Source organism: Carya illinoinensis, chromosome 5, assembly GCF_018687715.1.
Source record: "Carya illinoinensis cultivar Pawnee chromosome 5, C.illinoinensisPawnee_v1, whole genome shotgun sequence".
Lineage (NCBI taxonomy): Eukaryota > Viridiplantae > Streptophyta > Magnoliopsida > Fagales > Juglandaceae > Carya > Carya illinoinensis.
The window spans coordinates 28,313,374-28,436,411 of NC_056756.1; the positions used below are offsets into that span (position 1 = coordinate 28,313,374).

The 123,038-nt window shown below is 37.5% G+C and overlaps 3 protein-coding genes across 10 annotated transcripts; 2 read left to right on the forward strand and 1 right to left on the reverse strand.

Annotated features, from left to right (window-relative positions):
- The first annotated feature begins 13,244 nt into the window (after window positions 1-13,244).
- LOC122309481 (sacsin) lies at window positions 13,245-83,410 on the forward strand. 4 transcript variants are annotated; one of them, XM_043122981.1, is made up of 14 exons: window positions 13,245-13,790; window positions 18,749-19,475; window positions 21,857-27,852; window positions 49,575-51,085; window positions 51,452-51,715; window positions 62,373-62,593; window positions 71,858-72,129; window positions 73,384-76,438; window positions 76,522-76,654; window positions 79,498-80,012; window positions 80,139-81,047; window positions 81,740-81,922; window positions 82,542-82,727; window positions 82,791-83,410. In XM_043122981.1, the coding sequence occupies exons 1-14, from the start codon at window positions 13,444-13,446 to the stop codon at window positions 82,800-82,802; spliced, it is 14,331 nt and encodes a 4,776-aa protein (XP_042978915.1). In that variant the 5' UTR covers window positions 13,245-13,443; the 3' UTR covers window positions 82,803-83,410. The 4 variants fall into 4 exon arrangements, with proteins under 4 accessions (XP_042978915.1, XP_042978918.1, XP_042978919.1 ...); XM_043122984.1 differs by having other exon boundaries at window positions 81,746-81,922; window positions 82,542-83,410; XM_043122985.1 differs by having other exon boundaries at window positions 21,860-27,852; window positions 81,746-81,922; window positions 82,542-83,410.
- Window positions 83,411-90,721: 7,311 nt separating this feature from the next.
- On the forward strand, window positions 90,722-97,475 carry LOC122310579. The gene is made up of 3 exons (XM_043124569.1): window positions 90,722-91,207; window positions 92,056-92,186; window positions 96,231-97,475. The coding sequence occupies exons 1-3, from the start codon at window positions 91,007-91,009 to the stop codon at window positions 97,024-97,026; spliced, it is 1,128 nt and encodes a 375-aa protein (XP_042980503.1). The 5' UTR covers window positions 90,722-91,006; the 3' UTR covers window positions 97,027-97,475.
- A 259-nt stretch (window positions 97,476-97,734) lies between these two features.
- Window positions 97,735-119,146, reverse strand: LOC122310578 (ENHANCER OF AG-4 protein 2-like). 5 transcript variants are annotated; one of them, XR_006242642.1, is made up of 13 exons: window positions 118,670-119,146; window positions 118,080-118,156; window positions 115,544-117,613; window positions 114,950-115,463; window positions 113,378-113,486; window positions 113,151-113,263; window positions 112,897-113,084; window positions 111,275-111,971; window positions 110,704-111,190; window positions 110,387-110,467; window positions 108,839-109,064; window positions 99,039-99,135; window positions 97,735-98,083 (listed from the first exon to the last, which is right to left on the reverse strand). XR_006242642.1 is itself a non-coding variant. In XM_043124568.1 (11 exons), exons 1-11 carry the CDS (start codon window positions 118,781-118,783, stop codon window positions 108,991-108,993), a joined length of 4,524 nt encoding a protein of 1,507 aa, XP_042980502.1. In that variant the 5' UTR covers window positions 118,784-119,146; the 3' UTR covers window positions 108,726-108,990. The 5 variants fall into 5 exon arrangements, 1 of the variants encoding a protein (XP_042980502.1); XR_006242644.1 differs by adding an exon at window positions 109,460-109,551 and having other exon boundaries at window positions 97,865-99,135; window positions 118,670-119,145; XR_006242641.1 differs by having other exon boundaries at window positions 97,865-99,135.
- Between the last annotated feature and the right edge of the window lie 3,892 nt (window positions 119,147-123,038).

Below are 123,038 nucleotides of genomic sequence, written 5' to 3' on the forward strand. Positions count from 1 at the left end.
CTTCTACGCCCCAAAAAGCACTGCTGGTGTAGTACACTTGCTTCTAGGAGCCTTTCAAGTCTCGTACTAAAGCTGCTGAGATGACGCATGGGGAAACAGACAAATACAAGCTCAAGACCTTCTCCCAGGTTAGCTTGATTAAGCAGTGGAGGATGAGCAAGGTACTATTTAAGGTTTTGAATGCCTGATCACACTCACCGTTTAAAGTCTGTGCCTTTCGTAGCACCTTGAAAAGCGACAGGCACCTTATCTATTGACTTGGATATAAATCAGTTAAGAGCCGCCACTCGGCTGGTGAGTCTTTGTACATCGTTGATGCTTTGAGGTGGGACCATGTCGAGTATGGCCTCCACCATTTTTGGGTTGGCCTCTATCCCCTGCTCTGAGACCATGGAGCCCAAGAACTTCCCAGATTCTACGCTGAACTTGCACTTTGCCGGGTTAAGCTTCATTTGATAGCACTTTAATACTACGAAGGATTCACGTAGGTTGGCTAAGTGATGTTCAGGGGTCCTACTCTTTACAAGTAGGTCATCTACATAAACCTCCATGTTCCAGCCTATTTGTTCCTTGAACATGCAATTAACCAACTGTTGTAAGGTGTGTATTTTTTAGGCTGAAAGGGATAGCAGTGTTGCAATACAACCCCCTATCTGTGATGAACGATGTTTTCTCCTCTTCACCAGAGTTCATCCAGATTTGGTTGAATCCTGACTAAGCATCCATAAAGTTAAGTATATGAGGCTTGTGGTGGAGTCTAATATCAGATCGATCTAGGGAAGAGGGAAGCTATCCTTGGGGCAATCTTTAGTCAAGTATGTGAAATAAACACACATTCTCCACTTACCATTGGTCTTTTTCACTAGCACCACTTTGGATAGCCAGTCTGGGTAGCATTATTCACGTATGAACCCCACTACTAAGAGGCAGTCGACTTCCTCCGTGATGGCGGTTTGCTTCTCAGTGCTAAACTCCTTCTTTTCTGCTTGACCTTATTGGCTTTGGAACTCACACACAGGTGGTGTTGGATGATGTTCAGGGTCAATCTCGGTCATGTTTTCGTGACTCCAGGCATACACATCTCGGTGTTCCAAGAGGAGTTTCATCATAGCCCACAGTATGATTGGTTGAATTTTGCTACCGATCCTAACCGTGGCCTTGGGGTGGTCAGGTCCAAGGAAGCCAACTCAAGTGGTTTGTTTGGCTCCACTTGTCAAAGAGCCTGCTTGTCCGCTTGGTCCATAAATTCTCGCACCATTGTGGGAGTCTTCCTGGCTAACTCCAACATAAATGGTTTCTAGCAGACTACGCTGCCAAGAGGGCGGCAAAGTGATCTTCACGTCTTGGTCATCAATTCACATGCGCTCTTTGTTGAATCTGGTCAGGTATACTTTCAGGCTCTTGTCCTCTTACTAATTGACGGTCATAGGCAAGCCATCGGGCATCTTCTCTTCTTGTCAGCCATGAGCTGTGTGGTAAAGAGGGAAGCAAGGTCCTCAAAATTGTAGATCGAGTTCAGTGCCAGCAACGCTAACCATGCCCGCACTACACCCTTCAGGGTCAAAGGGAAGGCCCTACAAGTAATCTCTATGGGGAATCCATGTAGAGTAATCTAGGTCTTAAAAGTATCCAGATGCTCCAGGGGATCCTTAGATCCATTGTATAGGTCTATATGAGGAACCCTGAATTTTGGTGGTAATGGCATGGCCATCACTTCCATACTGTAAGGCAGATTCGTGCCGGTGAGCATCTGGTCTACTGAGGATGAGGTTCCCACCTTTTTAACCATCTCCTTGTACTTGCCCATCAAGTCATGCAGCTCATGTTGCATATTCTTCTTCTCTTCGTCATTGACATCCCTCATATGCCTCATATGCCTCATATGCCTGCGACTCACCCTACTTGTTGTGACTGGGCTCAGTATCTTCAGGTAGCTTGGTGTCTAGCTGTAGGGCTTCATTCTCCTTCTGAAGTATTTTTATATTTGCAGTCACCGTCTTCACCAATTGTTCCATTTCTACAAAATGTGCTTCCATGTCTTCTAATATAACTTTTGGCCCCCGAGTTGTCTAAGAACAGGTCATCTCCAGCATACAAATGACACGTAATGTCTATAGGATAGATTCCACAGACGGTGCCACTGTTAATGTTGTGTTTTGTATGCTTGGATAAGGTTCCAGCAATACTAATCATGATCTTCACCTGCAAGCACGAAGACGAAGGTGGGTTAGGGGTGGTCTGGGGAATTCCTGATACTTAAGTTAGTCTCACATATTTAGGGTAGGTTTGGTAAACATGTTTCAACTCAAAATTCTCATCGCATCATTACAACTTTTCTAAATTCTCACACAAAAAATAATATACAATTCAACTTTTTCAAATTTCAATTTAACGTTTTCAAATCGCAAAACAATAATAATGCTTAAAAATAATATTTTAAACTTTCATCTCAACTCAAAATTTTTATCTTACTTACCAAACCTGCCCTTAGAGTATTGAGTTTTTGGATAACAAAGTTTAGAGAGAGATTTTTGTACTGGGATGTAACTTTTATATGAGTTTTTAGGGAGTACATTCTATACCCGGTGTCAGGGTCTGAACGTCTCGCTTGTAGCTGTTTTAGTTTGGGTATTTAATACGACGTGGTACTCTGAGGTAGGGCTTTCAATGCGGCGTGGTTTCCAGGGTGCGTCTTGGTGGTGGGTGAGCAAAGCGGTCATTTCTGGTCCCTTTCATTAGAGAATGGAGAGCTGTCCACATCCTCTGTTCACTTTCCAGTGTAGGTCCTTGATAAAATGGAAATTATGTTGTTTTAAATACTCTTACTACAATTGATTAAGTCATTTTTATTTGCAAAAAAAAAAAGAGTATTTAATAAACAATGCATAACAGTGGGCTATTGGCATGAGTAAATACTAATTACATAGTAAAAATGGAATTGGGTCAGTTTTACTTAAGTTAGACTTACATGAGCTTAAACTCTCATGTGTGTATTGAAGGTTGAGGGCCACGTCTGCCAACTCAAAAAGAAGATGAGAAGTAACTAAGGCCATGTCCCTCCAGCCCATGTCCATAGGAAAGTCCATGTGGAGAAGCTAAGACTTGAGGATGTCATGTGAAGGACTCAGCAATACCAAACCCAATAGCCACATGCAATTGATCTAGGGAATCTTGGGGACCACAAGGAGTAGAGGAATGAGGCAGTCATGGGCGATGGAGGGGCTACAATCCGTGGCAAGGAGAGAGGATTCTGAATATAAAAGGAAGAGAAATCTTCTAGTGAAGGATCGATTTTTCAGTTTTCTATTTTTATTTTTCATTTTTCTGTTGTTTGGTTCATATGGCATTTTTGGTATTTTCTTCTTATGGTTTTCATTTTAGTACTTACTAGCTTTTGATGAAGATGATTGCCTAATTTTTGTAGCTTGGGTTGTGGTAAAACTTTCTATTGACTTCCAGTATTTGATGGATTTTTTGTGACTTTAATTTTCATACCTTGCTCTATCTGAAATTGAATTCATAAGAGGGAAAGTTGAAGAAATCTCTTGCACTTATTCTTGTTTTGTTGCTGACACAAGGCACAACAGAACCTTGAATTTAATCAAGGATTTTTTTCAGTCGAGTGTCACATAAATTTTGGTTGATGTTTAGAGAGGACCTCTTGTTTTACGAACTGGCATGTTTACTTGAAATTAAATTCCTACACTTTGTTTTATTAATTCCTTGATTGGGTTAGTAAAAGAACAGTAATGCCTAGAAATCTTTTGAGTTGTGGAAGCAAAGGAAGTTCTAAACCGTAGCCCAAGTGTTTGTCAAATTTATTCTGTGGTTTTTGTTAACCTTTAGCTGCTGAGTTGCATTTCTGTTTGAGCTTTGTTAAAACCAAAAATTACATTTCAGCCTCTTTTGCATCATTTAATCCTTAGAAAGTAAATAGCTCATGATTTAGTTCATAGCTCATGATTTAGTTCATCTTTCAAAACAAAAGTTACGTCTCTAAGACCCTCAAAAATTCAACCATACATTTCAATTTTCATACTCCTTCTATTGTGAATATACCACTCCCCATTTGTGCTTACTGTTTTCATAACCATAAAAATCCAAAAAGAATTTATATAGTATTTTTTACATCACCATATTTTAACAATAAGCCTTCACAAAGTACTTTGTTGGAAATACATTTGTCCCTGTGAAAATGACCTTGGGATTTCTCTATTATTACAATTGATCCACTTCTACACTTGGGAGTGATAATTTGGAGACCATCAGTCCTTTGATGCTAAGTGTCACAGGGGATGTTAGAGTCAATGTGTCCCATCTGTCCCCCTTAGTTTAGTTTCCCACACTGTGGACTCTCTTTTTTAGAAAAGAAGTTCGCTAAAAATGAATTTTGTGAGCAATTTGGTTATTTCCAATTATTAGCTCATTCTAGGAGGCATAAAAAAGGGAAAAAGTATTATAAAAATTATTGCAAAAAAAAAAAAGAAAAATATATGGACCTTATAAAAAGGTAAAAGATAAACAAACTGATAAGAATAATAAACCAACAAAATTTACAAAAAAATATAATAAAAAGAAAAACATATTGTTTGTTATAAGTGTGGAAAAGTAGGTCATTATAAATCTAATTGTAGCGTCAAATAACAAATTAATGAATTAGAGGTACCACAAGAACTAAAAGAGAAATTATCAGATCTTTTTATAACACCACTAAGTGATGATGAAACTACATCTTCTAAAGAAGTTTATGTAATACTCAAATTTAGATCAAATTCTTTAGCCGTGTATTTTTTGATTTAGGAGTCTTCATAATTATGATTTTTAAAATCCATTCTTTAATTCATAAAATGATTTTATGTCATCTTAGAACTTATTTTAAAAACTCTAAATATATATTTTTCATGTTTACTAGACTTAGTAAGGAAAATAGGACTATATTATAAAGTTCCAATGTGCTACCCCAAGTATCTCTATGTGATATTATTTTGTGTCTTAATATTTTAAGCTCCTTTAATCTACACCACTCAAAAAGCGTCCAAAACGTTGGAATATCTCATGTACTTAATATTTTAAGCTCCTTCGTTTCTTGGATCTATACCTAACATAAAATAGCAACAACACAGGTTAGTTTCTGAAAACCTTGCTGCTGTCCGAATTTGTTTAGTGACTTCCAGATTTGAATTTTCTCACATCTTACTTGTAACTCTTATGTAGTTGAGTGGATAATCATAAGGAATGAAAGTAGGATATGTAAATAAGATTAAACCACCTGTTAGAGAGAATGTCAGAAAATTTCTGATACTTGCTACTTATGCTACAACAATTTTTCCCTTCATTTTCAGCCTTCACTCTATAACGCTGAGACTCTAGTTTAAATTTCATTTGGAATGAGATATATTTCAGATTAGTAAGAAACTCCATCATTTCCCTCTCAAAGTTCTCATACAGCACATAAAAGACAGCAACAACATATTTGTTTCAAGTTTTGAATTTTCCTGCACTGTTTCTGTCAAGTTGTCTTCCAACCTCCTTTGCTCTTTCATTTTTCATTTAATACTTGTTTAGTTGGGTGTATAAGCAAGTAGAGGGATGGTAGAAACAAGCATAATTCGAGAAACTTACTGTTTGAAGAGGTGAGATGATTTTATACTCTGCTTACTCTACACTATCTCAGTTTCTGCAATGAATTTAGCTCTCTCATTTTCTCTCTTTGAGTTCCTTCTTAATTTAGTTCAACTCTCCATTTTTATATGTCAAACCCTTAAAAAACAATGTGTAGTTGTGAGTTATCTTCCCTAGCTTATAACCTAAGTAAACAACTAAGAACTTCACCTAAGCTAGTAAGTTTTCTTTTTAAAGTTTCTAGTTTACCGAGAGCATCAGTTAACTCCTTGCTCTTTTTATGCCATGTCTACACATAAATTGTGCTTCTTTCCAGTTTCTTTTCAACACTACTTCCTTTGTTTATGTAGTTGGGATTATGGTTGAAGAAGGGAAGTTTTGAAATAAGTATAAAACTAAATTATTGGCTGTACAAGCTAGTGAAGAAATTTTCTGCTATACAATCTGTTTTAGTCCAAATCAGCCCATTTTTGTTTTCATTTTCAACTTCATCTTCCACTCAACTAAAGTTACTTATTTGTGTAATAAACTATTGAAAAAAAAAGGGCAAAACCAGCCATCAACTAAGCCTTAATTCTTCACACTTTTTGGTTCCCACAAGATTACTAAAATGTGTCAAACATCCATTTTGGTGAAATTTCCAGATTTTGACTTTCTCTGTTTCTTTCAGCTCCAAGCAAATTCGTATTATCTATACATTCTTAATCCTTGGTTATGACACATCTTTAATGTAGAAAACTCAATAGGCCCTTATTAGACAGCAAGCATGTTATTAAACATGTTTATGAATTTCTTTATAATACTTCAAATGTGGAATTTAAATGGCTTGACTTAGTGCTATGTAAGTATAACATGAAATTGTTATACATTGATGAAGTGAATGGTGAGAAGGAGAGAATAAAGTTGGATTGACTAGGTTTCTTAGTGGGCTTGTTTGATATGGAAGAAAGTTGAAAGGATAGGGATTTTGCCTTGCAGTTGACTTTGTCTAAGTGAAGAGAAAGTTAAAGAAAATGCTTTACTTCCTTGTTGGAATCAAAGTAAAGAACTAGCTAAAAGTATAGTTAGGAAAACTTAAGACAAAGTGAGTATTGATATGTTTACTCCTTTTCATTGAATATGATTTGTTGAAGTGCAAGAGGAACTAAAGGTTAAGCTTGGAGGTAAGTAGCTATGACCATGCTTCCTACACCATATTTTTATGCTAAAATTCTATTTTTTTTTTCTTCAAATGTTTCTTTGTAATGAAAATGTAAATTTATATAATACATAAGCCTTTCTTGGTAACTCATGTTAAACATCCTATTAGTTATAAATGTGTGTATAAGTATGATGCAAAGCATTCACATTCAGGATTGAGATCATGCAATTTATTATGTATATGTTTTCTTAAAAATTAGTGACTTTCTTAATATAAAGTTATAGCATGAAATGCATACTTTTTATGAAAGAAAATACATACTTCATTGGATTAAGAAAGATAATGAAAATTTTATGAAAGGAAAAAGAAAATGAAAGTTTTATGTATAAAAATACATAATGGCTAACGACTGAATGATAATGGTACCAAAGAGATGGGCATATTGCAATACTGAATTGGTTCGATTGGTAGTGCACCCAGTAGCACCATCCTGATTGAGGGATTTCCAACATGCGGCCATGAGAGGAATCAGGTCTAAAAGACCTGCTTTAATACATAGGGTGTAATAGTGTATACTGGCTAATGAAAAGTGAAAATTGATTTAGAATGTTTAATTGAAATGTTTTACACTTGTATGACTTTTCAAAGGAAATGAATAGCTGATATATGATATTTTAATTGTATGGTATAACTGCTTACTGAGTATTAGACTCATTTTTGTGATTAATGTTTTAAACGTCCAGATAATAACGAAGATGAAGTTGTAGAGCAAGACACTACTCCGGAAGAAGAGAAGAATGCTTAGTAACCTTAGGTTGGGTCTTGTAAATGGGTGCTTTAGTTTTTGGTTGGTTTTGTCGAACTGTTTGTTGAACATGATGAATCTTGGCTTATCTATTTTGAGAAAACAAACATTTTGTAAATAGGGTAAATATTCATACTATGTAAATTGTTATGGTTTTTAATGTGTAAATAATAGGACAATCTTATATTTGTACAAACATCTTATTTTGAGTTTTAAAGTTATGAGAAAAAAAATGAGAAAGTCCCTTTTATTAATGGTTAGGTTTTATATTATTTACGTATAAAGAGAAAGTAGGACGAAACATAACAGTTCATTCCATATCTAGGTAAGGGTTGTTACAATTTATCAATTAAAAAACTCTATTACTTCAAACCAATCATCTTATGCAGATTTAGAAGATGATGAACAAGCATGAGCTCATATATGCTATTGTTTAAATAAAGAAAATTGTGTATGTAACAAAACTATTAATATTTTATCAAAACATGAAGATATTATTCTAGAACTAATGGATAAAATTAATGATCTAGAGGAAAGAAAATCCTACTTGATAAGACTAAAAGTTACTCTTGATGAGAAAAAAAAAAAAAAAACCTATATACACAACCTCTGTCTTCTAATATTATAATTTCTCTGAAATAATTTAATAGATTCGAAACAGAAAAAACAAAAATTACACTACAAGAGTTACAACAAGAAATTAATCAAATAAAACAAGAAGTTAAACATTTCAAAACTTCTAACCACATATTTAAAGTTTGTAATGAACAAATATTACAAGAAATCATATTATTAAAAATAGATAAACAAATCACAATCTCTAATTAAGAAAAATGAGAACCCTCCTCGTCAATCATTCTTGACGAAGAGTCGGAAAGCCTCATTAACATTCTAAACATAATATACTTCCAAAATTTTACACAAAAGTAACAGTTTCTAATAACTAAGAGTGTTCTTTTACAACAATTGCATTGTTAGATTCTGGATTAGATTTAAATTGTATTGAAGAATGATTGATACATTCTAAAAATTTTGAAAACACAAAAGACATATTGTCACATGCTAACGGTACAAAATTAAATATAAATTATAAATGATCAAACGCACATATTTGTAATAATGCAAATTGTTTTAAAGCCACATTTATTCCAATTAAAATCATTAATACAAATGTTATATTAAGAAATCCACTTATTCTTTATTATATCCTTTTTTTGAAGAAATTACTACTAAAATATTAGAGCAAGAAACTCAATTGAAAATTTTATTTTCACTTTTTTCATAAGAAATAAATCATTTTAAAGAAACTTCACAAAGCAAAGAAAACAATTATTTAATAAAACTTAAAATTAACAAGAAAAAAAAAACTTTCTTAAACAATAATTAAAATATAAAAGAATCGAAGAATTATCAACAGACCAATTATTGCTCCAACAAATTAATAATTTCATAACAATAATAGAAAAAGAAATATGCTCTAGTTTACTAAATGTTTTTTGCAATAGAAACTAACATAAAGTTGAATTACTTTAAGACAAAGAATTTTAAGAAAAGAAAAAAAAAAAAAAACGTCCCTATGGAAGCTAGATCCTATTCAAATGAATGATGAACTTTTAGTATATTACAAAAAAGAAATTAATGCCTTACTAACATAAAGGTTAATCAGGAAAAATAAGTCATCATGAAATTGCACTGTATTTTTTGTTAAAAGACACGTAGAATTAGAATGAAGAGTATATTGATTAGTAATTAATTACAAACTATTAAATAAAATATTACAATGAATTCGTTATCCGATCCTTATTAAAAGGTTTATTGTCTCGTCTTTATAATGCTACTGTATTCTTCTAATTTGACGTGAAAAACAAAATTTGAAAAATACAAATTAATGAAAAAATTCATTATAAAACATCTTTTATACATCTGCAGGATATTATGAATGGAACATCATGTAATTTGGGTTGAAAAATGCCCCCACTGAATTTCAGAACATTATGAATAAAATGCCCCTTTACTCATTTTTCAATTGTCTATATAAATGATGTGTTAATTTTTTCTTCATCTATATAGCAATACTATAAACATTTAAATACTTTTGTTTAAATAATTAAGCAAAATAGATAAGTTGTTTCAACACTGAAAATAAATTATTCCAGATTAAGATATGTTTCTTGGGCATAATATTTACAAATGCACTATTACATCCATTAATAAAGGTATAGAATTTGCTAATAAATTTCTTGATAAAATTAAAAATAAACAACAAATACAAAGAATTTTAGAAAGCCTTAATTATGTATTTGATTTTTACTAATTTCTTAGACAATTATGTAAACTTTTATTTAAAAGATTAAAAAATAATCTGCCTCCATAGACATGAAAACATACAAATAATATACGCCAAATTAAATCTCATGTTAAACAACTCCTTTGTTTAGGACTCATTTCTCCTTATACTTTTAAATTTTTTGAAATTGAAGCCCCTAATCTTGGTTATGGATGAATCTTAAAGCAAAATTATCTTCTTCTACCTCTGACCAAATCATTCGATTTCATTCAGAATGTTAGAATTTTGCTCATAAGAATTATAGCACTATTAAAAAAGAAATCTTAACCATCGCATTGTGCCTTTCCAAATTTCAAAATTATGTATTAAATTAAAAATTTTTACTTTGAATTGATTGTAAATATATCAAAGAGTTTTTAATTAAATATGTGAAAAACTTAATTTCTAAACAAATATTTGTTAGACGGTAAGGTATATTAAGTATTTTCGATTTTAATTTTAAATATATTAAAAGAGAATCTAATTGTCAAATTAGTTTTCTCTCTCTAAAATTTTTACAGTAAAAGTATTATCGTCTTCCAAATCCTGAGTAAAACTTAAATCTTTATACATTAGGACACCATCTCCCCCTATACCTGACTGTGTCCTTCTGTAACTCCAATACCTTATATAGTGTTAGGGTCATTCTATTATCAAAACCTTCAACTTCTTCTGTTTTTTTAAATCATACTGGCACTCAGTTTTCCCAATCAAACAAGAAATCGTGCACCTAATTGAGCCTCAACAATTACTCAACATTTTTATTCGTCATTAAATTTTTTAGGATATCAAGAAAACTAAGCATTTTTATGAATTCATATTAGTAGATACCAATCATTATCTCTGGAATTCCATCAAACTTATAAATTCAACCTGCTTCTCCTTCACTCCCCATTATTGCCTCCTATAAAGTCACTATTAAACAAGTTCTCACTCTATCCCAATGGCAAAAAAATTCCCTATTTAGTTCAAAATTTTTTTTTTAACTTTATAATCCCCAGTATTTTGATTACAATGATTATCAACAAGCATGGATGAAGACCATTTTTAAGGCAGAATAAAAATCTCTGTCACTCTTGGTTTCTTTATTTTCATGAATTACAGGAGATCATAACATTTCCAAAATGATGCTCACGCTAGTGGTCCATTATGGCCCAGAATTTTCTCTCGTTGCCACATCCCTCCAAGAAAGATTTGAAAATTTTTTATTTCAAATTGAATATCCACATGCATTGGAACATTGCCATCTTCTTCTTTTATATTTTCTAAAACACAAAATTAAAGTGGATTATGAAATTGGAGTATATCATTACTTCACATTCTTCTTGCAACAATATCAAGTCGTTAGCATGCCAAGTCCCAGGAAAATGATGGAAAAAATATAATTATGATTATGTTATCAAAATGTTCTCGCAAGTTATCAAGGCTCTTGAAGTTTTAGTTTAGCATAGCAAATTTCGAACCCAATTAGTCTCAATAACTAGCAAAAAGGAATTAAGAACTTAGTAGAAGGCAAAAAGGAAGTTCGCTATCAAGTCATTCTCTACAGAACCAATTATCTCCAGGTCTAGGCCTCTCTACTCGAGGCCTCCCCTTCACTAGTTTTTCCTCTCCAACCAACACAATTACTCCAAGATGCTCAAGACCCTCTTGATTTGGACTTTTCAGATTATGATCCATATCTTACGCCATAAAAGAAAAACAGTATTGCTACATACAAGCAAGATGGGTAAGTGGGAGGTAATCGGATTGTACAGAAGAGTTTATGTAGAATAAAAAAAAAAAAGAAGGACAAAAGCAGATTTTTATTTCTCTTTCTTCTTCTGTTTCTTCTTCTTCTTCTTCTTCTCTCTCTCTCTCTCTCTCTCTCTCTCTCTCTCTCTTCCTTATGATGTATTATCTCTTTTTTGGAGTGGGTTAACTGACGCTGAAGGCAAGCTTCTATCTCTCTCTCTCTTAGCTTTTTTTCTTTGAGTCTTAGTCATTAAACCATGAGAACTCCTATGTGGGAAATCTTGTTTGCTCCTCATATTCATGAATGATTCCTATGTTGACAGCTACATAAGTATCATTGGAGTTGATTTTAAAATTTGAACTGTGGAGCTAGATGGAAAGATAATTAAGCTTCATATTATTGTCTATGATGTTACTGAGATTGAGAGTTTCAACAATGTCAAGCAGTGGTGGAATAAAATTGACAAATATGCAAATGAAAGTGTATGCAAGCTTTTAGTTGGGAATAAGTGTGATTTAGTCGAGAACAAGGTTGTGGACACGCAAACAGTGAAGGCATTTGCATATCAACTTGGAATCCCATTTAAACAAGTGCTAAAGACTCGATCAATGTGGAAAAAGCTTTTTTAAGTTTTTAACCATTTCTGGTGAGATCGAGAGAGAGAGAGAGAGAGGGAATGAAATAGAGAGAGGGAGGGAGAAGAAAAATTTTAAAAAAATATTATTAAATAGCCGTTTGGATGTCGTTTGCATAGGCTGCTTGCAACAAACATTTTTCAAAGAAAACACAAAAATGTAAGATTTTCAATTATGAAAGGGTACAATTATTCAAGGTAGACATTAGAACTATAATAGTTATCATTACTATTTCACTGCTTTAGTTGATACATTAAAACAAAATAACTTTCAGCAACCATTATCATATTATGTTTAGTTTTCACTATTTTGCCGAAATGTCTAAACAACACAACTTTCGATAACCATTATCATATTATTGTACACTTTGTGCTGTTTTTGTCAGGTGCAATTATCAAATGCACTATTAAAATACCCATAAAAGAAAGACTTGTTAGAGGGCATTTAGAAAACCTTCCCTTGAGCATCGTTTCTTCCAAAAGCATTCATTTCCTATCCTTGGTAATATCTTCTCTTCTTCATGCCTTCTATATAGCCCGTACTCTAAAGAATTCTTCTTCTAAGTATGTTTAATAATAAACTTGTTTATCATTTATTATATTTGCCATGTAGCTCTCTAGACTAACCATTGTTTTTTATAAGCATTGAGGTAATCAATTTGAAAATTTCAATCATATGACTTTTCTTTTTAAATCACACTTATTTATAAGTGATCTTTGTTAGTTATATAGTTTAGATGAGATGTTTTATTAAAAATTAAATAAAATAGTCTTACAATATAATTTTTTAATTCAAGTCTCCTCAAGGCTACTGCAAGTGTACCTAGCCGTTAACTTAAGAATTCTATGAAATTTGTCAAGGTATGCGTAAATTGACCCGAACACCAAGAATATATAAAAGAAATATAACTTTTTAATTTTAATTTTATTTTAAAGATTTTATGAAATGAGATAGTCAAAACAAACGTAACACCTGAAAACAAAGCGACAGAGATAGAGACACACACGAATCGAAGTCTCTTCATCGCCCATAAAAGTAAAGGTCCATTATCATATTTTCCACAAAATTCACACCAACTCATCATTCTTGCTCCCAATTTATCCCCCCGTCATTTCGATGGTCTAACCTTAAACCCCTCCCGTAATATATACTCCCCTAATTCGCCGGAAAGGACTTAAGATGGCTTCTCCGGAAACTCCGGAGTCGATCTTTCTGGAAGATTTCGGACAAAAGGTTGACCTGACCCGTCGAATAAGGGAGGTGCTGTTGAACTATCCGGAGGGGACCACGGTGCTCAAGGAACTCATTCAGAACGCTGACGATGCCGGAGCTACAACTGTCCGCCTCTGCCTTGACCGCCGGCTCCACGGCTCTGACTCGCTCTTGTCTGACACCCTGGCGCAGTGGCAGGGCCCTGCACTCCTGGCTTACAATGACGCCGTTTTCACTGAGGATGATTTCGTTAGTATTTCCAGGATCGGTGGGAGTGGTAAGCACGGGCAGGCGTGGAAGACCGGCCGATTCGGGTAATATTTTTAAAATTTCCCTCGCACGCGCGCGTGTATATGTGGGTTGGGATGATAACAAATAGGATGAAGAATATCATTCTATATTTTTTTTGACAAGGAACTTGTGGGATGAAAGAACAACTTATATATATATATATTATAGACATAGTGGTTGTTGTCGTTGTTTTTTGTAAAATGTTTGAAGAATTTTTCTAGGTTTCTACTGTATGCGTCCATATGTTGAGTTAGTTTTCCTTATATTCTAAGAAATTTGGATCCTAGTGAGCTTGAATTTTCAGAGAATTGTAGCCATCAGGTGCAGCTGCCTGGTTTATTGTAACACCCCTTCCCGTACGTTAGGAATGTTACCTGCATTCATAACATAATGCCCGGCAAAGTATTCAATCACGTAAAATACCTCATCTATTGGATCATAAAACTAATTTAGCATGACAGTCTTTCATTGCATAAAAGCTAAAACATAAAGAAATGATCTAAACTAGTTCTCTGGGATACTAATACTGCTTAAATGTCTAAATCATACATTAAGTCTTTGGAAATTTACTACTCATCAAAAAAAGTCTTTGGAAATTTATTCTACTCTTGGCACTCCTGCTCTATATCCATGAAATCATCATCTGGGATATTAAAACATAAAAAACAGAAACAAACAAATGAATCGAAGACTAGCACATCATACTGTAAACTTAACTTAGTTTAACATTAGGCTTAATTTTGAAAACTTACATACATAGTCACAATATACACCTAACATATAGATCATTCTTTAGCAATATAAGCAGAATCAAACATATCATGGCAATAAATGTAACATGGATGCATGAATGACTGATTCCATGCATTTCCTATCATTCGTACATAACTTATTCATCTTGTCTTTCACTTACTTAATGGCCATCATAACATATGTGCATTGGTCCAATTTTCGTTGATCGTATATAACATATTGTAACATGGGGTGAACCATGCTTGGGTCCGTGGCACCGTATAACATATCATAACATGTAGTGAAACACGCTTGGGTCCGTGTTATCACATAACCTATGGTGAACCACGCTTGAGTCTGTCGCACTGCATATCATAACATGTGGTGAAACACACTTGAGTATGTATCACCTCAAAACATCATAGCTTACATGTGGTGGACCACGCTGGCTTGCACATCCACCCATAACATAAGGCCAATCTTAAAGTTTGCTTGTTGTTCATGTGTTTTCTTACTAACTTACATGATGCATGCGAACATGTTTGCCTTCATGAACTTACATGGCATGACATACTCTTGTGCATAGCATAACTTAAAACATGGCATATTATTATGAGTCTTACACAACATAGCATATCATGGGCATGGCATAACATGATCTAAACATTACATGGCATATTTGTGATTTTCATAATATATGATCCATTCTAACAACAATCCATATCAGCATTGCATACAAAGTATCATTCACAAGCATATCATTATGATTCATAGAGGTTCGTGAAGGGGGCTAACCTTGAAGTGGCTTGTACCATAGCATAGGTAAACATCACATTTTTCATGCAAAGCAGAATATTTACAGCACACATAAAGTTATGTTCATGCTACTTACCTCTTAGCGGTACTTTTTGGATCCTACTTTGTAGCTTGTTACCGAGAGAGGAGAGGTGTGGCGGTGGAGGTGAGTTGAGTTCGATGGAGGCAACTAGAGGATTCCTTGGAATAGTGGGGATCCGACAGAATTTGGCTGGCCGGTAGTTTCTGGGCAGTGTGGGTGGTATTCCGATGATCCCTGTGGTCGACGGTGGGCTAGGCAAAAACATGCAGGGCCAATTTGGTTATTGACAGGGGACAAAGAGCGATGTAGAGGGGTTTTGGGCGTTGACGCATGTTGTGGAGGAAGGAGGGCTTATTGTCGGCATGCTCTGAGGTGGTTTTCAGCGAGGTAGGTGATTAGTTTGCTGTGACGAAGGCTACGGGGCTTTGCCGTGTAGAGGAAAATTAGAATTTACGTGGGGAAGGTTTCTGGCCTCAAGGATGCTTCTGGTTGATGGAGGAATATTGTGGGGAACAAGAATATATATATATATATATGTATGTATGTGAGGGTTTTTGATGTGTGATTTGGTTTCCAATTAGGAAACTGTTCAAACTTGGGAAACGCAACAGACGAATATATGGGGTGTTGATAGTGGAAGAAACCGAATCAATTAAAATCTTTATTTTATAACTGATCTGTTAAAATATTTATTAAAATAATAATAATAATAATAATAATAATAATAATAATAATAATAATAATAATAATAATAATAATAATAATAATTCTAAATCCTAATTTTAGATCCTTATGTTACATTAATGGTCAAGGGTTAACAAGGCTCTACTCACTGGTAGGGTCGTGTACATGTTCACTCTCCAGGTGTGTGTATAAATAGCCTTGCATTGGTTATAAAAAATAAATTCGGAGAATTGTCAGAGGGGAGTTTATTCTTTTCTTGTTGATAACTAAAGTAAAATTTTATTGAATCAGTAAGGCATAGCCTCTTTACATACACTCATATATGTAATATGTATTATTAGGGAAATTATGTTCTTTCAAACAACTCTTCCAACACTTTTATATGATCTGGACATTCTTCATTTCACTATGTACCTTTTCAGAGTAATCAGGTATGCTTCATGGCTCCTGCATATGCAAGGAGCAAGCCAAAACCAGCTGAAGTGTTGATGACGATGATTATGACAAGCTAAGGGGGCGGAGAGTTGCAAGAATCGAGAAGTCCATTGATTTGAATAGGGTGGGAAAGAGAGGTTTAGAAAATGACTGGATTAGCAGGAGATATTCAAGACCCACTGGGTGCTAATGTAAAATAAAAAATAAAAAATGGAAAATCTGAAAGAATAAATAATAAAACCCATGTTGTTTTTGAAGGTGAAAATGAACCTTTTTGAGAAGGCTGCAGATGGTGTTTAACCAATTCTTAGATTTGATGTAGGTTGTCTCACATGGCCAGGTCCTATTTCTTTTGTTAAGGTTATCTAGAGAGAGGTAGATAGATGAAGCTTAAAGAGAAGATTTAGATTGTATATTCTTTTCTTTCCCACTTCTATTTGAGAAACGTTCAGTACTTGTATGAAACCTCATATCGTATAAAGTAGTAGGGGAGTTCTTTATATATATAAAACCTTAAAAAATCTTGATACTTTTTTTTTTGGGGGGGGGTGGGGGGGGCAATCTACATGCAGCTTTTCAACTTCTAATTAGTGGAGGAGGTGTTTGTAAAAGAGGAAGAGAAGTTGTTTTCTCAATGTAGTGAGGGTTGAGGTCAGCCTACAGCTCTCTGCAACACAATTACATGACAAAAGGCTACAACTGAACTGTCGATCTACTACCTAATTGATGGTGGATAAACCCTAAGGAAGGTGTAGGACTGCATTCTTCAACCAAATAGAAGTACCTAGTCTCTATTTCAAATTCTTCTTCAAAACCCATCATTCAACATAGAAATTTGAATTCTTGAAATAACTATGGATGGTACTTGTGGTCTTAGATCGTCAACTGAGGGCAAAATAAGGGTTTAGAATTGGGGTTTTATTGTGCAGGTTGATTATTTGTTAGAGAGGCAACAGAAGAGCAAGATGGAACTTTTTCTTTTTGAAGAAAGCAGGTCGCAGGAATTTACTGACAGCAGCTGTTTGAATTGTTTTGGGTTGGATTTAAAGGATTACATAGCGGGTAAAGGCTGGAAAAAAAAATGAGGGTTTTGAGATTTTAAAAGTTGTGAGAGAGTGGGTATGGTCAGGGGTTATAACTAGAGAAGAAAAGAGAAGTTCAAGGATACTCAATAGTCCCTGTCAGAAATCTGAATCATTGGGGTACATTGAGTATATATGTAGAGACTTAAATTGCATTTGGACACTTAAATTTGGGAACTATACTAAAGACTAAATGAAATCCAATAAATAGTATTAATTAAGGAAAAATTCTAGAATATCTTGATCCGAAGTATTTAGGAAAATAACCTGACAAATATAGTTATGTGTAGAAATGTTATGTAATTATATGCTTTTGCACATTTTTTTTTTTTTTTTTGATAAGTAATATGCTTTTGCACATAAAGATATCTTCAACTCTTAAACTAGTTATCCTAATTAATAACTATTTTAATCCCAAACACTTATTGACTGTATGTAAAAAACTTACAGGACTCCTTTCAATCCAATGTTATACATGAACCTCAAGAGGAAAAGCTTTATGTCTCCAAGACTGAAAGCTACTCTAAATACAGAAATTAGACTCTTATTCTATGGCTGCAGTCATTCTCTCAAGCAATGTTCTCTAACCTTACCTTTAGTTTCTCTCACTGCATCTCCTTTTCCAAACATCTCTTTCTTTTTTTATTTTTATTTTTATTTTATATATATATATATATATATCTCTATAAGCATTATAGGAAGTGACAAAAAATATATTGGAGTTTTGTCAAAATTTGTTTATTTTTTATGCATATTCTTTTTAGCCTTTTATGAAGTATGTGAGCATTCTTGTGGTCTTGTAGATAGGACCAGGCAATTTGAATTCGATTGCAATTCCATTATAATATTGGTTTTTTTGAGCCAATACTACTTAATATTATGAAATAATATTATATTATCTTATAGTGTTGTGTCATTTCTGATGTAACATCATAAAGGTACTAAATTATATATGTAATAATTTTCTATATTACTCTTAGTTCCAAACATAAGGAAGAGGATCTAATTAGACTACTGCTGTCACTAGATGTATAACATTTTCGTTTCTGGAGTAAAGAACCAGTCCTGCTATTTATATTCTTTCTCCTCTGCTACATATATATATAATATGTATATATGTATATATTGTGCTGCAGTCCATTATTGGTGTAGTTTTCTGTGATTTCAATATTCATTTTTCTGAATTTACTTTGTTAATTTGCCTTTTTAGGGTTGGGTTCAACTCGGTGTATCATTTGACTGATCTGCCCTCATTTGTGAGTGGCAAATATGTGGTATTATTTGATCCTCAGGGTTTTTACCTTCCTAAGGTTTCTACAGCAAATCCTGGAAAGCGAATTGACTACATTAGTTCGTCAGCCATCTCACTATATAAAGACCAATTCTTTCCATATTGTGCTTTTGGTTGTGACATGAAAATTCCTTTCACTGGAACTTTATTCCGTTTCCCTTTGAGGAATGCAGATCAGGGAGTCAGAAGTAAGCTCTCGAGGCAGGCGTACTTGGAAGATGACATCTCTTCCATGTTTGTTAATCTTTATGAGGAAGGAGTGTTCACACTACTCTTCCTCAAAAATGTTATGTCCATCGAAATGTATGTGTGGGATGTTGGAGAACCTGAGCCAAGGAAGCTTTATTCGTGCTCCGTGAGTTCAGCCAACAGTGACACTGTGTGGCATCGGCAGGCACTACTGAGGTTATCAAAATCAATAAATTTTACTAATAACGAGATGGATGCCTTTTCATTGGACTTTTTGAGTGAAGCCACAATTGGAACCCAATCTGAGAACAGGGTAGATAGTTTTTATATAGTGCAAACAATGGCTTCGGCATCCAGTAGGATTGGTTCTTTTGCTGCTACCGCATCCAAAGAGTATGATATTAACTTGTTGCCATGGGCATCAGTTGCAGCATGCACATCAGATGATTCATCAAATGTAATTTACAGTATTCAATTCTTTCATAGTGCAAGCATTGCTCTCGATTTCTCTCTCTATCTCTCTCTCTCTCTCTCTCTCTCACACACACACACACACACTAATTTACAGTATTCAATTCTTCCATAGTGCAAGCATTCATTTCTCTCTCTGTCTCTGTCTCTGTCTCTCTATCTCTCTCTCTCTCTCTCTCTCTCTCACACACACACACACAGAGAAACACACAGTGACTTACACAGCATTTCAGTTTGGCACATTTTGGCTATTTTTGTCACTATATGTTTGAGCAATTTAAACTCAAAAGTATGAATTTTAATCTTAATTGCGATATTAGAGGCATGTGCATATATATGGTAACCTGTACTTGAACTATTGTACATTGTTGCTTTTAGTAGTTGTTCTATCTAGCATGGAAGTCAAATTTAATGGATATTTTGGAACCTTTCAATTATATATTTTGTGCATTGTTACCATCTAATTTCTTCTAGATTGGTACTGCAAGCTGTAGATAATGCTCTTAGTGCATCTTAAATAGATGTAATTAGCTGGCATGTTGTATCTTTTTGCCCATGTTAATTTGGATATTTAATTGCCATAAAGGTTTTCCATTTGACTTTTGGTTTGACGAGAGAGGCATTCCATGAGCCTGCCATGTGAAACTTTTAAAGGATGTTCTTTGATACATCTGCAACAACCTTGCGATGTTGTATTGTGGAAAAACACAGGAAACCAAATGAGATCTTCTTTTCCTAGAAGTAATGGGTGGGGACCTAGGCCATGATTTCAATTCCTCTTGGTGTGTGAGTTGGCTATTACATAACTATAAAAAAAGCAAGGGAAAAAAAGGAAAAATTACAAAAAGAAAAGGACCATGTTATATATTTATATATATAAAAGGTATATTTATTTGTTTTTTAAGATGGTTCTATAGTTATTAGCTGTTTTATATACTTATCAAAAAAGAAAAAGATGGTTCTAAACATGGCTGTTTGTCTCAGAATGCATTTGATAGTATTTAAGAGGTTTTTCATTTGGCTTTTGGTTTAGCAAGAAAGAGCATTCAGTGAGCCTGCCCCGTGAACTTCAGTTGCAATGTGCACTCTTTGTCAGCCTTGGATGTTAAATTTGATGGTGAACGTCATATTTGATCAATGCACGTTCATTTTTAAGGCCTTAAGTTACCAAATTGCTATCACGTAAAGCCTTAAAAGGAAATATTAAAGGTGAAAGAAATTTGGTTATTGTGGTCCTTAAAAAAGGATGTGTGCTATATGTTACGAAAGTTTCTATCATACATCAAGGATCTGCTGATGGAGAGTCCATGTTGCTCCTGAAGTTTAGAATTAGGGTGCCAGGTGCCGAAACTGGTACTTTGGAGGTTGTATTACGAAAGACGTAGTAGTTATGGGGCTTAGGTGTAAGTTTTCCAATCATTGATTGTTTGTGCTAATCCTGTTTGGTAGTGTAAATGAGCCATTGTTTTTTATGAAAAATCACTTTTAATGGACTTCATATTTCAGATTAGAGTTGATCATCACAATTCAATTTGAACAACAATTTAGGAGAAAGATTTCAGAAGTCTCTTTCTAACCATTATCAAACATCTTGGCTGAGGTCTTTTAAAGCCCCGTGGTTGGGGTGTTAAATTTAGACCTTCCACTTGGTTGTCTACATAATGCTAAGGGGCTGTTTTTTCTTGTTTTGCGGAGCAAGTGGTTGATGCTAGAGATTTCATATTGCTTGGTAGTTTGGATTTTGCTAAACTGTATGATGGGCCTGATTTTTTTTTTCTTTTTTCTGAAATGATGATGCTGGTAGATGGGAAGCTAAGGTTGGGGAAGTAGGTACTTTATAAAAAAGGAATCTTTGAGATCATGCAAACGCCAGTCTTTTAATTGATTAAACCATGTACCGATGGGATGTGGACCCTAGAAATTGTTTGCAGCCAAGGGTTTGAACCTTAGACCTGGAGGAAGCATACCCAAAGACCAAGGCCCTTACCAGTTTAGCCAACCCCTAGGGTTTTTGCAACAAATATAACAGAACATCCATTTCCTCATGTCTACTAATATAATCTTTTCAGCTATGGATGGTTTTTTTGCCCAGTGCATGCTTCACTAGGCTGATTTTTTTGGGCCCACAAGTATTTGTTTCTAATTTTAATTTTTGTATGTTGTTCTTCTTGTTTAGAAGATTTGTTTTGCTTGTTCTCTATCAGTGCTCATGTTGTTCTATATTTATGTTTGTGAGGCTGACCTGCCGAGTACTCTTGAACAAACAAATTGCTGCTTTTAGTTATGCATTCCCCTGTTTGAAATATTTTTTTCCCATTTTTGTCACTATACCAAAAGATTCACATATTGGTACAATATGATTTATAGCAGAATGATGTTCTTAAGCTTGGTCGGGCATTCTGTTTCCTTCCACTGCCTGTAAGAACTGGATTGACTGTCCAAGTTAATGGGTACTTTGAGGTGTCATCAAACCGTCGTGGCATTTGGTATGGGGCTGACATGGATAGAAGTGGAAAAATTCGTTCTATCTGGAACAGGCTTCTTTTAGAAGATGTTGTGGCTCCTACATTTACACAATTGCTACTTGGCTTGCAAGGGTTGCTAGGTCCTACAAATATGTACTATTCCTTATGGCCCAATGGCTCTTTTGAAGAGCCGTGGAACATTTTGGTCAAGCAGATATACAGAAACATTCGTAATGCCCCTGTTTTGTATTCAGAACTTGGAGGAGGAAAATGGGTTTCACCAACTGAAGCTTTTCTTCATGACGAGGAATTTAGTAAAAGTAAGGAACTCAGTGAGGCTCTGGTGCAGCTAGGACTTCCTATTGTACATTTACCCAGTACTTTGTTTAATATGCTGCTTAAAGATGCTTCTGATTTTAAGCAGAAAGTGGTCACTCCTGATATAGTACGCCATTTTCTTAGGGGATGTAAAGCTCTTGTTTCATTAAGTAAATCCTCCAAGCTTGTACTGTTGGAATACTGCCTTGAAGACGTGATAGATGCTGAAGCAATTACACATGCATATAATCTGCCTTTGGTTCCTTTGGCAAATGGTGATTTCGGATTATTTTCGGAAGTTTCAAAAGGACTTTCTTATTTTGTCTGCACAGAGTTAGAGTACATGTTACTTCAACGTATTTCTGATAGAGTAATTGATCATGATATACCTCTCAACGTGCTGAATAGACTCTCTGGTATTGCAAAGTCATCAAGGTCAAATCTTGTTTTTCTCAATGTTCATTATTTCCTTCAGTTATTCCCTAAGTTTGTACCTGCTGACTGGAAATATAAAAGTAAAGTTTTCTGGGACCCAGAGTCTTGTCGTGATCATCCGACTTCGTCATGGTTTATGTTACTGTGGCAATATCTTCATAATCAGTGTGAGAACTTATTGTTGTTCGGTGATTGGCCCATCTTGCCATCTACATCTAGTCATCTGTACAGAGTTTCCAGACAATCTAAACTAATCAACGCAGTAAAGCTTTCCATTAAGATGCAAAACATACTTGTTTCGATTGGATGCAAGATATTAAACCCCAACTATGGAGTTGAACACTCAGACTTATGTCACTATGTCTGTGATGGTGATGCTGCTGGTATTTTGGACTCCATTTATGATGTTGTCTCTTCAGATGGTGGCAGCTTAGTGGAAACTCTTCATATTTTGGGAGCGGAAGAGAGGGATGAGCTTCGTAAATTTTTTCTTGATCCAAAATGGTATATTGGAGATTGTATGGATGGTTCTAAAATAAGAAATTGCCAGAAGCTGCCTATTTATAGAGTCTATGGTGGAGGATCTGCTCAAGAAATCCAATTTTCTGATCTAGAAAATCCTCGAAAATATTTACCACCATTAGATGTCCCTGAATACTTTTTGGGAGGCGAGTTCATTATTACCTCATTGACTAGTGAAGAAGAGATTCTGTTAAGGTATTATGGAATTGAGAGAATGGGGAAGGCATCTTTCTACAGACAGCAGGTTTTCAATAGAGTTGGGGAGTTATTACCTGAAATTCGTGACAGCATCATGCTCTCTGTTTTGCAAAACCTACCACAACTGTGTGTCGAGGACTCATCTCTCAGGCAATGCTTGAGAAGTTTGGAATTTGTCCCAACCCCTAGTGGTGCTCTTAGGAGTCCTGAGAGACTCTATGATCCTCGTAACGAAGAATTATATGCATTACTAGAAGACTCTGATGATTTCCCTTATGGTCCTTTCCAAGAATCTGGAATTTTGGACATGCTACAAGGTTTGGGCCTGAGAACATCTGTATCTCCTGAGACAGTTATACAAAGTGCTCGACAGGTAGAACGATTAATGCACGAGGATCAACAAAAAGCATATTCAAGAGCCAAAATACTTCTTTCCTACTTAGAAGTTAATGCTATAAAGTGGCTACCAACTCTACCAAATGATGATCAAGGAACAGTGAATCGAATATTCTTACGAGCTGCAACTTCATTTCGACCTCGCAACCTTAAATCTGACCTTGATAAGTTCTGGAATGATCTCCGGATGATCTGCTGGTGTCCAGTTTTAGTTTCTTCTCCTTTCCGAACGTTGCCGTGGCCTGTTGTGTCATCCATGGTTGCTCCTCCCAAGCTCGTAAGGTTGCAAACAGACTTGTGGCTTGTTTCTGCGAGCATGCGAATACTGGATGGAGAATGCTCGTCCACAGCTCTATCCCATGGCCTTTGTTGGTCTTCTCCACCAGGCGGAAGTGTGATTGCTGCACAACTACTTGAGCTTGGAAAAAATAATGAGATACTGAATGATCAGGTTCTTAGGCAGGAACTAGCCCTGTCAATGCCGAGGATGTACTCAATTCTGACCAGCTTGATTGGCTCAGATGAGATGGACATTGTAAAGGCTGTTCTTGAAGGTTGTCGGTGGATATGGGTGGGAGATGGATTTGCAACCGCAGATGAGGTGGTCCTTGATGGTCCACTTCATTTGGCTCCTTATATACGAGTTATACCCGTTGATTTAGCAGTTTTCAGGGATTTATTTTTAGAACTTGGCATTCGAGAGTTCTTGAAGCCCACTGATTATGCTAATATTCTGTGTAGAATGGCTGCGGAAAAGGGTTCCTCCCCTCTTGATGCACCAGAAATCAGGGCAGCCATACTGATTGTGCAGCATCTGGCTGAAGCTCATTTTGGTGACCAGCAAGTGAAGGTCTATTTACCCGATGTTTCGGGCAGACTATTTCCTGTTGGTGACTTGGTTTATAATGATGCTCCCTGGTTACTTGGCTCAGAAGATTTTGATAGTTCATTTCATGCTTCCTCAAACCTCACATTGAATGCGAAGAGAGCAGTTCAAAAATTTGTACATGGGAACATATCCAATGATGTTGCTGAGAAACTTGGTGTCTGCTCGCTCCGCAGAACCTTGCTTGCTGAGAGTGCTGATTCGATGAATCTGAGTTTGTCTGGAGCTGCTGAAGCTTTTGGACAGCATGAAGCCTTGACAACGAGGCTTAAACATATACTTGAAATGTATGCAGATGGGCCTGGGATTCTATTTGAGCTGGTGCAAAATGCAGAGGATGCAGGAGCTTCTGAGGTGACCTTTCTTTTGGATAAAACTCAGTATGGGACTTCTTCTGTTCTCTCTCCTGAAATGGCAGATTGGCAAGGTCCTGCATTGTACTGTTTTAATGACTCTGTTTTCAGCCCTCAGGATCTTTATGCAATCTCGCGCATTGGTCAAGAAAGTAAACTAGAGAAGCCTTTTGCAATTGGAAGATTTGGGCTGGGTTTTAATTGTGTCTATCACTTTACAGATATTCCCACTTTTGTTTCAGGGGAACACATCGTTATGTTTGATCCTCATGCTTGTAATCTGCCCGGGATCTCTCCATCGCACCCTGGCCTGCGTATTAGATATGTTGGTAGAAGGATCTTGGAGCAATTTCCTGATCAATTTTCTCCATACTTGCACTTTGGGTGTGATTTGCAGCATCCATTTCCTGGAACCATATTCCGTTTCCCACTTAGGACCGAGACTGTTGCTTCTCGAAGCCAAATAAAGAAAGAAGGATATGCACCTGATGATGTCCTTTCTCTTTTTGCTTCTTTCTCCGAGGTTGTGTCTGATGCTCTGCTTTTCCTACGCAGTGTGAAAACTATCTCTATTTTTGTGAAGGAGGGACCTGGACATCAAATGCAGCTTATACATCGTGTGGACAGGCATTGTATCAGTGAACCAGAATATGAATCCAATGCACTACAGGATATGTTTAGCTTTATTAATGGAAACCAACATAGTGGAATGGATAAGGATCAGTTCCTGAAGAAACTGAGAAAATCCATAGATGGTGGTCTGCCATATAAATGTCAAAAGATTATTACTACTGAGCATAGTACATCTGGTGATATATCACATTGTTGGATAACCACTGAATGTATAGGCACTGGGCAAGCTAAGAGCAACTCTGCTGCATGTAACGACAAATCTCATAATTTTGTCCCGTGGGCATGTGTTGCTGCATATTTACATTCTGTCAAGCTTGATAAGAAATTAAATGACATCCCAAAGACACAGGATTCTTTTGTAATTGGGCCCGATTTATTTCAGTTTCCTACAACTTCCACTCAAGATAGGAAGGATTTTGAAGGCCGTGCCTTCTGCTTTTTACCACTGCCAATCAGCACCGGTCTTCCAGCACATATTAATTCCTATTTTGAGTTGTCGTCAAATCGTAGAGACATCTGGTTTGGTAACGACATGGCCGGTGGTGGGAAAAAACGTTCAGACTGGAATATATACATACTTGAAGATGTTGTTGCCCCTGCTTATGCTCGTTTGCTTGAGAAAGTATCATTGGAGATTGGCCCCTGTGATTTATTCTTTTCATTATGGCCTACAACAACAGGATTAGAACCTTGGGCATCAGTAGTACGAAAACTCTATGTTTTTATTGCTGATTTTGGTCTTCGTGTATTATTTACAAAAGCTAGGGGGGGGCAGTGGATTTCAACAAAGCAATCTATCTTTCCTGATTTCACTTTCCACAAGGCACATGATCTTGTAGAAGCATTAGCAGATGCTGGTCTACCTCTTGTAAATGTTTCCCAGCAACTTGTAGAGAGATTCATGGAGTTCTGCCCTTCACTGCATTTCCTGACACCGCAGTTGTTAAGGACTTTGTTAATTCGGAGAAAACGTGGATTTAAGGACCGGAATGCAATGGTTTTGACCCTTGAATATTGCTTGATTGACTTAATAGTACCTGTTCAGTTTGATAGTCTATGTGGTTTGCCATTGTTACCTCTTGCTGATGGTTCATTTGCAACAATTGACAAAAAGGGTTTTGGCGAAAGAATCTATATTGCACAGGGAGATGAGTATGGTCTTCTCAAGGATTTAGTTCCACATCAACTTGTAGATTGTGGGATCCCAGAAGAGGTTCATCAAAAGATATGTGACATAGCCCATGGCGAGGACTCAAATATTTTTTTTCTGTCATGCCATTTGCTTGAGAAACTCTTCTTGAAGTTACTTCCAGCAGAGTGGCAGCTTGCAAAACAGGTGTCTTGGACTCCCGGTCATCGAGGCCATCCAAGTTTAGAATGGATAAGACTTCTGTGGTGCTATCTGAAGTCATCTTGTGAGAACCTTTCTGTGTTTTCTAAGTGGCCCATTTTACCTGCCGGGAATAATTTTCTCCTGCAACTAGTCGAAAACTCGAATGTAATTAAAGATGATGGGTGGAGTGAGAACATGTCCTCTTTGTTGCTGAAAGTAGGGTGTCTATTTTTGAGGCGTGACCTACCAATAGATCATCCACAGCTGGAAAACTTTGTGCAGCCACCAACAGCAACTGGTGTATTAAATGCATTTCTGGCAATTGCTGGTAAGCCAGAGAATGTTGAGGGGCTTTTTCATGATGCATCAGAAGGGGAGCTACATGAACTTCGAAGTTTTATTCTTCAGTCCAAATGGTTCTCTGAAGAGAAAATCGAAAACATGCATATTGACATCATCAAACGCCTACCTATATTTGAGTCATATAGAAGTAGAAAGCCAGTGAGTTTGAGTAAACCTATCAAATGGCTTAAACCTGATGGTGTACGTGAGGATCTTTTGAATGACGACTTTGTACGCATGGAATCAGAGAAAGAACGAATTATTTTAAAAAGGTATTTGGAGATTAAAGAACCCTCCAGGGTGGAACTCTACAAAGATTATGTGCTCAACCGCATGCCAGAGTTTGTTTCACAGCAGGAATCTCTTTTAGCCATTCTACATGATGTGAAGCTTTTGATTGAGGAAGATATTTCTATCAAATCTGCACTAGCCACAACACCTTTTGTTTTGGCAGCTAATGGATCTTGGCAACAACCATGCAGGTATGGTTTTTCATTCTCTTGTTGCTGCTGCTGTTGCAATAAAAAAAAGGAACATCTGAATAAAGTTGGTTTTCTTGTTATGTACTTATAAACCATTGTCACTCAATATTGGACATTTATGGGCAACCACCTGGTTTATTGTATTGTAACCAATATTCTATTAGACAGACCTCTATGCCTGTGGACAATTTACAGGATTAGTTGATTTGAATTTGAATTAATTTTTGTCATGTCATCCATAACTGTTTTTTGTAACCAATATTCTATTACATTTGCTAGCAAGTTAGGTTGCATATGGATGTGGGAATTTTTCAATAAATGAACTGTTTAATGAAGTTTTTAGTTCTGTTTTTTGAATAATTTTGTTTGGAATGTAGAATATAAATAAAATAGTTTATGATAGATTTTTTTTTTATAAGTAAAATAGTTTAGGATAGATGTGCATATTTTTATAAGGTTAGAGAAATTTCCTTATCACGTGTGCCCGTTCTTGCTTTTGTGGGTTCATCACTAAGCTATGACCTTTCTTTAGTTATTGCATGTAAACGTTTCTTAGTTTCAATTTCTCCTATTTTCTAAGAAGAAAGTGAAAGGATCTATTCCATCCACATTATTCCTGACTTTTAAATTGACATTTTTGGGCCTGTTTGAGGCCATCTATTTAAAGAATTTTGAGGTAATTTGATGTATCTTTCCTTTTGAGGATTCATTTTTGTTATTAATTCATTTTGTTTTCAAGATTGAGTCTAGATACATTCCAGGAGTCTGTAAGTTTGGTCTTCAATTGGGTTTTACTCATATTAGAAATCGTGATATGAATTTGATTTAACTTGTTTGGTTAATAGGAACTTTGGGGTTGGTCTATGGAAAAAACATTTGAACGGGTTCGTGGGAGTTTTCCCTGTCCATTTGATATGAGATGGAGAGGGTCTTAAGATAAAGTTCAATTACTGTCATACCCCAGTGAATGGGATTCACATTAGTTGGGAGGATGAAGTTATTGTCCTTTATAATAATTTAAAGCACTCTTATTGTAACATATACTAACTAGTAAGAAGAAAAATTGCTAAAACTTCTTCAAGTAAGAAATACAAAAAGCAACACAATTTGGGCCATAATCCCAAGAAAGAGGGTATTAACATAGAAAATTTGAGCCCCAACATTGATTTCTTGTTATCTCCAAAACCATAGTCATTTCTCTCTTTCCAAAGACAAACAATTAGCATGGAATGGTCATCCTCCAAAGCAGTGCACATTGATGGCTACCTAATTCCACTTTCCAACATGTTAAGAGATTCCCCACTTGAGAAGACATAACCCAATTTATTTTAAAAAGGCTAAGAACCATGTTCCACAGAAGGCTAGCAACTTCGCAATGCAGAAGAAGGTGATCCTCTAATTCCTCAAGTCTTTTTATGCAATTAACATCAATCAACCACTACTATGCATGCTTCCTAATGTTCTAGATAGTAGGAATCTTTCCTAAATCTGGTCCTACCATACTTTGTCTCCCAACAACTATATTGCTTTTCCATTGAAGAATATGTATATTTTTTTTTATAAGTAAGACGTAATTTTATTAGAAATGAATGTATAGGTGAAGCCATGTACACAGGAAGTGTACAATAGAAAACACCTAAATTCATTCTAGGAAACAGATAGCGACACTAGAAAATCATGAACAGAAGCTCTGTTAATTACTAAAACATAAAACCAAAACAACAAAGAATGCACAAAGAAATTCCAGAGTTGCTCCAAAGTAAGCTGCTTGTCATTAAAACACTGCTCATTCCTTTCCATCCAAATGCACCGCATAAGAAATGAAGGAACCATCTTCTAAGCCGCATCTACTTGAGAACAACTATGAATCCTGCTTCCTTAAATTATCCAATGTCAAAATTTTCCCAAGAGAGGTAGTCTAAATGAAAATAGCAATTTTGGAAGCCACGTGAGACCTCCAAATACACTTCCAAGGAAAAAGAGGACTATTCTGAAAAGTCAACAGCTTAGGGGATGCTTGGGGAATGAGATGATATGAGAATTTTGTGAATAGTTGTAAGATAGTTTGAGTTAAGTATCTATTGGGTTTTGAGAGAGGAGAGGAAAAAGTTGAATAAAATATATTATAAAATTAAAATATTGTTACAATATAATTTTTTTAATATAATTTTGTTTTGGAATTTGAAAAAGTTGAATTATTATTATTATTTTTTATTTATTTCAAAGTAAGGAAAAATTGTAATAATTAGTTTGGAAAAGTTGTACTGATTTGTTTGAAAGTGTTTGTATTTGAATGATGTTTGGGAAGGAAATGAAATGGGATGAGATGAGATGGGATGAGATGAAAAACTTTTCCAATCATTCCCTAGTATGAATGAACGGTGAACTTTTTACGCCCCTTGGACTTTCACAACGCCCTATCCTTATCATTACCACCAAACCTCAGAGTATAAAAAGCTAAAGAAAGCCGAAACTTCATCAATATCCCAATCCTGAACAGCTCTAGTTAAGCAAATATCCCATTGAATCGAGCCATTACAATAATAAAGCAAATCAGATGCAGCAGCAAACTGATTGGAAGCCAAAAGAAAGATAGGTGGAAACGCACTATTGAGGGCTCAATCACCACACCAAATGTCAAACTAGAAACGGATCCTAGATCCCTCGCCAATAGTATAACTAACATGATTAAGAAAACTCTCCCAGCCCTTTTTTAATGAACTTTCAAAGATCCACACCATAAACCCCCTGAACTTCATTAGAACAACAACCCCGCCAAGCACTTTCATACTTCCGATCCATGACCTCCCTCCAAAGCGACTATCCTTTTGATTGATATTTCTATGGCCACTTCCCCAATAAAGCTTTATTAAAGATTCTTAAATTACCAACCCTCCAACCGAAATAGGAGAACAAACAAGATGAAATTTAGTTTCCTATGCCATACCACCCAATAAAAAAGCATGAAACAACTTCTCAATTTGGTTGGCCACCCCTGCAGGCAATGGAAACAATGATAGAAAGTAAGTGGGGGAGATTGGAAAGGGTACTCTTGACAAGAGTAAGTCTACCCCCTTTAGATAAATAAAGCTGCTTTCAACCAGCCTACCTTTTCTCAACTTTCTCAACAACCCCATCCCAAATAGCACTAGCCTTAAAAGGCGCCCCCAACAGAAGGCCAGAGTACTTCAGGGGTAGAGAAGCAATTTTACAGCCCAACAAACATACCAAACTATTGATGTTACGCACCACCCCCACTAGAACCATCTCCGACTTTCCGAGGTTCACCTTGAGGCTTGATCCAACTTCAAAACATAATAACATAGCCCTAAGGCTTGAATTTGACCATGATCCGCATCACAGAATATGAGAGTATCATATGCAAATGGAAGATGCGAAAGTGTAAATTAGGCTTAAAAAATCGGAATCAAGTTTGGAATTGGATAAGGAACGATTCAATGAATCGGGTGATTCAACAAATTGAATTGGACTCCTGGATAATGCAGACGCCCAATTCCAAGAATTTCTCAAAAATGTATCTCCGATTGATTCATAACAATTTTAAATCGGTTATTTCGATGTTCATAAAAAGTATTAAAAATCATATATAATGCAATTGAAGCATTTAGTATCATGTTTAAAAGAGTATTAAGTATAAATTCATTGACTAATTTCAATAAGAATGATATGAATCCAAATAGTTTCAATAAACATGTAATTTATGTGTTTAACCTCAATTGTAACATTTTTTTGCCTCATATATGAAGAAAATAAAGATCATTAAGTTATAAGCACATGGAAAATGTAGTATTTTATGCATGACTACAACTTTAATACTAAATGCTCATTCATCTCTGACATTCGATGCTCCAATCTTCTTAGGAATTAGTGATATAAATGTGGCGTTAAGCCTTTTTTCAAAATTTCCTGCCATGAACATCTCCTTAAACACCTTTCATCAAATCCCCCTTCACCACTTCCCAACAAGTTTGGAAGAATCCCATAGAAAATCCATCTGGCCCAAGTGCTTTGTCGTTGGCCATTTTTCTCACCGCATCATGAACCTCCATCTCCTCGAAGGGCCTCTCCAACCTCAAGACATCCTGTGAGTCAATAGAATCACAAGCTAGACCATCGAACTTGGGCTGCCACCCCATTTATTCTGTAAGCAAATGTTCAAAGAAACCAACAACATGATCTCTAATTACAGGGGCCTCGGTACATGCTGCACCCTCTATATTCAGCATCTCTATAGTGGTGGTTCTCTTGTGAGAATTGGCCACTTGATGAAAGAATTTTGTACTTCGATCCCCTTCTTTCAACCACAAAGCTCTAGATTTTTGGCGCCACAAAATCTCTTCCAGCACAATAACCCTCTCTAATTCAGCAATCACCTCTAACTTTGGAGATATTTCTTCCAAGGCAAGAGCTAGGCCCTCCCGTGTCCTCTCTAGCTCCTGAAGCTCTTCCAATATGGACTTCTTTCATTCCCTTATGTTGCCAAAAGATTGTGTGTTCCAAATCTTCAAGTCATTTTTTAAAGCTTTCAGTTTATCTGCAAGAATGAAACTAGGGGTTCCATCAAACTGATATGAGGACCACCATTGCTGAACCTTGTCCATAAAACCTTCAGTGTTTAGCCACATATTTTCGAATTTAAAATACCAATGCCCTCCTTGGATACTACCACAATCAAGCAAAATAAGAAAATGATCCGAGCAGAGATGAGACCACCTCTTTTGACATACTTCCAGATACCGAGCTTCCCAATCTGAGGATACTAAAAATCTGTCTAATTTAGACCATGTATGATTATTTGACCACGTCAATGCCTCTCCCGTGAGAGGGATGTCCACCAGATTCAAGTTGAAAATAAATTCTGTCATTGCTGGTTGCATTCTACTATCTCCTGAGCGTTCACTTAGAAATCTTACAACATTAAAGTCACCACCTATACACCATGGTAATTCCCACCAGCTATGTACTCCAGGTAGTTCCTTTTTATAACATACTTCTATTGATGTCCAAGTTTGGCCCGTAGATACCAGCAAAGGCCCACATAAAGCTATCTTCCACACTTTCAAAAGAACATGCCACTGTGTACTCCCCTATAAAGTCCTCTATTCTCTCCACCACTCTTCTATCCCACATCACTAATACACCTCCCGAAGCCCCATCAACTGTAAGATAAGCCGAATCCATGTATGTACAGCTCCATATACTTCGAACAATTCTTCTTGTAACATATTTCAATTTGGTTTCTTGTAGCATACGATGTCCGCCCTCCATTCACGAAGCAAATTTTTTATACAAATACGTTTATTTGCCTTGTTAAGCCCTCAGACATTTCCAAGAAACAATTTTAGGCCTCATAAAACAGGTGCTATTTCCTTCCATTTAGATCTCTCTCGACTTGCACTGCCCTCATAATTAAGAGACCATGTTAGCCTCTTTAGCTCCCTTTGTTTTTTAGAAACTGATTTTTTATGATCAACATGACCAGCTTCAATGGCTGTAAGCAGTGCCATAAATTGCTCCTCAAAACCTTCACACTCTATCCCTAAGGTGCTTGCAAACCGATTAAGGAAACTCTGGGGTGTATAAGATCTTTTCTAAGATGCTTGCAAACCGATTAGGGGAGGTGTTGAGGAAGATTATAACAAAACCCCAAAACGCATTTGTACAAGGAAGGCAAATCCTAGATTCAGTCCTCATTGCCAATGAGTGTCTAGATAGCAGACAAAAATCTGGTAATTCGGGGATCCTATGTAAGTTAGATATGGAGAAAGCATATGATCATATTAATTGGGGTTTCCTACTCTACTTGCTTGGGAGGTGTGGGTTTGGGGAGAGGTGCTTGTGGATTAGATGATGCATATCAACAGTGAGATTCTCTGTGCTAGTAAATGGTAGTCCAATTGGCTTCTTCAATAGTTTTTGAGGTTTGAGACAAGGGGATCCATTCTTCCTACTCCTCTTTGTCATTGTTATGGAGGCACTGAGTGGAATGACTTCGGTGTTGGTTTGTAATGGTTTCATGGCTGGATTCTTGGTTGGTGACCCCACTAGGAGTATTATTAATATTTCTCATTTGTTATTTGCAAATGATATACTTATATTCTGTGAGGCAGAACAAAATCAATTGCGGGCACTAAGGCCACTCCTATTTTGCTTTGAAGTGGCATCGGGTTTGAAAGTGAACCTTGAAAAATCAGAATTGGTGTCAGTTGGTAATGTTTGTAATATCAGAAAATTGGCTAACACTTTAGGATGCAAGGTGTCTGCCCTACCTATGAATTACTTGGGTTTACCGTTGGGGATTGCCTCAAGGATTGTAACAATATGGGATACAGGGATCGAGAAGATCGAATATAGATTGATTGGTTGGAAGAGACTGTATTTGTCGAAAGGGGGTAGGATCACTTAATCAGAAGTACTCTCTCTAGTCTACCAACGTAGTTTTTTTTTTTTTTTTATCTCTATTCCCAATTTGAGCAAGTGTGGCGATCCGGATTGAGAAACTGTACAGGGACTTCCTTTGGAGTGGCATGGGGGACGACTTTAAATTCCATCTAGTCAAATGGACTAAGGTATGTCCCCCCACTTCCCTTGGGACGGTTGGGTATTATAAATCTAAAGATTTTTAATAGGCCATTACCTGGGAAATGGTTGTGGCGATATAACAAAGAACCAGAAGCTCTATGAAAGTTGGCGATTGATTAGAAATATGGAAGTGTGTGGAGAGAGAGAGAGAGAACCGGGGGGGGGGGGGGCTGGTGTAGTAGAGAGGTAAATGGGCCTCACGGAGTGGGGATTTGGAAGCATATTAGTCGGGGATGGGAGGTGTTCTCTTGTCAGACTAGACTTGTGTTGGGAGATGGTTCTAGAATAAAATTTTTGAGCGACATATGGTGTGGAAATAATACACTAAAAGATTTATTCCCCTTAGTATTCAGGATTGCATGTGAGAAAGAAGCTTCAGTGGTTGATTTTATGGTGATAGCTGGGATCAAATACAGTGGAACATCATCTTTAGCAGGGCGGCTCAAGACTGAGAAGTTGGTAGCTTTGAGGAGTTCTTTCAACTTTTGTATTTTGTGAGTCCGAGCATCCAAGGAAATGATAAGTTGTGGTGGGCACCAGCAGGTAAAGGTACATTCTCAGTTCAATCATTCTATAAGTCTCTCACACAATTGCAAACACTTAGTTTCCATGGAAGAGGATTTAGCGTAATAAGCTGCCTCCCAAAGCGATTTTCTTTGCATGGACAGCTTCACTGGGAAAGATCTTGACGAATGGATAATTTTTCAAAGACGTGGGGTGATCATAATAGACTGGTGCTACATGTGCAAGAAGAGTGGTGAAACTGTGGATCATCTTCTACTGCATTGTGATGTTGCCAGAGCGATATGGGTTGAGGTGTTCAGGAGATTAAAGTTAGCATGGGTTATGCCCACCATAGTGGAGGTGCTCTTGGCTTGTTGGACGAATTTAGGAAGTATTCCACAAATCAAAGCCATGTGGAAGATGGTTCCTATTTGCATTCTATGGTGCTTATGGTAAAAGAGTGAAATGAAAGGATGTTCGAAGACAAGGAGCGGTCATTTGAGGATCTTAGATATAATTTTGTTAGAACGTTATTCCTATGGGCCATAGCTATAGATTTTAATGGTTTAGACTGGCATGATTTTCTTGTTTCCTTCTCTTCATCCTATATAGGTGTTTCCTCTTGTATACCATCTTGTGTACTTGGGCTATGCCTCTTCTATTAATACAATTGTTTACTTGTAAAATAAAAGTACTCATTCATCTCTAAATTCATTTGTTCAACTAAAGAAAGAGAGGGGAGCTATATTTGCTCATGAAGCTTGAAATCCTCTCTTGGAATGTGCTAGGGCTTAATGATCGAAACAAGCACCTTCACATAAAATATTTATTTTTTTTATAAGTAAAAATATTATATTGTTGTGAATTGTTGAAAAGAGAGAGAGCCTCCAAGACAAAGAGAGAGGTTCTAAGACAGAGAGAAAATGAGAGGGAGAGAATTCTTATTCCATATTGATCCATATGATATAACATCAATATACCCATATATATAGGGTTACAAAAGTCTTAATTGACGACTACGACGGCTAAATGTGGTCATACAATACAAGATGGTTTCCAACACTTTCCCATTGTATGATCATATTTAAAGAATATGCCTCGTTAAAATCTTGCCAAGGAAAAACCTTGTGGGAAAAAACCAATGGCGAAGGAAAAAGAGTATAGTATTCATGTGTATCGTCGAGTGCTTTAGGATTGCCTCATTAAAACCTTGCAAAGGAAAACCCAGTAGGATAAAACCTTAGCGAAGGAAAAAGAGTACAATCAGCATAAGTCTTCAAGACATTACTTCCCTTGAAAAGTGCATGATAATAGGTCTTCAAGTCTCCGTATTCTAATATTCTGCACAATCTTCTTAAATGTTACAGTTGGTAATATTTTAGTGAATAAATCTGCCAGATTATTACTTGACCGTATCTTCTTGACATTAATTTCATCTTTCTTTTCATGAATTGCAATGATCTTCTTGTGTGGATCTGAAAGATAACCTGTATCCGTATATCCAACTAATTGTGGACTTGATCTATGTTGATAAAATAATCACATATTCAAGGCTTCAATTGCACTGAGATAAGGTACTTCAGGACCAAGAATTTCTCCATCGTCTTCACAAGGACGAAATGGATTTTTCTGCTCATCAAATTATCAAGCAACCATTGGGGTACTCAGGGGATGAGTTTTGTCCATATAAAAGTGTTTCAAGACTTTATAGTGAAATTCACTATATTAATTCAAAATCATTTTAATATTAAATTCACTACTCTTATGGAGTTGTGCTCTTCTGGAGTTCTTGTAAATAACACAGTTAGTGAAGAATTCATCAATATTAAGCCACAAACCTCATTTTTCAACGAAAACGGTGGCCAGCTTTTTAGATCAGACAAGCATCGCAGGCTTTTTCAACTCTTCTATAGCTGTCAGGCGCCACAGAGCTATGATGTTACATCTTTTTGTCTCTTGTAAAGAGATGCTTCACGAGAGATGCTGTGAAGCAATAGAGGTGCTTAGTCATAATTTTCTCTATAAAAGAGATATTCAGCTCATCTTCATTTGCATCTCATCTTCTTCACTTTTCTGTAATTATACTGCATTCTTACTCTGCAATGGTTCAACAATCTTCTCAACAATCTTCTTATGGTCAATATATGAGATATTCTGCACCTCATTCATTAGCTGTTCCTGTTTCTACCACAGGTGCTATAATGCAATACAATAATATCTGACTAATAAGTCAGATAATGAACCTATCTACGAGCTTGTGAGTCTCGATACCCGATACTCATCATCCGTTGTTGCATTTTCTCAGCGACTGCAATCTAAAACTTTATCAACTCCACGAGAATATTGCTATCCTTCAGCGACTTATTCTGGAGTCCAACATGAAGATAGGAGTAATAAAAAAAGAGAATAAGAATTTAAAATCCTTGCTTAAATCTTTTTTTTGATTGCCTACTCTTTTAGATAAGATGCCATGCAGATTCTTGAAGAACAAGAGCGTTTAAAGAATGAGGCGAAATGCCTCAAATTTCTGTAATTTTTCTTCGATATAATAAAATAATATTTCACAAATATTCATATTTGTATTTCTATTTTCTGGTAGATATTCTGTGTGCTCTATTTTATTTCTCCTTTAATAATGCACACTTCTTACAAAAACCGTAATATGAATCTGAAATACTAATTGCATTTAAGAGATGGTATTTCAGAACTAATAATATCATTCATCTCTCCCTTAAAACCGCAAGGGTTTCAGATTTATATTTTAAATATGTGCAGTTTTTATGAGCTCTTTTGGAGCCTCAATGACATTTAAATCATATATATAAACTGGAAATAATAGCTTGTTTCCATTTGCGTTTAAATTGTTTTAGATCATATAAGGATTTTTGAAACTTAATAGAATACATATTTCTAGATGTATTCAGATTAGAAGTTTCAGGCATTTTCTGTCCTTCAGAGATTTTTATATATATGTCATGATCCAATGATCCATATAAATATGTAGTTAATCATGCATATCCAAACTCTCTATAATTTTCAAGCTAATCAAAATCTTAATATAATTTCATACACTTGTGATTTCTGCGAGAAACCGACTTGTGATTTCTATATCACATTTTCAGATTAAAAGTTTCAGGCATTTTATATCATTTATATAAATATCCACTGATATTTAACAAACATCACCTCTTTAGGTGTTTGGATTTCAAGTCCATATATATTACATTTTACTAGTGATATCAATTTTACAGGAATTGTCTGCGAGAAACTGACTCGTGATTTATATATCACATTTTCATTTTTTTTATATAAATACCCATTGATATTCAATAATCATCACCGCTTTAGGTGTTTGGACTACTAGTCTATATGTATCACATTTTACTAGTGATATCAACTCTGTAGGAATTATCTGCGAGTAACTAAATCGTGATTTATATATCACATTTTTATTTTATTTATATAAATACCCACTGATATTCAACAAACATCACCTCTTTAGGTGTTTGGACTACAAGTTCATATGCATTATATTTTATTAGTGATCAATTCTGCAGGAATTGTTTCTTTCAAATTTGGCCAATATTTTTACGTCGGTATTTTTCGGCGGTTCTAGATTCACTTTCATCATTACTTCTGGTAATGTCAATTGCCATTTTATATGGAAATACGTTGTCGACAACGATTTTATTTCTATCCATAATTTCTCCAATATTTATGAAATGTATCGAGATCTTGTTATTTTCAGGTATCTGTCCCTCTTCAAGGGAAGACATTTTATGAAAAATCTCTTCAGGAGGCACTGATCAAGAGATTTATACTCTTCAAGAGTTTATATAGGAGAATTTTATATAATAAATTTGGATGGACTTTATTGCTTGTTTTGTGGGTATATCCTCTTTAGGAGCACCAAATTATGTGCTTTTCTCTTTTGAGATACTTTATCTTTTGTATCAATAGGTCTCATATGCCTTTAGACATATCTTATGTTCATTAGACTGCTGAATTTCTTAATTATCCTACAAGGTCTTCAATCCTCGCTGGGATTTTAGCAGCTATAATATGAGACATTTTTATCTTATTGCATCCATAATTTAATTATCATATGAACTTCCAGTTCACATATGATAATCAAGATAATGTCGAATTATTTCATCTTATTTGCTTCTAGCAAATTTTTCTTTCCACTCCTGGTGGTAAGACTTTATAGTAAAAGAATCTTCTGGTTCTTTTATGGATGTCCATATAAAAATTTATTCGACTTATCGTAATTGATTTTGGATGATCAAGATAATCATGAAAAGATACAAATATTTTGAATCATATCACTATTGATGCATCATAATTTTTTATTCAATAATTGTATAATATCATCTCAAAGAGAAAACTGGTAGATTTTTCAATACAAACTTCTGGCTCGAAAGCTGGTAGCACTCGATATTGCTACATCAGGAGCACACGATATTGCTACTTCAGGAGCACATTCGAGACATTTATTTTAAACATATAATCAATAATGCATAATAAGTATAAAAATAAATAAAACTTGTATATACATTATGTGAATAAAAATTGACCACAGATATAATTGAAATGTAAATCATGAAAATTTTAATTCACCATAAATATAACTTGAGATGTAAACTATGTGAATAAATACAGAATTTATCAAGTAATAATAATGAATATAATCATTAATATTCACCTTAAGGATTGCAAATAATATATTGAAAAACTTACTTGAAATAGAAGACTACTATCTTCAGTATCACTAGAACTTTCGTGCACTTTAAAAATTAGTAAGATCGAAAAAGGTCATGCTATATTGCTCCTGTCAGAAAACTAATAGAAACTATTAGTCAAACATAGCATGTCAACCACCAAAAGCAAGTGGGCTCCATGTAATAATACAAAAAGCAAGTGGTCCATGTGAGAATACCGAAAGCAAGTGGTCCATGTGATAATACCAAAGCCGTAGTTGGTGTACAAAGGAAGGCTCCATGTGATAATGCCAAAAGTAAGTGGGCTCCATGTAATGATACCAAAACATATAGGCTGCAAAACAGCTGTCTCAGCTTGTTTTACCTGCTCCTTTTTCAAACTTCCCCAAGAAAAGCTTCCTTTAGTGGCTTTTCTTGTTCTTTAGTGAAAATGAATACACCCATTAAAGCGCGTAAGCTCATAAAACATGTAGCCTTTTGAGACCTTTATGGAAGTCATAATAGGCGGCTTCTTTGGCATTGTTTGGACGGGACCGGACTAATTGATCATAGACTTTGCAGAGCTAGACCAGCGCGTCACACGTGAAAACCCAATTAGCGGCTGAGTGGAGTTTGGTGTTGAAAACTAACACCGAGACCGACAGATGAGAGAAGATGACGTCATCCCACACGTCATTTCTCAAGTCTTTAGTTTTGTCCTTGTACCCAGCAGGACGATCAGAATCATTGTAAGCAGTGGTCTCACTATAGCCACCTGGGCGATTGCCAGAGTAAGCATTGATCTTGTTGAAGCCTACATCGGGCACTTCGTGGAGGCACAGATCCTGGAGGCCTACCCACAAACAGCCCCTTCGCTGACCGAGTTGAAGTCACAACAGCAACAGAAACATCGAGGTACGAGTTCTAGGATTTTTCCCTCATTCGAGTTTCATTCGGAACCCGACTTCTGTGGCGCGCCGAATATTTGACGAGGGGACAAGAAGCCGAGCGGCAGGCTCTACTTGTCGCGCGGAACGATATCGTTCCACGGCGGCCTCTCCCTGATCTTTCGATTCCCAAACTTCGAAAGCCAGCTTAGCACCAAGGCCCGCGGGAACTGCAGCAACATTGGCGTCGACCAGATCGTTGCGGCCTCGTGGTCCAACAACTCCGCTTCAGGAATCATCCACCAACCAATACTGCCAATATGACAGTGAGACGCTGACAATGTTCACGTCGTCCCTGTATTTGGCTGCTCTACTTTCATCCATCGTGGTGTCCACTGTGACACGTAAATTCGGTCGCAGGTTGTCCATGCTCTTGGGTGGCCTGCTCTTTTGCGTGGGTGCCATCCTCAATGGCTTTGCCCAAGCCGTCTGGATGCTTATCGTCGGCCGAATGATTACTCAGTTTCGGCCACTCCGGCTTTAGCTGTGGAGTATGTACACAGCCAGATCCTGGGGATTAGAGAGGAGAACTCGTACCTCGATGTTGCTGTTGCTGCTGTGACTTTAACTCGGTCAGCGAAGGGGCTGTTTGTGGGTAGGCCTCCAGGATCTATGCCTCCATGAAGTGCCCGATGTAGGCTTCAAAGAGATCAATGCTTACTTCGGCGATCGCCCAGGTGGCTACAGTGAGATCACTGCTTACAATAATTCTGATCGTCTAGCTGGGTACAAGGACAAAACTAAAGACTTGAGAAATGACGTCATCTTCTTTCATTTGTCGGGCTCGGTGTTAGTTTTCAACACCAAACTCCACTCAGCCGCTAATTGGGTTTTCACGTGTGACACGCGCGGGTCTAACTCTGCGAAGTCTATGATCAATTAGTCCGGTCCCGTCCAAATAATGCCAAAGAAGCCGCCTATTATGACTTCCATAAAGGCCTCAAAAGGCTACATGTTTTATGAGCTTACGCTCTTTAATGGGTGTATTCATTTTCACTAAAGAACAAGAAAAGCCACTAAAGGAAGTGTTTCTTGGGGAAGTTTGAAAAAGGAGCAGGTAAAACAAACTGAGACAGTTGTTTTGCAGCCTATGTTTTTTGGTATCATTACATGGAGCCCACTTACTTTTGGCATTATCACATGGAGCCTTCTTTTGTACAACAACTACGGCTTTGGTATTATCACATGGAGCACTTGCTTTTGGTATGATTACATGGAGCCCACTTGCTTTTGGTATTATTACATGGAGCCTTCCTCTTTACACCAAATACGACCTTGAGGAGATGAAAGATGAGTTCAATGACAATTTTTTTTATATAATTGGCATCTGACTAATGGTTTCCATTAATTTTTTTAGGTGGTTGACATGCCATGTTTGACTAATAGTTTCTATTAGTTTTCTGACAGGAGCTATATACTGTGACCTTTTTCGATCTTACTAATTTTTAAAGTGCACGAAAGTTCTAGTGATACTGAAGGTAGTAGTCTTCTATTTCAAGTAAATTTTTCAATATATTATTTGCAATCCTTAAGGTGAATATTAATGATTATATTCATTATTATTACTTGATAAATTCTATATTTATTCACATAGTTTACATCTCAAGTTATATTTATGGTGAATTAAAATTTTCATAATTTACATTTTAATTATATCTGTGGTCAATTTTTATTCACATAATTTATATACAAGTTTTATTTATTTTTATACAAGTTTTGTCCATATAAAAGTGTTTCAAGACTTTATAGTGAAATTCACCATATTGATTCAAGATCATTTTAATATTAAATTCACTACTCTTCTGGAGTTGTGCTCTTCTGGAGTTCTTGTAAAAAACACAGTTATTGAAGAATTCATCAATATTAAACCGCTAACCTCCTTTTTCAACAAAAACGGTGGCCAGCTTTTTAGATCAGATGAGCATCGCAGGCTTTTTCAACTCTTCTGTAGCTGTCAGGCGCCGCAGAGCTATGATACTACATCTTTTTGTCTCTTGTAAAGAGATGCTTCACGAGAGATGCTGTGAAGCAATAGAGGTGCTTAGTTATAATTTTCTCTATAAAAGAGATATTCAGCTCATCTTCATTTGCATCTCATCTTCTTTACTTTTCTGTAATTATACTGCATTCTTACTCTGCACTTGCTCAACAATCTTCTCATGGCCAATATATGAGATATTCTGCACCTCGTTCATCAGCTGTTCCTATTTCTACATCAGTGCTATATGCAATACAATAATGATCTTACTAATAAGTCAGATAATGAAGCTATCTACGAGCTTGTGAGTCTCGATACCTGATACTCATCATCCGTTGTTGCATTTTCTCAGCGACTGCAATCTAAAACTTGTGGAGTTGACAAACTCCACGAAAATATTGCTATCATTCAGCGACTTATTCTGGAGTCCAACATGAAGATAGGAGCAATAAAGCAAGAGAATAGAAATTTAAAATCTTTGCTTAAATCTTCTTTTCGATTGCCTACTCTTTTAGATAAGGATGTCGTGTAGATTCTTGAAGAACATTAGCATTTAAAGAATGAGGTGAAATGCCTCAAATTTCTATAATTTTTCTTCGATATAATAAAATAATATTTCACAAATATTCATATTTGTGTTTCTATCTTCTGATAGATGTTCTGTGTGCATTATTTTATTTTTACTTTTAATAATGCACACTTCTTACAAAATCGTAATATGAATCTAAAATACTAATTGCATTTAAGAGATGGTATTTCAGAACTGATAATATCATTTATCTCCCCCTTGAAACCGCAAGGGTTTCAGATTTATATATCAAATATGTGCAGTTTTCATGAGCTCTTCTAGCGCCTCAATGCCATTTAAATCATTTATATAAACTGTAATAATAGCTTGTTCCGCGTGCGTTTGGATTGTTTTAGATCGTATAAGAATTTTTGAAACTTGATAGAATACATATTTTTAGATGTATTCAGATTAGAAGTTTCAGACATTTTCTATCCTTTAGGGATTTTCATATATATGTCAAGATCCAATGATCTATATAAATATGCAGTTAATCATGCATATCCAAACTCTCGATAACTTTCAAGCTAATAAAAAAACCTCAATATAATTTCAACCACTTTAAAAGCATATCAATATTGTTTCTTTGAGAAACCGACTTGTGATTTCTATATCACATTTTCAGATTAAAAGCTTCAGGCATTTTATATTGTTTATATAAGTATCAACTGATATTCAACAATCATCACCTTTTTAGGTGTTTGGACTACGAGTCCATATGTATCACAAAGAGAGAGAGGTTCTGAGACAGAGAGAAAATGAGAGGGAGAGAATTCTTATTCCATATTGATCCGCATGATATAATATCAATAGACCCATATATATAGGGTTACACAAGTCTTAATTGACGACTATGACTTGGTCAATTACGACGGCTAAATGTGGTCATACAATACAAGATGGTTTACAACATATATATATTAATAGGAGTAACCAAGTACCCTGGACATATACAAGAAAACACCTAGTCCAGACTAGCTAGCCTCAAATGACCCAAAAAGCCCATGAAAATTAGAAATATATTCAAAATATATCAAGCCCAAATTGGAATAGAACACACCTCCCAAACCCCAACCCCCCATAAGACTAATACTCCACCCGCAACTCCCTCTACAAGGACATCTTCATAATGCCCTCCCTTTCGTCTTCCCTCGACTTGAGCTACCTTCCTTGGCATCGTAGTTGATTGCCCAAGAAAGATGCTTTAACTCCTTGATTTTCTGAAAACTTGATTTTGTTTCAAGCGAGTGGCCCGTCTCTATTGCAGTGAGTAGTGCTTTAAATTGGCCTTAACATCCTCCATATGAAAGCCCTGCAATATGTTGATTCTCTGCTTGCATGCTTCATAACAACGGCTTTGGACGTAGTGATGCTTCGAATGGAATTCAGAAAACCTTTCCATCCGATGCTATTTGCGCCTTCAGGGATCACCAACAAACCTTTCCTTCCATTTTGGAATCTTGAAAGTTGCAAAAAACTGCCCTTTGCGTTAATATGATGTTGAATGATGAGAACTCCATTACCCATCCTTAACTCCCTGAAGAATCCATCATGACAAATGAGTTCTAAACAATCATCTATCCCCTTACCAACCCATAAAGTTGCGGTCCCACATAGGCACATGAACTTAGCTATCCTTTTACTACGTTCAGAGTCGTGAAAGTTATTTCCTTCCTCTTTCGTAAAAACGAAAGTTTTTTATTCCACCTTCAACCACCTCTCACCTTCCATCTGAAATGAATCCGCATTGCGCATCATCATCCTCTAGTCCTAAATCACACAATCATCTCCCAAAACGTCAAGCTTCCTCTCACTTCGTCATCTCCGGCATCATCTCCTAAAACATGCAAATCTGATGTAGGTCTGCGTTGGCAAATTCAAAGGAGTGGTTTTCTGAGAAAATCTGATCGCCGGATGGAGGACTGACTTCGGAGTGCCCTCAGAGGAGTCGCCAGAGTCCGATGGTATTGTCTGTGGTGGTGGAGGCACAGATCCGACAGACGACAGTCCGAGAGATCTACTTGACGATTTTGAATCTTGTTGCTAGAGGGAGGACCCACGTTGGAGTGCCCATAGAGGAGTTGTCGGAGCCTGTTAGTCTTGTCTGTGTCGAGGAGGCACAGATACCACCAATGACGATGCCTCCGAGAAATTTCCTCAATGTCTCTAAGAAATATGAGAAATTCCAAGTTGCCAAAGGGAGGACCGATGCCGAAAGTGCCCTCAGGAGATGTCGGAGTCCATTGACCTTGTTTGTGGTGGTGGTGGGGTGTCTTAGGAGAAGGGTGATGCCGGTCAGTGCCTTAGGTGAAGGGTGACAGAGGGTTTAGCCTTAAAAAAAGCTGCAAATATATGAAGTTGTGTCTTCACATAAAATCTTTATTGCAGACTTGGAAGATTGATATTGTGTGTTTTTAAGAAACAAAGTTACGTGTTGTTGATAGAAGCATCATTCGTAGTCTCTGGGGGTGTCCTTTTGCGGGTTGGTCCTATTTGTCTTCCCTAGGAGCTTGAGGTGGTGTTCTTTTAATGTGGGATAGAAGAGTAGTGGAGTCGATTGAGGAGTGTATTGGGAATTTCTCAGTTGCTAGATTTTTTAGAAATGTTGAGGATGGGTGGGAGTACGCTTATGTAGGCACTTATGGGCCAAATATGGATAGTGATAGAGAATGTTGTGGGAGGAGCTGGTGGGTTTATATTATCTATGGGACGTGCCATAGTGTATGTGTGGGGTTTATATTACCCGCTTTCCTAGTGAGTGATCAGGGAACATCGAACTTCCTTGGCTATGGAAGAGTTCTCGGAGTTCATCTTTGATTTGGATCTCATGGACCTTCCTCTTGTTGGGGGTGAGTTCAATTGGTCTAATAGTTGGGGTTAGTTGTGATTGGATAGGTGTCTCGTCTCTCCATCGTGGGAGGCTCACTTTCTGGAGTTGTGCTAGAAGTTTGCCTTGAGTTTACTTGGATCACTTTCCTATTCTGCTGGATTGTGGAGGTATTCATGGGGGATGCCGGTATTTCAAGTTTGAAAATATGTGGTTAGTTGCTGATGGCTTTGTAGATAAGGTTGGATCTTGGTGGTCTTCTTATCAGTTCACGGGCACTGCTAGTTTCATTCTTGCTGGTAAACTCAAGGCTTTGAAGCATAATTTAAAGAAGTGGAATTTGGGAATGTTGACAATTAAAAGACTTCCCTTTTGGAGGAGCAGCAAGTTTTGGAGGGTAGGGAGGTGATGGGAGATAACTCTGAGGAGGTATTGTTGAGGAAAAGTTAGGCTGTGATTGAGCTGGAGAGGGTGTTGTTGATGGAGGAGACTTTGTGGTGACAAAAATATGGGGCTCTTTGGTTAAAGCTTGAGATAACTTCTTAACCTTGTTAACCATCCCTGCAGGCAAAGGAAATAAAGATAAAAAATAAGTGGGGAGGTTTGATAAAGTATTCTTAATTAATGTGAGTCTACCTCATTTCGATAAATACATCTGTTTCCAACCAGCCAACCTTTTCTCTACTTTCTCAACAACCCTATCCGAAATGGCTCTAGCCTTAAATGTCGCCCCCAATGGATGACCCAAATATTTCATAGGCCAGGAAGCCACTTTACAACCCAAGAAACTTGCCAAGCTGTTGATACTTGGGCACCACACCCATTGGAACCATCTCAAACTTACCAAGGTTCACCTTGAGACTTGACACTGCTTCAAAGCATAACAAAAGTGCCCTTAAAGCTTGAATCTGGCCATGGTCCGCCTCACAAAAAATAAGAGTATCATTTGCAAAAAGGAGATGGGAAATTATGATAGAACCATTAATCCCATTTCCCACCGAAAATCCAGACAAAAAACCTCCCCCAATGGCACATTGATATAGTCCACAGGAGGTCTGACGGCACATGGGGATAGGATGTAGTAGAGGCCTAACGGGAGCATGCAGTCTACAATGAGATCATATTCAAGACGTTATCATCACATGGTAATGTTCCTTTCTTGTGGAAGAGTATTTGGAGGTCTCATGTGCCTTCCAAAGTAGTTTTTTTTGTATGGACCGCCTCTCATGGGAAGATTTTGACCACGGACAATTTGTGGAAGTGGGGTCTCATTGTTATGGATTAGTGTTATCTGTGCAAGAAGAATGGAGAATCAGTGGATCACTTATTATTGCATTGTGAGGTGACAAGAGTGATGTGGGATGAGATATTTAGAAGAGTTGGTGTGGCTTGGGTTATGCCTTTGAGGGTGGTGGGTTTAATAGCTTGTTGAGGGCGGTGGATTTAATAGCTTGTTGGAAGGAGACTGAAGGCTGTCCCCAAGTGGTGGCAGTTTGGAAGATGATTCCTTTGTGCATTATGTGGTCTATTTGGATGGAAAGGAATGCTTGGTACTTTGAAGATAGGAAGCTTACAATGGAGGAACTTAGAACTTTTTTGTACACACATTATTGCTATGGTTTAGGCCAATGTGCTTAGCAGAAATAGTGTTCATGATTTTCTGTTTTAATTTATGGTTCCTAGATTGTATTTAGGTGTTCTTTTGTATACTTCTTCTGTACACGGGTTTCGCTTACTTCATTTGTATCAATAAAATTTTCATCTTCTTATAAAAAAAACTAAAGAAAATAATTTACTACATATTTTATCTTTTAATTTTTCTGTGATTCCTATTGAATATGAAGAAGTTAATATATGTTTAGTTTTATCATATTTTTGTACAAGAAATTAAAAAGAAATTTAGTTGTTAGACAACTTAAAAATAAATACAGTTTTGAATCGGTTGGAATCGGCTAGAATTGCCCTACATCGGTTGATTGAAGTGGTTTAGTGAACGATTCAAAAGACTCACTAAAATCGGTTTGGTTTCTGATCAATTCAATTTGAATCAGCTGAATCGGTTTGAATTGAATCGTTTTTTTGAGCCTTGAATGTAATAGACCCAATAATAGCATTACCAACGGAGAAATCTAAATGACCACCCCTCTGCACCATAGCGGCCTCCACCATTTGACCCAATGCCTCCTCAAACCACGAGCTATGGGAAAAACCAGCAGGGCTACCATTAATCAACACCGATAATTGGGCAGTAGAAACACAATGCCTAATCCACGAACACTATCTTTCCCCAAAATCGCAGCTCCCAAGCATGTAGAAATGGAAGTCCTGATTCACATGATCAAATGCCTTTTCCATATTTAAGCTTACAAAGAACACCAGGAACACCCTCCTCATTCAACTGTCTAGACATTCATTAGTAATAACCACATCCATGGTAGAATATATAGCGGAGTAAGGCTACTTTTTTAGAGTAGTTTCTTTGCTGGGTGGGTTGCCTAATGAGAGATTCTTACCTTTTGTTAACTTAAAAAAAAGTAGCATGTTATAGTGATAGATTAATGTTGTATGTGTAAGAGGATTGAGGAAAATTTTATCATCTTTTGCTTCATTGCGAGGTATGTAGTGCCTCGTGATGCTATTTTTTTGGATATTGAGTTCTGCCTCAATGTGGTGCGGATCTCTGTGTATTGGAAAGGTTGGTTTGGCATTCATCATAGTTAAGCCTTGTGGAAAATGATTGCAACTTTTTTAATGTGGTACATTTGGAGAGAGAAATTGAAGTTTTTAAGATGGCATTAAGGTAGCAGAGGCTCTTAAGCCTTTATTTTCAATCTCTTTACTGCTAGATGGTGGCACGTGTTTTCTAATTTTTAGTTTTCAGAACTTCATCTTTTTACTTTTATTTTTCTGGTTTAAGTGTCTCTTATATACTTCATGTGTATTTGGGTGGTACCCTTTTTGCTCAGTGCTAAATCCTAGTTTTTTGTTTTGCTTTTTAAGGGCCAAGATGACGTGTCTTTTATATATCATTCGTTTTTTATACAAGTAAGATGATATGCGGCTTTTTAGGTTATTTGACATTGATTTTTGTTGTATTTATTTATTTTTTAGTAGGCATGGGTCATGCAACCCTTAATGCAAGCCCCCTTATTATTTTCTATGTTTTTGTCCTAACGCGTGCCGTGGAAGGTGATCTGTTGTAGCTTCATGATGTTTGGTTTCCCCACTCTTGCTGTATCTACATGCCTATAAGAGACTTTATTTCTTACTTGATATTTATTTATTTTTTATAAGTCTTACCTGATATTTATGAATGTGCATAAGATTATGATGTCATTTTTCTTAGTAAGGGAAATTTAACATTACATTTATAATTCAACATGGGAACCATATTTCCATTTTTACTTTTCTCTCATCTGGTTCATTAGACTGTTTTGGGTTGCTGTTCTTGCTCATAATTTGGGGTGCTAATAATGTTTGCAATTGAGAACATGATAATTTGCACAATTAAACCCAATTAGGCACCTACCCTTATTATATTAGCATCATGAAAGCATTCAATGTGAATGTATTTGTAACTCTGGTAATTTTGCAGGCTTTATGATCCTCGTGTTCCTGGGCTACGAGAGATGTTGCACAGTGAAGTTTTCTTCCCTTCTGATAGATTCTCAGATATGGAAACTTTGGAAACTTTAGTAAGCCTTGGACTTAGAAGAACAATAGGCTTTGCTGGTTTGCTTGATTGTGCTAGGACGGTTTCTCTACTGCAAGATGCTAGGGACTCAGAGACACAGAGTTATGGGAGGAAGTTGCTTGTCTGTTTAGATGCTCTGTCATTAAAGCTCTCGACTGATGGGGCTGGAAATTGTGATGAATTGGAGGATTCCATCTTATGTAATGAAAAAAGTCTAGTGGACGGTAATTCTACGCATGTTGATTCTTACAAGAGAGAAGAGAACCATTGTATAGATGATCTTGACACTAGTTTATTTGTTGGCATCATGATTGAGGATAAACTGGAAGAAGAATTTTGGTCTGAAATTAAGACTATTGCTTGGTGTCCTATTTCTGCTGATCCACCTTTACAGGGACTCCCATGGTTAAAATCTAGTAATCAAGTAGCGGCCCCAATCACAGTGAGACCTAAAACACAGATGTGGATGGTGTCGTGTTCAATGCATATACTTGATGGCGAATGCTACTCAACACACCTGCAACAAAAGCTTGGTTGGATGGATTCCCCAACCATAGATGTTTTATCCACACAGTTAATTGAGCTGTCCAAGTTCTATGGGCAGCTTAAGTTACAGTCTGTGGTGGAACCTGAATTGGATGCTGCTCTGCAAAAGGGAATGCCATCACTTTACTTGAGATTGCAAGAATATATTGGTTCTGAGGATTTGATGGTGCTAAAATCAGCTTTAAGTGGTGTTTCCTGGGTTTGGATTGGGGATGATTTTGTTTCTCCAACTGCACTTGCATTTGATTCTCCCGTGAAATTCTCTCCTTATTTGTATGTTGTTCCATCTGAATTATCGGCATTTAGGGTTTTGCTTTTGGAATTAGGTGTCAGACTTAGTTTTGATGTTTGGGATTATTATAGCGTACTACAGCGCTTGCATAATGATGTGAAAGGGTCCCCACTGTCCACAGATCATTTAAGTTTTGTCCACTGTGTCCTTGAAGCTCTTGCAGACTGTTGCTCAGACAAACCGTTGTTTGGGGTATCTGAGACTCCACTCTTAATCCCTGATTCTTCTGGAGTTCTGATACGAGTGCAGGATCTTGTGTACAATGATGCACCATGGATGGAAAACCATACTCTTCGTGCGAAACATTTTACACATCCAACAATCAGCAATGATCTGGCTAACAGGTTGGGCGTACAGTCGCTTCGCTGCCTCTCGTTGGTTGATGAAGAAATGACTAAAGATTTACCATGCATGGAGCATGGTAGAATAAATGAGCTTTTAGCATTGTATGGGAACAACGACTTCATGTTGTTTGACCTTCTTGAGTTGGCAGATTGCTGCAAGACCAAGAAGCTACACCTAATCTTTGACAAGAGGGAGCATCCTCGCCAATCTTTGCTGCAGCACAATCTAGGTAACAATACAAAGTCTGAAGGTTGTTTGTGCTTAAAATGTGTTAATGATCTAGGAATGGTTGCTTAAAAATAGCGACATACCTATAAGTTTTTGGCATGAAAATAAATCTGTAGTTTTGGCTGCTGCTGTAATTATAGCCACATCAGATTGGCAAAGGAGAAAGCGCACATCAGTTTATAAAATATCCTATCATGCTAGAACCCTTGTGCAACTCATGGGAATAAAGGTGGTTTTACTTCTGAAGTCATTGTCTCGCACAAGTCTTGTATGTTTCAAATTAGTATTATTAGTTAGGTGGGGGCCTTTTTTTAGCCTTATCATAAATTGGAGCATTATTCTTAATCTTGTTTGTTTAATTGTACAGGTGAATTTCAAGGGCCTGCCCTAGTAGCCATTTTGGAAGGGGTCAGCTTGAGTAGAGAGGAAGTAAGTAGCCTCCAGCTTCTCCCTCCATGGAGAGTACGAGGCAATACTCTTAATTATGGTTTGGGACTGCTTAGCTGTTATTTTGTCTGCGACCTCCTTTCTGTTGTTTCTGGTGGCTATTTCTACATGTTTGATCCTCAGGGTCTAGTGCTAGCTGTACCTTCAACTTGTGCTCCCACAGCAAAAATGTTTTCACTGACAGGTATGTTGCTGAACGCTATTCAAGGTACCAGGGATTCACTTCTTTCCCACCATATTGCTTCCTTCATAGTTGACCTGGCAAGGCCTCCTTGTTCTCAATATTCTGCATTTGCTCCTAGTGAAATTGTTGTGGTTGTACTTAACTGTATATTGTGATATATAGCTTCAGTGGGAACAGCACTTTCGAGAATCTTGGAGGAGCCGGCTTTTCTGATGCCAGATAGAACTTCTTAACGAACTTGTCTCTGTCCATTTATATTTTGTGTGCTTTTGAGTGTGTAGGCTTGCTGATTTGTGACCACAAAAGCTTGTAGATTTCCAAAGAATAGGAAGAATGCATTTCCTGCCACCAGATGCAACTATAGATTTCTGATGTGGCATTTTCACCGAAATTTCTTATAAATTTGCCTGTAGTGACATTATTTTGTCTAATATGTTCAGCTGAGGCAGGAGAAATAGATAAAATTTAAGGCATGAGGCTATAGTTTGGTTTGTTAGTGACAGGATTTTAGTATTCATTTCTTATTTTGAGTTTTTTTTCTCAAAAAAAGGATTTTAGTCAGAAACACTTGCGAAGGGTGTTTCTCTCAAGCAATATTCTGAGTGTTAATTGCTGGAAGCAAATCTGAAATGGGTAATCAAAGAATTTTTTGAGAATTGTTCTGGGACCACTTGAATTTTGAGATTGTTAAGAATAACTAATTGTTGGTGGACATGGTGAGAGCAAGAGAACAAGTACACTGGGAGTCTACCTCAGATCCCGAGTAGAAAAGAAAAGAAAACCAGAAAAGCCTAGAGTCTAAAGCAATAGAAAAATAAATGAGCAACCATCCAATAGTAAAGTGTATTGAAGAAAAAGCCTTGAGGTCCTCTATTGTTCTTGAGCTGTCTTTAAAGTTGCTTGCAATTAAACAATATAGAAAGCTGAAATCCTGATTGTTTATATATTTGATCTTTCTAAACTGAATTTTCAAAGGGTTTTGAAGCAGTTTATATTCAACTATCATGGAACTAAAAAGGTTGAACTATGCCAAGGAACACGTTGCTAGCAAGTACTATATTTTGGTCCTGATAAAGGCACAGGGCAAACAATACAAGCTTATTTAGTTTTATGTTTGAGTGGTACCCTTTTTCTGGATGGTTGGCGTGTTGGTTCTTGATTTCCTATCTTGAACCAAATTACAGTCGATCCCCTGAAAGCAAACTAAAGGATGGTGGACATTGTTGGAGCTCTTTTGGCTATTTTTGGTAATATTTCTCATGGGCTGGCACTAGGATTTGTCTATTGGAAAATAGGCTAACAGAAAGAGATAAAGATGGATAAGTGAGGCACCACACCTTTTTTTGGTGAGGCAAAAAGGATAGGAGGGGGCAATCGGCGGTGGCTTCCCTACTTGTGCGTGACCATTGTAGCACCATATGACTGGAGTGGCTTAGATGGTGGGATGCCGCAGGCTTGACCTCAAGTTGAGTTTGTCATACCTAGACCCCAGCCCCATTAGGGAATTCATTGAATCCTTAGGCGGCTAATACTAATAGTCTAAGGTGAATCAATATTTGAATTTGAGCCTAGGATCTAGTGTATGACAAACCGCTCAGGAGTAACCTAAGAACCATTGAGCCACCATCCTTGGTGGTTGAGGCACCACGCGTTAGTTAGAACAAGAAGCATCTCATCTTTGGATTCCAGGCTTCTGTTGAATCTCAGTACAAAAGGGGTCTATGGAATCTGGCAAAAGTGCATCCGCCCCAAAAGCACCACAGCTGGCCAAAGTACATTCTTCAGCTTCAAATCCAAAATAAAGAGTTAGAAACTGGTGCATGGCATTTCACTAAGCAGGATATATATTTCCTCGCAAAGCAGTAGAGCTACTGAAAAAATGCTCTTCAACTATTAGATTTACAGCACTCTACATATCTTCACCATGCACATTACTTCTTGGTTAATGAAGTAGCTAAACATAGAGGACTGAGGAAGTCGCTTAAATGTGTTTTACACTGCAGGTCTAGGAATCCTATTCGATTGGCAAGCTTCTGACTAAGGTGCTAGGATTTCTAGACTTAGCGCGAAGTATGCCCGTGTGCCAAAACATTTGATGACTTCAAAGAATTTAAGTTGAATTATGTGAGTTGTACAAAAATTCCATTGAATTACCCGAGGTGTATTTGCGGGAAATTCCTTGTTGAGGGCCTATGCACCCCCCGAGATTAATCGAGACTTTGTTCTCAAACACCCGGTGCCAATAAAAAGAAAAGAATGGTTTAGAATAATTTTTTTTATTTTTTTATTTTTTTAAAATAAGTAAATGGTTTACAATAGATTAGGATTTGTTCAACAAAATAAAGGGAAGGTTGTAGTATTTTACCGCTTTATATATGAAATAACGAACGCCTATGAGATAATAAATGGTTGAATAGATTCACGTTAATCTGGAAAAGTTAGTGGGCGTTCAACACCTGGGATTTGTATGTTTTTTATGGCACTGAAACACTAAATCCTATTTTCAATCCATTATCGTGCTGCTCAGGTGCTGCGGTGTTTAGTACTTGGTGGGTGTTGTGTGATCAGTTGTAGACAAGTTAGCAGACTTGATTGGGTGGCTTGGAGGATAAAACTTGTGTGACTTGGAATGTCGTCCTGTTGTGTCTGATGTGGTGCTTTAGAGGGAGTGTCATGGTTTGACTTATGACTGTACAAAGCCTCCACTGTACAACCTGTAGCTTTTTTGCTAAATGGCTTTTTGTTTGTATGGCTGTGTAACAAATGCATGTGTTTTTGTTGTTTTCTTTCCATTTTGAGAAATTAATTTTTTTTCTTCTAAGGGGCTTGGGCTGTGTCTTATGCTTTTTATTTATTTCTTATGTTCAGTGAAAATTTGTTAATATTAGTAGGCGTAGCCAAGGACACTAGATGCATACAAGGGAAAACACCTAGTTGTGAAGAAGAAATGGATGCACGGAAATCATGAACATTAAGGGCATGTTGGATGCTTAAAGTATCTCAAAATTTTGTGAATAGTATTAAAATAGTTTGAGTAAAGATTTTTTATTGGGTTTTGGAAAATGAGACACAAAAAGTTGAATAAAAATATTTTTTAAAACAAGTATTGTATCGGAGTTTGTGAAAGTGATAGATAAAGTTAAAAAATTGTTTGAATGTAGTTTTTTAATATTTTTTTCTTTGTTTTGAAGTTTGTAAAAGTTGTATTGATTTTTGTGTTTAAGTAATGATTAGATGAAAAAATTGAAAAATTGAAATTGAAAAGTGTTTTGTGTTTGAGTGATGTTTGGGAATGAAGTTATGAGAAATCTTGGGAATTTTGGGAGTGGTTCATGTTTGCCAAACATGCCCCAAGACCATTAAAATCAAAATATATTGCCCAGAGAAGTGTGTTGAAAAAGAATCTTCTGAGTTCCCCCAGCAAGCTTTCTTTATCGAATGAACGGATGGCGAATTTCCCTATCTTAGACGTGCTCCATAACATCTTATTGCTTCTTGGTTCCTTGTTTTAGTCGAGTATAATAAACAGAAGAATTATGTAAGAACCCCAACTTCCCAAACAGAAGAAAGGTTCACTTTTAAGCCCAACACAGCCTCAAAGCGTAGAAGAAGTACCCTTGATATATGGATTTGATTTTGGGCTGCATCGCAGAATATCAACATATCATCTGCAAACAACAACTGAGGAATGTTAAGAAAATCTCGGTGAGGATTCCCCCTAGAAATTCACTTATAAAAAAAAAAGGATTCCCCCTAGAAATCCCTCACAAAGCCACCCCCCACCATCGCTGTCAATAATCTACTAAAAGCTTCGATGAAGATGACAAATAGTAGAGGAGAAAATGTCATTTTGCCTCAATCCATGTGAGCTATTAAAGAAGCCAAATAGAGTGCCATTCACCATTATAGAGAATTGAATAATGGAGACACAATACGTAATCCAAGAAATCCACTGTTCCCGAATCCATGCCTCCTAAGAAAATAATGCAGAAATCCCAAGCTGACATGAGCATAAGCCTTCTCCATGTCTAGTTTGCATAAACCCCTCGATTCATTAGATTTATTCAGATCTCCAAGCATTCATTGGCAATGAATGATGAGTCTAAGATTTGTCTGCCTCTGACAAGAGTATATGGAGGCTTCTATATAATCTTCTCCAAAGCTTCACTCAGATGATTAGCAAGACCTTGGACATAATCTTATACACTGCATGCACTAGACTGATAGAGCGTTAGTCCTTAATATCCAATGCCCTTGATTTCTTAGGATGAGCACAATAAAGGTGGCATTGTGACTTTTCTCGAACCAACCATAAGTGTATATTTGTGGAAGACCTTCATATTGTCCTCATTTACCATATCTCGACATGATTGGAAAAGTGTCATGTTGAATCCATCTGGACCTTGTCTTTTGCAATCTTCCTTACCACTTCATACGCCTCGTTGTTTTCAAACGGTCTCTCCAACCACGTAGATCTCTTTCGCTCTATAGGCTTGAATGCTAGCCCATCAAGATTTGGCCTTCAATCAACTTGTTCTGTGAGCAATTCTTAGTAGAATCGGGCAATGTGATCCTTAATCTTGGAGTGGTCCGAAGAAAAATGGTGTCAATATTGAGTTGCTCAATGGCGTTGTTTCTTCTATTTGACTTGGCCACTCGATGAAAGAACTTGGTAGATTTGTCCTTCTCCCTTAACCTTAAAGTCCTAGATTTTTGTTGGCCCCAAGTTGGCCCAAGTGGTGAAGGCCTTGGTCTTGGGGTATCACTCCCTTCAAGGTCCGAGGTTCAACACCTCATGGGTGTAAACAATCATTTGGGGCCACATCCCCTAGTGAAAAATCAACGATTTAACCAGTTCCATGTAGAGAAACTTTCGAGGGTGCGGTGCACAAAACCGAGGTTTATTCTGCAAGGGTAAGTCTGAAGGGCCCTGCCTTGGAGAGGTTCCCCGACCTAAAAATAAAATAAAATAAAATAAATAAAAAAAGGTGGCCCTTTCAAGTTTCGATACTATTTGGTCTTTCCATAATTTTTCCTCTTTAGAAAGAGCTATTCTCCTCGACCTCAAAAGTTTGCAACTCCTCTAGTAAGGAATTCTTTTGACATTTCACATTGCCAAAGACTTGATCATTCCAAATCTTCTTCAAAATTTTCAACATACTTGCTGTTATCAAGCTTGGGGTGCCTTCAGTCTGATAGGTGGACCACCATTATATGATTTTGTCTACAACACCTTCAACCTTTAGCCACATGTTTTCAAATTTGACGTGTCTTTGCCCCCTTGAATAATGTGCTTGCCAAGAGGGAGAGAAACCTTTTTTGGTTAACTTAGAATAATGTGCTTGCCAAGAGGGAGAGAAACCTTTTTTGGTTAGCTTAAAATAATGTGCTTGCCAAGAGGGAGAGAAACTATAAATCTATCCAATCTAGACCAAGCCTAGTTGTTTGACCACGTGAATGATTCTCTCACGAGGAATATTCATACGATCCAGCTCAAACATGAACTTTGAGACCTCCACCATAAATGGACAAAGACTTGCCTTCCATAATCTTTTGCTTGGGAACTGGGTAATGTTGATCACCTCCAATGCACAAAAGTCCCACAAACTATGTAGACTAGCGATCTCTTCCCAAAGAAAGCATCAATTACTATCTAGGTTTGGCCCATAAACTCCCACAAACGCCCACTCAAAATTATCTACCATACTTTCAGTAGAGTAAGCCATTGTGTATTTCCCCAACACACTCTTCAACTCTTTCCACCACCCTTATATCCCAAATAACTGATACTCCACCTGACGCTCCCTTAGAAGCTAAATAGGACCATCCTACATGTTGGCAACCCTACAAAATCCAAACAATCCTTTAAGAAATATATTTCATTTTCGTTGCCAGAAAACACAATATCTGGAGACGCTTATTAATCTTGTTCAATCCCCTGACATTCCAAAATAAAGTTGGTCCTGCCCTCCCTCAACTTAGACTCCCCTTCCTTTGCGTTGTAGTTGATTGCCTAAGTAAGACGTTTTAGCTCCCTACTTATTTTTTAGCCCAATTTTGTTAAGTGGAAATGTCCCTTCTCAATGGTGGTAAGTAATGCTATGAATTGGTCTTCAAATACCTCACATGTAATGCCAACACTACTACATCTCCTTAACCTTTTGCAAAACCCAATCCAATGATGAATGACTATATTGTTGATCGAAGGAAGAGATTTCAAGGGCACAAAATCATCCCCAGGCTTAGCTCCAAATTGTGCACCAGGCCCTATATATTCTTCTTCACAAGGCACAAATGGCAACCCCATCAGCTCATCAACACCATCTCCTGCATATTGTGCCGCACCTTCTCGACAGCCCCATTTTGCTATCACTGCATAATGCTTCCCTCCATCATGGGACGTTCTGGATTGACGGCAAACCTATAAACTCTCGGAAGCATTAGTGTTATGTCATTTTCCTTCAACTCCAGTGTGGGTGCTAGTGTGTCATCGAAGAGAATATTGGCTAGGGTGTGCCTCTCAATGGCAATTCTTTCTATGTCACCCCTGTGGAGTGAAGCGCGTTTTGGCTATCTCTACACCAATACCTGATATAGAACCCACTATGAAAATAGATCACCTGAGCTTTCTTTTGACCCATCACTCTCTCCTTGACCGGGTTATGGAAACCGGGCCAATCCCAATTTTCTTTTTTCCTTTATTTGGCTTTACAGGATTCAGCTCATCTCTTATCACACCCAGCCCATTCCAATGTAAAATTGACATGTTTCGGGCCTATCTTGCGCAAGAGACACTTATTGAGTTTTAGAGTGAGACCCCTTTTGCCTTGGAATCTATCCTTGCATGATCTGCAGAGGAGTCAAACCACCTTCCTTGTTCCCCTTTCTGCCCCTAGTGTCAAATTGAGTCATCGAAGCATGACCCATTTTCAAGGCTGTGGCATTTGATCTCTTCATCGCCATGAATGCCCTTGCTTTGGCCCCATTTGGTGGTTCTTGTAAATGTTTATGGAGGAAAAATACTTTTTTTTTTTTAATTGATGTACAAACATATATATATACACTACATATACTTGACACTTATACCCTCACACACTTATAATAATCACAAACATATCTTCTAACATTCCCCCTCAAGCTAGGGCATATATATCATATAAACTCAACTTGAAACAAATATGTTTTAACCGACTCCAACACAAAGACTTAGTAAACACATCTGCAAGTTGATCAGTAGACTTCACAAAAGGTGTAACAATGTCACAACTTAGTATTTTATCTCGAATGAAGTGACAATCAATCTCTATATGTTTAGTCCTCTCATGGAACACGGGGTTAGAGGCAATATGCACTGCGGCTTGATCATCACAAAATAACTCGAGAGGGTAAGGAGCTAGAAATCCAATCTCTTGAAGGAAGTGTTGCAACCATGTCAGCTCACTAGTAGTGTAAGCCATTGTCCTGTATTCAGCTTCTGCACTAGACCGAGCTATTACTGCTTGTTTCTTACGCTTCCATGTAACCAAATTACCTCCTACAAAAGTACAATATCTAGTAATAGATCTTCTATCAGAAGGTGATCCTGCCTAGGTGCTCGCTTAAGATAACGAAGAATATGGATTACAGCATCCCAATGTGAGACCCTAGGCATTTGTAAAAATTGACTCAGTACACTCACTGCATAAGAGATATCTGGTCTAGTGATAGTGAGATAATTCAATTTCCCCACAAGTCTTTAATACCTACCTGGATCTCCAAACAACTCCCATTCCTCTTTCAAGAATTTACGATTTGGGTCCATAGGGTTGTCAATAGGTCGTGCACCCAACATGCCGGTTTCTTTTAGAGGATCAAGTACATATTTCCTTTGAGATAGGTTGATACCCTCTTTAGATCTACTAACTTCAATTCCAAGAAAATATCTGAGCTTGCCCAAGTCTTTTGTCTGAAACTGATCATGTAAATACTGTTTCAGCCTAACAATTCCAATAGTCACTCCCAGTAACTACAATGTCGTCCACATAAACAACCAACAAAATGTAACCTGCATCACTATGTAAGTGAAATACCGATTGATTTGTTTAGCATCTATGGAGACCAAATGCCAATACAACATCAGAAAACTTCCCAAACCATGCTCGAGGAGATTGTTTTAAACCATATAATGCCTTTTTTAGCTTACATACAATACCTCGATGCTCTCCCTGAGTAGTAAACCCAGGTGGTTGCTCCATATAAACTTCTTCATGCAAGTCGCCATGTAGAAATGCATTCTTAACATCCAGCTGAAATAAAAGCTAGTCTAAATTAGCAGCAAGAGGGATCAACACTTGAACAGAGGAGATTTTGGCAACTGGGGAAAGAGTCTCCTCGTAATCAATGCCATATGTTTGAGTGTAACCCTTAGCAACCAAATGGGCTTTCAGACGTTCCACCAAACTATCAGGATGAAATTTGATTGTATATACCCATTTACAACCAACAGGTTGCTTACCAAGTGGTAGTGGAACAAGTTCCCATGTCTCATGATGATGAAGGGCATCCATTTCATTTTTCATAGTTGTCCTCCATCCCGGATCGGATAAAACATCCTGAACTGTCTTAGGAAAAGAAAGTTTTGAAAGTTGAGAGGTAAAGCATGAGAATTGAGGAGATAGAGCATGATATGAGACAAATTGACTAATTGGATGTCGAGTAACACAAGATCGAGTACCTTTGTGGAGAGCAATAGGTGGAGAGTCTGAAATACTAGGTAACGCAGGACCTGAAGATGGAGACACAGTTAGTGAAGGCATGGAAGCTGGCAGCCGTGAACGACGCGAGTAAACCTGTAAAGGAATCGGGGGAGGGGGTGGAGGTGGAGGACCGACAATAGGAGGAGAAAGTATAAGAGTAGGTAATGGTAGAGGATTGCACTCAACACTCGAGGATGTGTCAGAGAAATAGGGTATGGACTCAAAGAAGGTAACATCAGCACTAATGAAATAGCATCTAAGAACTGGACTATAACAACAATATCCTTTTTGAGTCCGAGAATAACCAACAAAAAAACATTTGGTAGAACGAGGATCAAGCTTATCAAAACCCGGGCCAAGGTTATGAAAATAGGAAATACACCCAAAGCTTTTTGGGTGAAAACACTTCAAAGAGCTTCCGGCCGCTGAAAACATTTCCTCCAACCGCCACAAACTGATCGGAAAGCTCAGAAAACCACCAACACTTCAAACGACAGCTTTGATACCATGTAAACGTTTATGGAGGAAAAATACTTCTTTTTTTTAATTGATGTACAAACATATATATACACACTACATACACTTGACACTTACACCCTCACACACTTATAATAATTACAAACATATCTTCTAACAGTTCTCATGACCAAATGGGTTATTCTGATTCTCGCCCGTGACCCATCAATCATCATCATTACTTCAGAAAAACAGAGCATATACTCTGCTTAACTTGACAACAAATTTCTCCACCCAGATGTTCATACCCTTCCGAAATGACTAGAACACCCTGCTGACCTCCTCCACCATATTCGGTAGTAGTTAAATATCTACCGTGGACATTCAAGCAGCATTCAGCCAACAAAGCTTTGGTCCTTCCCATGTGTTTTATGAATTCCAGCTCTCTCTGCCTGGAACACTGCTTCCACCATAGCCACCAGCCACCCTATACCACTACGACTTAGAACTACAGGCCTTCATACCCCTATGCTCTTCTCCACAAGTTTTACTGAGAATCTCCATGCTTCTGTTGAGAACTTGAAAGCTTTTGATTCCACTTAAAAGCAAACAAATTGACCCATGGTAATCTGAAATCTAATGTATGAAATGAAACGGAAGGAGTCAAAAACTAACAGTGTCATCTCACCCGAAAGCACTTCTAAGGGATAAAACTTCAGGAGGTTGGGACCATCATCAAACCCTTTAAGCTTGATTTAGTTACCAGTATAGAAGAATCATTATTTAAGATGTTTTTGTTGCTAGTTTGGGGTTGCAAAGTTGAGGGCTTTTCATGGGGATGGGTCTTATGATTTGCTTCAAAGTAGAAAATACCATGCCCTTGTATTGTTCCCAACAATCATAACAGTTATGATCTTTTTTTTTTTTCACTTGCATTTTCACCGATGCAGTTTCCGCTTGCAGTGCCTTGTCTTTCTGCATCTTATTTTGTCCCATTAGATAAATATTCTGAAGTATGCTTCTCTTGCCATCAAATTATGGATAAATTGTTTCTTTCTATCCCAACTTGGGTAAACCTCAGGTAAATTATGACATAATGGATTACGGATGCATGACTTGAATGACCATGGCACCCACCGCCAGATCATGCAAAATTATAATTTTTCCTTATAAGTGCCTCAAAAAGTACTCTATTTTTCCTACTTTGTAGGACACTAAAAGGTTGAAAGTATAATTTGACACGATTTGGCAGTAGTTTTAAGCTCTGTGTTGGGTCCTCATCACTCAGTTTTGGATTGAAGGGGATATTACATATGATCTGATAGTCTGGGAGTGAAAACTTTCAAATTTTCCCCAAAATTTCTTGGATGGTTGGTTTTCTAATGTTTTAGATCTGTATAGTCAGTGTCCTGCATGAATAGAATTGAAGATTTGAAATGATTTTTTTTTGTGCTGCGGGATTTCAGGCACTAATTTGACTCAGCGGTTTTGTGATCAATTTATCCCCATGATGATTGGTCAAAATATGTCATGGTCATCATCAGATGCTACCATTATCCGCATGCCTCTGTCTTCTGAATGCTCGAAAGATGGACTGGAGATTGGATTAAAGAGAATAAAACAGATAACTGACAGATTTTTGGAGCATGCATCTAGAACACTTCTTTTCTTGAAGTCAGTTGTACAGGTATGAACAGTTCCACTTATAATAAAGGTATTGCATGTTTGTAGCTATTGGTACAACATAAAATGTTTGGACATATCTCCCATATATATTTTTTTCAAGAAAGAAAAATGAGGAATTTTTTACTGAGAAGTAGATAAGGCTGCAATTGCCAACATCTTGAGTTTAAATGGGATATCAAATTACCTTTTTATTTTATTGGAAATGCTACTTCTAAGATCCTATAAGCCGTAGCACTTGTAATATGTTTCTTAGAATATGCAAATTGCAAATGTAATAGAAAGGCGGATGAATCACTTAGTCCTCCATTCTCCCAACTCTATCAGAAAGATGGTTACACAATTGACAGATGATGGGACACCCACACTCGAGCTGGTGGGGGCATTTCAACATTTGTGCATATTACGTATACAAGGGAGAAACCATCTAGAAGATGAAAACAATACAAGAAATTAAAGTTGAGCCCATTAAAGTCTAGATAGGCTGTCCCATGGATAATATTATATTAAAAGAGAGTTTTGAGCTCCTCAATCGTCCGTTTGGGTCCTCAAAAAAATTTTCATTCCTTTCCCTCCAAGTACATCATATGAGGTAAGTAGGAACCATCTTACATCCTGCTACAACCCCTCTCCTAGAGCCAAGAGGTCCACTATTCATTTGGGCATAACCCGTACCAAACCAACCATATTGAAAAGGCCACTCCACAAAGCAGTAGCAACCTCACAATATAGTAAAATATGATATACGGAGGATGAGATGATTTGGAATCTTTGCTGTGTGGAGAATGATCCCTAATTGCATTATGTAGTGTTTGTGGATGGGGAGAAGCAAGAGGTGCTTTGAAGACATGGAGTGTTCTTTGGAGGAGCTGAAGCGACTTTTTTACAATACTTTACTCTCCTGGGTTTTTGGCCATTATTTGTAATGCGGATAATCTCCATCATTTGCTTGTATCTCTTCACTAGTGCTTAGTTGTAATTAGGCTTGTTCGATGTATACTCCCAGTATACTTGGGCTATGCCTTCATTATCAAAAAAATTTTACTCTTATAAAAAAAATGATAAATGGACTCCTCAGTCCTCAAAACTAGAATGTTTAGAAAACTTACCCCAACCTTTTTATATGTTTTTATATCATAGCCCCACCCCATCAGGCCGTTTGATCTCATTTGAACACCACCCACCACAAGAACATCAGTATTTATAATCTAGTGCTGTCCACAAGGCCTCTCTAACTCTATCATTCTGATAGCATAAAAGCTACTTTCGTAAGAGTGCATGATTAAACAAGAAAAAGTTCCGAACTCCCAACTTACCCTCAGAAATTAGAGAAGACATATGCTCAGCTTACCAAGTGAAATTTAACCTCTTCACTTAACCCAAGGGAAGTGTCACTCCCACGACTTAGTTAAAGGCTGAATAGGAATTTTTTAATTGTGTTTCTTTATAGTAATCATCATTCTTTTCACAGGTCTATATTATGGGCTTTAGAGAAGTATTGGAAAGTTGTTTAGTGCCTAGAGTTAAGGTGTAACGTGGCCCAATTCATGTTTTAAATAGGAATAGTCGATAGAATCGAAGAAAAACTATGAATCCTTGTTATATACCGATTCCCGTGTCCAATCAGATCTGTTAATCTCTAATTTATAGGGATAAAGCCTAAAATTATGCTGCCAGCATTTTCCTAGAAGAGTCAGAAATTGTATAAATGTTTAGTCTATGGAAACTCAATTCCTACTAGGAGTAGGAATGCCTTCTGCTGCCAATCCTAATTTTTAGGGATAAGCACTTGATTTTAGAACACTTTTTCTTTTAAAACTTGCTGTCAAACTCTAGGAGCTTATCCAAAATATTTCTCTAAGGAAACTAGAGTTAAAAATCCTGTTTTCATCAGCCTGGAGTAGCCTAAGAAAACCATAACTCTTTCGTATAAAAAAAAAGACCTAAAACTCATTATTTCAATTTTCAACCGAGCCACAATTCCCCCTTGTTGCTTCCCATTTTCAGCCCCCAAAACTCAAAGGAATTTTCTCAAATCACAGCCTTTCTAACCCTTTAACAGAAATCCTATGTATGGGCCTCCCTTTGGTCACGTAGGTGAGTTTTCTTTAAGTTTCTCAACTCCTTTCATCAAGGTTCAAGTTTAGATGTCTAATAACCTTCTAAAAAATTTCTACCTCTTTCTTGAATGGTTTTTGTCATGAAAAGCAGTGCAAGATCCAATATATCATACAAAATTCATCAAGAATTCAATACCAACCACTCTTGGTGTTTTTTCCAAGGGTTTTGATCTAGCCCTATCAGGTTAAGTGAAGGTGATTGAACTCATGAAGCTAACGTGTGAGGTAAGCATGAGAATGTTTGAAATCCACCTTGCTTTACGGTGGTGAATTGTATTGCTTTATCTAATTGTTTACAGAATGTACATAGTTAATACGAATTAATAAATTTACAATAAAAGGAAACAATGTACAAATAAATCTCCCACAATCACGGTAGTCAACTCTGGCATATATGGAAAGACTTTGATTGAGGAGTGATATCCTCAATAGTAAGGAGTATGATCATGCGGTTGATGTTCAAAGTTAAAATGTCATATTTTTTTCAAATGAATTTCAAGTTATATGCTACGATTCTGGCCTTTTTCTTGTAAGACCTTTACTATACATCTATTGTATGATATGTTATGAAAGCAAGGATTGGAAAATGCTTTAATGTGATGCTTTCGCTATATGTGTATGTAATGAATGTGCTCTTGTTATGAAAGTTTCGGGTAGAACACCTACCCCTTGAAAGCAAATTTGGAGTAGTAAGGCACCATCGAGAGTGACTACTATTTTTTATTAGATGTACATCTTGTATAGCCACTATGTACTAGGATCACATCCTTTTTTATTTTCAATAAAGCTTTACTTATTTACATCTAAGGAAACGTCATGTAGTGGTGTTGGACCGGTGTTACATGTGTAAGAAGAATGGGGAATCAGTAGATTACCTACTTTTACATTGTGAGGTGGCCGAGACCATGGAGGATGGTTTTCGTGCGGGAATTGGATTCTCATGGGTCATGCCTCAGAGGCTGGTGAATTTTCTAGCCAGCTGGAGAGGCCTCCAAGGTAATCAACAAGTGGAAGCAATCTGGAAAATGGCTCATATATGTATGTGTTGGTGCACTTGGCGGGAAAGAAATGATAGAAACTTAGGACCGCGAGAGGACAATGGATGAGCTTAAAGTTTTCTTTTTTTAAAACCTTGTTCTTATGGGCAGGGGGTCATTAATTTTAATGGACTAAATGTCCATGATTTTCTATATTCGGTTGTAAACCTTAATTAGATAGTTCTCACGTATACTTCTTGTATACGTGGGCTATGCCGTCTCTTCTTATGAATAAAAATTCTTGATAATGCCTTTAAAATCCATGAACTAATTCTCCCATACTGAATTGTTGATATTCTACGGAAAACGAGTCTCTTAGTACACTTTGAAAAAACTCTTCTTGCTTGGAACTAATGATGAATTTGCTACTGCAATTTTGAGTTGGTTTCGATGGGATTCTTTACAGAGGTCGGAATAGACTCGAAATTGTTCACTCTAGCAAAAGAGGGAGGTTTTTTTCGTATCACAGAGAGAGGATGGAAGAGGCAACAAGAACTCTTAGTGAAATAGAACATAATCCAGTGGCTGGTCAAGGTGTTGGAGGAGCAAATATGGAAGTTGCAAAGGGAGCTGAAGGCTTTGAAGACTTTGGTCAGTCGAAATAAGGTAAGCTATAGTTGTAGGGGTGTTGAGAAGGAAGGGCTGGGCTTGAATAAAGACAAGGCCTGTCAGAAAAAGGGGAGAGTAGAGGTCTGGAAGGAAGTGAGTGGGCCGAAAAGGTTGGGCCAAGAGAAGGGCCCATTGATTAAGGGGGTAGACCATTCGGGTGGGGCACAGCCCATAGTTCACATAACCACGGCTCAGCCCATGGCTCACAAAAAAGGTAAGACTTCTCCTGTTGAAAAGTCCGATGTGCAGCCACCAGCACCGTGCATGCCGCTGCAGTCAGTGGAGATTCGGAGGGTCCACAGAGTGTGCCGATGAGGATGGTAGACCTCTCAGATGACAGCCCGTAGGTGTGGGATGATAGGAATGGGGAGGTGGAACCTGCAAAGATCTTGGCGAATCGAGAGGGAGATTTTCCTACACCATATCAGGTTTAGATAGTGCCGACGAGGGCTTTGGTGGCTCTGTCGAACCCCTCTAGTCTTCTTCCCGAGGTGGCTGAGCCTGAGATGACCTTTGCGAGTTGAGAGGAGTTCCCTGCGTCGAATCAGGATCAGACTGTGCCGATGAGGATTCTGGTGGTTAGTGGGGCTCCGGCGAACTCTTCTAGCTTACTTTTGGTGGATTTCGAGGTGGTTGTGAGGGATGGGGAAGCCTCGGATGATTTGGAATTGGAGGGGTCTCTCTATGACTTTGTTGAAGGGGTGTCCTCTGATGAAGAGCATGCTTTGGCCTTGAGGGAACAACTAGGCCTAACTATTTTTCCCGAGGTGGAGGAAACTAGAGAGGTGGATCCGACACCATTGAATTTTCTGTTTCCTATCCATTTAGGAGTCTTAGGTTGGGTGTTTGATAAGGTGAAGGAGATTCAGAAAGTTGTGGGACTGGAGTGTGAGAGATACAAGGAACAGTTTATGGCCTTGCTTACAGCTATAGAAGTAGGGCATCAACAACAATGGAAGACCGTCTCGAAAAAATAGCGAGAGCTTAAGAGGTTGACATGGTCACTGAACATTGATGGCAGCTCTAGTCGGAGCAGGCCGAAAGGGAAGGGGCTGACCATTCTCCATGAAACCCAAAATTGTATCATGGAATGTCTATGGGCTAAATGAGGCTACTAAACATATGCGGATAAGAAACATGCTTTGGGAGTGGAAGTAGACATTGTTTGCTTGCAAGAGACCAAGATGAAGCAGATTGATAGGCGGATTGTGAGGAGCTTGTGGAGTGGTGTTAATGTGGATTGGGTTTACTTGGCCTCTAATGGGGCGTTAGGTGGAGTGGTAGTCATGTGGGATTGGCGGGTGGTGGAAAAAATGGAGGAATTCATAGGGAGATACATGGTAGCATGCTCGTTCAAGAGTGTGTCTGATAACTTTTTATGGGCTTTTGCAAGTGTATATGGTCCAAATTTGAACAGCAATGGAGTACTTTTATGGGAAGAATTATCCGGTGTTCATAGTTGGTGGAACCTCCCTCGGTGTATTGGGGGAGACTTTAATGTTACTAGATTTCCAAGTGAATCTTTCGGTAATAGAAGAGGGAGGCCAGCTATGGTTGAATTCTATGAATGCATCTATGATTTGAATTTGGTAGATTGGCCCTTAGCCGGGGGCTCTGCCAAGTGGGCTAACAATCAGACGTGGTCTCGTTTGGATCGTTTCCTCATTTCTCCTTAGTGGGAGAGCCATTTCCCTGACGTTTGACAAAGGCATTTGCCTCGTATTAGTTCGGATCACTGGCCTATCTTGCTTGACTGCGGTGGTTTGCGAAGTGGTCGAAGATATTTTAAATTTGAGAACATGTGGTGCCGGAAGGTTTTGTGGAATGAGTAAGATAGTGGTGGGCGTCGTATCAATTTCAAGGTACCCCAAGCTTTATTCTTGTTGGCAAATTGAAAGCGCTAAAAAGAGATTTGAAACTTTGGAATACGCAATCTTTCGGTGATCTTAGGGGAAAAAAAAAAAAAAAGAAGGAAAGATGAGGGAGATTCAGGAAATTGAGCAGATTCAAGAGTTTAGATCCCTTACTCAAACTGAAGTAGAACGGAGGACATTGTTGGGTGAGGAGCTTGAGAGAATTATCCTATTGGAAGAGATTTCGTGGCGGCAAAAATCAAGAGCTTTGTGGGTCAGGGAAGGAGATCGTTGTACCAAGTTTTTCCATCGAGTTGCAAATTCTCATAGGAGAAACAATAATATTGAGATGCTGAAAATTGATGGTACTGAGTGTAGGGAGGAACAGGTTATCAAGGACCATATAGTTGGCTTTTATGGGCAACTCCTTATTGAACCAATGAGTTGGCGGCCATCTCGTGATGGTTTGGTCTTTGACTCCATTGGAGAGAGTGATGTATCTTTACTAGAACAAGCTTTTGAGGAAGAGGAGGTGGCGGAGGTTGTGTGAAAATTGGCTAAGGATAAGGCACTGGGGCCGGATGGGTTCTCTATGGGTTTCTTTCAAGAATGTTGGGATGTGGTAAAGGAAGACATTATGAAAGTGTTCCAAGAACTCCACGTGGCTGGAAAATTTGAAAAAAGTTTAAATACAACTTTCATAGCATTGATCCCGAAGAAGGTGGGGGCTAATGAGGTAAATGCATATCGTCCCATTAGCTAAATGAGTGGTGTATACAAGATCATCTCTAAAGTGCTAGCGAACCGGCTTAGTGAGGTGGTAGGAAGATTATCACTAAGCCTCAAAATGCCTTTGTTAAAGGTAGGCAAATCCTTGATGTGGCTCTTATTGTGAACGAGTGTGTGGATGGTAGAATGAAGGAAGGTGTTACTAGGATCATTTGCAATCTGGATATGGAGAAGGCTTATGATCATGTTAATTGGGATTTCTTACTCTATCTTCTTGGGAGATGTGGTTTTGGGGTGAGGTGGAGGTCATGAATCCGATGGTGTGTATCAACGGCTAAATTCTATGTGTTAATTAATGGTAGCCTAGCTGGCTTCTTTCATAGTACACAAGGCCTGAGACAAGGCGATCCGTTGTCGCCATTATTGTTTGTTGTTGTGATGGAGGGTCTAGGCATGATGATTTCAGCTTTGACTCGTAATGGCATGGCGAACGGTTTTTCGGTTGGAAATCCGAAGAGGGGCATTACTAATATATCTCATATATTGTTTGCAGATGATACTCTTTTCCTTTGTGATGCAGATCAGAATCAGGTGCGGAATTTGAAGGCGATGCTTCTTTGTTTTGAAGCAGTGTTTGGGTTAAAAGTGAATTTTGACAAGTCCGAGGTAGTACCAATTGGAGTGGTGCCAAATTTATGGCAACTGGCTCGTTCGTTAGGTTGCAAGGTAGCTTCCCTCCCATTGCGTATCTGGGTCTTCCATTGGGGGTTGGGGCAAGATCGTCCCTCCTTTGGGAGCCAGTGATTGAGAAAATAGAGAGAAGGCTAGCGAGTTGGAAGAGAATGTACTTGTCGAAAGGAGGAAGGCTCACATTGATTAAGAGTACTCTTTCTAATCTTCCTACCTATTTGCTCTCTTTTTCCTATTCCAGCAAGAGTAGCAAGCCGAATTGAGAAATTACAATGTGACTTTTTGTGGGGTGGTTTGGGGGAAGAGTTCAAATACCATCTGGTCAAGTGGGAAACGGTGTGTCGTCCTATATCCAAGGGTGGTCTGGGTATTAAAAATGTGAAGACTTTCAATCGGGCACTCTACGGTAAATGGTTGTGGAGATATATTCGGGAACCGGAAGCCTTGTGGCGAGGGGTGATTGGGTGCAAATATGGTGATATGAGAGAAGAGGAGGAGGGGGGGGGGGGGGGGTGTACTAAAGACGCTAGAGGAGTCAATGGAGTGGGGATGTGGAAACATATCAGAAAAGGTTGGACAGTCTTTCTTCGGCACACCCACTTTCAGTTGGGGGATGGAACCAAGATTAAATTCTAGCAAGATATTTGGTGTGGTGATATGACTTTACGAGAGTTATTTCCCTCTCTTTTTCAAATTGCCCACGTTAAAGAGGCTTCAGTGGCGGATGTTATGGGAATATTAGGTGGGCAATTTCATTGGAATATCAATTTTTAGCAGGGTTGCACAAGATTGGGAGATGAACAGTTTTGTGGATTTTTATAGTCTCATACTCTGTGAAGCCAAGCAATCTACAAGAAGACGGGTTGTGGTGGGTCCCTCACTGGAAAGGTATGTTCTCGGTTCACTCCTTCCATATTGCTCTCTCTTAAGATCCCAATTGTCGGTTCCCTTGGAAAAGGATATGGAGACATAAGGCGCCCCCTCAAGGCGGCGATAGCCGCTTTGAGTAAGATCCTCACAACTGATAATTTGAGAAAAACGAGGGTTATTGTAGCAGATTGGTGCTGTATGTGTAAGGGAGGGGGCGAGTCAGTAGATCATCTTTTGCTGCATTGTGAGATTGCATGGGCTTTGTGGGATGAGGTGCTTAGTAGAGTTGAGTTGGGCCGGGCCATGCCGGGGACCGTGGTGGCAGTCTTGGCCTGCTGGCCCAACATAGGAGGTCTGTCCTAGATATCAGCGGTTTGGAGGATGATCCCACTATGCATCATGTGGTGTTTATGGCAGGAGCAGAACGCGAGGACATTTGAAGACAAGGAATGAATGCTAGAGGAGTTGTTGGCTTTATTTTTTAGTACGCTTTGTAATTGGGCCATAGGTGTTGATTTCAATGGAATGGTCCTTCATGATTTTCTTGTCTCTCTTGTGCCCGTTTAAAAGGGCCATTTCTTGTATATACTAGGCTAGGCCCCTTTTTTTTTTCTTTTCTATTTTTTTTTTTTTTTAAGGAAGAGTCGGTGGTCACTTGTCCAAGAGTGACCCCTCTCCAAACTTATTTAAAAAAAAAAAAAAAGAACCTCACTTATGGCGGAGGAATACCGTGGTAACAAACAAGTCACAAGGGAATAACAAATGTACAAGAAAGCCCCATGCCATGTAAAATCACATTAGTTACAAATGTAAGGCAATTCCAAAAAATCCATGCGCAAGAGACCACGGAACCGTCCCAGACCAATATTATTTCCATCGAAATCTATGTTTTTTCCTGTTGCACCATATTTAGCTAAAAAATCTACTACCATGTTGGTTTCCCTATAAATGTGGCGAATTTGGCAATTAAGGGTCTCAAACAATGATTGAATGTCTTACCAAAAATCCCACATATACCAAAAGTTGCAAGCACCCGACTTAATCCAATTCACCACAACTGTAGAGTCCGATTCCACCAACACATTTTTAATGCCAAGATTATGAGCCATACGTAAACCATCAAATAAAGCATATTCTTTGATTAATTTAGTTTTGTTTACCTATCAAAAAATAAAAAATCTTGATTACCTATAAAAAAAAAAGTCAAAGGAGCCGAATTAGTTTGTCTAATTTATCATGTTTTATTGGAGTGTGCATTATATCTGGAAAGCTGAATTAGTCACGATCATTTAATAATCTCTATCAACAATTTCTTTATTATTTCTTGTAATGTTGTCTCATAAATTTAATATTTAAACAGATATCATTATCAACATGGGTGGAGGGAAATCCACAGCCATGCCTGCACTATTCAGTGTGTGTTGATTCATCATCTGCTCATCTGAGAAATCCTTTCTCGGAAAAGAAGTGGAGGAAGTTCCAAATATCAAGGCTTTTTGGTAGCTCGGGTGCGGCAATAAAATTGCAAGTGATTGATGTGATAATTTTACAAGGAGGGACTAGATTTGTTGATCGATGGCTTGTTGTGCTTAGCCTCGGTTCTGGGCAAACGAGAAATATGGCACTTGATAGGTATGTTGGAGAGATAAAGTGTGTTTAGGAGATTTCCTTTTAACATGCCACTACACTTGTAAAGTTGAAAGATGAAGGTATGTTTGTTTTTAGGTTAATTATAGCTATCCTCCCCTAACTAGAGGTAATGTGAAAATTATAAATTGATAGAAACCAATGTGTTAATTTCGACATATTAGTGCACCTGCAACCTAAACAGCCCACTAATTTGTTAATTTTGACATTATTTTTTGTTGATGAGGTGGAAATTGCTATTTAATCTCCAGTTACAATGTTGATTTTTGGAACTTGTAGTTTAGGGGGAACATTGAAAATGTCGCCATAGAGTTGGGACGATAAACTACAATTAAAACTAATTTCTTTTTTATGATATAATAGAATATGTTAGTGTATCTATATTAGAGGATTCAGCTAAAAAGAAAGTTTATATATTAGAGGATTTCCCTGAAATTAACTAACTCTTTGCTGGCAGACGTTTGCTCATAGGGAGCATTTGTATTGTTGATAATGCAAAATTCTCAAATTCATATTTATAGTAATAGACATTAGCTCATTACTGTGAATTGCAGGTGCCCTAGCTTAACACACTAGCTAACACTAAAAATTCTCAAAATTTTGACTGAGCATAATTAGATAACTGATTAATATCTGGTATTTTTCCTTCTGTTCCTGAGCAGTATGTTCCTTGTTGATCTTGAGACATGATATTACCTTTATGCCAAAGTTTTCACAAAAAATCTTTTTGGAGTAAATTGTTTGACTGGAAATGTTCTTATTCTTTGATTTGGAAATGTACTTTATGGGAATAAAGGAAGTATTTATATAGTCGTATCTCTGTGTGGTGACGATCTTCAAACTTACTTCTGGATGTTATAACCAGTCTATTAGTCATTAAATTTTCATGAAGGATATATTTCTTGACTCGGGAGATTTTTAGTAGTTTAGTAACTAGTTACTTAGAAACCAAGATTTACGTTTTCACTTTATGTCTACAATGTATGCTTCTGGTCTAAATTTTGATAAACAAAAATTTATGGAAATTGTTCATAGATTTAAATAAATTATGGTGCTGGCTCTCTGTTCTGTGTCCCCTCCCCTATTTCTTAAATTTCTCCTATCTAAACTTCGATCCAGCTTCTAACTGAGCCAAAAGTTACTGAGTGATGATAAATCCTTCCCTTCTGTGTTTCCCGAGAAAACTTTTGCTGATTTCTCCGAATTCACATGTTGGATGGCATTATTTTATCATTGCAGGCGGTATCTGGCATACAACTTGACACCTGTTGCTGGCGTTGCAGCACATATTTCCCGAGATGGCCATCCAGCTGATACTTATTTAACAAGCTCAATGATGTCCCCTCTTCCTTTGTCTGGTGTGGCAGATTTCCCTGTCACTGTTTTTGGATGTTTCCTTGTGTGTCACAATGGAGGTCGTTTCCTTTTCAAATACCAAGACCAAGAAGCTTTGTTAGGAGTGCAGCCCGATGCTGGAAATCACTTAATTGAAGCTTGGAACAGAGAACTGATGTCATGTGTTCGTGATTCCTACATTGAAATGATACTGGAAATCCAAAAGTTGAGGAGAGATCCTGTGAGTTCTTCAGTCGAGTCAAATGCTGGTCATGCAATTAGTCTGTCTTTGAAGGCCTATGGAGATCGGATTTATTCCTTTTGGCCAAGGTCTAGCAAGCACACTTTGATTGGTGAAACTAGCTATGAAAAAGTTTCAGTTCCAACAGAAGTGCTTAAAGCAGATTGGGAATGCCTAGTAGAGCAGGTAATAAAGCCTTTCTATGCTCATGTTATACACCTTCCTGTGTGGCAGCTGTACTCAGGGAATTTAGTTAAGGCTGAAGAGGGGATGTTTCTCTCACAACCAGGGAATGGGGTAGGTGGTAATTTGCTTCCAGCTACAGTTTGCAGCTTTGTGAAAGAGCATTATCCGGTATTTTCAGTACCATGGGAGTTAGTGACTGAGATCCAAGCCACGGGGGCTACAGTTCGTGAAATTAAACCTAAAATGGTTCGAGATCTTCTCAGGGTTTCTTCAACATCTATTGTTCTTCGATCAGTTGACACTTATGTTGATGTCCTTGAGTATTGCATGTCTGATATTCAGCTCCCAGGATCGTCTAGTTCTAATGAAGATGATGCGTCACTTAACCCCATTAATGCAATTTCAACTTATAGAGCATCTAATGTTGTGGGCAGTAGTTCTACTTCTATTTCAGTCCCTTATGTGCCTAGCTTTCCAGGGTTGTCTGCTGAGAGTGCAGCCAGCTCTGGAGATGCTCTTGAAATGATGACAAGTTTGGGGAAGGCTATATTTGATTTCGGTCGGGGAGTTGTTGAAGATATTGGTAGGACTGGAGGGCCGTTAGTTCAAAGGAATATAATCGGTAGTAACAGTAGTTGGAGCAGTGGAAATTTGGACCAGAAGATTTTATCAATAGCTGCTGAGATCAAAGGCTTACCATGTCCAACTGCAACGAATCATCTCTCAAAGCTGGGGGTTACTGAATTGTGGTATGGAAACAAGGAGCAGCAGGCACTAATGAGTCCCTTGGCCGCAAAGTTTGTCCATTTCAAGATATTAGATAGATCAATCTTGTCTGATATTTTTTCAATTCCTTCTCTTCAGAAATTGTTAAAGCTACGAAATTTCTCTGTTCACTTACTGGCTAGTCATATGAGGCAACTTTTCCATGCCAACTGGGTGAGTCATGTAATGGCTTCAAATATGGCTCCTTGGTTTTCTTGGGAGAAAACATCAAGTTCTGGTGGTGAAGGTGGCCCTTCCCCTGAATGGATAAGACTCTTTTGGGAAAGTTTCAGTTGGCCACCAGAAGACCTCTCTCTATTTTCTGATTGGCCCCTAATTCCCGCCTTTCTTGGTAGGCCAGTCCTATGCCGTGTAAGGGAGCGTCATTTGGTCTTCATTCCACCCCCAATTTCTGATCCGACCACTGAAGATGGTATCTCGGAAATGGGTGCTACAAGAATAAGTCCAGCCGTCATACCAATGAATCTGACTTCTGAGCCTGGATTAGTTCAGTCCTATGTTTTGGCTTTTGAAGTAGTAAGGACCAAATACCCTTGTTTGTTGTCACTTTTGAACAACTGTAACATACCCATTTATGATGTAACTTTCATGGACTGTGCTGCTCCATGCAATTGTCTTCCTATTCCTCTTCAGTCTTTAGGGCAAGTTATTGCTTCTAAGCTTGTTGCAGCTAAACATGCTGGCTACTTTCCTGAAGTTGTGTCTCTTTCAACTTCAGATCGAGATGAACTTTTTACCTTTTTTGCCATTGATTTATTTTCTTATAGCTCTAATTACAGAATTGAAGAACGTGAAGTCTTACGTTCCCTTCCTATATATAAAACGGTGGTGGGATCATACACACGCTTGCATAGTGAAGATCAATGTATGATCTCTTCAGACTCATTCCTTAAACCATATGATGAGCGTTGCCTGTCTTATTCAAATTCAATTGAGTGTTCATTACTTAGAGCACTTGGAATCTCTGAGTTGCATGATCGACAGATTTTGATCAGTTTTGGATTGCCTGGGTTTGAGGAGAAATCTCAGTCTGAACAGGAAGATATCTTAATTTATCTTTACACGAACTGGCAAGATCTTCAGGTTGATTCTTCTTTGGTTGACACTTTGAAGGACACTAAATTTGTGAGGAATGCTGATGAGTTTTCCACAGATCTGTTTAGATCCAAGGATCTGTTTGATCCCACTGATGCTTTACTAACATCTGTTTTCTCTGGTGAGAGAAAAAAGTTTCCAGGAGAAAGGTTCAGTGCTGATGGGTGGCTTCACATTTTGAGGAAAATAGGCCTTCGAACTGCAACTGAAGCAGATATAATACTTGAATGTGCTAAACGGGTAGAATTTCTTGGACATGAATGCATGAAATCAGGCAATTTGGATGAATTTGAATTGGACATAACCATTTCTCAGAATGAAGTTTCTATGGAAATATGGTCATTAGCTGGATCTGTTGTTGAAGCTATTTTCACAAACTTTGCTGTGCTTTACGGAAACAACTTCTGTAATCTCCTTGGCAAGACTGCATTCATACCTGCTGAACTGGGCTTACCAAATTTTGGAGGCAAAAAAGGTGGCAAGAGAGTGCTCACTTCATATAGTGAAGCTATTCTGTCAAAAGATTGGCCTCTGGCCTGGAGTTCTGTGCCCATTCTCTCGAAACAAGCTGTTGTTCCTCCAGAGTACGCATGGGGAGCACTCCACCTGAAAAGCCCTCCGGCTTTTTCTACAGTTCTAAAACATTTGCAGGTCTGGTGCTCAACTTCCTTCTATATTGCTCAGAGATTACAATAGATCTGAATAAATGTCTAGCTAATACATATATGCTTCAGATTATTGGAAGAAACGGCGGTGAAGACACTCTTACTCACTGGCCAGCTACATCTGGAGTGATGAGTATTGATGAAGCCTGTTGTGAGGTTTTGAAATATCTGGATAAGGTTTGGGGTTCCCTTTCTTCTTCAGGTAGATATCTATTTTTTTTTTTTTTTTTTTTTGCCCTTTTTACTGAAGAGATTTGAAGGGGTGGTATCCCTTCAAGATTGGTGAGGTGTCATCCATTTTCACATATAGTAATAGGTCTTTTAACAATTTAGGCACTTTTCCTCTTCTACGAGAGATGATAAGGTAAAGTAAGATAAACTAGGGCCAGTTTGGATACTGAGAACGTCTCAGTAGATTTGTGAATAGTAGTGAAATGGTTTGAGTTAAGATGTTTTATTGGGTTTTGGAAAAGGAGAGAGAAAAAGTTGAATAAAAATATTATAAAATTAAAAAATTGTTTGAAAATAATTTTTGTTTGGGAGTTTGGGAAAGTTGTAATGATTAAAGTAACGATTAAATGATTAAGGTAATGATTAGATGAAAAAGTTGAAGAATTGAAGTTGAAAAGTGTGTTTTTGAGTGATGTTTGGGTAGGAAATATCTTAAAATACTTGAGAACATTTGTGCAGCCAAATGGACCCTAAATCTTTCTTTTACTGTCTCCAACTTGCGTATGCAATACACTTCACCATTCAACATACATGCAAAGTGATATGTCATTCTGATTTACTAATTTAGACAAACTTTAGACTATGTCCACCATGGTTTGTAAATTTATGTGGATGATTTGGATCTATAAATTATCTCACTGTTGGATGTAAAAGAGGTGAGGCCTGACAATCACAATTTGGCCGTGCCCTATTGTCTGTTTTTTTGGCCATTGATGCTGGATTACTTGTTCATTAAATTTGTTTAGTGTAACTGTGTTATAAAAGTTGAATTGTAAAATGGAAAATATTGGGAAAAAGGAGAGGAAACAAAGAGAATGTGAAAAGATAATGTGTTTGGACTGACCATATACAAGTCCTTTCACCATATTTATATTTGGTTTATTCTTAAGTTGATGAGAACGACTAGGTTTTGGACTGTATATGTATAAGTCCTTTCACCGCATTTATATTTGGTAATTGCTTAAGAACCTGTATAAGTCGTTCAAATGAGATCTAAGAGGCTTCCTCCTGTGTAGCATAATTACAATAATATCCTTAAACTGTAAGAGTAACCAGTTAATATAAAATATAACTTTTATCACTAGCCCCTCAAGCTAGGGCATTTAAATCAAGCATACCCAACTTTTTGGACAATTGATGAAAGGAGGCACAAGGTAATGGTTTGGTGATATTATTGATGAAAGGAGGCACAAGGTAATGGTTTGGTGAGAATATCACCCAGTTGATCTTTGGAGCAAACATAAAGAGTGACAATCTGTCTGTGTATCAAATTAATTCCAAATAAAATAATAGTAAACCTTGATGTGTTTGGTACGCTCAGGGAGAACAGGATTGTTAGCAATAAACAGAGTGGCCTGATTGTCGCGGTCAATTGTTTGCCCTTTGGGGGAAGAGTAGTAGTTCCCAATCTGATTGTGTACTCATTTCTCATCATAATATAATTCCATCCAGATGAAGCCAAAGTCTGCTTATAAGATGAAAGAATGGAGAGAGAGGGTAGGCACATACAAAGGAATGCAAGAGGAAATAGGATCGTAGGCGACAAAACAAGTAATAGGAGTACAAGTACGCATACCTCATTATAAAGCAATAGGTAAATCATTGGTATTTAAGGGAGAGAAGAATGGAACAAGGACCTCAAACGAAGAAGATGCAATGTCGGGGATTTAAGAAACAACACATCAATCTTGAGATCGTTGATAAACTTGCAATGTAGGATTAAGAAGAGACGTTGAGGAGGGAGAAGAGAGGAAGATAAAGGTAGCAGAAGATTAGGGGAAGATAATGACTCCCCTCCCTACTAGAGATGGGGTCAGATGACACACTTTGACTGAATTTGACCAGGTTAGGAGAAGGAGTAAGACTCAAAGAAGGTAACATTAACACTCACAAAGTATCTACTAGACTCAAGACTGTAACATTGATGGCCTTTTTTAATATGAGAGTACCCAATGAAACACAAGTCTAGGGTGATAACTTAACTAGATGAGAATCGAGGATATGAATAAAGGCGACACACCCAAATAGGCATGGAGTAAGAGGAAAAGGTGTGTGATTAGGATATAAAAGAGAAACTAGGACAACATTAATAAGACGCAAGTGGTGAGAACAATGTCACCCCAAAAATGTTTATTTACCTACATATTGAATGTCAATGTGCTTGCAATATTCAATAAATGATGATGCTCACGCTCAGCAACACCATTTTGTTGAGAAGTATGAGCAGAATTACTTTCATGAATAATAACATGATCACTACAAACTATATCTCATAACAAACCGAGTTTATTCTAATGTGTCATAAGATTGACGACTGACTACTAATCGAGATGGAACTCCAATGATGTTTCCCTAACTGATATGCAAACAACGGAGGAGGAGGAAAAGAGAGAGATAATCTCTCTCAACAACAACAACGGAGGAGGAGGAAAAGAGAGAGATAGAGGAGATTAGAAATGAATCATTTTCAATACATACGAATCATACCTGCTATAACAATTTTATGATGGGGTTAGGGGTAATGCTGATGTATCTTGTTTCCAATGTGAAGTGCGCTCATTTTCTCATCCAGAATAGTTTTCTTAACTTGTTCTCTTGCATATATTTATGCCAATTCGTCCAATATTCTTTGTTTTGCTTAGCTATGGAGAGTATAGCATTGATCAGAAAAATAGGTTGTCTTGCATTAGAATCTCAGATTTAGAAAAACAGGTCACGAAATAGCTCAAGTTCTAATCAGATTTTATTTTATTTTTTTTCAACGACAAAATCATTACAAATTCTGAGTTTCTTGTATATTTATTTTTCACACAGATGTAAAGGAGTTGCAGAAAGTGGCATTTCTGCCTGCTGCAAATGGAACACGTTTGGTGACAGCAAGCTCTCTTTTTGTGCGTCTGACAATTAACTTGTCTCCATTTGCATTTGAACTTCCTTCTTTATATCTCCCTTTTGTGAAGATTCTCAAGGACTTGGGGCTTCAGGAAGTTCTATCAGTTGTTTCTGCAAAGGATATACTTCTAAATCTTCAGAAAGCTTGTGGATATCAACGTTTAAATCCAAATGAACTCCGTGCAGTGATGGAAATTTTGTATTTTGTCTGTGATGAGACTGTCGAGTCTGATAGGTCCATTTTGAAATCAGAAGCAATAATCCCAGATGATGGTTGCAGACTTGTTCATGCGAAATCCTGTGTGTATATTGATGCTTTTGGCTCCCGATATATCAAATGCATTGACACATCAAGATTAAGATTTATTCACCCTCATCTTCCCGAGAGAATATGTGTAGTTCTCGGTATCAAAAAGCTATCTGATGCAGTCATAGAGGTAGCTTGACATTCTGAAAGTCATTTTCTTGTATTTTTATTTTTCTCTTTTTTATTTTTAGTTTTACTTGGATATGGCAAATGTATGCTTTTCTGCTGACTGGGAAAAATCTGCATCTGTTTTCAGGAACTAGATCCTGGAGAGCATTTACAGCCCATGGAATGCATTGGATCAGTTCCTCTTGGAGCCATCAAGGAGAAGCTTTCAAGCAGATCACTGCAGGGTGCTGTACATACCATTGTAAATAGTATGCTGAGTCGCATTCCTGCAGTTGGTAATCTAGCTTTAGAAAATGTACAAGTTGTTCTAGAATCTGTAGCAGAGAAGTTGCAGTTTGTTAAGTGCCTCCATACTCGTCTTTTGCTGCTCCCAAACTCCGTAGACATTACACGCGCAGCTAAGAATTCCCTTATTCCAGAATGGGAGGATGGATCCCAACACCGAACTCTTTACTTTGTTAGCAAGTCAAATGCCTGTTTTCTAGTTGCTGAACCACCATCCTATATTTCCGTTTCTGATGTTATTGCAATTGTCGTGAGCCAGGTTTTAGGCTCCCCAACACCATTACCAATAGGATCTTTATTTTCCTGTCCTGAAGGCTGCGAGGCTGCAATTATTGACATTTTTAAGCTTTGTACTGACAAAAGAGAACCCACAGATGGAAGCACTAGTGTGCTAGGCACAGAAATATTGCCTCAAGATGCTCGACAAGTACAATTTCACCCATTAAGGCCCTTTTATGCGGGAGAAATAGTTGCTTGGCGGTCTCAGAATGGAGAAAAGCTGAAATATGGTAGGGTACCAGAGGATGTTAGACCATCTGCCGGCCAAGCACTCTATAGATTCAAAGTGGAAATTGCTCCAGGACGGATTCAGCCACTTATTTCTTCACAAGTTTTCTCGTTCAGGAGCATATCAAGTGGCAATGAAGCTTCCATGGCAACTTTTGTGGATAATATTCACCCCGCAGTTGATGGCAGCATACATGTTGAGGTGCCTGAAAGTTCTGGTGGGGACAAAACAAGATCTTCTCAGGTTTGGTCCTTTGTGTTTTTACTACTGCATATTAATGGTTCTTTTATTGCTTTGCATCCTTCATCTTTTGGAGAAAAAATTGTACTGCAATTTGAAAGAAAGATACTTGTCCTGATAATTCTGCCATGTTGTCATCCTCCACCGTCCTTGTTTTCTTTTAATTCTAGTTCAGGACGGATGCATAGATTTCTACCAGTCATGTGGTGTAATGTAGAAAAGCTGACTTCCATTTAGGTGATTTCTACCAGTCGTGGTGTAATGTGGAAAAGTTGACTTCCATTTAGGTGTCTACCTTGCAGATAGTTTTTTTTTTTTTTTTTAGGGTTTTTGGCCTATTGACCTATTTTTAAATTTGTTCTATATGTTCACTGTAGTCAATTTCCAATATCTAATTACCGTTCTTGTATATCTTCAATATTTTCTTAACCACTCATTGCTGGAGAAAACATTGAGACTTTATGGGACATGGACTGGAACTATTTCTTCATTTCCTTCAAGTGAATTTCCAGGACTTAAAAAAAAAAATTGTGGAATATGGAGTTCAGATAGGACTTTCCTAACTGCCAAATGCTTAACCTGACATTCTCATGTTATTGCACGGCTAGTGCACATTCCAGTATTGTGTGATTGTCCGGCAGTGTCCCATGCATTGTGCAGTCACACCTTAAACTGAAGGCTTTCTTTGTGGACAGCTGCAGCCTGGTAAAGAGCTTCAATATGGCAGAGTCTCAGCTGCAGAATTGGTGCAAGCGGTTCGTGAGATTCTTTCTTCAGCTGGGATCAATATGGATATGGAGCAGCAGTCCCTACTAGGGAGAGCTGTAACCTTGCAAGAACAGTTACAGGAGTCCCAGGCAGCACTCTTGCTTGAGCAGGTTTGTAACTCGAAATTTTGAATTGTATCATTTCTCATTCGCTAGTTCAACTCTACTTTGGTAAAGGGGCATACTTTCCAATGTCGAATTACATGATTCGATGGATGGAGGGAGGGTCAGGTATCTTTCACAAAATGATGTGCAATTAAGATATCAGGGAGTAGAAACTTGTGGGGTTTTATAAAATTCAATGTGATGGATCAACTTTCAAATCCCCTTGCTTTTTCCCCGTGGGCTGATTAGAATCAATTTTTTAATTTTCCGCATCTTTGCACATATATATATGTGCATACTGAGTAAAACTTCTTTCGATATTCCTGCTTATTGAAGAAAAAGGACTGTTTTCAACTTTGCCTTGACACGTATGGGGTCTTCTTGGGGCAAAAAAATGGGATTCCAGACATGAACTACCTTAGCCTGAATGTTCGGATGCTGACAGAAAGAAACACAAAATATTGCATATCTCTGATAAATAAAATTGCAGGCCAATGATTTTGAGTGGCTCAAAAACAGTTTTTAAGTTTGCATATCAAGAAGATTTTAAAATATAGATTGTCAAATCTTATGAGTTATGATAGCTAAATTCTACTGAAGTGTATGTTTTTGAACAAAATTGCAGGAAAAGGCTGATGTTGCCGCAAAAGAAGCTGAGACAGCAAAGGCAGCATGGCTTTGTCGTGTCTGTTTGAGTGCCGAAGTCGATATGACAATTGTTCCTTGTGGCCACATACTTTGTCGCAGATGCTCTTCTGCTGTTTCCAGTTGTCCCTTTTGTCGGTTCCAGGTCAAAAGATTAATGAAGATTTATCGGCCATGAGAACTGATGCTTTGAAGGGGGATTCTTTGGTGTAGTTGTTTTGGTGAGAACTATCGGCCATGAGAACTGATGCTTTGGTGACAAAAAATAAAGGAATCTTCTTGCTTAGTTTTAAGTAGAAGGGCCGAAATTGTTCGGGGCAGTTGATTTTGGAAGAGAATGAAAGAAAAGAGAAATTTATAGGGGTGTTTTCTGGCATTATCAGTTCCACACACCCCCTCCCCCCCTTCTCTTGCATATGCTTAATTTGTCAATGTACAGAGAAAAACTGTAAATTGATTCTTCTACAGTTATATTTATCCTGATACTTTGTTGGTAGTATCAGCTGCAGTCACCAGGTAATATAAGATGCATGCCAGACAACCTGTAGAGGCTCCCCTTTTTAAATTGGGAAGCGTCAATACACCAGGAGTTCTCAGGGCCAGATTTCTTCATTTGGAGAGAGGCTTTAAAAAGCCTGCACTTCCTCTCATGCAAGGATGGATCCGTAACGACGCATCCTGTTGTTGGGAAGGAATCATGCAAACGAGGAATCTCCTTTGTAAGGGCGTTTCCTTCTCGGTCAGAAATGTGAATTCTGATTACTAAATAAGAAAAATTCTATCTATCTCTACACCATACACTTCCTAAGAGTGGTGTAGGGATAATGAGTAGAAGAACTCTTAAAGAAATGATCGAGCCCACCATCATGCTTTATGGCCCCGTTAAAGAAAACTTTAACCATGAACTGCAAACATCCGTTGTCTTATGGGATTTTGTAGAAGTAATGAGACCGACTAAAGTATGTTTTTAAAGATCGATCTATCTAGGCATGGTTAGGGGATAGCCAATCTATTTCAAGAATGACATTAAACTCACTCATGAGGTAACAAACAGATCTGTTTTTAGGGTTTATCCTGTCCTTTTAATCGAGCAATCATCAACAACATATCAACAAAAGGGCAAAGCTTCCAGGTGGAGTATCTGATTTAATGATAAATTTCTGTTCCATAAGGATTCACGTAAGTTTGAGATATGAAAGAATGTGGAGCCGGCTAATTGAACGGTATTACTACATGCCCATACCAAAAAGTAATGCAAGTTACAAGTGACCACGTCTGAATTTTCCTTTGCTTTGCCAAATGCTCTTGCTGGTGCAATATTTCCTCGATTGGTTCCACGCGCAAGTGGTGTTGGTAAGGCTGGAAGTCTTCCTTGTCGAGTAGTCTGCCATTTTGACAATCACCGGCGTTGCATTTGGGGATTTTTGGTCTTTGACCCTCCGGGTTTAGAGTAAAGGAATTTCATTCAAATCATGTACTTTTTGCCTTTGTTGGATCTCTATTTTTTATGGATTGCTAACCTTTTCCCACCAGCTCCGTGTGATCCCATAATCGTAGGCCACATGTGGTCATGAACTCTTGTGGTCACCAATCATATTTATTAATGCAATATATTTTAAATAGTTTTATATATCAACTACTTAAACAGTAACCATTAAAATATAACACCTACAAAATGTTATTTGAGATGACAAAATTTAAGATAAAGAAAAATCTTTCACTACAATATAATAATAGATATGCAATTTTGTAAAACAATTTATAGTTTGCAGAGTGTTGGATATAAAATGAATTAGGGTCCAGTTTATTGGAAGCCCATTTCAAGAGATAAAAGGAAAGTTGATTGACAAAAGTGATATAAGGCAAGTATGACTTAATAAGGAAACATCTATAAAAGAAAGGGACGACTGTAAATGAGGGGATTGGATAAATCTTTAAGGAAAGGTTTATCTACCATCTTGGGGTACTCTCTCTCTCTCTAGAGTGGAGGTATCTTCTTCAACCACTTGGGAGTAGAGGTGAGGTGATCCTTATTTCCCCTATTGTATTGAGAGTAGAGATGATAATACATAATACGTTCTATGAACCCAACACGAAATTAGGGGACTTGAGTTTAATATAAATGGGTTTGCATCAAAGAGAATTGACCCGATAAAACATGATTAATAAATGGGTCAATTGCATATCAACCCACACAATCAACCGTAATTCTATTTTCAAATTTTGAAAGTATAATTTTATGTGAATTTTTTTGTTGTTTGGATGTACTATTGTTATTAATATTTGTTGTTAAAAATATCTCAAACTACTGAGTTTTTTTTTTTTTAATATGTAAATTTTTTTTATAAAAATAGTATTTTCCTTGATATATTATTGGTTTGGACATTGATAATAAAATACTTTATCATGAATCCAATTGTAATTATAAATGGCTTTATATAATTATTGTGGCACCCCGTTCCTTGGTAAAGAGTTTGGTAAGGATTCGTGGTGCCAAGAGATGCTAGACAGTCGACAACAACCCAGTGTTACTATTTGATCTAGGTTTAATGATGGGTCGAATACGCAGTAAATAAAGTAAGTCACAACAGAATAAGTAAAGGTTTAGTCAGAGACTAAACGCCGGCCTAAATGTTAATTTTACCAGAGGTCTAAACCGATAAAAGGTTCGTACATTAAGAATAATAATACACATATTTCATTCTTATTTCCCAAATAATATTATACAACACCAATTATTCATCACTTACATCTAGGTACAACAAACTTTTTATTTTTTTTTTATTTTTTAAATAGTCAGGGCCACATGTCCATGAGTGACCCATCTCCGATTTTATTAAAAACCCCACACTTATGGCATAGGAATACCGTGGTTACAAACCGACCTTATGGAATTTCCAAATAAACAATAAAAACACCCTATCAACCAAAAAACCAAAACCCCACAAACCAAAATGCAACAATCTAACATGCTAACAGATCAAAATATTGATCCTTTATTTTTAATCACAATAAAATGAATTACATTACCGACGAATATAAGGTAAACCCAACTCTGTAGGAAACAGATCATAATCTTCAAACCTTCTAGTGCAACCTTCCTCTCCACATCGAGCCAACACATCAGAAATCTTTTTTCCTTCTCTAAATTGGTGAGAATTAGAAATGGAAAAATCCAAATAAACTTCCAAAAATTCTTCCCTAAAATCCCATAAGTACCAAACTATACAACTCTTGGAATTAATCAAATCCACCACTACTTTTGAATCACATTCTATTTCAACTTGGGAAAAGGCAACCAAAAACCGTCCACCACAGTCTCGAATCACCCCTCCCCCAACTACAAATGCTGCCTAGGTTACCCTTGCAACTACCGTTCACATTCAGCTTCCTCCATTAAACAATGTGAGGTCTGTACGGTTTAAATACTGGTATGTTAACGTCCAAAGCAGCTAGAACCTGGGCATCTATATGAGAGGCACCTCCTTTAACCAATCTCTCAGACAAAGAATGAAGCCAGGCCTTCACTACTAGGGCTATAAAACGGTCGGTCCGGACCGAAAAATATAGGGTTAGGGTTCGGTCCATGATTTCTTGGACCGAACTAGTTCAATCCGGTCTACAGTCCATGATTCCACGGAACAAAGTGAACCGGACCGACCGAATTAAAAATATATATTTTTATTTTATATATATTATTTTATATAATTAATTAAGTAATTTTCATCTAACCTATTCCCATTTATAATATAAAATTTTAAATATGTAATTACAAAATAATATTCTATTAATTAAGTAGTGTGTATTATCAATTAATTATAACCAATTCACCATTAACTAATTACTAACATCTACATCTATATCTAATTGAAGTTATTAGATAAATGTTTTGTAAAATACCTAAATTGTAAGTAAATATAAAACAATTGGTAAATTATAAATTAACTAACCTAATACCAATTCCCCGTTATGTATATATGTATATAGTATATATATTATAATTTATATATAAATATAATTTATAATTTAGAATATGTATTACGTATGTATATATAATTTATAATATGTATCATTGACCATATAAAAAATTATTTTAATGAGTTAGTTACATAATCTACATTAATAATTTACTTGATTTTAATTTAGTAATTTAAATAAAATGTTTAATTGATTTTTTTAGAAAAAAAGAATAAAAAAGAATAATTGGATTGGACCGAATGGGACCGGACCGAATGCAGACCGAACCGTACGGACCAACTAGATGTTTGGTCCGGTCCGGGAAAAATGATAGACTGAAAAAATGATGAACCAAATCGGACTGGACCGAACCCGACCGGATCGGACCATTTTCACCCCTATTCACTTCACACCAAACAGTCTCGACCGAATCTAGTTGCCCTTACATGCGCGCCTTGCATCTACGAGTCCATAGCTTCCAAGAGATCAAACTTGGTAAGATACTAATAAGAAATCGCCTTCAGGTAGACTTCCGAGCAAAAGCAAACTAATGCATTACCCTTGACCACTAAGAAGAATGTTGCACTCTCAGCAACTCCAGCGCAGTCTCCGCAATTCCCCATAACTCAACAAACACACCCATGCATAAAACATGATCTCGTGTCTCACAGTGACCCGAATCACAACAATCACACTTAAAAGCAAGGTTAATACCCACTGCCCAAATATTTTCATCTAGTGGCAAACAATTATACTTGGCCTTACATACACATACTTAAATAATTTTTTTTTTTTTTTTGGTAATAATCCATGCCATACCTAGCCCATACCAGGTACCTTTTCAAACTTCACATGAACGATCTCCCAAGCACTAGCCGAAATGAACATTCCATTCTTATTTGGCATCCTGACTAATATATCTGCACCTCCTCTGCCCGCAACAATGAGATGAGTAATTTCATTAGCCTTTTCTACACCCACCAACTCAACTAAACGTGTTATATCCCATCCGTCTTCAATCCATGAATCTTTGATACACAAAGAAAAATCCATCTCTACTTGAGCATGAAGGTATCATAGTTATCATTCTTATATATATATAAAATTATATTAATTTGACTAAAAACGAATATACAGGTTAGCTCAACCCATTTATATGAAACAGGTTGAACAAGTTGAAATGGATTAAAATGGTTGAAACATGTTAAATGGGTCATGCCCAGAATTATTAAATGAGTTGAGCGGATGTTGTGTCACCCGTTATTTAAATGGGTCATGTTAGAGTTTTAGGGTCCGACCCATTTAACTGAATGAGTCGTGTTCAGGTTAACCAATATAATCTAATACTCATGACTTATCAAGACAGAAACACGACTCATGAACTCGAATTGTCATCCCTAATTGAGAGTTATGAAAGGTCATGAGAGACGGTAAGATCCCATAATATAGTGGGTTTTGCATCCAAATGACCTGTGGACATAGGCCTGTATGCCAAACCACGTAAATTTCTCTCTTTATTGACACCTCATATGTTTTATTTACTATTTATTTCTTAGATAGCATCCGAGCATTGTATCAACACCAGAGCTATCATCGTGGGCCATTCAACCATATTGTTGGACTCCAACCCTGTTGAAAAAATGTATCAACGACTTAGCACCATATGTGAAATTCGACAGATTACTCTCAAAACATTTGCATGATCCAACAAAAGCTAGTTCAACGCAAAGCAGGTGCTATACCCAATGTAGCATTATAGAGGGAAAGGTAAAGTCCCAGCAGTTTCCTAGCTTGTCCACTAGAGACTACTCCACACACGGTAGGAACTAGGGCCATTGTGAACAAACTCCGTTCACCGCCCAGGAGCTCCATTGTAAACAACCAACAAAAGCCACTAAACTCATATGTTTAATGGAACATGAAACATGGCAAAGCTAATGCCCTCCAATGCTACCATCTCACTCAGAGGCAGTCAAATCATGACTCCCCATCACCAGACATCAAAACCCACCTAGCCTGCCACCGTCTAACATAGATAGACATAGTTTTGCTGATTAACACTCAAAACAAAGCAAGCTTTCTTGTTCGTCTATTGTGGATGCGACCCAATCCACACAGAGTACCTCCATCCAAGAAGCTCCCAACACCACAACACCTCAAAACTAGTCGCATCGATGCCCCCGTTTTACATGAAAAAAACAAGTCTCACTAATGTTTTTCTTTATCTTTCATCTTCATGCATGATCATTCATTCATTGGGAGTCTTGTGGAATCTCAGGCCATTGTTCGGAACACTCGAAAAATCTCTTGGAAAATCACAAGTGAGCAGTGCAACTCACTTGGGACAAAAGCCTCTCGGGTACCAACCACGTCAATGCTCAAACCTCCTAGTCAAGCACTCGAAACAACCTGCGTGAGCTCCATTACTCCTAGGAAAAAAGCCTGGTGGGCACTTAACCTACAGTCTAACTACACATAGTGAGCCTTAGAAAGGGAATGAGCCTACCCAAACACTCAAGGCGAGTAACCATGAAGCTTACTTGGGCTCCAAATTCTTAGCATGCTCTTGCAAATGATTAGTGAAGGCAAGCAGTTAGTCAAACAAAAGCATGGAAAGTTTTGGGCGAGCAATGAGTCCGCTTGATGAACAATCAAGATGAGCAACCATAATGCTCACTTGGGCTATGTGGGCACTTAATCTACCCACATAGGAGCATTTTTGGCAAGCACTGATGCTCCATTGAACACCCGCATCATGTCGAGCACTAAAACTCGCATTAAAAGTCGAGACACATGCCTGGCAAGGCGAGGCATTTGCCTAGCCAACCAAGCATTGGACAACAAAAGCATAGCAATGAAGCTCACACCAACATGACGAGAAATGAAGCTCAACCAAGCATGGCTGGTAAAAAAGAACTCAAACAAGCAACAAACACTCCGAGCAATCTAAGTAATGTAGCTCGCCATGGTTTACTTGCCCCAAGCACAAGATTTAACCTGAGTAATGTAGCTTGCCATTCAACTTTGGATGTTCTCCCTATAAAGTTCCTCAGTTTTCTATGAGACTCTTAAAGAAACACACAAAAGGAAAGTCAATGATCATATCGAAAGGTAGGTAACAAACTTGGGTCATAGGTGTGCAACTTGTAAGCACCTTGCTCACCCCGTGGGCAAACACTATAAGTTGCCACCAATGCTCGTAACATCACGACTATCATTGGAGCATCCCACCAAACATAAAAGCAACTCTAGCAATAAAGCTCACCCAAGAGGCGAGCAATGGTGAGCAATCCAGCCTGCCCCCAAGCAACTTGTTAGCTGGGCAACGTGCACTAAAACTCACCCTCACCCAGGGCTCCAAAAGAGAATGAACAAACAGGAACACATGTAATTGACAAAAGTGATAAGTAGTGCCCAGCCCACGCTTTAGAGCAACAAAGGCCTCCTGAGCAACAAGCACATCCCGAGCTCTGAGCAACAAAGCTTACCCCAAGCAAGAAAGGTCTCACAAGCAACAAAGCTCTCCCAAGCTAAATCTCTGTCTCGCTCACTTTATTTACAATTTATATGCTTTATTTACTATCTATTTCTCAGATAGTATCCGAGCATTGTATCAATGTCCAGACCGTTATCATTGGCCATTTAATAGCATTCATGGGCTCCAGCCCAATCGAAAAAATGCATGAACAAGGAATATCATTGCTTTACAAATATATTGAGGTTTACATACAAGGATATGATTTTTTTTTTTTTTAATTTACAAGAATATGAAGTTGTGTCTATGTCGATAATCTTCAATGTATTAATTAATAAGTAATGATACTCTTCCACCTCTTTTATTACTGATTTACCACCTAACTTTTTTCTGTCTTTTTAGTATTTGAATCTAGATTAAAAATTTTAGAATATGACTTTCTTGCATAATTTAGATAAAAATAATTCAATCAACTAATATAAGAATGTAAATTAATTAAAAATAAATTCAATTTTATAAAAATTTACTCGAGGAATAAAAGATTATCAATTTTGATAAAATTAAATTTATTTTGAATTAAATTATAATTGATTTTTTTTTTCTTAATTATGCAAGCTAGTAATGTCATGCTATTGAGTTGACCAAACCAAACTTCTTTTAAAAAAAAAAAAATAATCCTGCAGCTGTCTGACCGAACCGAACTTATCACGCTATAAATACTGAATATCTTAGATTTACCATTAATGAATCAGAGAGAGAGAGGCACTCACCCAGTTTTCGTCATTCCATTCATTCTTTTCTCTTGAGGGGAAAAAAGGGAGTATCTTTTTCGTCGATCCAGAACAATAGATACTCCGATCTGAGGTTTTTATATTTGTTTTGGCACCGAACCTTTCCCAATTCTCGGATCCAACTCCGCAATCAGGCCCTACGTGATTCAATCATTGTATGTTTTCCGATGATTGATATCGGGTAGAGGTTTCGAGATCGATCTTTCATTGAGTTCGATACGGATGGAAAATAGGAATGGCAATTGTAATTACCACAATTATACGGCGTATGATAACCAAGGCAATAGAGATACAGATGGGGAGTCTCTGCCGATCTCTTCGCCTCCATCTGTGCTTAAGTCCGATGCTGCTATTGGTTACATCGAACACCCCGTTTCCAAGCTGGATACTCTCGCCGGCATCGCCATCAAGTACGGCGTCGAGGTATGCTTGTTCCATTATACACTTAACATTTATCTGTTTGATTGTTATTGGATGTAATAATCTTATCAACACTGATAATTGTTCGTAATCTAACGTTGATTTTGCCTTAAGTAATTCCTTGTGATTTTGACTTACGTAATTCCTTATGATCCATTGTATAACACTGATGATCGTTCATCGGCGTCGAGGTATGCATACTGATTTTTTTCGTTTCCTCCTACGACATCGTCAGAATTTTGACTTATTCCTTTATAAGGAACACGGACCAATAAATTCAAGGCTGAGAAAAATCTGACTGATATTCTTATACAACTGTCAATGCAATATATAGCGAGGGTAAAATAAAGAGAAGAAAAAGAACAAGTCCAGGACTGGCTGGCTGCTGTGTTCTTTCCTCTTTTCTGTAAGCTAATTTTCTTCTTTAGATGTTTGTATAGCTACATATCTTATGCACGGAACACTTGAGCATTCGATCATCACAGATTACGAGTCGCATCTGTTAACTGCACAGGAAAATGGGGTAAACGTTGGAGACAAGCGCAATTGTTTTAATAACATAAACCTAGCACCAGACAGTCAATTGCAGTTTTGAACTTGTACACTGGTTTCGACCTGTAACTTCCAAATGTTCTTTTGTTTTTCTTAATCATGGGGATTGATGTTACAGCTTTTAGCGATTTAGTATGTTGTGAAGTTTTTACTACACGACCTAAAGAAGTCTATCAGTCTCGCCCTTGGAGTTTTTAAAAAATATGTTGTGAATTTTCTGTTTACTCCTGTTTCCAGTTTTTTCTGATGATGTTTTCTGTTAAGTTTGGTGCTGATTTTTGTTTTCTTTGGTCTTATAGGTGGCCGACATAAAAAAGATGAATGGCTTGGTTACAGATCTCCAAATGTTTGCTCTCAAGTATCTTCAGATTCCACTGCCTGGAAGGCATCCTCCATCTCCTTGTTTATCAAATGGTTCCATCACTCCCGGGTATTGACATTTCACTCATTGTTCCATTCAGTACTTTCATTAATGTTCTCATGCAATTGCTCCAGAACCTTATCCGAACTTCTCTTCCATGATGTTATATGAAAGCGTGTACCATTTTGTTAATTTATATGACTTTACTCTCATAATGATCACCCATATTTTTCTTTTTCCTTCTTTCCTTTAGTGACATTTAATTGCACTTTGCTTTAGTTTCCATTTCCTTTAGTTTGTAAAGGTAAAATTTATCAGCCTCTTTACCTATGAAAAGAAAAGTCATCAGCCAGCCTCCTTGTGAAAAATATCTTATCTTCTGCTAAAAATATTGGTTATATGGCACTAAATAACTCTCTCTCTCTCTCTCTCTCTCTCTCTCTCTCTCTCTCTCTCTCTCAATTGACAATGTCAAAGAGGAAATATCTAGGAACGTAATTTTATTAATTTGACATTAATTATAATTCTTTATTTTGACATATCTGGACTTGAGCTAGTGTTGACATTGGGTGGTGATACAGTGGGTGTGTGCTATTTTGATTGGTAAAAAATCCTTGGCAATAAGATCAGCATTGAAAAGATGGCATCGTGATGATGATATTTTGTAAAACCACAGAAGAGTATGGATTTGATGATAGCAGTGATAGTAGGGTAAGGGTTTCTTGTGGGTATTTCCTGTGACTTTGGAGGTTCCTGGTAGTGTTTGTTATGCTGTGGTTTGGGATGGAGTGAGGGCATGTTGGAAGGTGAACTGGTGGAAGCATGGTGGTAGCAATGATGATGCTATGGTAGTAGTTATCGTGGTGGTGGTGTTCACAATGGTTCACATTCTTGATGGTCACATCAATGTCATAAGATGTGATGCGTGGGGAGCATGATTGGGCTGAAGACGGCCTCACAATCACTTGTCTGTTTTGTTATGGCTTTATCATCTATATTGCCAATACCCCTCTTGCTTTGGCCCGCCTCTAGATTGAGGCAGGTGATGTTTTGATATAAAAGGTCAGGAAGTTTTTGATGAAGAGTGAAGAAATGAAGTTGAAATGAAAGTTTTATAGATTTTTGTGAAAGTTGTGGGTCCCACCTTAAAATATGTTCCAATAATGAATTTGTATTTTTTTAAATTATTATTTAAATTAAAAATAATAATAATAATAATAATAATAATATATATTTTTTTTTAATGTCGGAGAACCTCTCCAAGGCAGATTCCTTCTGACTCACCCTTGCAGACTAAACCCCGGTCCCGTGCACCACACCGTTAGGAGTTTCTCTACACGAAACTGGTTAAATCGTTGGCTTTTCACTAAGAGGTGTAACCCCAAAAGATTGTTTGCACCCATGAGGTGTAGAACCTTGGACCTTGAAGGGAGAGATACTCCAAGACCAAGGCCTTCACCACTTGGGCCAATCCCTTGGGATTAAAAATAAGAATAATAAGAATAACAGCAACAACAACAACAAAAACAACATATTCGGGGTGGCTGAGGGTGGCCACTTTTGAGTCCTGAGCCACAACAGGGTGGTGGGCAGACCTGGAATTTTTTTCATTTTTTATAAAATCTATTTTATTAATTTTAATGTTATTGTAATTGAAAAAGTGAAAAGGTTTTTGAGTGAGATGTTTTTTTAGAGTTTTATATGTTTGGTATAGTTTTAGAGTTTTATATATATATACATATATTTTACTGATAAAAAAAATGTTTGGTAAGAAATTGAAAAAACTTAAACTATATGGTGAAAACATCCCTACTGTAACAAAAACATCCTCCTGTGCCAAACAGGCTGTAAGACCCATTCTTCGGCTTCTTTTTAATTAACGATCTTGGAAGCATTTTGGTCAAGTTCTCTTACAAACACGAACCAACCTCCATGATTGTTCCGTTAAGAGAGAAGAATTTGTGGGGTATGATTATGAAGAAAATAAAATTCGTTGGAAAATTGACGGAAGTATGGGTAAAGAAAGGACACTGGTTATAATCTCCTGTCCATGCCAGGAAAACGAAAAAAGGGAAAGTCATCAGAAAACAGAAGTAACTTGACACAATTGTTTATTAACAATGTCCCCTTTTCCTACTTCAAAACCTTTACCCCCACATGCTCCTGTGTTTTCACTCCTTTATTCTTTTCTTGCTAATCGGTTAATTGATGTTTTACCTGATGGGGCAAGGAGGGGGGGAGGGTAGGGTAGAGAATGCAGTTGTCACACCCATTAAAACAGGCTGGTGTTCTTCTTGATGGAATGCCCCATATATGGCATATATTTTTGCCTTTAAAATTGCATTTCAGAAGAAAACCCCGGGGTCAAAGTTTTAGCAGAAGGTTGACAACTCGGTTTGGCCCAATAAAATTCTCATCAAATTCTCATCTCATCATTACAACTTTCTCAAATCCCCATACAAACTATAATAAATAATTCAACTTTTTCTTAACTTTTCAAATCCCAAAACAATAATAATATTAAAATATAATATTTTAATATTTCATCTTAAAACTCAAAATTCTCATCTCAAAATTCTCACTTACCAAACCATAGCTATTCTGCAATTCATTGCTGAAATGACAAGTGTCAAAGGAACAGGCCAAGGGGCCCTGACTGGTATGAATGGTGCTAGCAGGCTTTTTCTTTCGAAGTGTAACTTAGAATGTACGTCTTCAAAGCATATTGCTTGTACTTTTCAGCTGTTTGGCAAGTTCATTTTTCATTCTCCCTCATTCCTGATTCAACCAGCAATAAGATCCCAGAAGAACAAACTTGAAAGGAAAAATCTTTCATAACTATCATCTTGTGACACCAAATCCCACGTTGGGAATATGAATGGTCCACGTAGAGTGGGTAGGTTATAAAAAGTAGTCATGAGTGATTCTAGGAAAACGCTAGCACATCTGTACCTAACATCAGAAAGAGTAGTCAATTTGAATTTTGCCAGAACCACTCATAAAGCTTAGTTTCACCGAGTAATAAGTAGCCAATATGGGACTTAGGACCCAAGACTACCTTTATAACTTACCTAATCTTGGTAGGTTATCCTAATTTCGAATGTGGGAACAGGATGTTACAGACTTCATCCTAAAATTCATAAATCCTCATCAAGGCCATGTCCTGCACTAACCTTACTAGGTGGCTCAGATATCATATGCAACCATAAACGGAAAACACTAGCCACATCTACACTACAACCCTTAAAAGACTAGTTGAATCACTTATAAAGACCAGCTTCACCTAGTAAGTAACCAACGAGGGACTTGTAGCCCATGACACCTTTATAACCTACTTACTCTGTGGGTTATTCATGTTTTAATTGTGGGACCGAGGTATTAGGCATCTTGATATTCATGGAATCCTATGAAGTCTTATGTTTTAGTTAATTTTGGGTAATCTGGTAATTTCTTGAGATTTTAAATTGTTTTTCAGCTTTTACTTAGGAGTCTCATGAGAAGGATTGGGAATAGTCTATAAAAAGTGTGATTACCTTTTTCTTGAATCTGAGGGTGTGATCGCCTTCTACTTAAGAAGTGTGATTACGTTGGAATCCTAGGTTTGCTTGCCTAGACACCGGTTTAATACCAGCACCCTCACATTCCTTAGACCTCAAACAACATCTACTAAATCTTCTAAGGGGGAAAGAAACTAATGTAGCTTTAGATTTCTAAATATCCTCATCCAATTCGGCAACACAGTCTACTCCAAAGTCTGTTGTGCTTCAATTCCATATACCACTTCATGTTTTTAGGGCAACAGCCTGGCACTTAAAATCTCTGATTCGATAGAAATGGTTTTTTTTTTATGAATGTGCCTCAATAAGAATCCTTTGAGTAGTATGTTCTGTGACGGTTGGTATTTGTAATAATGAATAATCATGATACTCATGTCTTGTATGATCTGCTATATGTCCTAGTTATAAGTTTCATTTCCCTGGAACTCTTTACATTCTCTTCAATATTTATTTAGATTTTATAATCAATTACTCATTTACATATTTCTGAATAAGAAATAGCAAGTATTTTTAACATGTGAACCTTTGGTTGCTGACCAAGCTGACACTTATGCAGACAGAGCAGTTGTGAACACACCCCACCCCGACGGAGGCACCATGATTTTTTTGAATCATTTCAGTCCCTGAGAGTTGAGTCCCCCCAGAGGAAGGTTTCTCCAGCCATGAACTCTTTACAAGGTTACTATGGACTCAAACCAAGAGATCAGAAGACTACACCTGAAGGTTGTGAAATGGCAGTCTACAAAAGAGGCACTTCTCATTATTTAGAAGATGGGCCTTTTCCCAGCGTTTCACCACTTTCCAACCCACCTTCGAGCCATCACAGAAAATCTAAAAGCTTAGTTAATGCTTTGTTTGATGGGAATGGTGAACTAGCACACCCCTTGCCTGCCACAGAAGCTTGGGACGATGATTCTGACAAATGGGGTGAGAAAGTTCTCAGAAGGCGTCAGAAGTCTGAAACTGATTTTACGTCTCACACGCCAGAAATGTTGATGGAGAATAACAGCAACAATGGTGGGTTTTTGGCAATATCGGGAAAGGGGGGCTTAGCCTTGAGACCCAAAGCAGCAAGCCGAACTACTTCAACAAGTGATGCTGAAATGAACTCCATACCAATTGGTTTGGGAGATGCTGTTGTTGCTGATGGCTCTTCTGGGGTGAGGAAGTCATCAAGCACATCAAGTTTGCAGGATCAGGACAGCAGTAGTTCTTCATCCATTTGGACTACTGCAAGGTGGAGTTTGAAACCAGATTTGCAGGCTCTTTCAACTGCAGCCATTGCAAGACCAATTTTTGATGGCTTGCCAAAGCCTACGTCGGGGCGTAGAAACAAAGCCGCACTTGACTAGTAGTTCACGTCCATATAACATAATTTTGTTTATCCTTGTTAATAAATTTATTTTCAGGGCCATTCGTTGCCAGCGCCGTAACATGTGAGAGAGTTCTCTAGTCAAATGTTGTATCGGTCGTTTGTTATCCAATGCGGGGAAGATTTTACATGGTAATTAAGGAGACTGACATGAACAGCAAAGAATGGAGGATCAAAGAAGCCAGCTAATGTGTGTATGGGTTCAGATGCGTTCCTGCTACATCGTCTATGTATTTAAAATCTTTTGTAATGAGAGAATTGTGTCCATTTTTTTAGAGAATGTATATTAGATTTTTTGGGTCTCCTCCGACTGGTAGAAAAATTGTTCATAATATTATTTATGTCTTTTGATCTTTTGTTGTATTATTCAGATCACAACTTGGGAGATCGGCTCGATTATCATTTAATTTATTGCTGCTACATCTGTTACCAATGTGTCTGTTTGTTTCGCATTTCTGTGAAAAACGAAATATTGTAATCCAGACTTTTCTTCAATGGGCCTGCAAATTGCAAGATAGGAGGCACACAGGCATTCACAAATTCTGTTCATAAACACACTGCGGTTATTAAAAATTAAAAAAAAAAAACAAAAAGACCTAAGAAGCCAGTTGTCAATCCTCAATTGAGACACGTAATAGAGAGAACCCATCAAAACAGGTTTAAAATTAAATTCTCTTTACAAATCAAATTTAGCCACAAGGAGAAGGCATCCTCAATATTTATCTTGAAAATATACAAAGCGAGTTTATTGACGCGTTACACATCAACACATGATAATCTAAATAAAAGCTTGACGCATCATTTAGTACTCAAAAATGTTTAGTATTTTTAAGGCTACTATTTTTTTTTTTAATCTCATAATAAACAGTGTATTTACATGATATATTGTGAGTAACAACAGAACTCTCTCTGCTAAGAGACTGCAGAAGTTACAAAAGTAGCAGTAAAAGCGTACAAATACCTCAATTGTCTAAAGGTCCGGGGCCAGCTATCTCACTCACAGAGGCATTTGAGAACCACCCAACACCTCCCACTATCTGTAGAAGCACAGGCTTACGAAGCTTACTAAATGAAAAAGGCCATCCAAGAGAAACGTCAGTTTAAAAATGGAAATTCCAAATGCATGCGAACATTTGAAGAAAATTTGATCCATTACCCGCCCAATAGTTGACTTGTACCTTCTTCGGCTTTTTTTCTTTTTTTTTTTTTTTTTTTGGGATCAAGCCGTATCATTTGTCGGTCCTAATTAACAAAGAACACGTGGGGGGACACCAGGATTGCCACATGCAAAGCTATATTTTCTTATTTCGAATAATGAAATTAAAATTCTAAAAAATATATTACTTTTTTTGCCACCCCATTAGACCCAAAATTTATCATAACCCAATGTTATTCCTTTAAAAAAAACTAATAATAAATAAATATTAAAAAAAAAGGGCCAATCTCAACGTAGCACAGAACAGAGGTATTGACCAAAATTTTCCACATTGAACCCCACGGTTGGTATTGCAAAATCAACTAAATTCATTTAATGCAAAGTGTTTCACCGATTATAGAAAACAATAACAAAAACAAAAAAATCAGTCCGTGAAAGATTTATTTGTACGAGACTTGAGGCATGGTAAAGATAATTTCTTTAGAGAAAACACCAGAAGTTAATGGCCCAGTAAAGAATATTTTTGTGAAAGAAGACAGCATAAAAAGAAGTGAATAGCCCAGCAATCAACAACCATTTTTTGTGTAACGTTCTGGGTATAATAATATAGAGCAGGAATTTATCGAACTCAATTGTCAGAAAATATACTCAGCTGAGTGTGACAGAACGAAGCAGATCACATATAAACCACAAAATCAAAAGGCATGGCAAACGAAGGCACCAACCATGATGAGCATAAGAGAACTGGTAGAAGTAGTCTTGCAAAAGAAGTCATGTACTCATATAGCAGATAATTATTAGAATTGTCCTGTCCAAAATCTACGTCAAATATTTACCTCAAAATTTTGCAGTAGTTACACCTGCCATGATGTACAACTTTAATTAGTTGAAGGGTGACCAGACCCAAAAACCCCATAAACTGGTGGGCATAACCTGTAACAATGTGATATTTCGTTACCATGTATTCCGAACTTAACAATGCACTTCAGTGAAAGACAAAAGACAAAGCATAAAACACACCATCATTATCTAATCACAGTATTCCATTATTTTTTATTCAGTGTTCTTTTTACTTTTCATAGACTCCAAGTGGACCATATTTCAAGCATATATCATAGATGCATGAAAATTACAGTCCGTCGGTCATATAGACAACAATCCCCCGCTAAACTCCCATGGACAAACGCTTATAAGGATGAATTAGGATCCTTCACGATATCTAAGTTCCACAACTGTGCCATACATCTTTATCTTAAATCAGATACAAAAATAGAGTTTGCAATTGGTAAATTTAAGGGTACAAGGATGTCTGTATCCAATTCAAATTGAAGCAAAGTTAGATGTGAAAGAGAGGTATGAAACATGGATTAACCAAATAGCAAGATTGTATCAAAATAGCTTCAAGACATTACGCTAAGAGAAGAGAAGAAGATAGGAGAGGAGAGAAGGGAGCACAGCTATACCAACCAAGAAAAAATAGACCAACAAGAAAACTCTCCATCAACAAATTATAATGCTAGGAAATTGAAGCAAAGAGACAACTCTGTCCTTCCATCAAACTCTAAGAATTACTGATGATTTTAATCCCCTCAGGATCTTCATCCAAATTATAACTGTGGCCATGAAATGCCAGACCAAAAATATGGTAAATACAGCCGAAGACACAGTTCTAAGCTTCTATTCAACTGTTACAATTACAACATTCCAACTCCTTTAAAAATCCCCATAAAGATTAACCAACCACACAAAAATTTAAAAAAACAAACACAAGCACATGTAACATAAGGAACAGCTTTAAAACTTCTATTTAATACTAGAACCACAGTTTCAATCCATTTCAAGATCTTGCTCCAGATGATAATCGTCCCAGTAGATGCAATCCTGTAGCTCTGGGTTTAAATTCTTTTTATAAATGTCACCACCCTTTATTAGCCACAAAAAAAAATTTGTCGCTCAAGGTGCACCTAAGTGCAATGAAAGGCATCATGAAGTCCAGGGTGCAAAGCACAAATGTCTACCTGATGTTCACTTTTCTCAAATAACATGTATCAACATTTCCAAAAGAAAAATTCATAATATAAGTTAACAAGAGAGAGAGAGAGAGAGAGAGAGAGAGAGGAAAAAAAAAGCAATCAAAATGGTCAACACAGGTAACTGAAGCTGAAGGGAGTGGCTGATCTTAGCCTGATGCTCAAGTGGTTAGAAAGCTTCACCATTGCACAAGATGGTGGGTCCATATCCTAATTAAATTTAATAAATTTCTAGATAATAATTTTTTTTTAATGTCGAGAATCCCAGAAACAGTGCAAATGCAACAAGCTTTTAAACCAATGAAACCCCGGATGTGTATAATGCATGCACACCACACAGATCAGTTAAATCATCGGCTTCGCTCCCTTAGAAATTGTTTACACACAAGGGTTTGAACCTTAGACATGGGGGACCAAACCCCCAAGAACAAGGCCCTTAAAACTTGAGCCAACCCCTAGGGGTTATTTCCTTAATTATAATCACCATCAAATGGCAAGGCAATCATCTAGTTATATGGCATTTAAATATAACAATATCAACTATCGTCTTCTTCTTAGAAAATATATTTGTGTATGCAATACACAAGATAAAAACCAACCAAGAAAGCAATATCAAAATAAAACACATCTTGCTACATGGTATACCAGAAAATAAAATATCAAAAAGCAGTAAAATAGCAAGTAAAACAATCCCCAGGGATACTATCCTCACCCCTATTGTGGAAAATAAGAAAAAGCACATTTCGGGGCAGGGCACTTCACCAGAAGGAATGTGCTTTAACTGCAGTTTAACTGTGCCGTTAAGATAGCCCTTTTCTTGGCACTTTGTGCTCTAAGAGTGCTGTTTTTAACGCTTGATAAGGTTAAATTTGCAAAATACCTTGCATTTCATATATGTAGCCCAAAACAGAGGAATATGGGATTTCCAACACTACTTAAGCCCATTGAAAATGTTCTAAACCATCCTTCAGAATTTATGGAAATCCTTTTGCTTGCTTCTGATCTCCTAGGTGCTATCCTAGACATAAACTTCCCAATAAATTTGAACAGGATGGATCTGATAACCTGTCTATGAATGCTTGTATGCTTGCTATGTTCTAAAAACTTTGCAGCTCAAAGGCATGAGATTTAGGATAACATGTTCATACTTTGTAGGCTTATTTATTTTTTGAGAAGTACTAAGACTTCATCGAAAGGGCCAAAAGGTGCAACCGAGTGCACAGAATAAGGACAACAAATTCACCTAAACAGATACAAGAAAATCAGAAAAATTAAGGCCATTAAAATCTATGTAAGCTGCCCAAAAGAAGAGAATGTTGAAGAAAGTTTTAAGCTTTTCAAAAGTCCATTCACGATCTTCAACTTCTATTGTTCCTTTCCCTCTAAATACACCATAGGAGACAAGTAGGAACCATTTTCGACACCGCTGCAATTTATGGGATGCCACCTAACCCTGTCCAAGAGTACCAAAGATCCATATTCTTCTAGGCATGATCTAAGCTCCACAGAGCACTAGCAATCTCACAATGGAAATGATGATCCATGGACTCCCCACTCCACTTATATATGTAGCACAAATCAATCGCTACAATGTGTCCTTTTGTCCAACGGAGAGAATCTTGCATTGAGAGGCTGTCCAAGCAAAAAAGGCAACACTTGTGGGAACCTTAGTCTGGAGGAAAGCAATTGTTTTCATGATAATGCATTATAGAAAGACCAGGCATTAAACATCCCTCTCTTGGCAGGAGCACAGTGAAGCTGGTCAACTCCTCTCTCAAGCTACAGGAATATAGCAGATTAAAGACTGGGAGTAAGGTATCCATCTCCCAATCACAGGCCCCTCTGATTAAGTTAATATTCCATTGAGCAAAAGCACTCAATATATCTGGTCCACAGAAGCATCCCTACAGCGTGCAATGGTGTACACATCACAAAGTTTCCTTTAGAGCCATATCTCATCACCACAAATCATACCAAAATTTAATCTTGGCACCATCTCCCACCACAAATCTAGTGTGACAAGAACTTCCCTCCACCACTTCCTTGTGAATTTCCATGCCCCACGATCTCAAGACCCTCCATCTTCATGAGAGAGCATCCACCCCACACACTACCATACAATAACTTCCACCTTTCCACAGCAAAGTGTCTTAGCCATTTTCCTGGTAGGGTGCAATTAAACACCAAAAAGACTCCAACTCCCAACCCTCCTGTGGGAACCGGTGTGAATCTTAATCCAACCAAAAAGATGAAACTTGGCTACTTTCCCATTACCACGCCACAAGAAATCCCACCAAAGCTTCTCTACGTGATTTGCCAAGCTCAGTGGGATAGGGAACAATGACAAATAATAACTGGATAGAGCAAATACAGTCCTTTTGATCAAGGTAAGCAGGCCACCTTTCAACAGGTAAGAGCCACATCCATCCATTTATCCAATCTATGCTTCATCTTCAACAGCATGTCATCTTAACTTTTTCTGGCTTTATATGGTGCCCCAAAGTTGGTCCCAAGTATTTCATAGGTAAGGCTGCCACTCTACACCAAAGAATGTTGGCCAAACTGCCTATATTTGCAATGTCCTATAGGAAACAATATACATTTGGCTAGATTAGTCTTCAAAATTGAAACAACTTCAAAAGGAAGGAAAAAACATTGTAAGCGGCAAAAATGCCTCACAGAAAATCAAATTACCATCCACATCAAAGAGGTGTCAAACTTACACCCATTAGGGCTCCCATAGCTCAACAAGAAACTTGACAGCAAACCACAACCCACAGCAGCTGCCAATATTCTGCTCAGGGACTCCATGATAACTATAAACAATAGCAGAGATAAAGGGTCCCTCTGCCTCAAAGCCATGGGCTACTAAAAAAACTGAAGGGGTGACCCATTCACAAGCACAAAAAAGAAACGCAATGGAGAGATGCAATGCACTATCCATCCAACCCATTTTTCTCCAAAACCACATCTCCATAATAGGAATAACAAAAAGGCCCAATTGATGTGATCGAATGCCTTTTCTAGGTCCACCTTATGAAGCACTCCCAATACCAAAAATGGAAGTCTACCGTCAAGGCACTCACTAGCGATGACTGGGTCAAGGATCTGTCTCTCCCTAATAAAGACAAATTTTGTATGAATTATAACCTTTCCCAGCACTATATTTATTAGATCAACTAGAACTTTGAAGATAAGCTTGTAAACAACTCCAACAAGACTAATAGGCTGAAAATCCTTGATTTTCACAGCCCCAACTTTCTTCAAGATGAGGGTTGTGAAGGTGGCATTGAGGATTTTTTTCAGAGTTCCCTTGCTTGTAGATCTCCCCAAAGACATTAATCAAGCCAACTTCCTCCCAGCAGGTCTGAAAAAGGGCTAAAGAGAACCCATCTTGACCTGGAGCCTTGTTGAGATATCAACACCTCAAGGACCTCAGTCTCCTCGAACTCCCTTTCCATCCACTTGGCCTCCTCCACAGCTATAGAATCAAAATTTGATACCATCCCAGTGTTGTTTAAAGTGTCAGGTGCACTTAAGCGCATAAACCACCTAGAGCCTAGGCGCAAAGTGCACGCCTAAGCGAAGTAAAGTGCACATTTTCTTAATGATAAAATACAATAAAAAAAAGGTTTTAAAGAGGCAATATAATAATATATTTACCATATTCACTCCTTTATTAGAGTATTATGCAACATGATAACAAAGTGATCACCTAATTATATAAAATTCAAACATAAAAATTTATATACTCTTCATGACTCTCTTGTATCATTCTCTATCTCCTAATGTGTAATAGTTGTACTCTTATGTATGCTCCTTGTGTATTTGGGCAATGCCTGTTTACTAGTTTCAATAAAATTTTATTTTCTTATAAATGTGTATATATATATATAGTTCAATTGTGACATAAAAAATATACACAACCATGATATTTGATAGCCATGGTCAAAATATAAGAATATAGTTGGAAAAAAAATCGAATTACATCCAAAAGGCAATGCCCAAGAGAACACAAAAAATGTTGGCGTATAATAAAAAATACTCAATACAATGCAATCCTAGAGTGTAAAATCATCCAGTTTATTTCATTAAACCATGTGCATATGTTTATTACTTTTGGATAGGTTTTACTAGTACGATTTAGATAGGTTTTATCTCTTGTATATCTTCTCGTGTACTTGGGCTATGCCTATTCTTATTAATATTACTGTTTACTTATCAAAAAAAAATATGTTTATTGCTTTTGGTGCCTCGCTATAGAGTCACATGCTTAAGAACTGAAAGAACATATTATTTCTTGCTAACCGGCTTAGCCCAGTTCTAGAAGCCACAAAATGCATTTATTCAGGGGAGACAAATTCTTGACTTGGTTCTTATTGCCAACGAATGCATAGATTATCGGTTGCGGGAAGGTGTGCCAGGTATTCTAAGGAAAAGGCTTATGACCATGTGAACTGGGATTTTCTCTTTTACTTGTTGGGGAGGTGTGGATTTCCTAGATTCGACATTGTGTCTCTACCACACACTTTTCAATGTTAGTAAATGGTACTCCAACTGGTTTTTTTAACAGCTCACATGGTTTGAGACAAGGCAACCCTCTGTCTCCACTTCTATTTGTTATTGTTATGGAAGCACTTGGGCAGTTGGTGAAGGCGGCTGTTGGAGGAGGGTTCATGTCTGGTTTCTCGGTGGGTAATGGCTCTAATGGATCTATTTCGCTCTCACACCTCTTATTTGTAGATGACACTCTTCTCTTGTGTGAAGCGGATCATGGGCAAATTCAAGTGCTGCGTGCAATGTTGTTATGGTTTGCAGCAGCGTCGAGGCTTAAGGTGAACCTTGAAAAATAGCTATTTGGGACCGGGTTGTGGAAAAAATAGAGAAAAGGCTTGCTGGTTGGAAACGGTTGTATTTATCGAAAGGGGGGAGACTCACTTTGATTAGGAGTACTTTAACTAATCTTCCCACCTATTTTCTTTCTCCAATTCCATTGCCTCCAGGGGTGGCGAATAGGATTGAAAAATTATATCGAACTTTCTTGTGGGGAGGAATAGGGGAGGAAACGAAATTTCCCCTTGTTAATTGGAGCAAAGTTTGTTCCCCAATACCTTATGGGGGCTTGGGTGTTTGCAATTTGAGGACTTTCAATAAAGCTTTGTTGGGAAAATGGTTATGGAGGTATCATTTAGAGGAAGACTCGCTATGGAAGGAGATTATTAATGCTAGATATGGAAGTGCCTGGGGGGGTTGGTGTTCTAATGTAGTGAGGGTGGGATATGGGGGTCTTTGGAAATTTATTCAGAAGGGATGGCAGAGTTTCGAGGATCAAATCCGGTTTGTGGTGGGTGAGGGGACATGAGTCAAGTTTTGGCATGATGTTTGGTGCGGTGATTGCGCTCTTCACAGGCATTTCCAGCTTTGTATCGTATTGCAACTAACTGTGAGGCTTTAGTGGCAAAGATGCGGGTTTTTTCCCATGGCTCTTACTAGTGGAATGTTCTCTTCAATGAGGACATTCGTGACTGGGAACACTACGCTGCAGGAAGATACGATACAGTAGAGGGCCAATGGTAGCAAGAAATGTATAGTTAGAGGTTACTATACTCCCTGGGGAACACTAAGCCGCAAGAGGATGCGATATAGTAGAGGGCCAATGGTAGCAAGAAATGTATAGTTAGAGGATACTACAAGATCTAGAAAGCAAGACCAAGTTTCATTCCCTTAGAAGAGGATTTGGAGGTCTCGTGTGCCTTTCAAGGTAGCTTTCTTTGTATGGACTGCTGCTCTTAGGAAGATTTTGACCATGGACAATCTAAAAAAAAGGGGACTCATTGTCATGGATTGGTGCTATTTGTGTAAAAAGAAGAGAGAATCCGTGGATCATCTACTCTTGCATTGTTTGGTGACAAGGGGGCTATGGAATGAGATTTTCAAAAGGGTGGATGTTGCCTAGGTGACGCCATTGAGAGTAGTGGATTTATTGGCCTGCTGGAAGGAAATTCAAGGCTGTACTCAAGTGGCAAAAGTGTGGAAGATGATCCCGTTGTGTATCATGTGGTGTACTTGGTTGGAACGAAATGAGCGATGCTTTGAAGATAGGGAACGCACTATGGCAGAATTTCAGAACTTTTTTATGCACACTTTAATGCTTTGGTTTTCAGCCATTGTACTTTATGGAAACAATGTTCATGACTTTTTGTCTTTAATTTAGAATGTATTTAGGTGTTCTTCTGTATACTTCCTGTGTACATGGGCTATGCCTATTTCATTCATATCAATATAATTTACTTCTTACGTATCCAAAAAAAAAAAAAAGAACTGAAAGAAATTCTTTTTTTCATTAGTATGTAACAAAGCGTGCTTTTTTAGCTTAAAGCTCACAGCTAAAAGTGCAAAAAACACGCTTAAATTGCGATGTTCAAAATGCACTTCACTTCTATTAAGTGAAGCGCTTAACCCTTGATGCTTTGCGCTTAAACGCACTTTTAACAACACTGTTCCATTCACCTTGAGCTGCCAACTAAATTGCTTGGAATAAAGGTGGAGACTTTCTCATCTCATCTCAAAACTTTTCATAATTTCCTTCCCAAACATCAATTAAACACAAAACACTTCAATTTCAAATCTTCAACTTTTTCATCTAATCATTACTTAATCATTACAACTTTCCCAAACTTCCGAACAAAATAAAATAAAACAAATACAACTTTTTCAAATTTCAAAACAAAAATAATATTAAAAATTGTATTCAAATAATTTTTTAACTTTATAATATTTTTATTCAACTTTTTCTCTCTCCTTTCCCAAAACCCAATAAAACATCTTAACTCAAACCATTCACTACTATTCACAGAATTCTTATCTCATCTCATTACCCATGCATGCCATAACCCTCTCCATCTCATTTATAATCAGAGTTTTCAAAACTCCACTTTTTCATAACTGTGTATTTCCTACAAACGAAAGGATGGGAAGTAAAAGCAAGAGGGAAAATCTCTTAAAGTAACAGGTTTTGTGCTACCTATCAAAAACAAAGAAGCAGGTTGTACTGATGAGTTATTTCCCAGCTAAAATGTTAAAGGAAAAAGTATAATTTTATCCAAAATCTAAGGAAAATACTTATAGATGTCAAAAGTATAATGAAAAAAACAAGGATCAATGCATTGCAAGAAAGATGAATCGGCAAGCTATGACAATGCAGTGCACAGTCAATTAAACAGTAACAGAGGAAAAGAGAAGAAAGACACAGAAAATCACCCAAGGTCATGCATACCTCCAACAACCAAATTACTCAATACCAATTAGTCAACTCTAATTTCCTCAATTTCCTATGATATGTATGCACACAATTTAACTTAACCTTGTCCCAATTGGATTAACTCCTATTTGATGACTAGACTCAGTGAAAAGCCCACATAAAAACCTATGAACTAAACAAGACTCGAATAACACTTAAGTAAAGACCATAACCCCCACTCATGTAACACATTTCTATCTGTGAAGGCTGGAATGATACCACAATCCTCTCACAACAACATTCATGACAGAGGCCCCACCTAAAAAAGTCTTGCTTAACTTCTTGAACTAACAGCGGCCTCAACACAACTTTAAACATGAAAGAAGACAAGTTAAGCAGGCCTGGTCAGGCAGAACAAGCATAATCCTGCTTACAAACCTGCTGGTGCAAGATAGGGACAAGAACTTCAAATATAAATGAGCAATACCACACCTTCTAAGCATTAAAGATTAGAAATTATACAATAGAAATTCAGCAATTGATTGCTTGTAGAGGAACTGCAGCCAGGGAAAACCTGCCGCTGGCCTTTGTAGCCAACAAATGCCCACCCCACTTTAAAAGAGAGGGAGAATAGGAGTCCACAATTTAATGGGAGGGAAGAATTTTGGGATTCTATAGGGTTACAGCTCTCATGCAACCCACCATTACCGGTTAGAAAATGCAAACCCACAAATGGATATGTGTGTGTCCGAGTCATGTTCAACTTATAGTTTGTTGAACTTTTTGCTGATATTATGAATCAAAAAAAACATTTTGCTAATGTTTTTTAACAAGCGTAGCTTTTTGCTAATGTTTTTTGACAAGTGTAGCTTTTTGCTAATGTCACACCACAAAAACTTTTGGAGCTTAACTTCATATCCATATGAGCTTAACTTTAGATGTTATCTAAATCAAACCTTTATTTAAAATACGAGACAAAGATTTGAACATTTTTTTTTTTTTATAAGACAGATTTGAACATTTACTGCTGACATAGTGTTCAATCTCAAATCATCTCATTGTTTTGCAAGTATGGAGGAGGGAGACCATGTAATCCAACAGCAGGTGTAACTCCCCCGCCCCCCCAAAAAAAAAAAAAAAGAAAAGAAAAAACATATATCAAGTAGAATGAAGGAACAAGGGTTGAGAACGACACATCCAAACAGAGAAGCATGTCACAAAAGTATGTAATAGATGAACAGATCAGAGAGCAATGCCGAAAATGAAAAATAATTTAAATTCACCGAATCTCAAATTTGGTGTAGAAATTGATTGTTATGTACAAGATACTCAAATAATTACAAGAGTTAGAAACAGATGCACTAACCAAGTCAGAAACATGGGCCTACACTTGGAAGCAAATGTTCTCGGGATACATTTGTCAGGAAAAATTACAATATACAGAGTCCTGCCAAGAGCCTCCACTAGTTCTAAACACTGCCATCAAGTGGTAGATGGATTTTGTCCTGAGACTGAATCTTACTCTGAGGAACTATGTAATTGACCATTGCAACTTGTGGTGCCACCAAAAGAAGAGAAGACAAATTGATCACCTGAGAGGGGAAGAAAGAGAATCCCAGTTAAATTAGCTCAATGAAGGGCACCACTTTCAAGAAAAAATAAAAATAAAAATAATAGAAGGTTTCTATAAGCCATGTTGAATTCACTGGACTGGAATCAAGTATAGGAATTTACAAAGTGATCAGTCCTAAATGTTTTTGGTTAACTGTTAAAACAGAAAATTATGAGAATAACTGACTAAGGTCATCTATGTTTATTTAAAATATGACAAGGATTTCCCGGTAATGTAATTTTAAAAGAGAAAAAAAAAAATTAATATAAAGAGAGATTTGTCACGTCACACTGCATACGGGTGACCTTCCACTTTATTTAGAGCAATAAACCATTTTGGCTTAATTAAAACAGCTGCAAAGAACCAAGAACTTACTGCTGTTCTCACTTGAGGCTATCAAGCTGGCCTCCAGCAATTAAGAGCAGAAATGTCAGGTCTACATGGAAACATCTGGGAAACGCCAGGACCTGGTGCCAATGAAATCCTAAATATTTTTCTTTTTCTTTTTTTTTTTGATAAGTAAGAAGATACTTTATTGATATAGAAATAGGCATAGCCCAAGTACACAGAAAGTATACATGTGATTACACCTACTTAGGAACAATTTTGTCTGCGATAGAAACTAATTTCTAATTAGCAAGCTAGCAGGGATACCAAGACAGGATACAGGAAAGTTATCCATATGTGGTATGCAATTCAAGCAACGAAGTGCATGACTCTTGATCTATTCAACAATACAAAAACACTATGACCGTGCAAAATCTTTCCCAATTCAAAAAAGAAAAAAAGAAAAAGAAAAAAAAAAAAAAAAAAAGAAGGAACACAAAGAATGAAAGCTGAAATCGAAAGTCAAACTCGACAGCTTTCCTCCCTTTATCTTCCTCTCTCTCATCGAATATTCTTTTGAGACTAACAATATTCTTACCGTGACAGAAGCGAATTAAGTTCCCTTTTTGTTCATTATGTCCTTTTATTTTTTGTTTTGGAGGAGGGCAGCAGCACAATCTTCATACTGTTACAAGATTCTTAATAAATAGATTTTTTAACTTTATCCTTAATAAATATTACAAGAAGATCAACATGTTTGGACCAGAATCCAAACCTATAATAGATGATTTCAAATGGTTGACACATAAAATATACATGCACCATGCACTTACGGCATAACAATAAATCTCCTGTGCCTGTCCATAGGACACAGTACAACCCAAAATCAAGCCATGCCCATGCATTTTTTTATGGTTCACAAGTTAGCTTCCAAAGAAACAAATGGACAGCATTTTCATAGAAATAGAAAGTCACCTGATATTGGAGCCCCAGCTGGTAGATTATTAGGTGCTGAACGCTGAAAACCAATATTATTTGCCTGCGGCCGAAAATAACCTGCAATGGGAATGTGCTTTAAAACCATTATACTCTTTTGTAAATATGTTTATCTCTCACATCAGAAATAAAGCATGTACATACTCAAATAGCACACAGAACAAGAACGTGTGAAATAGGTATAAAATTACTAATTTGTTTTCAAGGTTTAGAGAAAGTCTTTTCAATTTGAAATGTGAAGTTTGCATATGATAGGACTATAAACACAAACTTCAGAAGAAAATAAGCATGAGTACCTTCCTGGCCAAAGGTAGGTCCCAAATGAGCTCTCTCTCCATTCATCCAGCCACCATGCTGATGTTCAGTTTTGAAATCCCCCGAGGGCATCCTCCATTGTTCATCAGCAACAAATCGCCTCTGGCCATCTGGAAGGGAGGGCAAGGAATACAGATGGTGATATGAATGCTGAGCATGTTGCTGAATCGTTGGTTTTGTATAAGAAAAATGACTGGGTTGGTTGTGAGGTGGGGCAGGGTGTATGGGTCTTTGGGTAAAAGAGGTATCACCCTGTTGAAATTGTTGGTTGGTTTGAGAAATTTGTGGATTTAAATACATATCATTGTGTCCATATTCTAATTGCCTTGAAGAATTAAATCCAGATGGTTCGCGAGAATTGGAGACTCCTGTTGAAGTAAAACACGATGACTGCTGTGGAAACATTTCACTTCTCTGTGTATTATCAATATGACCCCCATGGCCAGCCAATTGAACAAGTTGGTTGCCCTGTATACAGTAAAAAGAATTTGATAAGATAGACAAACAAATATAACCAAGAGAATGGAAGAAAATGATGAGCAAAAGTCTTACACTAGAAGTGCTGCAGTATTCATGAGGTACAGGTGGTTGATATGCCAACTGTGGAGAAGACTGTATTGATGATTGGGGCGGTAAAAAGGGTTGGGAGAGTAATGAAGGCTGGGCTGGTAAAGAAGATTGAGCAACCAACAATGGTGGAGCACCAGAGTGTGATAGAGGAGGAGGGGGAGGAGGAGGAGGAGGAGGAGGTAACTGTGACTGAAGAGGTGCTGGCTGTGATGGGGGAGGCGGTGGAGGTGGGGGTGATGGAGACAATGGGGGGGGTGGTGGCGGTGGTGAAGGAGGCAAAGGTGGTGGTGGAGGAGGAGAATCAAGAGGCAATGGTGGAGAGCCCTCCGGTAGTGGGGGCAGCTCGGTGGAATTACCACAAGAAAATTCCAAAGTCCCATTCGAGCTCTGTACTTGTGAATCCATTTTAAGAGATCCATTTATGAATGAGGGCCTTTCGTCCTTCAGGTGTCCTGAAACGTCTTCCATTTCAAGTTCACCATCGACGTCCTCCAAGATGCAATGGCGCCTGTCATTTGGAGGAATTGCATGTGTTTCTGAATCTTCCAATGCATGTGCTGCATCGGCATCCACTACTAGTGCATCACCAGCTTCCTTAACTGAACTGCTTGGAAAATCGTCTTCCTCATCTTCAAATACATGGGAAGATAATAAACCAGGCAGCTGAAATGTAGCATTACTGATACAACAACCAAGAGAAAACAAAATGTTATTAGGAAGGCCAACGCCAACACATAAGCACATGTGGGTAGGTTTCCTTAACCGCTCTATGTACGATTATAACAAGTTTAGTTTGGATATGGTTAAAAATGATAAAAGATTCAAGATAGCAAGATATGGTTAAAAATGATAGAAGTCAATTATCATGAAATTCAATAAATATCTAGATAGGTGACTCTCTTGTATACACATTGTCTACCGGGATGTGTGTTTTGCATTTTTTAATGAAGTTCTATTACTTATAAAAAACAATGAAATTCCATAAATCTTCAATGTGTTTGCCTGCATCATTTCTCATGTTGAACCGCTATTGTAGGCTCACATTTAGATCCATCAGTTTCACCACTAGATAAACATGTCAACAATGCCACAAAATGTTATTTATCAAAATAAGTGCAGAATGTTATTTATCTAAACTAACTTCACAGCACTCTATAAGTCAAAATAACAAACCAAGATGCGGAACAGAAGACAAGTCATATTTATCTATTACTTACCATCTTATTACTTACTTTTTTTCGGAGGGATGAAAGACAGATTCCAAGGAATTAAATTTGGCAATTGGTACCAGTATGTTTATACAAATATTTATAATATTTTTTTTTTATCGGTAAAACTATTTCTTTCGTTATATATAGAACTACTAATTATTTCAGAGATGATATATCTAAATTGTTATTTTTCTTCATTGGATTTGGAAGGTAATATGGTATCAGAACTGTTCTCCATGTCCATGGTAGACGACATAGTCTTGCAGCAATAACTGACAAATCTTGTCAAACAATGTGCAATCATTATTCAAAGACTAATAATCATACAATCGACAAGAAATGAGAAGGAGAGTGAGAGTTCATAAAATGATGAAAATCAAATATATTACACACCTGCCATATTCATCAACCAGCATGCCTTCCATTTCTCTTAATGGATCATCTACAGCTCGCTCTGCTCGTGATGGACGTCTCAGCGAAAGACCCACGGACGTATCATCGTTTGAAACCCCAATGTCATCCATGTAAGGCCGAAGAATAGATTCAGGTAAGATTTTCCTCTCAAGCCACAACCGCAAAACCTAATAGAGAATATAGCTTCATTAAACTTGAAAGCGACATGAGGGTTCAGATAAATGCAAATTTACCTTGAGACACTGACGACGATTTTCACGGGCAACAGCTCCAGGTGGAGCAGCAGAACCAAGAAGACGTGGCAATGCGGCTTGAACTGCAGGAATGTATGAAGCACCAGCAATGCCTGCACATTATTTACAATCTTAGCTAAACAATCTTGTTTTGAAACAATGATTCACTCACTAACAATTGAGAGAGAATAATCATGGAAAAGAGGACCTTTCTAAAGAATATGTACCTTTCTGACTATGCGAGCATTGGGTAATGGAATCTACAAGAAAGAACAGGTCAACTTTACGATGAAAACTGGCCTCAGTTTCCAGCTTCCGTATCAGAAGTTCCACTACCTGCAAATAATGTTAAATTCAAACTTTCAAGTCTTGCCTAAAAGCACAGCACCTCTTCCAGTCAATGTTATCACCTATCATTCTCTTGGATAATTAACCTAGCGACCTACATAGAACCAATTAAAAGGCCTTATGTGGGGACTCACAAAATCCTGTCATTAAGACCAACACATTCTAAACATAAATGGGTTCTTATTTTCTGTCACTCCAGCATGCCATTCATTGATTAAAAGGAAAAAGATAAGTACAGATCAAATAAGGTGGCAAAAACCCCTGAACAACAACCATGCACTATAAGATCCAATAACATAAACCCTAGTGCTGTTATTTTTTTTATTGGTATCATCCCTAACGCTGTTATATTGATACCTAATTATATTATGTTCAAAAAATAAATTTTTTCCTAAATAATATTGGTAAAAAAGAATATATTCTCCACAGGTAGCATCATGGTCAAGAAAAAAGCTCAGACAAAACAAATAAAGTAAAATAACAAAACATCTCACTTGAAAGTGACCCTAAGCAATTAATAGGCTACAACTTCGCCTAGATGGCACCAACTCTGAATAATCTCCAGAACATTTGCCTATCATATTTTACAAAGTTCGTGCATAAAAACAAGGCCACTGCTTGCTCCTTATATCATCAAAATTAAAACAAGGATAGCAAGCAGCACAGCCTACATATCTTAACAGTACAGGTTGCAAAAACCCTAAGAGTGAGCTTTTTTCTTATTCTTATTTTTCTTCTCCCTTGTTTTGTCCATTTGCTTTAGGATTTTGAAATGTTAGATCTCTACCAACCCCATATAATTGCTGTTTGAGCCGAAGCCCAAATGTCAAAAGACTAGGAAGACACAGGTGCATCACCCAGTTAAAGAAGCATATTAGAGTCTGTAAGCAGTAGCCGAAAAAAAAAACAACTGAACATAATTAAAATTACCAGAATAAGCAGTGGCAGGCAAAACCAAAACTAAAGATTCCCCATATATGCATTATAAGTCAGAAAAAAATATAGATAGAATATAGAAACTACAGTTAAGGCGCATAGTACAGTGACTTGTTTGAACTAAGGAAGTCAGGTTTTTTAATTTCATATTAGTTTAGCCACATCCAAGCAATAACAACCATGGAATACATGTTTAACAAGTGACCCATAAGAGAACTTGAATTCAGAAATGGCACCTTCAAATTCAAATCAAACTTTGCCCACATTATAAAAATGCCACGTTAGTAAAAAAAAACATATTGACTCTAGCTGCTTGAACCTACATCTCATCAAGAAGAATTGTGAAAATGGTGACATTGCCTAAAAAAGTGCAATGAATGCAAGTTCAAGAAATTTTTTACTTAATATACAATCCAGATCAATAAACACCTTTTAGCATGATCCAAATAAAAAAAGATAAAAAAAAAAATAAGCATACTTCTTTTTTTTTATAACTAGCATACTATATAACCTACCTCGTTAGCAATTCCATACTTTGCACAATCAATTGCAAGACGAGTAGCACGTCCAATACTTTCCTTGGTCCTGGACAAAGTCTCTATCATCCCTTCAAAGGCATCACGAGCCACAGCTGCTTCAGTACCACCACTCAGAGAGCCTCCAGCAGTCCTGTGCCCTGAACTAACTCTTCTTTCCTCAATTTCTTCAACATCAAGTTGATTTCGCAATGGAGATTGGTGACCATGATTTAATGGAGAAGCCACATTTGTGCGATAATGTAATCCTTGCAAATCTGCCTGCAGCACATTGCTAGTACCAGTCAAAAGATACTGCACTGTGGGTGGACTGGGGCTCCTTCCCGGGACATCAGGTGCAGATACAAAAGAACTGAAAATTCCAAGAGAGAAGTTCTGAGTGTGAGCTTGTCTCCTTTTTGCCTGTGCTGCAGCAATAAGATGCTTCATGGATGATTCTGGAGTTTTAGAATCAGCCAGAGAACTACTTTTATCTTCCCTACTAGCTTCCATTCTGAAATTAGGAAAAAAAATATAAGCAATAAGCAGTTAAATCTGGAAGATGAAGAAAAAAAAAGATAAAAGTGAACAAACCTTTCACTGGGCAAAGAATTATACTCTACTGAAGTATCGATCAAAACAGTAGATTCACCAATCCTTGAGATTGATTTAGGAGGGGCTTTAGATCTTTCTCCTGAAGAAGGTCTGTTTCTTTGAGTTGTTCCTTGATTCTGAGAAGAATTCATGCCATTAGAAACAACACCCAAACCCTTAGCAGATCCGGCATGAACCTTCTTCTGAGTAACAGTACCAGAAACTTTAATCATAGCCTTGGCCACTTTCTGCTGTTCAGCCACTGGTCTGGTCACAGGACCTGAATGAGGAGACTTTCTAGGGGAAATCAACATTGATTTTGCCTCCTTCAATGACAATTGTTCCTTCGATTCCCTTGATGACAACTGCTCAGAGTATAATTTCCTCGGACTACACGAAAGATGAGTAGCAATTTCCTTTTCAGGCATCTTCTCATCAGTTTGACCTTCAGCTGGTGAGAAAGACTCACTTTGCACTTCAGAGGAAAACTCTTTTGAATGGCCATCCTCAAATCCAGTAGAAACTCCGACATGTAGAGCATCTTTAGAACAATCATTCTGTGCTTCACTGCTCCTGGTAGCATCTGAAACATACAAAGATGCTCTAATGTTTCTAGCAGATCCACCATGAACTGGAGTTTTGCGCTCATTATCATCATCGTCATCAAAAAGGCAAACAGCTCTCCGTTTTTTGTGCTGTTGAATTCCTGGAACCTTAATGCTACTAGAACACGATACATCATTCTTCACTGACACAGATTTTCTCTCTGATATATCATCAGCAGGAAGAGTCTCAGAGTCGGACATAGCCTCCATTGCTCGGCGTCGACGCTTTGTTACAGGTAGTGCAGCCTCATCAGCAGAAGCACTGGATCCAAAATTACAACTTTGGCCTCTGGAAGCCAGATTAGTTTCTGCTTTGACACATGATGTTGAGCCTTTGAACTCTGGTGTCTTCAATGCCTTCTTGTCAATAGCATTTGGCCTAGGCGAATCACTCTTAATTCTTCTAGCATGTGCTCCGTGGGCGGAAACATCACCCATATCTTCGCACTTTGACTTTTTGGCAGGATGTAAAACATCAATTGTTCCACGGTTAGGCTTTCCATGTCCATGTTGGGCCCTCTTTTCCTTGCCAGAAGGTTTTTCCAGGGCCTGCTCATCTGGATCAACACCAGAGTCCAGCATTTTATCAGCAACGTTGAAATGCTTTTTTGCTTTTAGCAGATCTTTTGAATTTTTTCCTGCATTGATACCAGAATCTGCTTTAAGCGGGCTTGAAGAAAACTCACGCCTGCTTCTACCAGAGTCAGTTTTTGCCTTAACTCCATCTTTTGATCGCTCAAGTGATTCAGAGGAATCAACAGAATGACCATCACTGTCACCCTTTAATGATGTCAAAGCAGATGTGCTAGTTTTGTTTAGTCCAACTGCACTCCCACATCTCTTCTTTGAAGCACCAATCTTCTTCGACTTGTGACCATTTGTTAATATCTTCTGTGCCTCACCACGTTTCTTGGTGCAAAAGGTATCATCTTCAACATTTTTACCAACAGTCACTTCTTTCTTTAGAGATAAAGAATTATCTGGACTGGCCATCGGTGTTACCACTTCCTTTGGTTTTGCACCATCAGATATTCTATTATTTTTCTGAGGAGACATAATCAGAGACAAATTATCATTTGCCCGACAGGAGACAGATGGCTTTACTTCTTGACTTTCAGCTCCACCTTGTCTCTGTGAGCAGGGGTCCAACTTCGAGCCAGAATCACTTACAGCCTCATTCAGTGATTCTCCTTTGTATGTCATTTTACTAGTCTCAACCTTTAAGTCGACCTCACCCCCATCATCTTCTACCCCATTAGCAGAGGGAGCCTCAGGCCCAACATCTGATCCATCAGTACGATCTCCCAAACCACTTGATTTCTTTTTTTGCAACTCATCAAATGCCACACAGATTTCCTTCACAGCTTGAGCAAAGCACTTAACTGTTTTACCCTGGCACCGGGCTAATAATTTACTCTTAACCTCATTAGTGAAGGTCTGAACATCCGGAGGGGCAACAAAACCTCTGTGAATGGAAAAAAATAGCCAAAGGGCAAAATAAGTTATAGTACCGGTAGTCAACTTAACCAACAAGACAAATAAGAAACTCGCATGCAAAGAGAAATGGATTGGATAACCATCCCATAATACAATAGATAACCTACAATTTCATCTAGAACAAACATAGATTTCTTTTTGAATCTTTTTGCTCTTGCTAACCAGGTGCATCTATTGTATACACTGTGTATTAAGATTATGCCTTACTGACAACTAATAAAATTTTCTTACTCATAAAGAAAAGTGATGTTTGATCGAAATGAGTTTGTAGGTTATGTTCAGTTTACAAGCAATAATATATCAGGGTTAATGTGCCAACCACCATCAAGGTTAAGCCAATCCCTTTGTCGAGTTGACTCAGTATACTAGTGGCTTTAAATGCTTGCATACGTCAGGCACCATTCAAGACATTCATAAATGTTTAGCATACTTACATTTCTCGTGTTCCAAAGAATTCGACAAAATATTTCTTGGGGTCAGGTGACAGTTTCCAGTCTTCAGGTCTGCTAATCTGTGAACACAATCAATAAAATCTACCTCAAATACCGACCAAACCGCTAAATAACCAAACAATGTATGGCATCTGTAAATCCATTAAATAAATATGGACTTATATACATCATACATTCTTGCACATAAACATATATATAAATGCATACATACACAAATAAGTCAATACATATATATATATAAAACACCCTCTAAAGCCTAGATTGCATCAATTTATCAACTATAAATAAAAGGCAAACAACAGCACCAACTGGGTTTCTTCTTTTCGTTAAGAGAAAAGCACCATTACCAAGGACACAGAACCCTATTTCACACAAACTGGCTATAGTCAAACGGATAACACAAACGAATATGATATGAAAATATTAGGGCATATGGTGAAGAACATAGTAATGAATAATCTAGTAAGGTAATAATCCAGAGCCAAAAAAACCCTGACATTCATAGAGCTAGTATTAAGAAAAAAATCAGGATTCAGATATAAAGAAAGCGTGGAAGAAAAAAAAATGAAGACCTTGGCGGGCCAAGCAGGGAAGCCCTTGACCTTTGCGAGGACAAGATCACCCAGACTCAACTGGCTCTTGTCCTTGCCTTTGTTGTTCGCTCCGCGTCTACGCGCCGGAGGCATGGCGCTCGCTGGAACCGCAAAAACCCTAAATTCAAGAGTGTGCCCCCTCACGATCGAATCGAGTTTGTGAGATTTACCCCACTAAGAAAATCTAGTGAAATCCTTAACCAGAAAACCTATAGTCGTACCAACCGGAGGTGCCGCCGGAGGTGAGTGGCACCGGCCCTGGAGGTGCTAGGGCATCGGAAGAATCGTAGACTATTGAATTCCTGAATCAAAGAAACAAAGGCGGAGACGGAGACTGTGGAATCGTAGAGAGAGAGAGAGAGAGAGAGGGAGAGAGAGGGATTGTGGCGGTTGGAGAGAGAGAGTATTGATTTTTGTGAGAGAGGGGGGTGGCTTGAGGTTGGGGTTGGGGACGCAGTTGTAATTTTTGAGATTTCCTTGAGGCATTTAGGTATGTCAAATATTTGAGGGATTTCTCTGCGTTCGGAATTCGGGTGCTTTGGACCAAAGTTTTGAAATCCGTTCTGGAGACCATTCTGGTCGAGGCACTGGAACGAAATATTTCGGTATCGGTACGTTTTGATGTACCGTTTCAGGATTAATTATATATTAGATATAAATATTTATATGTATATATAAACTAATAATTAATAAAATAAATACATATATATATAAGTGTGTGATATGTATATGTGCATATATATAGAAGAATTAAAGATTTATAAAATGAATATATATTGAAAAAAATTATAAACTTGAGTTAAGACACAAAAATAAAGGAAAAAAATTAAAGAATAGATAGATTATTAAAAGTAACAATACTTCTAATGCACGGAAAGAGGTATTTGAATTCTAAAAGTACAATTTTATTCATTATTTTTCAACTTATTTACAAGAGAGTTTTTTTTTTTTTTTTTTGGACCGGAATTACTATTCTGGCCGGAATACCGGAATTCCGGCCGGAATTGACCGGAACGGCCGGAATTTGACCCGGAACGGAATAGACACCTATCTAGTTCCGGTCACTGTTCCGGCACGAAAAATTCCGGCCGGAACGGAACAGTTTTTAAAACCTTGCTTTGGACCTCTACAGCCCATTTGCCCCAAAACTTTTCTTTTTTATTTTTAATGAGTTTTAAAAATAGTTTTAGGCAGTGCTTGGGTACTGAAAATATTCTTAACATTTTTCACTTTCATTTATTATTTTATTATTATTTATTATTAATTTTTATTACTATTTATTATTTTTTACATATTTTTTATTACTATTCATTACTTTATTATTATTTTTTACTTATTTTTTATTATTATTCATAACTCTTCTTAATAATTCTCAACGCTTGGATGGTGAAGTATTATCATATTATTACTATTTATTATTTTATTATTATTTTTTATTTACTTTTTACTATTTTATAATACTATTCACTATTATTTAATAATTTTTATTACTTTTTCACGACTATTCATAGAGTATTTAAAATCACCTTACTACCAAAACACAATCTTAAATTCGCATACATTTAAATGACATGATTTTTCTATAATAATATTACATACAGTCGTGAAATGTACAAATGACATGCATCCGCTTTAAAAAAGAGTGGAGAAGTGTTGAAGAGAGTTGTGAATAGTAATAAAAAGTAGGTGAAAAGTAATAATAAAGAAATGAATAGTAATAAAAAGTATGTAAAAAGTAATAAATAGTAGTAAAAATAAGTGAAGTACGTGTGAATCTAGAGGTAAGCACGTCCCCCCTCCCTTTCCCCTTCTTCTCTCCATTCTCTCTCCATAAAAGCCTAAAAGACCAGATCGACTGACGGGGGTGGGAGCTTCGGCTCCTCCCCCCTCCCTTTCCCCTTCTTCTCTCCATCTGCTGTTTCTATGTTTTTTTCCTTTTGTTTGGGTTTATGTGGGTTTTCATGTAAATAAAGGAGGGGAGTTCCAGCGGGATCGTTTCCGGCCACCGACAGTCAGCACGCAACCCACCAGGGCGTTGGACGGTTACCGATTTTCAAGACCACCGAACATGATGCCGAAAGGGAGGGAGCGTAGCCCGCACGAGCGAGACGGATTCTCGGACAGACCCAAAGCGTGGTAGTCACACGCCACCGGGGAGCCACCTGCCGGTTCATAACCTGGCTTTTCTGGGTCTTAAGACTCCGGGTGATCACCGAATGACCATCGGTCCCCCTCTAAGAGTGGTTGCATTGTACGCACCACTGGTTTGTTTTTTTCTTTTCGTCCGTCTGTTTTATTAGTTTTTCTAGGTTTTGTTATGTATTATTTGTTGTAAACTAAGCAGGTGTTGGGGTTTTTTGACCGAACACAACCCGGGGCTCGTGCTGTGGAGAAAGGCAGTCGGTATTACGATCAGTGAACGTTCGGCCAACCTCTGATGGAGGTTCTGTGGTCCGCACGCAAGCTGGGTATTTGTGCTGTGCTTGGGCTCCTGAGGCCGTCGTCTGGGGTGGATGTGCCGTCGGGCCCTCGCCGCTGCTCGGTTTCGTTGGTATTTGGTTGTATGGTAACGTAGTTTTTTTGTAATTTTGTTTGTAATAGATTAGGAGTACGCTTTTGGACTTAGTGTCCAAAGCTGTGATGTCCCTTAATCCACCTTCTTAGAAGATTGGAGTGGCGGATCATTCTGTTTTATACAGAGTGATTTCTCTCTTCGGAGAGGTTTAGAAATTAAGACAATGTTCGCTACTTCGTATGCGGGGATACTCCAGAATAGATGCGTAGGTTGGCTTATAGTCGGAATTTTCCTCTATTGATAAGTTACATTTTAACTTCGTTATATGGATTCTCATTTAAAAAAATAATAATAATAAAAATAAGTGAAAAGTAATAATAAAGTAATGAATAGTAATGAAAACTATTAAGTAATAGTTATTAATACATTTTTCTTTAACTAATATCTATTATTAAATTAAATATCAATAAATACATTTAAATCCCAAAATTAAATTTTCTATTTTTCCAGAGTTTATATAATTCAATAATTTCTAAAAATATCAATTTTTTATAAAATATATCATTTTAATTTATAGATTAGAAAATTACCTACGTTATCCTCAATTTATTTGGTTCAAAAATTCTAAATTATGTGTGGGTCCCACAAAAAATTGGCTCACTGTAAGGATGTAAAGTTTTCAATCCGAATTGAAAAAACTAACCGGACCGAATGGTCGGTTTAGACTAAACCCGACTGAAAACTTGTTTGGTCGGTCTAGTCCTAGGGTGGGTATTTTCACCACAACTTACGGAACTATAAATATATATTTTTAAATAATTTTTTTTATAAACTATATATATTATTTTATATAGTAGTTATATAAGTGAATTATTTAATTTTCATCTAACCTATGACTATTGACAATATAAAATGTTAAATATATAATTATTAATTAACTAATATCAATTAGCTGATATATAATTATTAATTTTGATAATTTGAACAACTTTTTTAGGCTATTTTTAAATAAAAAATGTGTAAATAGAGTTAAATAGTTGTATTATTCAAAATTATAAATATTGTGAATTTTTTATACTAATGGGCCAAAAATACACATTGTGGGGTTTTTTTTTTTTTTTTTATACTTCAAGAATGATATATTTTTTTTGTATGATTGGACCTCCATTTGAAACTAGCCCAGACTAATATGGACCGATCAGACTAATAGTTAATGATCTAGGGCTACCGGTCCAGTCCAATCCATTAGAGGTGATCGGTCTGGTCTGGTTTGAAAAAATGATGGGCCCTAGACTAGACCGATTCACACCATAGCTAATTGTAACTTTCATTTACAGTGACAAGAAGTTATAAGATATTTTTTTATGTCATTTGTTGTAATTAAAAAATTATTATCAATTATCAATTTAGAATACACAATTATAATTCTCGGATATAAGTTGAAAAAATATAAACATTTTTTCCTTAACTATTTAATTCAAAATTTTCGATGGTAATATAAAATATCAATAAAAAATATATCATTAAGGGTCTCGTCCAATGATGTTAAGATTCTCAACTTTAGATTATTCCAAATTTATTTAATTTGAATTACACAAAATTTATGAAATAGCAAACCAACGACAATGCCATGGATCTTTGGTGCAAGACCTGCGACAATGATTGCACTGTATGTCGGTATCAACCCACAACACCATCATGGGTCCAAGGTTTTCTCAAAGATGGATCGCAATGCCACAATGGATAGAGGTCGACTAAGGAATGGACTATAGCATCATCATGCATCTAGATCAACCAAAGGATGAACCATTTTGCTTGTATGAGAAGCAAGCA

Bases quoted from the DNA above. Each gene is read 5' to 3' on its own strand.
- LOC122309481 (XM_043122981.1), top strand. From the start codon at position 13,444: ATGGCTTCTCCGGAAACTCCGGAGTCGATCTTTCTGGAAGATTTCGGA. The intron at 51,716-62,372 runs GTATGTTGCTGA...GCGGGATTTCAG, and splicing joins AAAAATGTTTTCACTGACAG to GCACTAATTTGACTCAGCGG. The intron at 76,439-76,521 runs GTCTGGTGCTCA...TATATGCTTCAG, and splicing joins CAGTTCTAAAACATTTGCAG to ATTATTGGAAGAAACGGCGG.
- LOC122310579 (XM_043124569.1), top strand. From the start codon at position 91,007: ATGGAAAATAGGAATGGCAATTGTAATTACCACAATTATACGGCGTAT. The intron at 91,208-92,055 runs GTATGCTTGTTC...TTGGTCTTATAG, and splicing joins CCATCAAGTACGGCGTCGAG to GTGGCCGACATAAAAAAGAT. The intron at 92,187-96,230 runs GTATTGACATTT...ACACTTATGCAG, and splicing joins AATGGTTCCATCACTCCCGG to ACAGAGCAGTTGTGAACACA.
- LOC122310578 (XM_043124568.1), bottom strand. From the start codon at position 118,783: ATGCCTCCGGCGCGTAGACGCGGAGCGAACAACAAAGGCAAGGACAAG. The intron at 113,085-113,150 runs GTAAATTTGCAT...ATTCTCTATTAG, and splicing joins ATCGTCGTCAGTGTCTCAAG to GTTTTGCGGTTGTGGCTTGA. The intron at 110,468-110,703 runs GTACTCATGCTT...TTCCCATTGCAG, and splicing joins ACCTACCTTTGGCCAGGAAG to GTTATTTTCGGCCGCAGGCA.